The sequence below is a fragment of the Silene latifolia genome, chromosome Y (genome assembly GCF_048544455.1).
Source record: "Silene latifolia isolate original U9 population chromosome Y, ASM4854445v1, whole genome shotgun sequence".
In the NCBI taxonomy this organism is placed as follows: Eukaryota; Viridiplantae; Streptophyta; class Magnoliopsida; order Caryophyllales; family Caryophyllaceae; genus Silene; species Silene latifolia.
In genome coordinates, this window is record NC_133538.1 from 252,212,943 (window position 1) to 252,357,121 (window position 144,179).

At 39.8% G+C, this 144,179-nt stretch overlaps 2 protein-coding genes and 1 non-coding gene across 3 annotated transcripts; 2 read left to right on the forward strand and 1 right to left on the reverse strand.

Annotated features, from left to right (window-relative positions):
• Window positions 1-1,215: 1,215 nt before the first annotated feature.
• Window positions 1,216-63,284, reverse strand: LOC141630447 (uncharacterized). Its single transcript, XM_074443267.1, has 7 exons — window positions 63,033-63,284; window positions 2,892-2,992; window positions 2,563-2,686; window positions 2,336-2,465; window positions 2,082-2,242; window positions 1,862-1,978; window positions 1,216-1,724 (listed from the first exon to the last, which is right to left on the reverse strand). Exons 1-7 carry the CDS (start codon window positions 63,282-63,284, stop codon window positions 1,311-1,313), a joined length of 1,299 nt encoding a protein of 432 aa, XP_074299368.1. The 3' UTR covers window positions 1,216-1,310.
• On the forward strand, window positions 21,718-21,824 carry LOC141636450 (small nucleolar RNA R71). Its single transcript, XR_012541060.1, has one exon. It is a non-coding gene; the product is annotated as a small nucleolar RNA R71 (small nucleolar RNA).
• A 34,692-nt stretch (window positions 63,285-97,976) lies between the features above and the next one.
• Window positions 97,977-100,133, forward strand: LOC141630448 (uncharacterized). Its single transcript, XM_074443268.1, has 5 exons — window positions 97,977-98,166; window positions 98,450-98,961; window positions 99,270-99,662; window positions 99,801-99,896; window positions 100,005-100,133. The coding sequence occupies exons 1-5, from the start codon at window positions 97,977-97,979 to the stop codon at window positions 100,131-100,133; spliced, it is 1,320 nt and encodes a 439-aa protein (XP_074299369.1).
• Window positions 100,134-144,179: the final 44,046 nt, after the last annotated feature.

Here is a 144,179-nt window from a genome sequence, read left to right on the forward strand (position 1 = left end):
AACATAATCGGTTATATTTAATTAGCAAATTATAAATATCCGATATTTATAGTTAAAGTATATTTTATACGAGATTGTTATAATAAATATTGTCAGGCCGGAATTAATAAATCGACTACAAACGGTTATGTATGGACTTATTAAAACGGGACAACATATATGACAATTAATAAAATGTACACATTATATATATTTTGATAACTACCCAAAAATAAGAAGAGATTTTTCTCCCTATTTTTGGGAGTTTTGACCGAAAAAAAGAAAAAAAAGATCTCACCTCTTTTTCTCTCCTTTTCACGGTTTAAGAGGGGAGATAGGAGATCATTTTTGCTAATTCTTTTTGACCTAATTTTTCTTCTCATCAAAAATCACACAAAACCCTAAATTAATTAGTGAATTTGGGGATCGATTCTAGCAAGAACAAAAGGGCATTTCATGATTATGCCAATCTTGTTCTAATAGCAACTATAAACGAATTTGTTCATCTAAATGTTTTTTGTTATTAGGGCATTATGCCGCAAAAGAAAAAAAAAGTTTCTGTTTTTTTTGTTTTGGCTGTTTGCCGTGACCAAAGGAAAAAAAGGGTTTCTGGTATTTTTTTTGGTTTTGAGAATATGCCGAGTGCATTAAAAAAAAGGAAATCTGTTTTTTTTTTTCGATTTTGCACAATGCCCACTACAACAAATAAGGTAATTGGCGACCATATAAGGCGACTGAGAACAGTCGCCATTAAGAATAAAGCGACTAAGGCCCGTCGCCCGCACTTCGTAGCTAGGTTTAGTCGCTTTTGGCGACAGGACTTCGTCGCCAATTTTGGCGACTGAATTTTTTTAAAGCGGGCGACAGAAACTCGTCGCCAAAATTGGCGACTGTGTTGGGTCGCCAATTTAGCGACTGTCATCAGTCGCCTTTTTTCAAGCCACGTCACCTCCAAATCTTCAGAATTGGCGACGGTTTTTGGTCGCCATTTTGGCGACGCATTTTTTGTCGCCATTTTGGCGATCGATTTCGTCGCCAATTGCATGTTTCCGTCGCCAATGACCCTAAAATTAATTCATGATCGAAACTTAGTGACGGTTTCCCGTCGCCAATTGCCCAGTATCCGTCGCCAAATTTACATTTTTTTTAGCCTAAAAATCGTTTTTGACCTAGCCAAATACGTAAAAACCTGCAAATAAACCAACACTTCCAGCAGAGAACACATGAGAAGCCAACACAACCAAACTTGATAAAGAAAATCATGTTCCATACACACAACTACGAGTTTTGGTCATCTAACATTATCCGGGAATAACATGTTCTCTAAAAAACTACATAACAGGAAAACTTGCTCCCGCTCCACTACCACCTCCATAATTAGGATCTCTAGGATCCTTTGGTTGCGGGCGCCACCCAGTGTTGCAATTGGCGAAGAAGGAGTTCATCCGGTCCATTTCCTCCTTCATCCTCCGAATTTCTTCATCTCTCTCGGCATCCCGCCTCTCCCTCTCGGCATCCTGCCTCTCCCTGGCGGCTAATTGAGCTTGGAGCACACTTACGACACTTGGGGTATAAGGTTGTTGTTGGGAGGAAATTGACCCTCTTCTTCTTGTAGGAGGGTAGAAAATCTCTTTTGCCGACCCGGCTCCATACACATCTCCTCTTTGGAACCCCTCAACAAGATCAAACCATAGCTCATTGTCATCAATTTCCGGGTTGTTCTTCCTACGGACAAGGAATTGTTCCTAAAAAATTGATAAAACATTAATGGTTAGAGGTTACTTATCTAAAAATTGATAAAACATATACTTTAAAAATTGATAAAACATATACTCTAAAAAATTGATAAAACATTAATGGTTAGAAGTTATTTGACACTTACATATAACTGTTGATCTTTTTCCTTCGCGAAGATCAACTTGCCCTTGCTTGTCTTCTTTGCGTGAGTGTCAACAAAGAGATCAACAATCGCGGGTACCTTGCCCTTATTCTTCTTGGTCTTCCGGAAAAAAAAACAAGGAAATTGTTACTCAAACATGATAATTAATGAGACTAATTAAATTAGAAGACTATTAAATTAAAAGCTAAGACAAATAACTTACATCTAACACCACACGATCATGAAAAGATTGAGACCCTCCATAATGAGTAGGCTCACCTTCCGCGTCCTTATCTCCTCCTTTCCTGTTGATCTTGTTCCGGGCCGATGCTTCCTTGAACTCAGGACTGTTCCGGTACTTGGTATATTCCTCATATGACGAACCTATAATCAATAAAATAACAATTATTAATTAATATAGTTTCAAAATATGTAATGAATTTAAACTAATTACGGGTATTAAAAGAAACTAAATACCTTTCATGAAAGATGGCGCCTTCTTCCTCTTAGACACCTTATACATGTTGTCCCTTAGCCTCTTCTTGCCAATGTCATTATACCTTTGCCAAACTAGGCGCTCAAGGTCGGTTGGCCAATAGAACACACGCTACAAAAAGTAAACACATAGATGAGAAACAAATTAATAATAAGGTAATTAGAATAAATAAATTATATTTAATAATATATATTTTATAAATAGATACCCGAAAGTTGTTGAACCACATCTCCTTATCTTCATCACTAGCGTTACTCCAACAAGTAACGTCGTGTGTCATGTTCTCTTGGGTGCTATTAGTCACACCACGAACAACTGTTTGACTTCTAAACCTGAAATCAAACATGTTAAAAATATAATTATATAGGAAAAAAAAATAATGTATAATTAACATATGTCTAAAAAAAGTCATTTATTACTAAATAAAAAAATTACAAACTAGAATGAATAAAAAATTACCAAAGACCATTCGGATCAAGGATCATCCTGCCGTCGTATGTCGGGTATAGCAACCTCCTCCTCCTCCTCCTCACTCACCTCCGTAGTAGAACGGTCAACGTCCTCCTCCCGCTCCTGGGAGCTACTACCTCCCTCACTATAGCCTCCGCGCCGCCTACCTCCTCCATGAGCCATGTGTACTACAATTGAATAAAAAGTGTTAGCAAATATTACAGGATAATTATTATAAGATACAAAAAAATAAAACCTAATAAACAGGTATAAAAGAAAAAATAAAACGCTAATAATTGTTTCCAAATTTTGATATGTATACTTTCAATACCTTCTCTTACTCATCATCATCATCATCCTCATCTTCTTCTTCTTCTTCTTCTTCTTCTTCTTCTTCTTCTTCTTCTTCTTCTTCTTCTTCTTCTTCTTCTTCTTCTTCTTCTTCTTCTTCTTCTTCTTCTTCTTCTTCTTCTTCTTCTTCTTCTTCTTCTTCCTCCTCCTCCTCCTCCTCCTCTTCTTCTTCTTCCCCCTCTTCTATCCCATCCCTCTCCTTATCATTCTCTTCTTCTTCCTCTTCTAACTCCTCCTCCGCTTCTATCTCATTTGCATAAATAATTTCATCATGATCAATCGGGGACAAAACTGTTTCTGATACAACTTCTTCTTGGAAAAAAGATGTATCAACTTCTGATCGTGCCTTTGTTTTAAAAACGGCCCACCATTGCTTTTGTTGTCTATCATTACTTGTGCTCGAAAGAGATGCAAAATAAACTTGATGAGCTTGTTGTGCAAGTATAAATGGGTCATATTGAGAGTAGGTTCGAGTATGATTCACTTCCACGAGTTTGTAACGATCATGGACTCTCGTTCCAGCTACGGAATTATCCCTCCATTGAATCTTGAATAAGACGGTTTTATAACTCCGATCCCGGCCATTGTAGCACAACTCAAATATATCCTCTAATATGCCATAATATTCATTGCCATCAAGAGAAGAAATAGTAACGCCGTAGTTGCATTTAGCCTTAATTTTGCCATAGTCAAATGTTTGAAACTTAAACCCATTAACTGAATATCGATTCCACGTCACAACCTTTCGAGAAGGACCCAAAGCCAAGCGTCTTATCACATCATCTTGAATATTTAGCTTACATACATGCTTCCAAAACCAGGCTGAAATTGATCCTCATGCTTATGCCAAACATCCTCTCTGTTCACATTTGGGTGTTCTTTAATGAAATCTGTCACAAATTGAGCTTCATATGGCTCCAAAACCTCACAATTAGATAGCACATAAAGGTGGGCACGGTTATACTCCTTGTCATCCAGAAATCTTGTTCCCCGGTGATGAACACCCTATTTCATCCCGCATTTGGAAACACTTGGGTATACTTGTGTCTAGTTCATCCGCTTCATCAATATTCAAGTATTTTGCTTTGGTCTCAATATGTTTTTCAAAATAAAGAGAGCAAAAATTGGCAATCTCTTCCGTTAGGTAGGCATTGCATATAGAACCTTCCACACGAGCTTTATTACCAATTTTTTTCTTCACATGATTAAGAAACCTTTCGAAAGGATACATCCACCTATATTGGACGGGTCCACCAACTTTAGCTTCATATGGCAAATGGATAGGTAGATGCTCCATCGAATTGAAAAAAGAAGGCGGAAATATCATCTCAAGTTTACACAAAATTTCTGGTATTTGGTCTTCTAAACGACTCATGTCCTCAACTGATATCGTGGAGGAACATAAATCTCTAAAAAATTGACTTATTTCTCAGAATCGCATTCCAAATCGTAGTGGAGTAAATTTTTAAAAGCCACGGGTAATAAGCGCTCCATGAAAACATGACAATCATGACTTTTCAACCCTTTCAACTTCAGTTCCTTCAAATCAACACAACGGCTCAAATCGGATGCATATCCATCGGGAAACTTCAAGTTTCCTATCCAATCGCACAATACCTTTCTTTGAGCTTTGTCAAGAGTAAATATGGCTTTTGGTTTAGCCCCATCCTTACGAATATGAAGTTTAGGACGATCACAAAATTTCTTCAATTCTATTCTTGAATTAATATCATCACGTGTCTTTCCTTTTACATCCATAATCGTATGAATAAGTAACTCAAAGAAGTTCTTCTCTATGTGCATTACATCCAAATTGTGTCTGATCAACATTGTTTTCTTGTAGGGAAGCTCCCAAAAAAAACTTCTTTTAAACCAACCATTTTTTTTTCTTTTTCAACTCTTTAAACTCTTCTTCAGTCCCATCGACAGTTGATGGCAAATCACGTACAGCCTCCCATATCTCATCCCCTTGGAGTCGAACCGGAGCATTGTCACGCACCTCCTTACCTTTTAAGAAAGATTTCTTGTTCTCTCTATGAATATGTCCATCCGGTAAGAAACATCTATGACAATCAAACCAACTAATTTTTTTGGAATTAGGAAGATAAAATGCTTTACTCCTATCCATGCAATAAGGACATGCCTTTCGCCCGGATTTGCCCATCCCGATAGCATACCATATGCGGGAAAATCATTTATAGTCCATAACAATGAAGCTCTTAGTTGGAAATTTTGCTTCTTCGACACATCAAATGTTTCTACACCAACTTCCCACAAATACTTCAGTTCCTCCACCAACGGTTGTAAATAAAAATCCAGATGGTTTTTGGGTTATCGGGACGAGAAATAAGTAAAGAGAGGAAAATAAATTGTCTTTTCGGACAAAGCCAAGGAGGTAAGTTGTACGCGGCGTGGTCATTACGGGCCAACACGAGTAGTTTCTACCAAATCGACCAAAAGGGTCAAACCCATCCGTACACAAGCCAAGTCTCACATTGCGAGGTTCCTCGGCAAAATCGGGATATAACCTATCAAAACACTTCCACTCCTCCCCGTCACTCGGATGACACATCTTTCCTGGTGTACGAGGATTTTCTTTGTGCCATCTCATTTGGTTGGCAAGATTTTTCGTGGCATACATTCTTTGAAGTCTAGGAGCTAATGGAAAATAAATTAATGTGTTTTCTGATATTGGTTTCTTTCTCTTTCCACTCCTTTTATTACCCTTCTTCCCCTTCAAAACAATATTTCCTTCACTTGTCTCATATCTATCCCTTTGACATTTCTTACATTAGTCAAGCAAAGCATCATCTTTCCAAAAAAGCATACATCCTTTAGGACATGCATCAATCTTTTCATGTGGAAGTTGAAGACCTTTGACCACTTTCTTGGTATTATAGAAATTTCGGGTCATAACATTATTATCGGGTATAACATCCTCAACCAACGTAGCAATACTATCAACGGCTTTAAATGGCATATTATACTCACATTTTAAAGAAACTATCCTGGATGCAACTTGTAACAATGTCATTCTACTCCCCTCATATAAAGTTTTTTCGGAAGCACTTAGCATGTCAAAAAAGGCTTTTGCTCTTGGGTTTGGTTGTTCTTCATCAATCATTGGTACACGATCGTCATTAATGAAATCATTAGACTGAAAGGCATCAAGTACCATTTCTCTATATGGGTTGTCATTTTGTTGGATTTGAGGCTCTTCGGGATAATATTTTTCTCCATGGGAGATCCAATTGTAGTAGTTTGGAAAAAAACCATTTGTAACAAGATGCTCTTCTACTTCAATGTCAAATAAATATTTTAAGTTTTTACATTTAGTACAAGGACACCTAAGTTTATGTTGTTCCAAATCATATGAATCTTGACATCTAGCAAATTCAATAAATCCACGAACTCCCTTTACAAATCTAGCGATAGGACGTTTCTTCTTATCTACTCTTTCTTCGTACATCCAGCTACGTTCAGATCTCTTCATTTTAATCTATAAGCAATATATAGCAAACTAACCATTTTAAATAATAATATTTAATTTCAACAAAAAAAGCAATGGTTATCTCATCCTTCATTTTATGCTAATTTCAAGATTTCAATTGGGTCCTTATCACTCCAACCTAAACCCATCAATGTACGTTTCAAGTCACTAGCAAACACACATTTGTGAATTATTAATGAGAAAAAATTCGCAAAACAATTCCCCTTAGTTCTCCAAATACACAATGTGGAAAAAGATACGTATTCCACATATGTATTCAGAGAACATTGGAGAAAATTGCAACCAAATTCTTTTCTCATTAATAAAATCACAACTATGTGTTTACTACCTAAGTGACTTGAACGACAAAGAAAACGATCCCAAAATGGGGACTATTCAAGAATTGCTCCTAATGAGTAATTCTTGAACGGGTACTAGGTCATTATATATTAAACAAGTTGTCAAAATTATAAGGCAAATTTATACAATCCCCTAATCAAATGACATTACTAATTTAACAAATTTATACATCATGCTCATTCTAACTTAATTTCGTTAATTATAAGGCAAATTTATACAATCCTAACATTATACTACCTTCATAAAACTATACTACCTTCAACAATACTACTTCAATATTACTAAAACTAAGTTACTACCTTCAATAATACTAATATTATCAAGATAACCTTCAATTACATCCCCTAATCAAATCACATTACTAATTTAACAAAAACCCCAATTTCTAACCCTAACTCAAATTAATTAACAAAAATGCTAATTAAATTACAACTACATACATTAATAAGCATCACTAATGTATAAATTACAACTAGATACTAAATAAGCATCACAACTTAAACAAAATATGAAGGATTGAAGTAATTAAATCAATTTGAGTCGAAAACAAACCTTTATTAAAAAGAAAAACAAAGGGTCGGTAGTGATGTGGTGATGTGGTGTGCGGATGGCGGCGGCGAGTGGTGGCGTCCGGTGGTCGTTGTAGTTGGTGGTGGCGTCGGGTCGTCGGGTTTCTTGGCGATTTTTTTTTTTGGTTGATGATAGAATGAATGAGGGACGGGGTGAAGAAACTGGCAAAAAAAAAATTAACAGGCTATTAGCGACCGTTTTTGGTCGCCAAATTGGCGATGGGTATTGGTCGCCAAATTTGGCGACTGTTTTCGGTCGCCAAATTGGATAATATTCGGTCGCCCTGGGATTTCATATGGATTTTTGGATAAAAAGCTATAGTCGCCAAATTGGCGACGGGTATTGGTCGCCCGAATTTTTTTATCTGTCGCCAAATTGGTGACTGTAGCATGTCTGTCGCCTTTGTCTTGTTTTCTTGTAGTGGCCGTGAGCATTGAAAAGAAAAAAAAACCTGTTTTTTTTAAGTTTGCGGAGACATTATTAAAAAAAATTTTTTTTTTTTTGTTTTGTTTTTGGCCAATATTGATTATACATTAAATTAATAATGTATGATTAATTGTTGTGAAGAAGTTCACAATTTTTAGATACCTAATTATTTTAAAGAAGTTTAAAATAATGTTGGATTAATTCATATTACAAGATTAATGAGAATTAAGATTGAAATTATTGTGAGTAATTGAGGAATTGTCACATAATTTGATCATTTAAATAGGTGGTTTGGATAAATTAATCTACATAATTAAGGAATTATGTCTTGCATGTTTAATTTATTAGTTGATGCAATTTTTTTTAGTTGAATGAATCGTTGAATGGATTTATTTACGTATTATTGCAATCGGTTGTAATTTGTAATACCTAGTGTGGCCTTAGTTAAATTATGTTTTCGTAATGATGGAAACATAATTTTTAATGTAATTTTTAGATCTCGAATCTCCTTTTATTTTCTTTAAATATTATGTTTTGAAATTAGAATGTAAATAGGTTTATTTTGTAATTTTAATTGTAATTTTAAAGAAGACTAAAGATGGAGATTGAATTGCTCACTCCCGCTACATGGACCAAGATGGAACATCAAGACAAGCTTCTCGGATCCAAGGATGGATTCCAAAAGTGTATTTAATGTTCATTTTGGTAGATAGGCTACACTAGGACTTTATTTTGTTTACGTTTTTCCATTCCTATTGCTTTTCATTCACATGATAGTTAGTGCATCATATTCCGCCTAAACCAAACCACCTAATACTTCTAAAATGCATGAAAATTGACTCATATAGATTGTATGTTAGTTTTCATAGACATGCAGATGTCACACATTATAAGCCATCACCTTAGTTTATTCATTCTCGCATGCTAGATATTAGTTCACTTAAAATGAATTAAAATAAAGTTGATGGGATCTTCCTCTAAAACTGAAATTGAGACTAGTCTTTATAAGGGCAAACAATTATGAATCCCTTCTTCGTCGGTAGGCATATATGACCTTACTTTCCATATGACCCCTTCTACGTTGGGTAAGTAGTTTGTGTTGACTTAGTTTACCTCAACATTATAATCCGAAGAGTTTCTCGTGATTATGATGGACTAAAGATAGAATTTACAGAAATTTATCGACCAAGAATTCTAACAGTAGAATTAGCCAAGAGGTTGGCTTATTAATTTACAGAAAATTAAGTCTTGGGATCATTTATATAATTCTTGAGGGAGGTCAATTGTATAAATGCTTGAGTCTTCGCGTTATAACAGTATTGCATTAGACTTAAATCATAACGATGAGTATGCTTATTATATTTATTCTTCTTTTCGCAGTGTAGAATACGTTTATTTTGATAATACTGTTACAACAAATGGCTGGAAATAACGAAATCCCAATGCCAAGTGCCACACTTGGACGCGAGTCCTGGCTGAAAGCTTTCATGGACCACATGAATCAGTTCACACATCTGAAAAATGACGGGTCCAACTTTGCGGACTGGGAGGCATCATTGCGGAATGCTGCCATTGCTGACGGTAAGCTTAAGTACTTAACTGAGCCAATACCGCCAAACCCAGGCCCCAATGTAGGAGTCAATGAGTCACTTGCTTATAGTGACTTCATTATGGAAGCGGGTGCGATAAAGAACGTACTCATCTTTGCAATGGAAACCAATTTGCAGAGACGCTTCATTGCCCAAGGTGCAAACAAGATTTTCACCACGCTCACTAACAAGTTCTCAAAAGCACCGAGAATCGTTACTTATAAGCATACCTGTTGCTTCTTTGATGCGAAACTCCAGAAGGGCCAACCGGTTAGCCCACACATTTTTAACATAATTGAGAATGTCGAGAAATTGGAGGCACTTGATTGCAAAATCAGTGAGAGCATAGTCATTGACTGTATGCTTCATTCACTTCATGATGGTTTTGCCCTCTTTAGGGCAAATTACTATATGAATGACATGAAGAAAAGTCGTCATGAGCTACACTCACTTCTCGTACAGACCGAGAAGGATATGAAATTGAGTGGGAGCATGAAGCAAGATGTTCTCATGATTTCCAACAAGAATAAGGGTAAGGGCAAGGCTCACGGCGACCTAACTGTAGGAAAGACGAAGTTTAAAAAGTCAGGAAACGGTAAGAGTGGGCCTGGTGAGACTAGTGGCTCACTAGGCAAGGCAAAGAGCAAGAACGGTAACGTTGAATGCCACCATTGTCACAAGTCTGGACATTAGAGGAGGAACTGTCCCGTTTACCGTGAGGACATAAAAGCAGGCCGCATCACTCCTGTTGGTATGTCATCTTATATTCATATGATTGAGATTAACCATGCAAGTTTCGGAACTTGGGTACTTGATACTGGTTGTGGTTCTCATCTGTGTAATCATTTGCAGGGCCTAAAGAACATCACACCTCTCGCAAAGGGTGATGTGGACCTGCAAGTCGGGAATGGAGCACGAGTTGCTGCAGTCTCAAAAGGAACATACGTAATCCAGCTCCTTAGTGGGTTTGAGTTATATTTATATAACTGTTACTATGTACCTAGTTTATCTAAGAACATTATTTCTGTTTCCGTACTCGATAAAGACGGATTTGCATTTTCAATAAAGGATAATAGCTATATTTTCTCTTTCAATGAAATGATTTATGGCAAAGCAGTTTCCATGAATGGAATTTACATCTTAGATCAAACTACAGATATATTACACGTGAATAATAAGAAATTAAAGGTTGGTGAAAAAGATCAAACCTATCTATGGCATTGTCGAATGGGACACATAAATGAAAAACGTGTAAAGAAACTCGTCGAGAATGGGACTATTACCGCATTCAATTTTTCTACATTTGGCACGTGTGAATCATGTCTCATCGGCAATCCTTCAAAGGTGTTGGAATGCGTGCTAGTGACCTATTAGGACTCATACATACTGATGTATGTGGACCTATGTCAATTACCGCTAGAGATGGCTATAGATATTTTATCACTTTCACGGACGATTTGAGTAGATACGGATATGTCTACTTAATGAAGCATAAAAGTGAGTCCTTTGAAAAATTCAAGGAATACCAGAACAAGGTTGAGAACCAACTAGGAAGAAAGGTTAAAGCACTCCGTTCAGATCGGGGTGGCGAATATCTTTCAAATGAGTTTGATCAACACCTTAAAGACTGTGGAATCGTTTTACAGTTAACTCCACCTGGAACACCTCAATTAAATGGTGTGTCCGAACGGAGAAATCGAACACTACTTGATATGGTTCGATCCATGATGAGTCACACGGTAGTACCTGATTCATTATGGGGTTTTGCTCTTTTGTCAGCTGCTCTTATACTTAACCGAAGTACGACTAAAGCTGTCGACAAGACTCTATATGAAATGTGGAAGGGAACGGTACCTAACTTTTCCTTTATTCGGGTTTGGGACTGCCAGGCTTATGTCAAGTGGAGACACGAGGATAAGCTCGGCCCGCGATTGGTCAAGACATACTTTATTGGTTATCCAAAAGGAATGTTTGGTCATTACTTCTATTCTCCTACGGAACATCGAGTTTTTGTTGCGGCTAGTGCAAAGTTCTTAGAGAAAGAATTTCTTGAGAACAAGACAAGTAATAGAACCTTCGAGCTGTCGGAGGTTCAAGAACCAACAACCGAGGAACAGATGGAGGAAGTTGTTCCTCCTACTGATGATACGGTTAATATTCCTCAGGAACCTAGGAGGTCGGGTAGAGTGTCTAATCCTCCGGACAGATACATTGGTATGGTCGAGGAGAGTGACGTTTTGCTCTTAGAGAGTAATGAACCCGCTACCTATAAAGGTGCCATGACCTGTTCCGAATCAAAGCTATGGCTTGAAGCCATGCAATCCGAGATGGACTCCATGTATGAGAATGACGTATGGGATCTAGTTGATTTACCTAATAAGGTAAAACCTCTAAAATGCAAATGGCTTTACAAAATAAAGCGTTCTGTAGACGGGCAACCAGATACCTATAAAGGCACGACTAGTGGCAAAAGGTTTCACTCAAGTGCACGGATTGCATTATGATGAAATTTTTGCACCCGTAGTTATGATGCGTTCCATTCGGATAATCTTAGCGATTGCCGCTTTTCATGATTATGAAATTTGGCAAATGGATGTGAAAACTGCCTTCTTAAACGGTTATTTGGAGGAAGAGTTGTACATGGTACAACCCGAAAGTTTTTATAGATCCTGAAAATCCTAAGAAAGTGTGCAAGCTTAAGCGTTCCATTTATGGACTTAAGCAAGCTTCTCGGAGTTGGAATCATCGTTTCGACCAGGTGATAAAAGAGTATGGTTTTACTCAATCGGTCGAAGAACCATGCTTATATATCAATTCGAGTGGGAGCAAGATTGTTTTATTGATATTGTATGTTGATGACATACTCTTGATTGGGAATGACATTCCTCTCTTATCTTCAGTTAAAGGATGGTTGAAGAACCATTTCCAGATGAAAGATCTGGGTGAGGCACAACGCATATTGGGAATCCGTATCTATTGAGATAGATCACGACGGATGTTATCACTGAGTCAGGAGTCTTATTTAGATAGGATTCTTGAAAGGTTCAGCATGACCAATTCCAAGAAGGGGAACCTTCCAATGACATCTGGGATGCAGTTGAGCAAGTCTCAGTCACCCACAAAGCCTGAAGGGATTGAGCGCATGTTTCGTATTCCTTATGCATCAGCCATAGGATCAATCATGTATGCCATGATATGCACACGTCCAGACGTGGCATATGCATTGAGTATGATGAGTCGGTACCAAAAGAATCCAGGTGAAACACACTGGATAGCTGTTAAAACCATCCTTAAGTACCTACGGAGGACTAAGGATAGGGTATTGACTTATGGAGGAGATACTAAGCCATGCGCAATCGGTTACGCAGATGCTAGCTTCCAAACGGATCGAGATGAATCAAAATCTCAGTCCGGGTTCGTCTTCACTCTAAATGGCGCTGCGGTCAGCTGAAAGAGTTCCAAACAGGATGTTGTAGCAGATTCTAATACTGAATCCGAGTACTATACCGCTTCGGAAGCAGCAAAGGAAGCTATATGGATGCGTCAATTCTTACAAGGACTTATGATAGTTCCTAGTTCAAATGACCCGATCACCATCTATTGTGACAATAGAGGTGCCATCTTCCAGGCTAAGGAACCAAAGTCTAGCAACAAGTCTAGACATGCACATCGGAAAGCTCACCTGATCCGTGATTACGTGGAGCAAGAGGAGATAGTGATTGACAAGATAGCTTCGGATGATAACATCACGGATCCTCTCACTAAACCGTTGAATTATGATAAGCATGAAGGGCACGTTATTTCCATGGGAATTAAACGTGTTCCTGAGTATACATTATCTTTTTCATATACTATTTATAACTTCATCGTTTTATTTTATATTTTGTTTTTCATGTGGATTGTACTAACAACATTGAACGCCACAAAGTGAACTGAATTACATTATATTTGTTTTGGTCCGTAATCGCCCACATGAGCTGATAACTCTGGCTATTATATTGTGCAGTCGATTGATGGTGGGTTCAACTAGCTATAAGTCAAACAGTTGGCTGATCGATCACAGATGCGAGTTATAACGATACCTCGTAGGACAATAAATTGTGACAACGTAATGGAGTCCTAAATGTTTAATAACATTCGGTGCCAGGTCGTGGATTGGACGTCCATTGTGTTCCTAGAGTCGATTCTTTTGACTATCGACTGTCTCTTGAGATTAAGGCAGTTTTTGGGTGACTTTGGTTTCTTTCTCATGGTCTGCCGTAACAGGAGGCTAAGCAGATTTTTTCTGGGTCATTTCATACTGTGCTTATATCTGCAGGATTCGAGTTGAAGAAAATATCCAACCTTTATCAGCTTTAGTTATTTCTCAGGACCACTTGAGGAGTTGTAACTGAAATGCATGGCCATGCTCGAATGATGATTCGTTTATCAGTTAAGTTACTCTCTAGTCGGGGAAACCACTCTTGATATTGATCACTTGTAAAATACGACCTTTGTGAATACGGATTTTGCAAATTGTTTTACATTGAGTGGGAGAAATTTTAGGATATGAGAATCGGTTATCGCACATACACTTGTGAGGACAAGTGGGAGATTGTTGGAGCTTGTGTCCTCTACAATTAGTGTGATAACATTTATAAATCTCTTATAGGTTCACAAGGGTATACTTTGTATTTTATCAGTTGATTAACGATTACTTAATAACGGTTGGCTTGCTAGAAAGTTTGACGTTATTATCATACTGATGGCGGTGATCAACTGGTCCCTAAAAGTCACACCTAAAGGATGTGTTTGAGAGATGTGATTGTATGAAAATATAATCACATTGATGCCTGACTAAAAGGTTAGTCCATGTATTTGACTAAACAGTTAGTCAATATGATGATGAGACGATTATTTAATCTAATTAAATAATATTAGCTGAGACGAATTAACTGTCAATTCGTAAATTGAATATAATATGTTATACTTAATTAATGTGTATAATGTTAGCTTAAACGAATTAAGATGTTAATTCGTAATTAAACATAATCGGTTATATTTAATTAGCAAATTATAAATATGCGATATATATAGTTAAAGTATATTTTATACGAGATTGTTATAATAAATGTTGTCAGGCCGGAATTAATAAATCGACTACAAACGGTTATGTATGGACTTATTAAAACGGGACAACATATATGACAATTAATAAAATGTACACATTATATATATTTTGATAACTACCCAAAAATAAGAAGAGATTTTTCTCCCTATTTTTGGGAGTTTTGACCGAAAAAAAGAAAAAAAAGATCTCACCTCTTTTTCTCTCCTTTTCACGGTTTAAGAGGGGAGATAGGAGATCATTTTTGCTAATTCCTTTTGACCTAATTTTTCTTCTCATCAAAAATCACACAAAACCCTAAATTAATTAGTGAATTTGGGGATCGATTCTAGTAAGAACAAAAGGGCATTTCTCATATCATCTTGGGTGCAACGATTAGGCGAATATCAATTTTGATATTGTTCTTAGGCCATATTTGCAAGGACCAAAGGTTGATTCTTAATCCCTATTCTATTTTGTTTATGCATTTCATTTATGACTAGTTTTCATAGATTATAATTTCGTTATAATCCTTAATTTTAAGGGAAGTATACCGACATTTTCCCACAACAATATCATCAGCAAACATCATACACCAAGGGATATCGTCCTGAATATCCCTTGTCAACTCATCCATAACTATAGCAAAGAGAAAAGGACTGAGTGCAAAACCTTGATGCACCCCGATGGTAATGGGAAATTCTTCCGTTCTCCCAACATTAGTGCGAACACTTGCACTAGCCCCCTCATACATGTTCTTTATGAGGTCAATATATTTTTGAGACACACCCTTTCTCGCCAAAGCCCACCAAAGTACTTCTCTTGGTACCCTATCATATGCCTTTTCCAAGTCAATAAAAACCATATGCAAGTCCTTCTTCTTGTCCCGATGGTGTTCCATTGATGCCTGTCGTTGTGTGCACCAAAAATAATATTTATAGTCCAAACTACTATTATAGCTAGTGGCAGTCAAGGTCGAACCACAAGGAGGCGATGCAATTAATAGTTGTCTGATTTTAGTCTAAAAGTAACAGTGTGAGGGGGTTTGTTTTGAGCTGATCTATAACTAAAGGAAAATAAATGAAAAGTAAACTAAATAAACGGATGAAATCAAATATTAAAAGGGTGCTAAGATGGTCGGTTCACTATAGTTTCGGCGGCAATATACTAGATAGGTCTAAAACAAACACGTGAGACGGAAAAATAAGAAGTCCTCTCGGTCCATTCTCAACATGTAGCATCTTTCGATCTCGCTACAGGTCCCTAACATCACTAATGCTAACTTTCGTCCTGAAAAGTGATTTAAAAGGCTAAGTTAACTTATCTTTCGATCTCATTAATCTAGTCGTCTTAATTAGGTAGGCTATCTCCCTTCCCTATCTTTCGATCTTTATTGGGTCGGTCAATTCCTAAACATTCAACTAGTCGCGTGCACTCGATTCGTCAAACAAAGCAATTAAATTAATTAAAACGAAGCATATCTCACGTGGCCAGTCGATCGACCATGGTGTGCGGTCGATCGACCGTGGCGCGATTCCAGGTCTCCCTATTCTAATGCCGCCTATACTACAGATTCCCTACATCCTAGCACACGGGGTTTAGCTACTCATACTCATGATAAAAACAGCAATAAGATTATCAAATAAAGCAAACGAATTCATACTTAAATTAACTGAACAAATGATTAACATAAAACGATAATTTGGCTTCCGGGAAACTATTCTAGCAATTCTATACTATGAACGAAATAAAGCCAATAAAACTGATTAAAGGAACAGCGGAAATACCGTATGAAAACAGGAGAGAAGAATTGCAGAACAAAGATCCGGAAACCGAATGCAAAAGTAAATTGTATTGAAAACGAAACAATCTTGAGAACCCTAATTACCGATGATGAAAAACTGAATGAATGTATCTGAATGAGCAGGTTACGTTATATAGAAATATAAAGTAACTTTATTCTCAAAACCTAAAACACAATGGGCTTCCTAATCCTCGCTATATTAATTCACGTCAAAATAACGGCTTGGTCGATCGACCACTGTGACCGGTCGATCGACTTGACTGCGCTGAACAGACGCTTCTGTATGTCGTGCTCTGGTCGATCGACTATGGAGGTCAGTCGATCGACTGGAGTAGCTGGTACTCCGCTTCTAATTCTTCACAAAATTATCTTTCAGGCCTCGAAATGCACACCAAGTTCATTTCTTGTGTAAATACTTCATGTCAAATGCAATGCAAGGTACTCGGGGGACGGATTTAGCTTGATTTCCGCTGGATTCTTCACATTTCTGCAATAATGTACAAAAACACGAAAGTAGACGGAAATAGGGAGAATAGTAGCATAAACTACATAAATGAGCTCTGAAATGTGTATAAAATAGGGTGTAAAACATCATATAAATGACACGCATCAAACTTTCCCAAACCAAACCCTTGCTTGTCCCCAAGCAAGAACTAGACTCGATCCTAAAACCTAATAGAACGAGCTCAATCTCAGAGCGAAATGCAAACCGAATAGCCTAAACCAATTTAATGCAACAACTGACAATCAATTAGCAATAAGAATCATGCAAACGATTTATGAAGTCGTTAAAAACTGCTGAACCGTCAACCTTGTAAGACCTTTAAAATTGGACTCTCACGGGTCGCTCATATTACTCAATGAATACGGGTGAGAAATGTAAAGATAGAAAGAAGTAATATTGTAATGACTCTCACCTAACTACGACCTATAAGAACATGCTCATAGTCTAATATGAAAATAATCTCTACAACCGTACATATGCATTCCAACCAATCAAATGACCATGACACATGCCGAGGTAAATATGGATATGTGAGGTAATGGGTAAGAAGAGGCTAAGACAAATTTGGATAAAAACGGAGTTAAAAGCCAAGCTAGTAACTAAGGGAACCAAATTATAACAACAACCAACTTCTTGCTCAAAATTCAACAATAAACCCGGTGCTAATAGCAAGCACAAAACTCACAATCTCCGAAATAATTGTAATTCCTCAAATGATGATAATAAAGCATGGGAATAAAATCACCAACTGATCAAAACTCCAACCACGTGATTTTGATTTTTCTCTTTTTCTCGGGTTTCAGTCGATCGACCAAGATGGGCAGTCGATCGAACGCCCTCTACAAAGACAAAAAGATGCGTTTTTTTTTTTTTTTCTTTTTCGAATCATCTTTCTTTTTTTTTTTTTCAATTCTATTTTTTTCTTATTTCTTTCCTTCCTTTTTCATCTTCCCAACATTATCTCAAAATGAGCATTAGCTACCAAAAATAAAGTAACAATCCCAAGAACATAAACTACTAGCTTGACAAGGGCAGGCTATATGTAGGATGTGGTTAACGGGACAAAAAGGCTATTTTTGGCAGTGTGAAGCTTATGGGCAAAATGAATAAAGGGGTGACCTCTTCCACATGTGTCAACTAACCACAAACCGAATGCATATAGGTATTAAGCAGATTAAGTTCATATTTATGCACATTGATGTAACATGTCTCATAAGGAGTAACTACTCACAATCCTAGATAAACTGGTCATGAATGACACAAGTTATAGGCTCTAAATCTCAGAAAATGATGTCGTTTGCCAAAAATCTAAGTCAAGTGTCAAGTTCAGCAAGAGTTTAACGAAAACTCGTAGACTATGCATATGATTCTACTAATAACATGTCAATTAAGCACGGCTTAGGCATAAAACAGCTGAAAATGCAATGTCATCATTGAAATACTATCGTTCCGACTCGACCTATATGCTAAAATAAAAGTGAATTTGTTTTTGAATTTTTGAAAATTTTCAAATTTTTTTTGAATTTTTTGTATATATAAGAGAAAATAAACAACAATGCAAGACAAAAATGTAAACGTGAATGCAAGCAAATGAAATGCAACGTAAAACCCTTCCCCAAAACAAATCACACAATGTCCCCATTGTGCAAAATCATGTAATGAAATAAAAGGAAAACGGGAATTTGCGATAAATTAACTAAACAAGGACAGGAAGTAAGAACTCGGAAACTCACAAGACTTTAAGCGCAGCAAAAGGAAACCTCCCCAAACCAGCGTGAGCTGGGAGGTTTCAGTAGCCAGCAGTGCTACCATAAGTACATGAAAAGAAACAAAATACCGCGCGTAATCCGAGAAAACAATTTGTGAAACGCAAAATTATGTGTAAAATAAAGAAACGGAAGAAAACAGAAATGAGTCGGAGAATAAAGTGGAGAAAAGACTCCCTCAACTCCGCAAATCGACCAAACACAGCAGGGGAATGATCGAAAACAGGTACAACAGCGAACATGGTCGATCGACCACATCACCCAGTCGATCGACCAGAGTGAACAGGAACAGAAGCTCCTGGAAGTCACAGCTCAGTCGATCGACCATAGGAGGCAGTCGATCAACTGGAAAACCTGCTGTAAGTTCTAATTTTTTCGAATTAGCTCAATAAATTGAGCCAACATTGTCTATAAACCTGCAAATACACATAAAAACGCGCCCAAAATTGCGCTAAACCCAAAGTAACAGTCTAAAGTGTTTAAAATCCTAAGCAAACTTATTAAAATGCGAAGTCTCGCGCACACAAAAGCAATAAAAGAGAAAGTTTAACGAAAGCAATAAAACGTTTTATAATGCATTCGATCAACTAATAGTTGATCAAGAACGGCCACGGAATGGCCCACTTGCTCGGCTTCTGGCTACAAGAGGTAGCCTCTACCGTGCTCATCTCTTCAGCTGCACTCTTCTTAACTCCAACATCCGCAAAGCTCAACGGATCAACAGCTTCAACATCTTCCCAAGCAATGACCTCCTCTGGCTCATCAAAGTCCAAATCGGACTCCGTCACTTTGACTGGCTCCTCATCAGGCTCCTCATCAATGCCATAGCTAAGACATCCTAGGCCGCCTATTTGAACGATTGGCTCCTTCACAGCTGGAGAAACATGCGGCCCTTCCTTCCCCAAACCAGCTCCTTCAATATCCAAAACAGAAGTATCTTCCTCCAATTTGCTCCCAATTTGGGGCGGAGGTGTTATAGCAGAAACAGGTATAGAGGCAGGTATATCAGAAAGCACAAAATAAGATTTCTTTTCAGAAACCGAATTACAAGTGACGGGCCACATGGAGTCTATCTTCTTAGCTTTCTGGGCAAAGACAATGGAGTGTTTCCCTACCTTAAAAGTCAATGTCCCTGAACCAACATCTATAATCGCACCGGCGGTGTGCGTGCGTAAATGGTCTACCCAATATGATAGGAATGTGAGCATCCTCGGGTATATCTAGTACAATGAAGTCAACAGGGAAAAAGAATTTCCCTATTTGCACGGGAATGTCTTCTAAGACTCCTATAGGCTGGACCGCAGAACGATCAGCCATCTGTACTGTCATGTTGGTAACTGCAAACCTAGTCAATTTCAACTTCCTAGCAAGGCTCAAGGGCATTACACTAATACTGGCTCCTAGGTCACACAAGGCCTTCTCAATAGAAAAGGTGCCAATACTACAGGGGACTGAAAAACTACCTGGGTCTTCTAACTTATGAGGTGCAGTGTGGGTCAAATAAGAACATGACTCCTCAGTTAGTGCGACAGATTTCACAGTTTCAAGTGACTTCTTTTTAGATAAAAGTTGCTTCATAAATTTCATATAAGCAGGCACTTGATTAACTAATTCAAGAAAAAAAACTTGTACGTTTAAGCTGCAAATAACATTTTCAAATTTGTTAAACGATACCTGTTCCTTTGTCGGCACCAATCTTTCCGGATAGGGGGCTGAAAGAAGCAACTTAGCCCTCTCCTCTAAGTCTCTCATACCGGCATCAGTGTATTTAGGCTGAAAATCCACTACCTTCTCTTTGTTGTAGCTTGACCCTGCTTCAGACCATCTCAAAAATGAACCATTAATCGTCATCGGGTCATACTTTGAATGGGACCGACCCATCAAGATTCGGGTCTTGCCTCAATATTTTTGAGTAGTCGCACTCGAAACAAGTGGTCCCTCAAGTTATTTGGCATTGGAGGACGAAAAGACTCAATATCGTTGTCGGCCGATCGACCATGCATGTCGATCGATCGATCGACTTCTACAGAACGATGAGAGTGTGTCACCGCGGATCGGTCGATCGATCGGTATGTCGGATCGATCGACTGACATACCTGCTGATCGTCTTTTTCTTGCCATTATTTGTTACAAACTTCTTCTTGCTTGGTTTCTCCTCATCCTTTCCAGTAGCTTCCTCGACCATAGCGGGCCCCTCAAGGGTGGACCCACTACTCAAAGTAATAGCCTTAAGGGTCTCCTTCTGATCCGTCTGCGACGGTAAATGTCCCGGAGCTCGAGTTGCATTCTTGCTAGCCAATTGAGCGATTTGGCTCTCTAACATCTTTATCCCGGCCTCTCTAGCTTGAGACACTTTCAGCAACAAATTTTTCAAATCGGCAAATTCGGAACCTTGGGACTGCTGCTGCTGCTGTGGAACATATGGAGGCTTTTGATATGGCTGCTGCTGCTTATGAGGGGGCACATAATTTGCTCGCTTCTTTCTTTGTGGAGGGGGAGTCGGATTTAGGACATTTTGGCTACTCCACCTCAAGTTCGGATGGACATTCGGCTCAAAATAAGTATTTGTCTGCCTATAATGTTGAAAAGCAGCACAGGACTCATAGGAAATGCTGCAGTTGTCTGAAACATGTCCTTCTCCTCCACATCTCTTACAGACGAAAGGACCATCTGAAACAGCATTCACATGATAGATCCCTTCTTTTGAAGCTCCTCCCAACTCGTACTTATCAAATCTCGCCGTAAGAGCCTCTAATGCAGCTATAGAAGGGGATTCAGCACTTCTCCTTTGATTTCCCCTGGAATTTCCATACTCAGCTTTGTGGGTGGCCAAATCATCAATAATTTTCCACCCCTTAGTTTCTCCAACATTCTCCTGGAATCTGCCATTAGCTGCCGCATCTAGGATAGCCCTCTGATCGTCATAAAGCCCATTATAAAATTGATTGCATAGGCTCCACTTCTCAAACCCATGGTGTGGAATAGTTCGCACCAGCTTCTTGAAACGGACCCATGCCTCATGAAAATTCTCATCAGGACCCTGTTTAAAGCTCGTGATCTGAGCTCTAATGGCATTGGTCTTCGAGGCAGAGAAATATTTCTTGTAGAATGCTAAGGCCAGCGAATTCCAGTCCGTGATCCCATTAGCAGCTCGATCCAGGTCTCGGTACCACTCCCTTGCAGCATCATGAAGAGAGAATATGAACATAGTTTCTTTCACCCAGTACTGGGTCACACCGGTTAGTGGGGGTATGAAACAACAATAATCAATGAATGTCTCCATATGTTTGGCTGCATCTTCATTTGCAGCTCCCCCGAATTGGTTTCTCTCAACCAAGTTGATATAGGACGGTTTCGGCTCGAATTTTCTATCCGTCCCTGGTAATGCGAATCCCTTATAGAGATTCTCAGCTGTCGGCTCAGAGTGACTGGCTATACTCTCTTCTTCAGCCATATATGGAGATGTGACGGTCTCTGCCGAAGAAGTAGAAATAGGTGACGAAGGTGGATCCTCCTCAAACATCTCGTTCTCGTAGTAACTAGACAGAGTACTCAGCTCTTCCTCTGTCGGCAATACTCTAGATGATCGTCTCAACTCGCGCAAAGTCTTCTCAATCTCAGGATTGAACGGTAGTAATTCACCACCCTGTGACCTGCGCATAAGAAAAAACTACAAGTAGAATATGAGAATAGTTTAAGGAACAGATGTCCCTTAAATTAAGAGAAAGACTAAAAATAGAAACAACTAAAAATTTTAAACAATTGCCTCCCCGGCAACGGCGCCAAAATTTGATGCCTGTCGTTGTGTGCACCAAAAATAATATTTATAGTCTAAACTACTACTATAGCTAGTGGCATTCAGGGTCGACCACAAGGAGGCGATGCAATTAATAGTTGTCTGATTTTAGTCTAAAAGTAATAGTGTGTGGAGGTTTGTTTTGAGCTGATCTATAACTAAAGGCAAATAAATGAAAAGTAAACTAAATAAACGGATGAAATCAAATATTAAAAGGGTGCTAAGATGGTCGGTTCACTATAGTTTCGGCGGCAATATACTAGATAGGTCTAAAACAAACACGTGAGATGGGAAAATAAGATGTCCTCTCGGTCTATTCTCAACAGGTAGCATCTTTCGATCTCGCTACAGGTCCCTAATATCACTAATGCTAACTTTCGTCCTGAAAAGTGATTTAAAAGGCTAAATTAACTTATCTTTCGATCTCATTAATCTAGTCATCTTAATTAGGTAGGCTATCTCCCTTCCCTATCTTTCGATCTTTATTGGGTCGGTCAATTCCTAAACATTCAACTAGTCGCGTGCACTCGATTCGTCAAACAAAGCAATTAAATTAATTAAAATGAAGCATATCTCACGTGGCCAGTCGATCGACCATGGTGTGCGGTCGATCGACCGTGGCGCGATTCCAGGTCTCCCTATTCTAATGCCGCCTATACTACAGATTCCTTACATCCTAGCACACGGGGTTTAGCTACTCATACTCATGATAAAAACAGCAATAAGATTATCAAATAAAGCAAATGAATTCATACTTAAATTAACTGAACAAATGATTAACATAAAACGATAATTTGGCTTCCGGGAAACTATTCTAGCAATTCTATACTATGAATGAAATAAAGGCAATAAAACTGATTAAAGGAACAGCGGAAATACCGTATGAAAACAGGAGAGAAGAATTGCAGAACAAAGATCCGGAAACCGAATGCAAAAGTAAATTGTATTGAAAACGAAACAATCTTGAGAACCCTAATTACTGGTGATGAAAAACTGAATGAATGTATCTGAATGAGCAGGTTACGTTATATAGAAATATCACGTAACTTTATTCTCAAAACCTAAAACACAATGGGCTTCCTAATCCTCGCTCTATTAATTCACGTCAAAATAACGGCTTGGTCGATCGACCACTGTGACCGGTCGATCGACTGGACTGCGCTGAACAGAAGCTTCTGTATGTCGTGCTATGGTCGATCGACTATGGAGGTCAGTCGGTCGATTGGAGTAGCTGGTACTCCGCTTCTAATTCTTCATAAAATTATCTTTCAGGCCTCGAAATGCGCACCAAGTTCATTTCTTGTGTAAATACTTCATGTAAAATGCAATGCAAGGTACTCGGGGGACAGATTTAGCTTGATTTCCGCTGGATTCTTCACATTTCTGCAATAATGTACAAAAACACGAAAGTAGATGGAAATAGGGAGAATAGTAGCATAAACTACATAAATGAGCTCTGAAATGCGTGTAAACTAAGGTGTAAAACATCATATAAATGACACGCATCATCCATCAACTGTCTCATGATAAAAATCACATCCATAGTCGATCTCCTGGGCATAAATCCAAATTGGTTATCCGAAATGTCTACACGTCTCCTAAGCCTTTGCTCGATTATCCGCTCCCATAACTTCATCGTATGACTCATAAGTTTAATTTTCCGATAGTTGGAACACTCTTGAACATCACCTTTGTTCTTGTACAAAGGGACAAGAGTGCTTCTCCTCCAAGCTGATGGCATCTTGTTGCTCCTCCAAATCTTGTTGAATAGCATGGTTACCCATTCGATCCCTTTCTCCCCGAAGCACCTCCAAACTTCTATGGGTATACCATCCGGTCCCTCTGCTTTCTTTGACCCCATCTTCCTTAACGCCTTTCTAACTTCCCTCTTTTGTATTCTAAGCACAAATTCCCGATTAGCCATGCTTGGTGTTACTTCTACATCCCCAAAACCTTGTTCCTGATGTCCATTGAATAAAGTATCAAAGTAAGAACTCCATCTTGCCTTTATTTCGTTATCCTGAACCAGAACCTTGTCGTCCATATCTTTCACACACATAACTCTCCCAATATCTCTCGTCTTTCGGTCTCTTATGTGAGCCAGTTTATAGATATCCTTCGCTCCTTCTCTCGTGTCCAACCTGGCATACACTTCTTGGTTAAATTTTGCCCTCGCATCTCGTACTGCCTTTTGAACGGCTCGTCTAGCCTCCTTGTACTTTTCAAAGTTCTCATCACTCATACATTTCCCCAAAATCTTATAGCATTCACGTTTTGTCTTTATCGCATGTCTCACCTCATCGTTCCACCAAGATGTGTCCGTACTTGATGATCTATTCCCTTTAGATTCCCCTAAAACCTCCCTCGCCAAATCCTTTACAACATGCTCCAATTTATCCCACGTTGCATCAATATCTTTCTCCTTGCAATCCGACCAAATATCGCTACTTCCAACCTTATCCAAAAACGCTTGTTGGTTTTCCCCTTATAGCTTCCACCACTTGATTCGTGCCTCAACGATTATCTTTCTCTTCCTCAAGTCTCTCTTACCTCGAAAATCAAGCACCACTAGTCTATCTTGTGTTGCGACACTTTCCTCGGGTATGACCTTGCAATCGGTGTACTCTTTCCTCCACACATTCCTTACCAAAAGGAAGTCAATTTGACTAGCATTTCCTCCATTCCTATAAGTCACCAAATGAGAATGTCTTTTCTTGAACCAAGTGTTCATTACACCCAAGTCATATGCCAAAGCAAAATCTAATATGTCACTTCCTGCTTCATTTCTCTCCCCGAACCCAAAACCCCCATGAATGCTCTCGAAGCCAACTCGACTAGTACCCACATGCCCATTGAGGTCACCACCAATGATCAATTTCTCTCCAATAGGGACTCGTTCTACAACCTCTTCCAAATCTTCCCAGAAGGCTCGTCGAAAAGAAGCATCCAAACCTACTTGAGGTGCGTAAGCACTTATAACAGTCGCCACCTCATCCCCGACTACAAGCTTAATGCTCATGATCCTATCACTCTTTTTTGATACTTCTACCTTTCTTGATACTTCTACCACATCATCGATGTAATCTTTATCAATGACAATACCCACTCCATTACGACTTTTGTCTTTACCCATATACCAAAGCTTATAACCCCAACGCGCTATCACCCTTGCTTTATCTCCGACCCACTTTGTCTCTTGTAGACACATTATATACACTCTCCTCCTTTTCATAACCTCCCCTACCTCAGCTAATATCCCTGTCAAAGAGCCAACATTCCAAGCACCAAAACGTAACCTACTACCCTTCCTAAAGTCATGTCCTGATTTCTTTACCCGCTCTTGACCATGCTTCCTAAATCCAAATCTATTTGACACCACACCCATACTTCGAGGTGGCGCGCCACTTTTGGGCGACGACCTAACAACCCTTGAAAAACTTTCACTACACCCGGGTCTAGAAGATGTAGCGCACCCTTGCCTATTTGACACCACCCCCAGATGTAAAGATGGCGCGTCGCTTCCGGGCGACGACCTAGCAACCCTCACATACTTCTCACTACACTCGGGTCTATGAAGTGCAGCGCGTCGCTTCCGAGGAGACGCCCCAACGATGTTCAAATTCTGATTCATGTCCATAAAATGTGACTAAGTTTTTATGCTGGCTGCCACAGTTCTACCACAATCCTCCTCCTTTATCCGGGCTTGGGACCGGCAGTGAATGCCCGAAAACACTCACAGGCTGAGTTAAAGAATAAAACTGAACATATAATTTAAAACAAGAGAGAAGGAAGCACTTAGCGGATTCAATTAATGTGTATCATGTTGCTCCAGCTGTTTGTTAACATATTGTTAAGGTCAGCTATGTAGGATGCCAGTAGCAGTAGCACAGATTGAGAAGGGAAGCGTCCTTGTAATTATTCCAGCACCAAAATAGGATTAGTCGACTTCTGGCTCAGGCTCCCAGCCAGGCAGTGTTGGAGCTTGTGTCCTCCACAAATTAGTGTGATAACATTTGTAAATCTCTTACAGGTTCACAAAGGTCCACAAATTTGGTTTCTTTCTCACGGTCTGCCGTAACTGGAGGCTAAGTAGATTTTTTCTGGGTCATTTCATACTGTGCTTACATCTGCAGGATTCGAGTTGAGGAAAATATCCAACCCTTATCAGGTAAAGTTATTTCTCAGGGCCACTCGAGGAGTTGTAACTGAGATGCATGGCCATGCTCGAATGTTGATTCGTTTATCAGTTAAGTTACTCTCTAGTCGGGGAAACCACTCTTGATAATGATCGCTTGTAAAATACGACCTTTGTGAATACGGATTTGCAAATTGTTTTACATTGAGTGGGAGAAATTTTAGGATATGAGAATCGGTTATCGCACATACACTTGTGAGGACAAGTGGGAGTTTGTTGGAGCTTGTGTCCTCCACAAATTAGTGTTATAACATTTGTAAATCTCTTACAGGTTCACAAGGGTATACTTCGTATTTTAATCAGTTGATTAACGATTACCTAATAACGGTTGGCTTGCTAGAAAGTTTGACGTTATTATCATACAGATGGCGGTGATCAACTGGTCCCTAAAGGTCACACCCATAGGATGTGTTTGAGAGATGTGGTTATAGAAATATAATCACATTGATGCCTTATATGACTAAACAGTTAGTCAATGTGTTGATGAGACAATTATTTAATGAAGATTAAATAATATTAGTTGAGATTAATTAATGTCAATTCGTAAATTGAATATAATAAGTTATATTTAATTAAATATATGTAATGTTAGCTTGGACGAATTAATCTGTTAATTCGTAATTAAATGTAATCGGTTATATTTAATATCAACAAGATGAATATGTCATAGTGGTAATAGTGAGGGTACTCAAACCAAGAGGTCATGGGTTCGATCCTCATTAGATGACAATTTACACATTTTATACATTTTTGGAATAACTGAAAAAAATAGAAATTAACTCTCTTAATTTCGGTATATGGGCCGAAAACTTGGAAGGAAAATATCTACCCTATTACACCTTATACTCGGTTTTATAAGGGAATGGGAGATCATTATTTTCTAACCTAATTTTAACCTAGTTTTGCTCATCATTTCTCTCATCAGAAAATCACACAAAAACCCTAATATTTACAAAAAATTGGGGATCTCATTCTAGCAATTTGAGGGGCATTTCTCGGAGCATCTTGGGTGCAACTGATAGGAGAATATCATTGCGATATTGTTCATAGGCCATAAAAGTTAGGACCGAAGGTTATTTCTTAATCCTTTACGATTTTGTTTATGCAATTTATTTTATGACTAGTTATCATCACTTTATAATTCGTTATAATCCTTAAATATAAAGGGATGCATACAGATAAATCCCACAAGTGGTATCAGAGCCAAGGCCACGAATTTTAATTTTGATGATTCTCATAAAATTGTTTCTGTTACTGTTCACGAATGAACAGTAGTTTTTTTTTTTTTTTTAAAAAAAAGAATTCTGTTTTTTTTCTTTCTTTCGGTTTCTCCTGAAAAACCGATTAAAGTTTTTTTTTGCGGTTGTTTTTGTTTATGCCGATTTGAAAAGCATCCGAGAAAAGAATTTTTTTTTCCCATTACTGTTCACGTGGTTACTGTTCACAGAGGACAGATTTAAAAAAAAAAAAAATTTGTCTTGTTTCGGTTTTTATAGATAAAACCGTGTACAATATATGAAACGTGCTGTTTTTTTGCTTTGCTGTTTTGCCGAGAATTTTTTTTTTTTTTCCTGTTACTGTTACTGTTCATGTTTGGTGACACGTCTGTCGCGTACCTGTCAAAAATAACCAACTGGCTCTAACTAATATAGCTAGGGAAGTCGGGTCGAATCCACAGAGAGGTAGGAAATTGTCTGCTAAAACTAGGTTCGTCAAGGTAACCAAATTGGGGGTTTATAAAATGTGATTTCTAAACTAAGAGGACAGGGAGAAGAGAAATAAAAAGAAAGAGTTTAACAGATAAAGGAGAATAGCCAAGACAAACGGTTCACCATAATCATCTGGTCGAGTAATCTAGGTCCCAGGTCAATGCAGTACGGTCTAAGGGGTAGCGAACGTCACCTTTCGGTCCTTAATTCACCCTAAAGTGTAAACAGTTTAACTTTCGCCCTCGCTGCAATACTCTATTGTTCGCTACTAGTCTGCCTCTTCCAACCTTTCGGTCCAGGTCAAGGTCCACTAAGAATAAGGGTCTAATTGCGTCGACTCAATTAGGCAATTACAATTAATTGTAACATTTAAACAACAAAGACGATACTGGCATTAACCTAGTAAATCGATTACTCTCCCTTCAAATTATGGATCCCCTATAGTCTTAGTATAGGGAAATTAGCTACTCATAATCGTCGGATTAACAATTACAATAACTAAATAATTAAAACTAAGCATGATGAATAAGCTATTAAGAGATGATTGAACAATTATAAAGCAAAGAGAAAAAAGGATTTAAAAGCAGTAGATACGATTAAGAAGTAAACTAGATTGATAATACCGAATCCGAGTCACAAATGTAGAGAATAAAAATCCAAAGAACAGTGATAGAAGTAGCAGTCCAAATGTACGTAGTGAAGATATGGGAGTAACGTGATGTTCTCCTCAGTCTTATACTGAAAAATCGTCTTAAACCTAATCTATGGACTAATTACAAAAGCCCATAAAAGATTAGGCGGAAATAAACTAAAAGCACACGAAAACCCCTCGATCGAGTAGAAAGATTACTCGATCGAACGCAAATCACTCGATCGAGCTAGAACAACCTCTCGATCGAGCACTGCTTGCAGAACTTCCTCGATCGACTCCTTTAAACTGATCGATCGACCAATCTTGAGTGTGTAGAGCATTCGATCGAGCAGTAGACCACTCGATCGAGCTATATAGGCATGTTAGGACTTGAATTGCTTCCCGAACTCAGCTCACGCGTCTTCCGAATGTTAAATGTCCAAGCTCCAGCTCCTTATTTTCCATGAATGCATACAATTGGGACAATTAAGGCTCGATTTAGCTCCTCTTGATCAATTCCGCAATTTACAACAAACGGACCAAAGTAGAATATTCGGGGTATTTGTAGCCGATGCTACATAAAAAGCATAGAAATACGTCTTTGAAATAGGCTAAAAAGACTATACATTAGGCACGTATCAAATCTCCCAAACCAAACCTTTGCTTGTCCCCAAGCAAATATGAATGCAACTAAGGGTGAACAATGGAACGGACCAACGCATCGCCTACAAATCATCCACTAGAACCAGTTTAATGCAACAAGATGACAAAATGGCAACTGAAAAGTGCAAACGAGTTAAATTAATGTTTCAAGCTTACTGAACCATCGACCTTGCAAGACTCAAAGATGTCGGACTCTCACGGGTCGCTCGTCACTCAAAAACAGGCACAGGTGAGTATAAACGTGAAAGATAGGAAAGAATCAGACACTCACCTAACTCGACTTATAAGAACATGCATGCAGTTAAGATGAATAAAGTCTCTACAACCGTACATATGCATTCCAACCATACTAATGACCAAGACACGTGCCGAGGGCTTACATTTGGGTTAGTGAGGTAATGGGTAAGAAGGGGCTAAAATGAATTTGGATATGTGGGGTTAATAGCCAGGCTAGCAACAACGGATCCAAATATAGACTGCATCCCAACTTCGTACTTATAACAGCAAGATAAAACGGTGCAAAATTATGCACTAAACTCACAAAACACCAAAAATCGTCAACTCCCCATAAAATATAAATAAGGCATGGGAGTGTGAAACATTGTGCAATTCTCATTTATTTTTCCATTTTGAATTTTTCTGTCTTTTTTTTTTTTCTTTCTTTTCTTTTTTTTTTTTCGCTTTTCATCATTTATTTTTCAACAATTCGACAAAATTTGACATTTTCCTTCTTTCTTTATCTCCCTTCGATTCTTCCACCATCTTCGGAAATCAGATAATGTAGACATATTGCAATAAAACATTCCAAGAACTACTCGTTACTAGCTCAGCTAGGGTAGGAAGTATTATAGAAAGTAGTTGATAGGACAAAAAGGCAATTTGGCTATGTGAGGCTCATGGGTAGAATGAAATAAGGGGGACTGCCTCTCCTAACACGTGTCACCATCCACAGACCGAATGCATATAGGTATTAAGAAGACTAGACTCATGCTTATGCAAATTGATGTTACATGTCTTAAAGAGAGTACTACTCACATCCTAAATGGAACCGGTCATGAATGTCACCAGTTCAATAAGTTCTAACCTCAGAATGTAATGTAGCTTGCCGACATAGTGAATCAAGTCTATTCGTTCAGATAAGAGAGAAACAAAAACTCGTAGATTATGCACATAATCAAGCCAATTAAATGTCAAGAAAATGCAGGGCTCAAGTAAGGGTTCAAAGTAGCGTCAATGTTCAAACGTTCCGACTCAAATTAAACATGAAATTTTTGAAATTCTTTGAAATTTTTTTTGAAACAAACAACAATGCATGCGGAAATAATAAATATGGAAGCAGAAATGCAAGAAATGATGCAGACACGGATATGGATGCAAACCTCCCCAAACCAAACCGTACAATGTCCTCATTGTACTAAAAATAGGGAAAGAAATGCAAACTGAAAGGAAAAAGAGAGGCGGAGTCGGAAAAATTACAAAATGTCATAAGGAGGGACCTCCCCAAACCGACCATGAACATGGGAGGTCAAGAAAAGTCAAGCAGTAGCTCCATAGACGTAAAACAGCAGCTGGAAGTCGAGACTACTTGATCGAGCACCTGGGACAGCTCGATCGAGTGAACCGGTGTATTGGAAGAGCTCGATCGAGTGAATAACTACTCGATCGAGTTAACACGGGTTTGGATCTGGTCGATCGAGGACATTATCCCTCGATCGAGTAACAGCTGCATCAGAAAGTGCTCGATCGAACACAAAAACATTCGATCGAGTACTTTAACCTGCAAAGGACGCATTAAAAGCAAGGAAAATACAGAGGGGGTTCATAAACAGCGTCTAAAGTTCAACGTAAAGCTAAAGAAAAACAAATAGTTCAACAAAAGTTCAAAAAAAACTGTCCGGGCTGCCTCCCGGAGAGCGCTGGTTTAAGAGGTCCCGCACGACCTTTCTGGTATCAAGTAACTGGCGCGTCGAGCTCGTCGAAGCGCAAGACTTCAACGCGGTTGTCCGCTTCACTCGCCTCATGGTAATGCTTCACATATTGGCCATTCACCTTGAATCTATGACCCTCGGAATCTTCAAGCTCCACGGATCCAAATTTGGTAATTTTGTCACCGTGTATGGACCACTCCACCCGGACTTGACTTGCCAGGAAATAGTCTCAACCGGGCATTAAACAGCAACACCTTCTGCCCCACATGAAACTCCCGAGGTAGGATTCTCTTGTCATGCCATCTCTTCGTCTTTTCCTGGTAAATGCGCGAGCTGTCATAGGCATTAAGCCTAAACTCCTCTAATTCATCTAGTTGCAAAAGACGATTCTGACCACACAATTTAGGATCATAATTAAGCTCACGGATTGCCCACCAGGCCTTACATTCCAGCTCAACAGGTAAGTGACACGATTTCCCATAAACTAACCTATAAGGTGATGCACCAATTGGTGTCTTAAAGGCAGTTCTATAAGCCCATAATGTGTCATCTAGCTTAAGACTCCAGTCTTTCTGTGATTTAGAAACTACCTTAGACAAGATCTCCTTCAGCTCACGGTTAGAGACCTCTACCTGACCACTAGTTTGGGGATGATACCCCAAACCACGCCGTTGTTGGACACCAACTCTGACAAGATGGAAGTGAGTTTCTTTTCCTTAAAATGCATCCCCCATCACTAATGACGACCCTAGGGACACCAAAACGGGGGAATATGATCTTTTTGAACATCTTTATCACGGTCTTACCATCACAATGAGGTGAAGCAATTGCCTCAACCCATTTTGATACATAGTCTACTGACTACTAAGATGTACTGTTACCTTTTTCGGACGGAACGGTCCTTGAAATCAATGCCCCGGACATCGAAAACCTCAACCTCTAGGATGCCGTTTTGTGGCATCTCATGTCTCTTCGAAATGTTCCCCGATCGTTGGCAAGCATCACAAGCTGAAACAAAAGACTTGGCGCCAAAGAAACAAAGAGGGCCAGTAAAAACCAGCATCTGAAGTACCTTAGCCACGGTGCGCGATGGACCGTGGTGACCTCCATATGAAGAGGAGTGACAGCCTTCCAGGACTATTTTGGTCTCCCACTGCGGAATACACCGTCTGTAGAGACCGTCGCATATTCCTTAAACAAGTAAGGATCATCCTGAAATCTTGCTTAGCGTTATAAAGAAAACGCTTCTTTTGGCGATGAGAAAGATCAGCGGCAGCCGCCACCGACAACGAAGTTAGCTATATCTCGCATACCAAGGTTCTTGGTTAACAATAGATGATACAACAACAAATAAAGTATCGTCAGGAAAAGAATCATCAATGGGTAGAGAATCTTCCCCTTCTTGTCGCATCAACCGCGACAAGTGATCACTTCTAACGTTCTCGGCTCCTTTCTTATCCTTAATCGCAAATCAAACTCCCGAAGAAGGAGTATCCATCTCGATAGCCGTGGTTTAGCCTCCTTCTTAGCAAGGAGATGCCTCAAAGCTGCATGGTCAAGAAAAAAAGTGACTTCGACCCAACTAAATAAGTACGAAACTTCTCTAAGGCATAAACTACGCCTAATGCTCCTTCTCGATGTGAGTGTACTTTACTTGAGCCTCATCCGAGTTCGGCTCGCATAGTAAATAGCATTCAAGGCTTTGTCTTTCCGCTGGCCAAGCACCGCTCCTAGTGCATAGTCACTCGCGTCACACATGATCTCAAACGGCAAGTCCCAATTGGGAGGCTGTATGATCGGCGCGGAGACTAAGGCCTGCTTTAACCTGTTAAAAGCAGAAAGACAAGCGTCGATAAACACAAAAGGGGCATCTTTAAGCAACAGTTGTGTAAGTGGTTTAGCAATTTTGGAGAAATCCTTGATAAACCGGCGATAAAAACCGGCGTGACCAAGGAAGCTCCTCACCCCTTAACATTAACGGGAGGTGGCAATTCTTTGAATCACTTCCACCTTTGCTTTATCAACTTCTATTCCCCTATCGAAACTAAGTGCCCTAAGACAACTCCCTCGTTGACCATAAAGTGGCACTTCTCCCAATTCAGCACAAGGTTAACCTCAATACAACGCTGCAACACTTTCTCAAGGTTAGACAGACAGTTAGAAAAATCACTTCCGTATACACTGAAATCGTCGATAAAAACTTCCATGATAGACTCAATATACTCTGAAAATATCCCCATCATACACCTTTGGAAGGTGGTAGGGGCATTGCACAAACCAAAAGGCATTCTGCGATATGCAAAAACGCCCTTAGGACAGGTAAATGTAGTCTTCGCCTGATCGTCTGGGTGGATAGGGATCTGAAAGAACCCTGAGTACCCGTCTAAATAGCAGAAAAATTTGTGAGAAGCTAACCTTTCTACCATTTGATCAATAAAAGGAAGGGGAAAGTGATCTTTCTTGGTGGCGGCATTTAGTTTGTCTCGTAGTCTATGCACATCCGCCAACCGATTACTACTCGAGTAGGTATTAATTCATTCTTCTCATTCTTAACTACGTAGTCCCTCCTTTCTTCGGGACTACCCGTACCGGGCTTACCCATCTAGAATTACCTACGAATAAATAATACCGTCATCCAAAGTAGCCTTCATTACCTCGGCCCATCACAACATCCCGCATCTTCCGGTTTCAGGCGTTGACCCCCGTCTCGCAAGGTTTGTGATCCTCCTCCACTCTATCCCGTGCATACAAATATCGGGACTAATCCCCGTGATGTCATCCAGTGAATAGCCCATTGCTTTCTGTTTTCTTAAGTACTGACTAACAAAGAGGTTAGCCGATCATCACTAAGCTTGGCACTAACGATGACAGGATATTGCTCTGTATCGTCTAGAAAAGCATATTTAAGATGAGATGGGAGAGGCTTACGTTCCGGTACCTTTACCTCAATGGAGCAAAGAGTGCTGATCATTTGTTCCACCTGCTCCCCGTCATGCTCATCTAAATCATTAACAAGCAAATCCAACGCAGCGTCATCGTCCTCTGGGCTATCTGCAGACTCATCAAAAAGCATGAGAGCTTCCAGTGGGTCCTTCATAAAAGAACCCGACCAGAAGTCATAAATAGACTCATCAATGATATCGACCAAATAACAAGTGTCCTCTATCATTGGGTGGGCTAAAAATCTTGGGCAAACTAAATGTGATAGCGTCATCCCCATCGCAAGAGTCGACGCCCTTGTCTCGACATCAATAACGGCCCAAATTGTACAAAGGAATGGTCTTCCTAAGATAATTTGGGTCCGGGTGTCCTCAGCTATATCCAAAACAATGAAATCTACTGGGATGTAAAGCTTGCCTATTTTCACAGGCACATCCTCCAAGACACCTAAAGGTCTCCTAACAGATCTATCAGCCATCTGTAGGGTAATGTTAGTCACTTTGAAATGACTCATCTTCAATTTCTTGCAGACGGGAAGGGGCATGACACTAACACTGGCACCTAAATCGCAAAGGGCCTTATCAATAACCATATTTGTAATACTCCGTATTTATGAGTCTTGGGGTACTCTATCGAGTAGGCCTTACTCTGTCGAGTAAGGGAGTTTTGCGAAATAAGATAGTTTCTGACCTGTTGGGTACTCGATCGAGTAGCTGGGGTACTCGATCGAGTAAGGGGGTACTCGATCGAGTACCTTGGGTACTCGATCGAGTGTCCGGTTTTACGGGGAGTTTTCTCGGGTTTTGTTAATTATGCGATTAAGGTATTTAAACATATTCGTCATTGTTTTAATTCACTTTTACAAAACCTAAAACCCCGTTTAAGAGAGAAAGCGACCACTTTATCTTCCTAATCGCATTCTTAGTAATTCCGGAGTTCAGACGGTCGGTTCTTGTCGTTTTTCGTGTCGTTGGATTCCTTGCGTCGAGGGTAAGCTTTTAACATAATTTTCATAACGTTTTGTTGGGATTGATTAAACCCTAATTTAGAGATTGGGGGTTTTATGAGTAGTAAGTGATTGGTAGTCTTTATGTGTTATGTGTTAGGAGGAGGATTCGTAGAAGAGGCGTTTTGATACAGCTGTAGATACCGTCTGCTTGTTGCTTTCCGGTAGGATTTCCTACTCGCATTAGTCCCATAATGGGATATTGGTGATGTCTTTGTAGTTAGGTGTTTGATATGATGATTGTGATTGTGATTGTGATTGTGGTTGTGTTTGTTGATGGTTCTCGAGATGCGTTCTCGGCTGAGTGGGGTCACTTGCGGGAGTGATCTCACGCCCTAGTTTCGCCCTTCGTGGAACCCGCCAAGAAAGGGGATGTGCACATTAATGGACAGGGTTATCGCTCGTACGATGAGCGGGGCTTAGGTGGGAATGGTCGGTCCCCCATCGGCGGTCGGGTCCAGTGGACAGTCAGTATTGAGATGATGGGGATTGGTTGGTGGTGTGTGTGTGTGTGTGTGACAGTTCAGCTGTCTGTTTGTCTTATTATTGATATATATATATAAGTTGTGTGATTAATCGACCCCGTTTAAATGTTTTAAAACGTGGTGATCCATTCGGGGGTGGTGAGCGATTGTTCAAGCGGTATATCTTGGATACGCGTGGGATCTAGTGGGGATGGAGTCATCACATATCGAGTCTTTAGTCTTCATTTGTGTTTATTAGAACAGTTCCTTTCAGTTGGTTTATAGTTTGAGAACAGTTGTATTTTGCTTACGATTAGTTTTGTAATGTAATCACTTAAACTTATTTAATAAAGTATGTTTCTTCATTGTCATATGATTATCATGCCTCCTGGTAACCGAGATGGTAGCATCCTTATACCCGAGTGGTCCTGGTAAGGCACTTGGAGTATGGGGTGTTACAAATGGTATCAGAGCGACGATCCCGAAACCTGTAACCAATGAATCTAATGAATATAGGGAGTCAATTAAAATGAACCCGGGGTAAAGGTTGTAGGAGCTAATGCAAAGACTTGGGAGACGTCCTAAAGTCGCGAACTCGCCCTACAATTTTGAACCGGTCACCATGGGATATGTGTCGGGATCGTTATGTGCTTATTGTGTGTTGTGTGTATTTATGTAGTAGTATGTTGTATGAATTGATGGATGAAAGATGATAATAACGTGAATTGTATGTTGGTTGATTGTAAAGCATGAAAGTATAATTATTGATACATGTAATTTGACATGTTATAATTACGCAAGGAAAAGTGTTTTGTCTATATATATATATATATAAAGCGATGTGTAAGTATACATGTTGTTGTTGTCGTGTTGAGTAAAAGTACAGAAGGTTAGGAGTATGAATTGAACATGTGCTGGGTGAATATGTTGAACGTATATGGTGGATAAATATGTGGTATGATGGATGAATCAGTGGAAAAGATGAATCATCGTGGTAGTAACATTTGAATAGGGGACTTGATGTCATGTATTTGTGATTTTGTTTACGAAAAGTGATAGAATAAAAACATGTGGGTAAGTCATAATTGGCAAGTTAGATAAATTATGTGCATGATGAATGTTGTTGTTTGGCTTTTGAAAATAGTAACATATGATTATGAATACTGGTTTTATGAGTTTTGGGTTGTTTTCGTTTAACTTGGTTGTTGTTTGGAAGTAAAAATCAAATAATTATGTCGTCGATTACAGACAAAGTTGTCTTTAAACTGTTATAACTTGAGATGCGTAAATGATTTTAATGTGATTCCATTTGGAGGTGATAGCTTGTCCTTTTACGATTCTAACGATAGGTCACACGTCCAAAACGACCAAGAAATGAGTGAGTTATGACTGTTTTACGAAAATTGACAAGTCTTTGAGAATTGGGGTACTCGATCGAGTATCCTTGGTACTCGATCGAGTAAGGGGCACTCGATCGAGTACCTTAGCTACTCGATCGAGTAGCCCTGGTGATTTGTTTTACGTGCTTCGGATCTTCACCTACTCGATCGAGTAAGTCCCTTACTCGATCGAGTGGCCTGTACTCGATCTAGTGACCCCTATTTTGGGTCATATGCTTATCTTTTGACTTCGTTGCATATTATGTTTAATTCAAAGATGTTATTTTACTTCTTTATGCATTGTTTTACATGTATGTTGATCCTGATGCGTAAGTTACCCAATCTTATGATGTAAAGAGTGGCACCTATGATGAGTATGAGTTCGGTGGGGAGAACATGATTTATATGTGTTGTGATAGGTAGAGGAAAAAGAAAAGGAAGATTGGTAAGGCTTAATTGAGGCATATAGCATGTTGTGCGAGACGAGATGAGTGACATGGTTGTATGTTATGTAATGAAATGTAAGTGAATGTGGGCAAGGGATGATGTAAGTTTAAGGAACGTGAGAACGAAAAGATTGAAAGAAATGATGTGGATAGTAGCAACCTGAGATGTATAACAAATTATGGAGGGAGATGGTTAGAAATAGTGTTGAGTAAGGATATATGTAATGAAAGGTCGTTTTAGAGGAATTGAGAAGAGTGGTATATAGTGAACTTAATGGAGATATGTCGCGACGTGGATTTGCAGATAGTGACTGAGTTTGGAAACTTGTGTTATCGAGAGACGAAACTAATGTGTGACTTCCTTGGGCAATTAACGGTATAAAAAGAATTTTGATTTCTAGAGATGTAAAAAGGGAGATGTAATTGTTTGAACATTAAACGTTGATTTTTTTTTTATGGACGAATTAGTTACAAGTGTGAGTGAGTGGAGTGATGAGAGGGGACCCATGGTAAGAAAGAGTGAGATGATATAGATATGAAATAATGAGATGTGAGTTTTGGGAGCAATGAGAAAGTAACCGGAACACTAAAGAGTTGGGTATAAGTGAAAAAGAGTTGAATAGTTAGTTGTTTTTGTCGAGTGTAAAAGAAAAGAAAGAGGGGAGTAAAACTAGGAAAATGTTGACCGGAGTAATGATATAGAGGTAAGGAGTCGTCGAGATGTGTGATACCAATCATGAGGATGTTAGTTAATGGTTATATAGGAGTTTCGGGACAACATGATTAGTCTTGAGTTTTGAGGAATTAAGGAAAGTAAGAAGTTGGTAGAATATCTGCATGATATGAGATTTTGGTGGAGAATTAGATAATGACACAATTAAGGATAGTATTGGGAGGAATGTTGAGGTAGTGTTGTTGATGGATTTGATGTTCGTTATTTGGGATGCTAACCACAGATAGGAAGGAAATCGTGATGTTTAGAGATGAGTGTAAGAGGTTTTATGCCCGAACAGTGGTAGTGTTATGGTTCGTGACTAGTGGTTAAGGCTGACGGTACATTAGAAAAACAGCAATTCTAAAGAGGTTGATTTTGTAGAGACCAGATTGATATGTATGGTTGTGAGAGAGCATAAGATGTAGTTATATAAGGCGGTTGTTAGTAGTTGAGTATTAATGGTATGGTTACATTTGGGTGGGGTGATGGATATGCGAATGGGAGAATATGTTATGAGGAGTATACGAGTTAAGCTCGAGTGAGAGGTAACTTTTATCAGGTGGTAACTTACGTGGTCAGGATTGACTAGTTGGTTGTTATTACGGGTCTATGATATGTGTAAATGTTTGTGTGAGGTTCTGACCTCACAAGAAGTGGTATGGTGTGATAATTATAAAGTTGTTTTATGAATGTTCTGTAATATATATGTTGGACACGGTAGTTTAATTGAATGATATCCAAAAAGGTAATAATTTGATTAATTTGACATGGCTAGTTATAATTTTATGTGTATTAATAACACATGTGTATTCCGTGAAATGGTAGAGATGATGTTCATGAGATGCTTATCTGTTTATTCATATAATATGTTGCGTTGTGATTGAGTAAAGTGGATTTGAGTAAGTTTTCTTGTCCGAAAGGTTATTTCCGAGTCAGTATTTATGGAATTGTATGTAGTTGTGATGTCTATCGATGTGGTTGGGGTGCCTCGGGTGGTGATCCGGGCTCGATATTTAGTGTTGTGATGCGGGTATTTTCGCACTACGGTGTGGCTGTTGGTGGCGGTGTGGTGATGCCGTCACCGGTTGTGGTGGAGTAGGCGGGATGATTATGATACGAGTTTTCGAAAGTGCATACCAGTTATACATAGATTGTTGTTTTGTTCGCTGTTGTTCTTTGTGAGTTTTGGTTGAACATGTAGACAGTTGTCTTGCTTATTGATGTTTTCTTTACCAGGTTAAGTTAAGAATGAGGTAGAGTATGATATGAAATAGAGTTGAATATGTTTTCGTTGTTGTCATGGTATAGTGATGTTCTATTGATGGGATACGGTTGTGAGAGGTTGTTACAGTAATTTTGATCTTGTTCTAGATAAGGCTTTAGTAGACATGGTAATGGAAAATGATTCGTGGAACATGTGTTGTAATGACCTAAAAGCGGCAGGTAGTTCATAATCTTTTGTTGGGACAGTGAGTGTAGGGTGTTGGGGGAATTAGTGTCATATTAAGTTATGTATGAGTTTTGCGGTAATGAAGGAAAGAACTTGAGGATCTGGAATGAGTGCACGTAACAAGTGTGGATCGTGAGTATTGCTTTTGATGATGGGAGTTTCATATAGTTTATATAGAGAGGTATGTCATGTTGCGGTAATGTGGAAAAGTTGAAGTTTTGGGTTAAGATAAAGATTTTGAGGTATAGGTTAGGTGATGTGACGAGTGAATTGAAGTATGAGAACTGTTTAAGTAAGAAAACCTTGGAAATAGGAACGGTTATAGAAATGAGGTTATAGGCGGTTATCTTTGACATGTGGTGGTGATGAGGATGATGAGATGATTTAATTAAGGATTTAGTATTAGTGGGTTACGAGGACGTAACATTTATCTTAAGAGGAGTAGGATGCGATAAAAGAGATTTTGATGGTTGTTCATATGGTAGTATATTTGGAAGTAGAGTGTTGGTGTAGCATAAGATATGGATTGGTATATGTTGTGGTTGATAGTGTTAAAAGGTCACGGACGTGCTTGTAGTAGTTTGATGTTAGGAATGCGAGAATACTTCGATAGTGTTGACAGTTGGATGATGAGATTATGAGTGTAAGTAAACTTCGAGGACGAAGTTCCTTTTAAGGGTGGTAGAATGTAACATTCCGTTTGATGTTTATGTAGTTGGTTATGTATGGAGTTGGTGTCGTGAGAGATATATATGTGGTGGATACGATATCGTGAGTCATGTTAGGGAAGTAAACATAGTTGGTGGAGTGGGTGTTAAAAGTTCATGTTTTATGTTTGGTCGAGTTCTTGAGTTCTTAGTTATGTTGTTGTGTCTTGGTCGAGTTAGTATGGTTGTTTTTATGTATGGGTTGAACTTCGGGGACGAAGTTCTTTTTAAGGAGGGAAGACTGTAATACTCCGTATTTATGAGTCTTGGGGTACTCTATCGAGTAGGCCTTACTCTGTCGAGTAAGGGAGTTTTGCGAAATAAGATAGTTTCTGACCTGTTGGGTACTCGATCGAGTAGCTGGGGTACTCGATCGAGTAAGGGGGTACTCGATCGAGTACCTTGGGTACTCGATCGAGTGTCCGGTTTTACGGGGAGTTTTCTCGGGTTTTGTTAATTATGCGATTAAGGTATTTAAACATATTCGTCATTGTTTTAATTCACTTTTACAAAACCTAAAACCCTGTTTAAGAGAGAAAGCAGCCACTTTATCTTCCTAATCGCATTCTTAGCAATTCCCGGAGTTCAGACGGTCGGTTCTTGTCGTTTTTCGTGTCGTTGGATTCCTTGCGTCGAGGGTAAGCTTTTAACATAATTTTCATAACGTTTTGTTGGGATTGATTAAACCCTAATTTAGAGATTGGGGGTTTTATGAGTAGTAAGTGATTGGTAGTCTTTATGTGTTATGTGTTAGGAGGAGGATTCGTAGAAGAGGCGTTTTGATACAGCTGTAGATACCGTCTGCTTGTTGTGCTTTCCAGGTAGGATTTCCTACTCAGTATTAGTCCCATAATGGGATATTGGTGATGTGCTATAGTTAGGTGTTTGATATGATGATTGTGATTGTGATTGTGATTGTGGTTGTGTTTGTTGATGGTTCTCGAGATGCGTTCTCGGCTGAGTGGGGTCACTTGTGGGAGTGATCTCACGCCCTAGTTTCGCCCTTCGTGGAACCCGCCACGAAAGGGGATGTGCACATTAATGGACAGGGTTATCGCTCGTACGATGAGCGGGGCTTAGTTGGGAACGGCTGCGGTCCCCCATGGCGGGCTGGTCCAGTGGACAGTCAGTATTGAGATGATGGGGATTGGTTGGTGGTGTGTGTGTGTGTGTGACAGTTCAGCTGTCTGTTTGTCTTATTATTGATATATATATATAAGTTGTGTGATTAGTACTGACCCCGTTTAAATGTTTTAAAAACTGTGGTGATCCATTCGGGGTGGTGAGCGATTGCTTAGCGGTATATCTTGGATACGCGTGGGATCTAGTCTGGGGATGGAGTCATCACATATCGTAGTCTTTAGTCTTCCTTGTGTTTATTAGAAAGTTCCTTTCGGTTGGTTTATAGTTTGAGAACAATTTGTATTTTGCTTACGATTAGTTTTGTAATGTAATCACTTAAACTTATTTAATAAAGTATGTTTCTTCATTGTCATATGATTATCATGCCTCGGGTAACCGAGATGGTAGCATCCTTATACCTGAGTGGTCCTGGTAAGGCACTTGGTGTATGGGGGTGTTACAATATTGCCTATGACACAAGTAATAGAAAAGCTGCCCGGATCTTTCATTTTTGGAGGGGCTTTATTCAACAGTAAATTACTAGACTCTTCCATAAATGAAATTGTCTCAAATTCGCTCAAATTTCTCTTACGCGTCACAATATCTTTCATAAACTTAGCGTAAGTGGGTACCTGAGTAACAAGTTCGGAAAAAGGGAGATTACGAAGGTTCTTCACGATGTCCACAAACTTACCGTCATGCTTGCTCGATCCTTGCGTCCTTCAGACGACTTGGGAAGGGTACCCTGATAGCGATGAGCGGTCCCGCAACCTTTCCTTTACCCTTATCAATGCGTGACGTCTCCACAGCAGGGGAAGATGACACGGTGGCGGTATTAGATACTGAATTAGGATTTCCGCCACTTAACGCACTGGATCGAGTACTTTGATCGCTCGATTGACCATGTTCTTCACTCAATCGAGTGATTTCTGCAGCTGAGTTCCTCGATCGAGTAGTAGTGTCACTCGATCGACCGTCTTGGAATTCTGCACCTCTCGATCGAGCACCATTTTCACTCGATCGAGTCACTGGACGATTAGAACCGCTCGATCGAGTAGAAGAGTCACTCGATCGAGTGGTTACAAAGACACGCAGCAAGTATTTCTGCAAGAACTCGTCTAGATCATCATCTCGAGTCATCATCAGCTGTCAACACCTCGTTTTCTTCATGAATAAGGTCATTTTGCAAATTCATCGCACTGGCTGGATCGCAAATTGGAAGAAACTTGGCTTGATCCGTCGCGTGTGTCAACTGCGCGACTTGCTCTTTCAATTCCGATATAACCGTATCAGATTTCTGTGACATACTCATCATAATGGATTTCAACTCGGCAATTTCTTCTCTTGCAGAGGGAGAGACCGGTTGTGGTACTGGCGTAGAAGGGGTAGAAACGCTCTTTATCTCTTCATATAGCTGGGAGAAAGGAACTCCCTGCTTGTACTTCTTGTAAGCAAGGGCGCGCTCTATACTTGCTACACATTCATAAAGATCGTGCCCTTCCTCGCCACATCTACCACATGGCTCTGTATGCTCTGTAATCGTAGGCATCTTGCAAATAAACTTCCGAGGCAAAAGTTAACCTGCAGCTGATCAAACTTTGCAAACAAAATGAGATCGGTCTCAAGGAATAAATTCCCTGAGACGAGAGACAAACTTAATTAAAGCAACAAATGTGCGCCACCTCCCCGGCAACGGCGCCAAAATTTGACACGTCTGTCGCGTACCTGTCAAAAATAACCAACTGGCTCTAACTAATATAGCTAGGGAAGTCGGGTCGAATCCACAGAGAGGTAGGAAATTGTCTGCTAAAACTAGGTTCGTCAAGGTAACCAAATTGGGGGTTTATAAAATGTGATTTCTAAACTAAGAGGACAGGGAGAAGAGAAATAAAAAGAAAGAGTTTAACAGATAAAGGAGAATAGCCAAGACAAACGGTTCACCATAATCATCTGGTCGAGTAATCTAGGTCCCAGGTCAATGCAGTACGGTCTAAGGGGTAGCGAACGTCACCTTTCGGTCCTTAATTCACCCTAAAGTGTAAACAGTTTAACTTTCGCCCTCGCTGCAATACTCTATTGTTCGCTACTAGTCTGCCTCTTCCAACCTTTCGGTCCAGGTCAAGGTCCACTAAGAATAAGGGTCTAATTGCGTCGACTCAATTAGGCAATTACAATTAATTGTAGCATTTAAACAACAAAGACGATACTGGCATTAACCTAGTAAATCGATTACTCTCCCTTCAAATTATGGATCCCCTATAGTCTTAGCATAGGGAAATTAGCTACTCATAATCGTCGGATTAACAATTACAATAACTAAATAATTAAAACTAAGCATGATGAATAAGCTATTAAGAGATGATTGAACAATTATAAAGCAAAGAGAAAAAAGGATTTAAAAGCAGTAGATACGATTAAGAAGTAAACTAGATTGATAATACCGAATCCGAGTCACAAATGTAGAGAATAAAAATCCAAAGAACAGTGATAGAAGTAGCAGTCCAAATGTACGTAGTGAAGATATGGGAGTAACGTGATGTTCTCCTCAGTCTTATACTGAAAAATCGTCTTAAACCTAATCTATGGACTAATTACAAAAGCCCATAAAAGATTAGGCGGAAATAAACTAAAAGCACACGAAAACCCCTCGATCGAGTAGAAAGATTACTCGATCGAACGCAAATCACTCGATCGAGCTAGAACAACCTCTCGATCGAGCACTGCTTGCAGAACTTCCTCGATCGACTCCTTTAAACTGGTCGATCGACCAATCTTGAGCGTGTAGAGCATTCGATCGAGCAGTAGACCACTCGATCGAGCTATATAGGCATGTTAGGACTTGAATTGCTTCCCGAACTCAGCTCACGCGTCTTCCGAATGTTAAATGTCCAAGCTCCAGCTCCTTATTTTCCATGAATGCATACAATTGGGACAATTAAGGCTCGATTTAGCTCCTCTTCAGTCAATTCCTGCAATTTACAACAAACGGACCAAAGTAGAATATTCGGGGGTATTTGTAGCCAGATGCTACATAAAAAGCATAGAAATACGTGCTGAAATAGGCTAAAAAGACTATACATTAGGCACGTATCATTGGGCAGAAATTAAAAAAAAAAAATTGTTTTTGTATTTTTCCTCTCGTTTTTGCTGAAAAACCGAGAGAAAAGTTTTTTTAATGGGTTGTTTCGGTTTTTTACCGAGATAATTGTTGAAGTTTTTTTGTTTTTGGCCAATTAATTATTGTGAAGCGGTTCATAATTAATAGATACCTAATTATTTTAAAACAGTTTAAAATATTGATTGATTAAATTCATATTACAAGTTTAATATGAATTAAGATTAAAATTAATGTGATTAATTGAGGAATTATCACTTAATTTGTTAATTTAAATAGGTGGTTTGGATAAATTAATCAACATAATTAAGGAATTGTGTCATGTATGTTTAATTTATTTTTAGTTGATGCATTTTAATTTTGTTGAATGAATCGTTGAATGAATTTATTTACGTATTTTTTTTGCAATCGGTTGTAATTTGTATTACTTAGTGTGGCCTTAGTCAAATTATGTTTTCGTAATGAAGGAAACATAATTTTTATGTAATTATGAGATCTCGTATCTCCTTTTATTTTTTCTTTAGTTTTGGGTTTTGAAATTAGAATGTAATAAATAGGTTTATTATGTAATTTATTTATTGTAATTTCAAAGAAGACTAAAGATGGAGATTGGAGCTCACTCCCGCTACATGGATCAAGATGGAACATCGAGACAAGCTTCTCGGGTCCAAGGATGGATTCCAAACTTGTATTTAATGTTCATTTTGATAGGATAGGCCACACTAAGACTTTATTATTGTTTTTACGTTTTCATTCCTATTGCTTTTCATTCACATTATAGTTTATGCATCATATTCCGCCTAAACCAAACCACCTACTACTAAAATGCATGAAAATTGACTCATATAGAATGTATGTTAGTTTTCATGGACATACAGATGTCACAGACTTATTAAGCCATCACCTTAGTTTATTCATTCTCGCATGCTAGATATTAGTTCACTTAAAATGAATTAAAATTAAGTTGATGGGATCTTCCTCTAAAAACGGAAATTGAGATTAGTCTTTATAAGGGCAAACAACTATGAATCCCTTCTTCATCGGTAGGCATAATATGACCCCTTCTACGTTGGGTAAGTAGTTGTGTTGACTTAGTTTACCTCAACATCATAGTCCGAAGAGTTTCTCGTGATTATGATGGACTAAAGATAGAATTTACAGAAATTCATCGACCAAGAATTCTAACGGTAGAATTAGCTAAAAGGTTAGCTTATCAATTTATAGATAATTGAGTCTTGGGATAATTTATATAATTCTTGAGGAAGGTCAATTGTATAAATGTTTTGAGTCTTCGCGTTATGACAGTAGTTCATTAGACTTAAAAATATAAACGATGCACATGCTTATTATTTTTATTCTTCTTCTCGCAGTATATAACACGTTTATTTTGATAATACTGTTACAACTAAATGGCTGGAAATAACGCAATCCCAATGCCTAGTGCCACACTTGGACGCGAGTCCTGGCTGAAAGCTTTCATGGACCATATGAATCAGTCCACGCGACTGAAGAATGATGGGTCCAACTATGCGGACTGGGAGGCGGCACTACGGAATGCTGCCATTGCTGACGGTAAGCTCAAGTACTTAACTAAACCAATACTGGTCAACCCAGGCCCCAATGCAGGAGTCAACGAGTCAATTGCTTATAGTGACTTCGTTATGAAAGCGGGTGCGATAAAGAACGTACTCATCTTTGCAATGGAAACCAATTTGCAGAGACGCTTCATTGCTCAAGGTGTAAACAAGATTTTCACCACGCTCACTAACGAATTCTCAAAAGCACCGAGAATCGTTACTTGTGAGCATACCTATCGCTTCTTTGATGCGAAACTCCAGAAGGGCCAACCGGTTAGCCCACACATTCTTCACATGATTAAGAATGTCGAGAAGCTGGAGGCACTTGATTGTAAAATCAGTGAGAGCATTGTCATAGACCGAATGCTTCATTCTCTTCACGATGGTTTTGCCCTTTTCAGGGCGAACTACTACATGAATGACTTGAAAAAGACTCCTCATGAGCTACACTCCCTTCTCGTACAGGCCAAGAAGGATATGAAACTGAGTGGGAGTGTAAAGCAGGATGTTCTCACGATTTTCAACAAGGGTAAAGGTAAGGGCAAGACTCATGGCGACCTAGCTGTAGGTAAGCCAAAGTTTAAAAAGCCAGGAAAGGGTAAGAGTGCGCATGGTGAGACTAGTGGCTCACAGGGCAAGGCAAAGAGCAAGGGCGGTGACATTGAGTGCCACCATTGTCACAAGACTGGACATTGGAGGAGGAACTGTCCCGTGTACCGAGAGGACATCAAAGCAGGCCGCGTTGTTCCTGTTGGTATGTCATCTTATATTCATATGATTGAGTTTAACCATACAAGTTTCGGAACTTGGGTACTTGATACTGGTTGTGATTCTCATCTGTGTAATAATTTGCAGGACCTAAAGAACATCATACTTCTCGAAAAGGGTGATGTGGACCTGCGAGTCAGGAATGGAGCACGAGTTGCTGCAGTCTCGAAGGGAACATATGTAATCCAACTCCCTAGTGGTTTTGAGTTATTTTATATAACTGTTACTATGTACCCAGTTTATCTAAGAACATTATTTCTATTTTCGTACTCGATATAGACGGTTTTGCATTTTCAATAAAGGATAATACCTGTATTTTCTTTTTAATGAAATGATTTATGGCAAAGCAGTTTCCATGAATGGAATTTACATCTTAGATAAAACCACGGAAGTATTACACGTGAGTAATAAGAAATTAAAGGTTGGTGACAAAGATCAAACCTATCTATGGCATTGTCGAATGGGACACATAAATGAGAAACGCGTGAAGAAACTCGTCGATAATGGGACTATTCCCGCATTCGAATTTTCTACATATGGCACATGTGAATCATGTCTCATAGGCAAAATGACTCGAATTTCCTTCAAAGGTGTTGGAATGCGCGCTAGTGACCTATTAGGACTCATACATACTGATGTTTGTGGACCTATGTCAATTACCGCTAGAGATGGCTATAGATATTTTATCAGTTTCACGGACGATTTGAGTAGATACGGATATGTCTACTTAATGAAGCATAAAAGTGTGTCCTTTGAGAAATTCAAGTAATACCAGAACAGGGTTGAAAACCAACTGGGTAGAAAGGTTGAAGCACTCCGTTCAGATCGGGGTGGCGAATATCTTTCAAATGAGTTTGATCAACACCTTAAAAACGGTGGAATCGTTTTGCAGTTAACTCCACCTGGAACACCTCAATTAAATGGTGTGTCCGAACGGAGAAATCGAACCTTACTTGACATGGTTCGATCCATGATGAGTCACACGGTAGTGCCGGATTCATTATGGGGTTTTGCTCTTTTGTCAGCCGCTCTTATACTTAACCGAAATCCGACTAAAGCTGTCAACAAGACTCCATATGAAATGTGGAAGGGAACGGTCCCTAACTTGTCCTTTATTCGGGTTTGGGGCTGCGAGGCTTATGTCAAGTGGAGACACGAGGATAAGCTCGGCCCGCGATCGGTCAAGACATACTTTATAGGTTATCCAAAAGGAACATTTGGTCATTACTTCTATTCGCCTACCGAACATCGAGTTTTTGTTGCGGCTAGTGCGACGTTCTTAGAGAAAGAATTTCTCGAGAACAAGACGAGTAATAGAACCTTCGAGCTGTCGGAGATTCCAGAACCAACAACCGAGGAACGGATGAAGGAAGTTGTTCCTTCAACTGATGATACGGTTAATATTCTTGAGGAACCTAGGAGGTCGGGTAGAGTCTCTCATCCTCCGGACAGATACATTGGTATGGTCGAGGAGAATGACGTTTTACTCCTAGAGAGTAATGAACTCGCTACCTATAAGGGTGCTATGGCCTGTTCCGACTCAAAGCTATGGCTCGAAGCCATGCAATCCGAGATGGACTCCATGTGTGAGAATGACGTATGGGATCTATTTGATTTACCTAATAAAGTAAAACCTCTACAGTGCAAATGGCTTTACAAAATAAAGCGTTCTGTAGACGCGCAACCAGATACCTATAAGGCACGACTGGTGGCAAAATGTTTCACTCAAGTGCATGGATTGTATTATGATGAGATTTTTGCACCTGTAGTCATGCTACGTTCCATTCGGATAATCTTAGCAATTGCCGCTTTTCATGATTATGAAATTTGGCAATTGGATGTGAAAACCGCCTTCTTAAACGGTTATTTGGAGATAGAGTTGTACATGGTGAAACCCGAAGGTTTCATAGATCCTGTACATCCTAAGAAAGTATGCAAGCTTAAACGTTCCATTTATGGACTTAAGCAAGCTTCTCGGAGTTGGAATCATCGTTTCGACCAGGTGATAAAAGAGTATGGTTTCACTCGATCGATCGAAGAACCATGCTTATACATCAAGTCGAGTGGGAGCAAGATTGTATTCTCGATATTGTTTGTCGATGACATACTCCTGATTGGGAATGGCATTCCTCTCCTATCTTTGGTTAAAGAATGGTTGAAGAACCATTTCCAGATGAAAGATCTGGGTGAGGCACAACGCATTTTGGGAATCCGTATCTACCGAGATAGATCACGATGGACGTTATCACATAGTCAGGAGTCTTATTTGGATAAGATTCTTGAGAAGTTCAGCATGACCAACTCCAAGAAGGGGAACCTTCCAATAACATCTGGGATGCAGTTGAGCAAGTCTCAGTCACCCACGACGCCTGAAGGGATTGAGCGCATGAGTCGTGTTCCTTATGCATCAGCTATAGGATCAATCATGTATGCCATGATATGCACACGTCCAGACGTGGCATATGCATTGAGTATGACGAGTCGGTACCAAAAGAATCCATGTACCTACGGAGGACTAAGGATTGGGTATTGACTTATGGAGGAGATACCAAGCTATGCGCAACCGGTTACGCAGATGCTAGCTTCCAAACGAATCGAGATGATTAGAAATCTCAGTCTAGATTCTTTCTTACTCTTAATGGTGATGCGGTCAGCTGGAATAGTTCCAAACAGGAAGTTGTAGCAGATTCTACTACTGATCCATTGAAGTATGATAAGCATGGAGGGCACGTTATTTCCATGAGAATTAAACGTGTTCCTGAGTTGTAATATTCGATTATGAATTTGATACATTATCTTTTTCATATACGATCTATAACTTCATCGTATTAATATAATATTTTGTTTTTCATGTGGATTGTACTGACAACTTTGAACGCCACAAAGTGAACTGAATTACATTATATTTTATTTTGGTCCGTAATCGCCTACAAGAGCTGATAACTCTGGCTATTATATTGTGCAGTCGATTGATGGTGGGTTCAACGAGCCATAAGTCAAACTGTTGACTGATCGATCACAAATACGAGATTATAACGATACCTCGTAGGACAAATTTTTGTGACAACGTAATGGAGTCCTAAATGTTTAAAAACATTCGGTGCCAGGTCGTGGATAGGACATCCATTGTGTTCCTAGAGTCGATTCTTTTGACTATCGACTATCTCTTGAGATTAAGGCAGTTTTTGGGTGAATTTGGTTTCTTTCTTACGGTCTGCCGTAACTGGAGGCTAAGTAGATTTTTTCTGGGTCATTTCATACTGTGCTTACATCTGCAGGATTCGAGTTGAGGAAAATATCCAACCCTTATCAGGTAAAGTTATTTCTCAGGGCCACTCGAGGAGTCGTAACTGAGATGCATGGCCATGCTCGAATGTTGATTCGTTTATCAGTTAAGTTACTCTCTAGTCGGGGAAACCACTCTTGATAATGATCGCTTGTAAAATACGACCTTTGTGAATACGGATTTGCAAATTGTTTTACATTGAGTGGGAGAAATTTTAGGATATGAGAATCGGTTATCGCACATACACTTGTGAGGACAAGTGGGAGTTTGTTGGAGCTTGTGTCCTCCACAAATTAGTGTTATAACATTTGTAAATCTCTTACAGGTTCACAAGGGTATACTTCGTATTTTAATCAGTTGATTAACGATTACCTAATAACGGTTGGCTTGCTAGAAAGTTTGACGTTATTATCATACAGATGGCGGTGATCAACTGGTCCCTAAAGGTCACACCTATAGGATGTGTTTGAGAGATGTGATTATAGAAATATAATCACATTGATGCCTTATATGACTAAACAGTTAGTCAATGTGTTGATGAGACAATTATTTAATGAAGATTAAATAATATTATTTGAGACGAATTAACTGTCAATTCGTAAATTGAATATAATAAGTTATATTTAATTAAATGTATGTAATGTTAGCTTGGATGAATTATTCTGTTAATTCGTAATTAAATGTAATCGGTTATTGTTCCGGGTGTAATTCCAGAGCAGTATTGTTTACCACGCAAGCTTGGTGAATGGATGTCTTTCCTTGCTTTGACTCTTCCTCTCGGTCTCTCCTGAAACGATGAACAAATTGAGGGCTCAGCTTTGCACCGAGCATACTCACTCCGACGCTCAAGTCAGTGAACTTAAAGGGATTAAGTGGTGTGTTACTTGACAAAGTATATTGTAGAGAGATAAGGGAGTTTATACCAGATGAATAGTGAGTTTTTAGGTTAGATTGTGGATCCCCTTCTCAATGAGAGAAGTGGAGTATTTATAGACTTTCACCTTTTGTCACGTAGTGGCCAAGTGGTTAGCAGGTGGAAAGACTGTTCTACCCTCGGCCGATGGACCCATGGCAGGCCGGTGGGCCCTGTTGACTCCGTGCCGAGGGGTCTTGGATGTGAGTACGCGGATGTGTCTCCCGGCTGGCTGATCGACCAGCCGAGACCCAAGTGACAGGCCGACGGGCTGCGTCGGTTAGGCTGTCCAAGGTGTTGACTTGCTGTGGATATCTTTGACCTTGCTCAATATGTTGACTCGGTCAGCGGGTGCAGAATATGCCCCATCAATTTGCCCCCAGCGTAGTCTATGCCGTGGTATGGACCTTCGATGAATGTTGAGCGTATTCTTCGCAAAGGTAAATTTCTGCCCCGGCTTCTTCTACCTCGGCTTGGTTCTGCTTAGGCCGTACCGTATCCCCCCTCCACATGGATGTGTAAAGGGCATCAAATGTGGAAAAGAAAATGGCGCTGGCTGAGACCGAGGTTGTGAGTGCCGTGTGCTTTTGATTGCCTCCAGCCGGTGCTGCCAAGCTTGGTTGCGTCAGCGGGCCGTTTGGCAAGTAGATACCAAGGAGCGTTTTGAAGAAGGTACGTCGATTGGTATTCTGTCAAGGAGCGTGTTGAGGAAGTTTTGTAACTGTTTGTCGATTGACATTCCGTGGCTGCATGCTTAACACGTGTCTCGGTGTTGATTGGTTGACGCTTCATGGGCTTTGCCCTGATTGGTCGGATTGAGTGGGCTTTGCCCTATAAATAGGGCAGTTAGCCCCTGAATTTGGTCTTCCAAATTCATTCTCTCAAAAAAATTTTTTCTTCTTGCTTAGTTTTCTTTGACGAAACTTCTCTCTAGTCTTTGAAGCGTTACTCGGCGTAACACTCTTCCCAAGGTAAACAAACAAATATTCCAACTTTTTAATTGTTAAGTTTTTTTTTTGTTGTGAACATGTCTTCTGCTGATGCCGGACCTAGTAATCCTGCGCCGGGGGGTTCCCCGTCGCGTCTTGATGAAGAGGAGGCACTAGCCGCCATCCCGATAAGGTCCGGGGGCCCTAGGTCTTCTTCTCCTGAAGTTGATCCAAAAGTTCTGGAGGATTGGGAGGATGATGATGATGTTGATGATGTTGATGATGACGGTGATGATGAGGAAAGGGCTCATTCTGATGACGAGAGGCCGTACATCCTGGATCACGGCGACGCCTGTAAGATCGGCCCTGACCGTGCTTGGACCCACAAGTTTGCCAGTTGTTCTGGTCCTGACTTCTTCGAACATCATTTCTCCTTTGGAAGGGAGTATAGGATTGTTATTCCTAAAGAGAGGTCGGTGTCTGTTGCTTGCCCCTCCTCCGGGTTGTATCGGCGTGTACATGAGACACCTGGAGTATGGGCTCCGGTTTCCTCTCAATGTATACGTTGCTACCATTATTAAAGCAATGAACGTCGCTGTGGCACAGCTGCATCCGTTGGCCATTAGGATGATCATTGGTTTTGTGTGGCTATGCCAGTTCAAGGGGGAGATTCCAACGGTGAACCTATTCCGCCGGCTTCATCACCTTCGACTGAACGTCGCCGGTGGCATGGGGTGGTATAGCGTACAGACCGAGCCAGGTTATCTCACCGTCCCCAAGCTCACTTCCCGCAAGGATTTGGAAGAAACGGTGGGTATATGTTGAGGTTCCGGGGATTATCCATCGCCTCGGTCCTTCCAAAGACCAAGTCAATTTGCGGTGCGAGAGCAAAGGGGAGCGTGAGAAATATGTCTCCCGGGCAAGCTTAAGATGGACGCCTTGAAGGTCCCTCTTAATCCGGACGAACGGCGGGCGATGAAGTTGTTTGAGGCGAGAAGGATGGGTCGCCGAAGGGATGGATGCCCCGACACGAGATCATTCTTCAAGACGAGCCGCTCGCCACGTCGGCCTCATACCGGCCCTAGCACGGGGTGAGTGGGGTCGGTGTGAGGCCCATCTCGCTTTTAATGTTTGTTTTTTGAATTTTGATTTATTTCTTTTGTTTAACTCTTGTTTCGTTTCTTTCACTGCACCGTTTTGGCCGATCTGTCCTGGGAGAGGAAATCCTCTTGAAGATGGGACTTGACAAAGACAAGAACGTTGTTGAGATGCATCCGAAGGCCGATAAAAGTGATCGCAGACCGGCGCCAAACGACCTCATGGACCCAGATTGAAGGGCCTAGATACGACGGCGGCCCAGGCGAAGGTTGCTGGTAACATACCGCGCCGAACGCGAAAAACAAAGTTTTCGGTGGCGACGGCGTCAACATCAGTTCCACCTCCAATCCCTTCAGTTCAAAAGGAGACGAAGGAGATCGTCGATATTACCGAGGAGGAGGTCACCTTGGCAGTGGAATCTCTCTCTTCCGCAAGAGGAAAGAGACTATCGCTGCCGCCGATGTCACCGCCGCTTCGCTACTATCTCGCTCTATCGCGCGAGGCCAAGCAAAGAAATGGGTCCTCCGGCCAAGAAGGCCAAGCCTGGTATAGATCTATCCTGTGGCTCAGACTTAGCCGGTTCATTAGGCGTTCCGATGACAAAGCTCTCGGTATGTCCATGAATGTTGACATGGATGCTTTGATTGAATTTTTTGTAGATCAACCGCCGCCGCCACCGGACACACCGTTGAACGGCGCCCGAGAAGCGACTGCGCGCAGACGGGTGGTAAAGATGCCACCGTCGTCTCCTCCTTCCGAAGCCTACCCCCGCCTTGATTAGGTCGGAGGGCATAAGTTTGTCCAGGATGCCGGCGAAGTGGGGATGATGTGGCAGTGCTCATATTATGGAGCAAGAAAAGGTCATGGCTGAAGTTGCCCCACAGCTTGATCGGCTCAAGCTTGAGCTCGCCGCTGCGAAGAAGGAAGCTGAGAGGGCCAAGGCTGAGGCTGAAAAGGCGGTCCGTGCTGAGCGAAAACTTAGGGAGGACGCCGAAAAGGCGGTCCTTCCGAGAGAGCTAAGGTTGAGGCCGCGGAGGCCGATGCCGCTAAGCGGCCTGGAGGAGCGTGACCACCTCCAGTGTCGTCGACTTCACTTTTGCCAAGAAGAGGGACGAATGGAAGTCTATGTTTAACGCCCAGGGGAAGGTGGTTTGGAATACGAGGGCTATCATCGCCGCAGGGAGTTGGACATTGAGAAGCTCCAAAGCGTCATTCTTCCTAACATGTGCGCCCAACACGGGACTGGCCGAAGAAGCCGCCGGGGAAGTGATAGGGGAGCTCTTTCTTGATGGCTCCTTTCCGTGGCAAAAATTTGACGAGCTGCTTGATGACAAGCTTGATGCTAAGGAGAAGGACGCGGAGGCGAAGGCCGCTGAGGAGGCAAGGGTGAAGAAGGAGGAAGAGGAGGCCGCGGAGAAGGCGGCCCATGCTGAGAAGGCGAAGGCGGCCAAGGAGGAAGCTGAGAGAATGAGAGCAGCTGAGGCTGCTGAGGCTGAAGCTGCCAAGACAGTTTCTGGGTCGCCTACCAAAGATGATGTTTCTTGACGTCGCCGATGGCGAGCAAAGAACAGCATAGAGAGACGGGCGGTCGTCACGAGTTCACCCGACATCTCGGATAGCTTCATTGTTCGGGGCCAATTATTAAGCCTTTCCTCCCGCCATCTTTTGGCGCTTCAAATGATATGTCTCGTAACCTTTTGTTCTTCTTTTCCTTGTTTTTTGTAAAACTTTGGTAGGTTGTGTTTTGGCTTATCCCTATGGGGACGGCCGTCGTCTGTATTCTCCTTACTTGTAATCATTTTCAATAAAGCTTGTTTATTGGCCTCGGCTTGGGGCTTTGATCACAATCCTTCACTTGTCTTCTTACGTTATTAATTGAGCGCTTTTTTTGTTTTTACCTTCGGCCTGGCCGAGGCAGTTAGAATGCGTATCTCAACTGTGTTTAACGTTTTTTAAAAATGTTAGCATGTTGGTCGCTTCCTCTTTCACTCTCGGTCTGGCCGAGGCGTCCGATTTGCGCTTTCCAACCGCCGCTGTGAACATGTTAGCGTATCGACCGTTGTGTCCCCTGCCAGGCCTTCGGTTGGCCGAGGCGGCTAGAGGTTACGGCTCGACAGCGTTCGTATCTGTAGACATATTGATCGCTTCCTCTGCCAGGCCTTCGGTTGGCCGAGGCGGCTAGAATTGCATCTCAACTGTACTTATACGTTCCTAAGGCATGTTGGTCGCTTTCGCGAGTATCAATCGCTACTGGTAGTAGGATCGCCGTGGCGTCTACTTCTTGGGGTGATTGCCGGCTTGGGCGTGGCGTCTACCTCGATATGACTACGGAGGGGATAAACACTTTGATGGAAAACTTGGATGATTTTTCAATAGATATAAACACGCGTTGGGGTGCCAACAACAGTTTTTGGACACCTCCGCCGCTATACAAAGTATTTCCTGAGGTTGTCAGTGTTCCAATGGCTCATCAAAGGCACACCCTCCATATCTGTCGGTCCCGGTATGTACCCGGCCTCATTTCTTCAACCACTTTATAGGGACCCTCCCGATTGGCCGTCAATTTACCATGAATGCTTCCTTTGTTGGTGGCGGCCGACTTTCTTAGGACTAGATCCCCTACTTTTAAGTCTCTTTTGTGGACTCTTGATTTGTAGGCTCTTCTCATTCGGTTTTGGTATACCGCCAAGTTGAGGCGTGTCTTGTATCTCGGCCCTCTTCGACCAGGTCTAGGGAGGTTCTCAGACCTTCCTCATTTTCAACCGGGTTAAAGGTGGCCGTTCAGAATGTCGGCACCGCCGCTTCAATTCGCGGGATCGCTGCACCGTAGACTAAGTGGAATGGATGCACCCCGTTGCTTCTTTCTCCGTGGTTCGAAGGGACCACGGGACGCCTTGAGTAGTTCATCGGCCCATCTTCCCTTTAGGTCTTCAACTTTCTTCTTCAAACCGTTGAGGATTGTTTTATTGGCCGCCTCCGCCCGTCTGTTGCTCGTGGGTGGCAAAGTGAGGAGTATGCAAATTTGATATCAAGCTCTTCCAACCAGTTCATTATTGTGTCACTCCAAAACTCTCGGCCGTGGTCAAATACCATGACTTGGGGTAACCCAAAACGAGTTATGACATTTTCCCATTACCTTTCTTTACGCCGTCGTCTTCGCAGTACCGCTACTGACTTCAACCCATTTGGTGAAGTAGTCAACGGCGACAATCAAGTACTTTCTTCCTCCGGATGCCGTTGGAAATGGCCCTAGTAGATCCATCCCCCTCGTGCAAAAGGAAGGGGACTAAGTACCGGCCGCAGTCTCGCGAAGGTGCATGTATCACCGGAGCATGCATTTGACAGTTGTTGCACTTTTTGGTTTTGGCTCTGGAATCCTCAAGCATGGTGGGCCAGAAGTAGCCGGCTCGGAGAGCTTTGTGGGCTAGTGTTCTTGCCCCCATGTGATGACCGCAGATGCCTTCGTGAATTCTGTCAAGATAGCTCGCGTCGGGTACCGGGCCGACACATTTCAAGAGTGGCCTTATCACGGACCTCCGGTATAATTCTCCTTCAAACACCAAGTACCTTGCTGCGATCCTTTTTATCTTCTGTGAGAGACTGCGGTCCTCCGATAACTCATTCATCAGTTTGTACTTCATTATCGGAGTCATCCACGTTGTCTCGGCCTCTATGTCGCCCACCATGCCGACGGTCTCAGTAATGCTTTTGGCATTCCTGATGTCCACTAGCACGGTTCGACTGACATTCTTGATGGTTGAACTGGCAAGCTTTGAGAGAGCGTCGGCTCGGTTGTTCTCAGACCTGGGAATGCATTGTATCTGGAAAGATTTCAATTTTGAAGTGTCAGCTTTTAGCCTTTCCAAGTATCTTACCATTCCGTCGTCTCGAGTCTCGTACTCTCCTCTGATTTGATTAGCCACTAAAAGTGAATCTGTTTTCAAAATGATGTGTTCCGCCCCGGCAGCTCTAGTTAGCTCGACTCCAGTTATCACCGCCTCGTATTCGGATTCGTTGTTTGAGGCCGAGATGGTAAATTTCAAGGCGTACTCAAAATCGTCCCCGTTTGGGCTGATGATAAGGATGCCGGCTCCTGAGCTGTTCGCCGTGGAGGACCCGTCGGTGTATACTTCCCATACTCCGGGGTTTGACTCTTCTTGATATGTGCACTCGCCGGGGAAGTCGCAAGTGCCTGTCCCTTTATCGAGGGCCTCGGCTTGTATTGAATGCCGGCGGATAGTTCTCTGCCCATTTGATGAGCCTGCGGATTGCTCAAATTTTTCCAATGCTTTCTCCAATGGTTGGTCGGTTAAGACCGTCACGGGATGTGCGTCGAAGTAAGGTTTCAGTTTCCTTACGGCAACGACGACAAAGAAAGGCCGCTTTTTCAATCGGTGGGTAATTTCTTTCGGCGGGCAACAATGTATGGCTGACAAAGTAGATTGGGTGTTCTTTGTTTGTCTTATTCTTCGATGATCACGGTGACCGACCGTGGCCGAGGTGATTGTTATGTATAGATATAGCGTCTCCCCAAAGATCGGCTGGACGGGGTTGGGAGAGTTTGAAGATGAGCTTTGGATGCCCGAAAGCCGTGCTCTGTTCCTCCCCCCCAGTGAAGTCTTTATTTCCCTTCAACACTTTGAAGAATGGGGTGCTCTTGTCGGCCGACCGAGAGATGAAACGGGCGAGAGCCGCCATCCTCCCGGCCAACATCATAACCTCTTTTCGATTCCTCGGCTCCGTGCAGTCCAGTGATTGCTTGGACTTTTTCTCGGATTGGCATCAATTCCCTTGGCGCCGACAAGCACGCCGAGGAACTTACCCGACAGGACACCGAAGTTGCATTTCATTGGGTTAAGTTTCATCTTGTATTTCCTTAGTGAACAGAATGTCTCGTGTAAATCGGCTAAGTGCTCGCTGTCAGACTTGCTTTTTACAATAGCATCGTCGACGTAAGCCTCGATGTTTCGCCCTTTTTGATCTTGAAACACTTTGTCCACTAGCCTAGTGTAAGTTGCGCCAGCGTTTTTCAAACCGAACGGCATCATTTTATACATGTATGTGCCGTTACCGGTGATGAATGCGCATTTAGGCATGTCTTCTTCGGCCATGAATACCTGATGATACCCCGAGAAGGCGTCCCAGCTCAAGATAGTGTAGCCTGCCGTGGCGTCGATTAAACTATCTATTCGAGGCAAGGGATAGCAATCTTTGGGGCACGCTTTATTAAGATTGGTAAAATCTACACACATCCTCCACGCCCTCGATGATTTCTTCACCATTACAACATTAGCTAACCACTCGGGATAAGTACAAGGCATGATAAAGCCCGCCGCTAGTAATTTATCTACCTCGGCTTTGATGGCCTCATCCTTCTCGGCCGAGGAGTTCCTCATCTTACGCTTGACGGGGGCGAGCGGTGGAGAGTACGTTCACCTTGTGAACAATTACCTCCCGGCTCACGCCCGGCATCTCGATTCTTGCCGAGTAAGCGAAGACGTCTTTGTTCTTCCTCGGCCAGGTCTAGGAGAGCGGCCCGAATTTTGGCTCCAGGTTGATACCGAAGCGATTACGGTGCGCCCGGGTCAATTTCCACTTCTTCGGTCTCGGCTCCTTCGACCATGCCGACAGTGGCATCCATGAGGTCGCCCGCTTTGTTGTAAGGATGGGCTTTTCCCCTTCTCGACTTCTTCGCCACTTTGAGGGATTGCATGTTGCACCCTCCGGCGATACCGGACGTTGACTACTTCGTCTTTTCGTCCTTTGAGACGAGCTTATGCGCTTCCCCGGTCCGAGACATACATCGTTGTCGGGCGCGGATGGACATTATCGCATCGGCCTCGCTCGAGTGACTCGGCCTATGAGAACGTTGTTGGCGGACGAGCCGTCAATGACCACGAACTCAGATAGGACATTCTTAGCCGCATTCCCTCGTCGAACATCACCGGCACTGATTGACCCTGTGGGTACAGTGCGGCCCGAAAAACCCGTACAACGGATTGGTGCGGGGGCTCAAGTCCTCAATCTTCGACCGAGATTGAGAAAGCACTCCCTGAACATGATGTTCGTGTAGGCGCCTGTGTCAATCAAGCACCTCTTGACCAGGTGGTTGGCTATGTCCAAGTGGACTACAAGTGGGTCGCTGTGCGGGGCGATGACTCCCTCGTAGTCCTTCTTCCCAATAGTCATATCGGGGATGTTAAAAGCGGGGATCGTTGTTTTGGGCACAAAGTTGATGGCCTGATATACCTCGTTCAGGTGCCGTTTGTGCCCATGAGCGGACCCACCGTTCTCGTTGCCCCCGATGACAACATGGATTACTCCTATCCGTTCAAAGACGGATTTTTTATTTGAGCCGCCGGTATTAGTCTTTTGGCCTCCGGCAAAATATTTGCTGAGGCTCCCCTTCCGGATCAGCTCTTCAATGGCATTCTTCAGATGCCGGCAGTTGTCAGTTAAGTGACCAGTGTGGCCGTGGTACTCACAAAGATCGGCTCGTGTCACCATCCCCCTCGCCTTGGGAGGCCTTTCCCACTTCCGACCCTCGTTCTTGCTCGGGAGAAGACCTCGGCAGCAGATACGACCAGGGGGGTGTGACCATTGTACCGCTTTTGGTAGTACGGTCCCGAACTCCCCCCGGCGCCCGCCAAGTTCTGTTTCCTGGCGGACTTGTCAGACCGTGACCTATTATTATCACGGCGTCCTTCATCCGGGTTGTCCTCTCGGCGGCTCTTACTCTCTGAGTGCCTGGCCTCGCTGTGGCCTACCCAGGTTTTGTGATAGTCCTCCACCTTTATGGCTTGGTCGGCCATCTTCCTGGCGGAGTCTAGGTTCAGGCCTCCGCACTTGATGAGCTCGTTTTTTAAGTCCCCTCTTGGGAGGCCTTTCATCATCGCGAAGGCCGCAGTTCATTGCTCACTCACGAATCTGCTGAACCTTGGCGTCGAACCTCTTCACATAACTTCGGAGAGACTCGCCTCCCTCCTGTTTGATAGTCAGGAGATCCGATGTCTCGACGGCCCTTCTCTTATTGCAAGAATACTGGGCCAAAAATATGTCCCTTAGGTCGCCATAACAGTATATCGACCCATTGGGTAGCCCCTTGTACCAACTTTGTGCCATTCCATGCAGGGTCGTTGGGAAAACTCGGCACCAAACCTCATCAGGCTGCTCCCAGACCGACATGTAAGACTCGAAGGCCTCGGCATGGTCGGTTGGGTCGCTTTCTCCTTTGTATGATATGGGCGGCAACTTTAGTTTAGTCGGCACCGGGACCTCTAGGACATAGGCGCTGAGGGGCTGTCTGACCACGTGTCGAATGACACGCGGCGATCGGCTCCTCGCATCCCTAGTCCGGCTCCCCTCCCCGTGGCGGGAAGGGCTTCTTCTCCGACTCTGGTGAGTCGGACTTCTTCTCCGACTCTGGTGAGTCGGACTTCTTCTCCGACTCTGATGAGTCGGACTTCTTTCACTCCTCTGGGGCAGGCCTCGTTGGTGCTGCGGCGACGCTGTCCTCCCGCGAGTGCGGGAAGGACTCAGGTCTACCACTGGCACTCTGGGCTCCCCCGGCGTCTTGACATGGTCAGCTTCCTCCAATACTCCGTTCAAGTTTCTCGGAATCACCTTTTGGGCCCTGGTCTCCTGTGAGGGTGCCGCCGCTCTTGTCGTCGTGACAGTGTGAGTCGGCGTGCTACCCATTAGGTCCAGGAGTAGCTTTAGTTTAGCTGCATCAACCACATGTCCCATGATAGTGACTTGGTCGGTGGGCAGCGGTGTTTCTGGTATTATTGGCATCCCGTACGCCGGCTGAATAACTCGGCCGGTGGGGGACTGCCCAATCCCAGAATTGTGGACTGTATCATCCTGGCAGAATTCGGTTTCGTCAGTCACAACTATTTCTTGTTGCTTTGACATTTTCTTAGCTTGTTGGGTGGGTTTTGTGTTTTTTCTTTTTTTTTTTAAGGGATTTGACTAGCTTCTAGTATCTATCCCCACAGACGGCGCCAATTGTTCCGGGTGTAATTCCAGAGCAGTATTGTTTACCACGCAAGCTTGGTGAATGGATGTCTTTCCTTGCTTTGACTCTTCCTCTCGGTCTCTCCTGAAACAATGAACAAACTGAGGGCTCGGCTTTGCACCGAGCGTACTCACTCCGACGCTCAAGTCAGTGAACTTAAAGGGATTAAGTGGTGTGTTACTTGACAAAGTATATTGTAGAGAGATAAGGGAGTTTATACCAGATGAATAGTGAGTTTTTAGGTTAGATTGTGGATCCCCTTCTCAATGAGAGAAGTGGAGTATTTATAGACTTTCACCTTTTGTCACGTAGTGGCCAAGTGGCCAAGTGGTTAGCAGGTGGAAAGACTGTTCTACCCTCGGCCGATGGACCCATGGCAGGCCGGTGGGCCCTGTTGACTCCGTGCCGAGGGGTCTTGGATGTGAGTACGCGGATGTGTCTCCCGGCTGGCTGATCGACCAGCCGAGACCCAAGTGACAGGCCGACAGGCTGCGTCGGTTAGGCTGTCCAAGGTGTTGACTTGCTGTGGATATCTTTGACCTTGCTCAATATGTTGACTCGGTCAGCGGGTGCAGAATATGCCCCATCAGTTATATTTAATATCAACAAGATGAATGTGTCATAGTGGTAATAGTGAGGGTACTCAAACCAAGAGGTCATGGGTTCGATCCTCACTAGATGACAATTTACACATTTTTTACATTTTTGGAATAACTGAAAAAAGAGAAATTAACTCTCTTAATTTCGGTATATGGGCCGAAAATTTGGAAGGAAAATATCTACCCTATTACACCTTATACTCGGTTTTATAAGGGAATGGGAGATCATTATTTTCTAACCTAATTTTAACCTAGTTTTGCTCATCATTTCTCTCATCAGAAAATCACACAAAAACCCTAATATTTACATAAAATTGGGGATCTCATTCTAGCAATTTGAGGGGCATTTCTCGGAGCATCTTGGGTGCAACTGATAGGAGAATATCATTGCGATATTGTTCATAGGCCATAAAAGTTAGGACCGAAGATTATTTCTTAATCCTTTACGATTTTGTTTATGCAATTTATTTTATGACTAGTTATCATCACTTTATAATTCGTTATAATCCTTAAATATAAAGGGATGCATACAGATAAATCCCACAGACAGCAGTGCCCTTTTATATCGCGTCATCAGTCTAGTAGCAACCCCAGTCATGTACGTCCAGATTCCTACAAAATTAAACTCTCAACCAAGACAAGTGACATTAAAAGGATTCAAATTACCCAGAAATCAGCAGCAATAAGCCGACTCGACTAAGTAACTAACAAATAATTAACAATTAACAAACATAAAAACAATAAAATTTTAAGCTTGGGTTGCCTCCCAAGAAGCGCCTTATTTTATGTCGTGGCTCGACATAATGTCAACGCTCAATTCTCATAAACTGGATCTTCTAAATCTTTGATATCAATCCATTTAGCTTCAAATCCCTCATAATATGGTTTAAGCTTGTGACCATTCACTTTGAATTCTTTCCCAGAATTACAACACTTAATATCGACTGCACCATGCTCATACACCTTAATAACCTCAAAAGGTCCATTCCATCTTGATTTTAACTTACCAGGAAAAAGCTTCAACCTCGAGTTATGAAGTAATCCTTTATCTCCAACAGAAAAAAATTTCCTAGATAGCATCTTATCATGATAGTTCTTTGTTTTGTCTTTCTAAATCAGAGTTCTCATAGGCATTATTTCTTATTTCCTCTAACTCCTGAATTTCCAATTTTCTAAAGGCAACGACTTTTTGTAATCCATGTGACACTTCCTAATTGCCCAAAAAGCTTTATGTTCTAACTGTACTGGAAGGTGACATGATTTCCCAAATAACAATCGATATAGGGACATTCCTATTGGAGTTTTATAAGCAGTCCTATAAGCCCATAGCCATAATGCATCACCTAAACGTTTACTCCAATCTTTTCTGTTGGGATTCACCACTTTCTCCAAAATAGACTTTATTTCTCTGTTTGAAATCTCAGCTTGTCCATTAGTCTACGAGTGATAAGTAGTTGAAACCTTGTGAGTAACATAGTACTTTCTAAACAAAGCCTCAAGAATGCGATTACAAAAATGAGTACCCTTGTCACTAATTATAGCTCTAGGTACAGTACACCAAACCTATTAAAAATTTGATCCTTAACAAAGTCAACCACCACTTTAGAATCATTAGTTCTAGTAGCTTTTGCTTCCACCAATTTAGAAACATAATCGACGGCTAACAGAATATAAGTATTGCCAAAAGAAGATGGAAATGGCCCCATAAAATTAATACCCCATACATCAAATAAATATATTATACACATAAATAGAACTGAGCGGCATTTGATCTCTCCTAGATATATTACCACTTCCTTGACATTTATCACATGACTTTACAAAAAAAAGTAATCATATTTATGTAGAGTAGGCCAATAAAATCCACATTCCAAAACTTTGTGAGCAGCTCTTTTAGGACCAAAATGACCACCAGACTCAAATGAATGACAAAATTCAAGAATCGACTTAATTTCGTGTTCATGTACACACTTTCTCACAATATCATCAGAACATATCTTGAATAAGTAAGGCTCATCCCATATATATTGTCTTGCATCATACTTGATTTTATCTTTTCTAGCCGTAGTCAGTTCTTTAGGGAATTCTTTTGATACTAAATAATTAACTATGTCCAAGGTGATGTATTATGCAATGCATACAATTGTTCATCAGGAAATAAGTCAGATGAAGGATTTAACACTTCTTTATCATGAACAATTCTACTAAGATGGTCAACGACAAAATTTTCAGCTCCCTTCTTATCTTTAATTTCTAAATCAAATTCTTAAAGTACAAGCATCCCAACAATCTTGGCTTAGACTCTTTATTTTTCAAAAGATATTTATCATGAACAATTCTACTAAGATGAGTTTCTCTTTTAAAGTATCAAAAGCATTCTTGCACTTATCATCAAACACAAAGACAACATCTTTAGCAAGTAAAGCATAAAGTGGAGATGCAATGGTAGAGAAATTTTTAATGAATTGCCCATAAAAACCTGCATGCCCTAAAAATGAACGCATTTCCCGCACACAAGTGGTATACGGTAAAGAACTTATAACATCAACTTTGGCTTTGTCAACTTCCAGACCCCTAGAACTAACAATATGTCCTAGAACGGTACCTTGCTCGACCATGAAAATATGAAATGACATTTCTCAAAATTCAAAACAAGGCCTGTTTCAAGTTTCAACACATCTTTTAAGAACAAGAGATAAATTATGGAGGCACATATCAAAGTTATCACGAAAAACAGTAAAATCATCCATAAAAACCTCCATAGAATTATCAAGAAGATCTGAAAAAATACTCATCATACAACGCTGAAATGTACCTGGCGCATTACAAAGACCGAACGACATTCTCCTAAATGCAAACGTTCCAAAAGGACACGTGAAGGTAGTTTTTTCTTGGTCTTCGGGGCTATGGGGATTTGAATGTAACCAGAATATCCATCAAGAAAACAAAAATAAGACCGTCCCGCAAGCTTTTCTAACATTTGGTCAATAAATGGTAAAGGAAAGTGATATTTTCTAGTCGCTTGGTTCAATTTCCTATAATCGATACACACCCTCCATCCATTAGATACCCTAGTAGGGACAAGTTCCCCTTTACTGCTTTCGACAACAGTAACCCCGTTTTCTTAGGCACAACATGAATAGGACTGACCCACTTTGAATCTGAAATAGGAAATATTACTCTGCGTCACGCCATTTTAGAATTTCTTTCTTTACAACTTCCATCATGGAAGGATTTAATCTACGTTGACACTCTCTAACAGGTTTAGCATCATTTTCAAGATATATCCTATGCATGCACAAAGTTGGACTAATCCCTTTAATGTCAGCTATGGTCCATCCAATGGCCTCTTTATATTCACACAGAACATTTAACAATTTCTCCTCTTGTGACTCTGTTAATAAACTAGAAATAATAACTGGCAAAGTTCCATTTTCACACAAATATGCATACTTTAAACCAGTGGGCAGGGGTTTTAATTGTAGTTTAGGAGCACATTTTACAGACGGAATCAGTTTAGGAGCATTAGTGGGCAGTTCAAGACTTGAAAAACATTCCAGAACGCCATCTTTTTCACAAAAATCAGATCTGGAAACTGCAGGTATGGTATTGACAAATGCATTAGTGTGAGCATGTTCACCATCAGAGTTATCACTTATCAGATCAGCATTTTCAGGTGAAATTGTTCACATCATACTCATACTCTTTATCAAAGAACTTTTGTGCAATTTGATCAATAAAATCAATGGCATCAATAGAGCTCACATTGTTCACTAAAAAGATATTGAAGGGTTTTGGTAAATATTGTTAGTCAAAGATTATTATTCTTTTAGCTGTAGATTAGGAATAGATAATATTGTGTATATCTTCTAAGAAATTAGTTACCTAAAGTTTAGGTGATAGAGTTGTATATATGTATGGCTTTGATAATGAATGAATCATCAATTTACGCAGTCATTTTCTTGCCCTAGTTTCATAATTTAGCATGGTATCATGAGCAGGTACTTTTCTTAGATCTAAACAAAAAAAAAAAATATAATCCAAATCAAAACACACAATGACAAAGGGAGACGGTGCAGGCAAGAAACATGAAGAATATGAAAAACGAGTTATACCCATGTCATCACCGCTTTATCTCCACCCTTCCGATAGTCCTAATATGTCGCTCACAACAACCAAATTCAATGGCGATAATTACGATTTGTGGGCAGCTGCTGTCAAGAATGGCTTGGATGCCAAAAACAAGTTAGGATTCATCGAAGGGAAGGTCAAAAAACCGTCAGGAGATGAAGGAGAGGACAATATCGAGTTGGTGGCATGGAGGCAATGTAATGCCATGTTAAGAGGATGGTTGAGATCCTCCATTGAGGACAAGCTGCACGCAAGCATTACGTTCTCAGGTAGCGTGAAAGAAATCTGGGACGAGTTGCGTGAGCGATATGCGGCAGGAAACGCGCCACGAGTTCATCAGTTGAAAGGAGAACTGAGTGAGTGCAAGCAAGGAAGGGAGTCAGTGGTAGAATATTACACTCGTCTCAAGATAATATGGGACGAACTTGCCAATTACTCTCGAGTTCCACCATGCACATGTGGAGCAGCCGCGGAATTAACAAAGGAGCGAGAGGAAGAGAAAGTCCATCAATTCTTGATGGGACTAGATTCGAAATTGTATGGAAATCTCCGTTCGAATCTCCTGATGGAAGACACCATCACCTCTCTCACGAGGGCATACTCACTCGTGTTAAGGGAAGAAAGGCACATGAGCATGATGAAAGAAAAAGAAGAAAGGAATGAAGCAGCAATGACCGTAAAGACACACGGAGCAGGAAGAGGGAGAGTTGCCATGGGATACCAGAATGGAACAAATGAAGAAGAAGCACCACCGCCACCGCAGTGCACGCATTGTGGTAAGTTTTACCATACAGAAGAAACATGCTACGACAAGCATGGCTATGAAACTGTGAAAGCGCGTGGAAGGGGCAGGGGACGCAGAGGAATGAGCAGCAACAGAGGAGGTTTTGGCCGTGGAGGAGGAAGGAATGGAGGACGTGGACAGCACGGGACATTCCAAGCCAATGCAACCAGTACCTCAAACGCTGCGAAGGAGACGAACTCGCAGTCCAACTTACCCTTCAATGATGAAGAAATAGAACGCATAAGAATCATGCTGGCAGCAAGCCCAAATGGTAGCGATAAACTCACAGGTATGAGCGATAATAATAATATCGAATGGCTTATTGACAGTGGGTGTTCTCACCATATGACGGGAAGACGAGGATGCTTGAAAAATATTCGAAGAATGGGAAAATCGCTTGTAGGGCTGCCAGATGGAAGAAAAGTCGAGGCAACAGACCATGGAGAAGTGGTTTTCAATGACAATTTTGTGTTAAAAGACGTTCTTTATGTGCCCACATTGCAATGCGATTTAATTTCAGTAGAACAATTAATTAGAGAAAACGATTGTGTAATAACGTTTCATCCTGACTTCTGTGTTATGCAGGATCGGTCTATGAAGACGGAGATTGGACGGGGTGATGCGCGTGACGGGGTTTATTACTTCAAGAAGGAGCCAAAAGTTGTAGCAGGCAAGGTAGTGTGTTCGAAGGATGCCAAGTTATGGCACGCGAGACTTGGGCACCCCTCGAGTAATATTTTATCTCAGTTTTCAAGTATGGTTGGTAATAAATTATTTTGGGACTCTAGTGAGGTTTGTGATGCGTGTTGTAGGGCTAAACAAACCCGAATTCCTTTTTCTCTCAATAATAAACGTTGTGCTATTTTGTTCGGTTTGATACACTGCGATATTTGGGGTGGCTATAGCGTGGCTAGCTTATCACGTTCCCATTATTTTTTTACAATCGTAGATGATCACAGTAGACATGTTTGGGTATACCTGATGAAACATAAAGGAGAAGCCGGGGAGATACTGCGGGTTTTTTGTCAAATGGTTAAAAATCAATACAATACCTGTGTTAAAATTGTGCAAAGTGACAATGGAACGGAATTTTTATCCGGACAAATGAAGTTTTATTATGAGGAAAATGGAATTATTTTCAGGTCTAGTAACACTGACACTCCACAACAAAATGGACGGGTTGAAAGAAAACACCGACATATCCTTGAAAAGGCTCGAGCGTTGCGTTTTCAGGCCAATTTACCCATTACTTTTTGGGGGGAGTGTGTGTTAACGGCAGCATATATACTTGATTAACAGAACACCTACACCAATTTTAGATGGCAAAACACCATATGAGTTGTTGTATGGAGAAAGACCACGGTTCAATAATATTAAAGTGTTTGGTTGTCTCTGTTATGTGCATAATAAAGATAGAACCCGGGATAAGTTTGGGGAACGAGGAAAACGATGTTTGTTTTTAGGATACCCACACAATAAAAAGGGATGGAAGGTGTATGATTTGAATGAGAAAAGGTTGTTTGTTTCAAGGGATGTCCAATTTTTCGAACAAAAATTGCCCTACACTCTTGAGGAGTACAATTTAAATGACCATAATACAGTACCCCATGACAATGAACAACCAGTAGAAGAATGGCATAATGAGGCAGGAAATGATGAACCCCTCGATATAAGCCACGAAGACAGGGGGAGTGAAGACATGGTCAATGAACCACGACCTGCCAATGACGAACATAGCAGTGGTGACAGTCATGAGGAGATAGAGGAGACCGAAACAGAGGCACTCGGCAGAGGGGCAAGACAAAAATTCGAACCGTACTGGCGTAAGGATTACAGCTGCAAGTCTACTCGAATAATAAACCCCGCATCACGTAGCAGCCATTGCGTCCAATCAACGTCGAAAAGACCAGGTACACGCTATCCTCTAGTCAATTACGTTGTTACTAATTGTTTCTCTAAGAGTCATCAGGAATTCTTGGCCGCAATTGATGAGACCCGAGAACCACAACATTATTTCGAAGCTGCACAAAACTCAAAGTGGAGAGAAGCAATGCGCAGAGAAATTGAAGCACTTGAAAATAATGGAACTTGGAAAATCGTGTCATTGCCGCATGGGAAGAAAGCAATCGGGTGCAAATGGGTTTATAAAATCAAGTACAAAGCAGACGGGTCAGTCGAAAGATACAAGGCGCGACTCGTAGCTCAAGGCTTTACTCAGGTGGAAGGGATAGACTATCACGAGACATATGCACCGGTGGCAAAGATGACGAGTGTTCGATGTTTACTAGCTGTAGCAGCAGCTAAGAGATGGGTGATTGAGCAATTAGACGTAAATAACGCCTTTTTGCACGGGGATCTAGAGGAAGAAGTCTACATGCGGATTCCACAAGGGTTCGAAAGGAAAGACCGAAGCAAAGTGTGTAAGTTGCAAAAATCCTTGTATGGTCTAAAACAAGCTTCGCGCAATTGGTTTTCGAAGTTAACCGAATTCCTACAAGATTACGGCTTTGTTCAATCTTGGGCGGATTACTCTCTGTTTACACGTAACAGGGACGGGATTTTTATTGGAGTCCTTGTGTATGTTGACGATATGGTGGTGGTAAGCAATGATAGTGAGGCGTGTGCAAGGTTCAAACGCAGCCTTGATAAACAGTTTGGCATAAAGGACTTGGGGCGTCTTAAATACTTCTTGGGAATTGAGGTTGCGCAAAGTTCGAAGGGATTGTTCCTTAATCAAAGGAAATACGCCTTAGGAATCATTGAAGAGGCAGGGATGTCGCATGCTAAGCCGGTTCACACCCCGATACAGCAACACCACAATCTGGCTTTGGCTAAGGGGGAGCTCTTGAAGGATGCGATAAAGTATCGAAGGGTCGTGGGCAGACTTGTTTACTTGACGATTACGCGTCCGGACATTGTCTATGCAGTACATATACTCTCACAATTTGTTCATGAGCCGAGGAAGGAACATTGGGATGGAGCGATGAGAGTTGTTCGTTTCTTGAAAATGAATCCGAGCAAAGGGATCATCATCAATGGCGACACAAATTTGCAGCTAAAGGCTTTTTGTGATTCCGACTATGCAAGTTGCCCGTTGACAAGAAGGTCTTTGAGTGGATACTTCGTTTCCTTGGGAGGATCACCAGTATCGTGGCGAGCTAAAAAGCAAGTAACTGTGGCAAAATCTACGGCGGAAGCTGAATACCGTGCCATGGCAGCGGTAACAAGTGAATTAATTTGGATAAAATCTTTCTTGGGGTCGTTGGGTGTATTTCATACCCAGCCCATTGATTTATTTTGTGACAATCAAGCTGCTCTTCACATTGCCAAGAACCCGGTTTTTCACGACCGAACTAAACACATTGAGATCGATTGTCATTTTGTCCGACAGTACTTGGTGAATAAGACGATCAACACGCTTCATATTCGAAGTCGAGAACAAGTTGCGGACCTATTCACAAAAGCATTAGGAGGCGAAGCTTTTAGCCATCTTCAACGCAAGTTGGGACTTGGACTACCAAGTGCTCCAACTTGAGGGGGAGTGAAAAGATATTGAAGGGTTTTGGTAAATATTGTTAGTCAAAGATTATTATTCTTTTAGCTGTAGATTAGGAATAGATAATATTGTGTATATCTTCTAAGAAATTAGTTACCTAAAGTTTAGGTGATAGAGTTGTATATATGTATGGCTTTGATAATGAATGAATCATCAATTTACGCAGTCATTTTCTTGCCCTAGTTTCATAATTTAGCATTCACATTAGAAGGATATTTCATCGCATCGTAGATCGAAAATTTAATTACCTCACCATCAAATTCAAAAGATAAAGTACCTTCTGAAACATCAATTTTAGCTCTAGCAGTTTTGAGAAATGGTCTACCTAGGCCCTAGCAACAATGGCACGTTAGCAGAATCGCATGAGTTACCCATATCAAGAATATAGAAGTCTGCCGGAAAAATCAGATCATTCACTTGCACAAGAACATATTCTAATACTCCTATAAGGGCTCGCTTGGAATGTTAGTAATTATTAAGGGAGTAATAGAGCTAAAATGAACTAAAAAATGGAGGGAAAGGATGAGAATGAGAGATAGAAATGGATAGTAATGGGGAAATATAGTGTAATAGTTCCTCCATTAGGGGAGTAATAATTACTTGAGAGGGAGGTGGATAACAATTACTCCCCTAATGGAGGAACTATTATACTATATTTTCCCATTTCTATCTCTCATCCTCATCCTTCCCTCCATTTTTTAGTTCATTTTAGCTCTATTACTCCCTTAATAATTACTCTTATTTCAAGCGAACCGAAAAGGGGTATGCATAAGAATGATGAGCAAGCTGAATAACAACATCAGTTTTAGTCAAGGTACGATGATTTAAAGACTCAAAGATAGATTTTGGCATCACATTTATGGAAGCAACAAAATCAAGCATACATCTTTCAAAATAAGAGAGTCCGATTTTACAGGATATGGTAAACATGCTAGGATCTTTATATTTAGGAGGTATTTTCTTTTGAATAATTGCAGATATGTTTTCTCCTATTAGCACTTTCTCACCACTCTTTATTTTTCTTTTATTGGTGCACAACTCTTTCAAGAATTTAGCATATTTAGGCATTTGCTTAATAGTAAGGGTAAAGAGGGAAAAAATAGGTGGGGTATGTAATTGTGGGTTGATAGGTGGGGTATGTAATGACATTTTGTGTAAATATCACATGGATATAAGGATAATTTGGTAATGTTGTGGGCCAAATAAGGAATGTTACCTTTAACATCTAAGAGTGGTATATTAATATCTACCTTTCTAAATACCTCGAAGATTTCATTATCATTATCATTATCATTATCATTATCATTTTTCTTGGAGTGAGCAAATCAGGAAGGAAAAGGAACGTTTAGATTAGTGACATCAGGGGTGGAGTTACCTATCACTTTTTCTTTCATGTGATCAATTTTCTATGAGTCAGTTTCTTTACTACCCAATCCACCCTGACCATTGCTAACCTCACTCTTATTTCCTACCTCCATTTCTTTTTCCATCTCATTTTTATTCCTTAGTTCCTTACCACTTCTCAAAGTCATAGCCTTGGTTTCGTCTATCACGGGAGGTAAATTTTTCTCAATATTTTGACCCAATAAATTACTTTGGATAGACGTAAGAGTGACACATATTGATTTTATCTGATCATCTAGGTGGTGAAGGTGAATGTTAGTTTGTTCTTGACGACTCAAATCTTGTGAATGAACATGTCCGATTTGTGTTACTAATTGTTTTACCATGTTCTTTAGAGATAAATGTTGACTATTCATAACTTGAGGTTGATTTTCCAAAAAATTATATCGATTATTCATAATCTCAAGTTGATTATTCACAACCTCTTTCAATTCTTCTATTTGCTGAGCTTGTTCTTTTATTTGTTTTTGCAGTTTCATATCACCATTATTCTTTAGGTTGTAACGGAGGCGTCCTGTTACCCAATAGTTAGTTGATTAGGGTGATAAGAACAAAATATAGCGAATAACAAATAGAGTGACACACAGATATACGTGGTTCACCAGTAAAATAACTGGCTACGTCCACCCTGAAGGAGAGCAAAATTCACTATTGTGGAGATAATAGTACAAAAGTAGACCGGTACACATACACGCGCTCAATATGAGCCAAAAGTATACCCAATTCTACCAACAAAATAGTAATCTCAAAGAGAAAAAAGAGACTATGATACCCGTCGTTGTGAGTACCAAAGATAAAATTTATAATCCAACTACAACTATAGACAGTGGTAGCAGGGTCGAACCACAGGGAGGCGAATGTAATTAATAATTGTCTAATTTTAGTCTTAAGGTAACAAAGTGTGTAGGGGTTTGCTGTGATTTGGTCTATAACTAAAGGCAATGAAATATAAATTAAGCTAAAGAAATGTATTAAATTAAATATAAAGAAGGGTACTAGGATGGTCGGTTCACTATAGTTTCGGCGTCAGCATACTAAGCAGGTCTAAATCAAACACGTGAGACGGGAAAACAAGAGGTCCTCTCGGTCCACTCTTAACAAGTAGCATCTTTCGATCTCGCTACAGGTCCCTAATATCACTAATACTGACTTTCGTCCTGAAAAGTGACTCAAAAGGCTAAACTAGCATATCTTTCGATCTCGCTAATCTAGTCATTTTAATTGATGGTCTAGCAACTTTCCCTATCTTTCGATCTAGTGGGTCGGTCAAAACCTAAACATTCAACTAGTCGCGTGCACTCGATTCGTCAAATATAGAATTAAATCAATTAAAACGAAGGTAACACCTCATGTGGCCAGTCGATCGACCAACACGCGATTTCAGGCCATGTTAATTCTAATGCCGCCTAACTATAGGTTCCCTACATCCTAGCACGAATAATTTAGCTACTCGTGATATTGATGAAAACAACAACTAAATTAACGAAATAAACTACTGAATTCATGCTTGAATTAAATAAACAAACAAATAACATAAACGATAAATCGGTTTCGGGAGATCTAATCCTAGCAATTCTATACTACGAATGAAAGCAAACAAACTGAATATTGAAACAGATAAATACCGTGTAGAGGAATTGCAGAAGAGAGATCAAAAACCGATTGCAAAACGAACTTTATTAATGAAAGAGCAATAATCTACGAACCCTAATTATTTCCCTAAAGTTTCTGGTAAAAGACTTGATTAAAGCTTGATGAATAATTTCTAAAGTCAGTTACGTTATATAGAAATATACGTAACACTTATTTCTAAAACCTAAATATGATGGGCTTCTTTAATCTCGATCTTTTAATTCTCGTCAGAATAGCGGTGCGGTCGATCGACTAGGATAGGCAGTCGATCGACTGGTAAGCTCTAAATAGTAGCTTCTGGTTGTCGTGCATTGGTCGATCGACTAAGGGCAGCGGTCGTTCGACTGATGTAGCTGACAGTCCGCTTTTAACTTCTCGTGGATTTGTCTTTTGGGCCTCGAAATGCGCACCAAGCTCGTTCCTTGAGTGAAAACTTTACGTCAAATGCAGTGCAAGGTACTCGGGGACGGATTTGGCTTAATATCTACTCATTTCCGCATAAATCTGCAATATTACATAAAAATACGAAAGTAGACGAAATGGGGCAAATAATAGCATAAAACTACACAATTGAGCTCTGAAATGCGTGTAAAATGGGGTGTAAAACATCATATTTAGGACACGCATCAAACTTCCCCGAACCAAACCCTTACTTGTCCCCAAGCAAGAACTAGACTCGATCCTAAAAACCTAATGGAACGAGTTCAATCTCAGAGCGAAATACAACTGAACAATCTAAACCAATTTAATGCACAACCAACAATCAATTAGAGATGTGAATCATGCAAACGAGTTATGTAGTCGTTAAAAACTGCTAAACCTTCCACTGTAGAGACTTATCAAATTGGAATCTCACGGGTCGCTCAAATCACTCAAATAAGCACAAGGTGAATTTGTGTGAAAGATAGAAAGACTTCATTTTGTTAGTAACACTCACCTAACTACGACCTATAAGAACATGCCTGCAATATAATATGAAAGTAATCTCTACAACCGTTCATATGCATTCCAATCGAACAAATGACCATGACTCATGCCGAGGTATATATGGGATATGTGAGGTAATGGGCAGGAAAGGCAAAACATTTATGGGCATGTGGGGGTACAGGTGATCAAGCTAATACCGTAACAAAACCATATGACAATATCCACTTCTTGCTCAAATTTCATTCTACACGGTGCTATAGCAAGCACAAAACTCACAATTTTCGAAATTATTATAATCAATCAACTCCCCATAAGATACAAATGAATCATGGGAGCAAAAATCGCCATTTGAATAAAGACTTGAATCATGCGAATTGATTTCTTTCTTTTCTTCCTCGGGCTGCAGTCGATCGACCAAGTAGAGCGGTCGATCGACTGAACAGTACATCACTCTTTTTTTTTTCTTTTCCGAATCATTTTTTTCTCTCTCTTTTTTTTTCTTTTGTTTCTTTGTTTCCCTTTTCCAACTTCCCAACTTCATCTCAAAATGAGCATATGCCACCAAAAACGTGGTAACAATCCCAAAAACTAAACTACTAGCTTGACAAGGGCAGGCTAAATGTAGGATGTAGTAAACGGGACAAAAAGGCTATTTTTGGCAGTGTGGAGCTTATGGGTAAGACGAGAAAAAGGGGACCTCTACCACATGTGTCAACTAACCACAGACCGAATGCACACAGGTATTAAGCAGATTAAGTTCATATTTATGCACATTTATGAAACATGTCTCATAAGGAGTACTACTCACAATCCTAAATAAACTGGTCATAGATGTCACCAGTTATAAGCTCTAATAACTCAGAAAATATAAGTAGTTTGCCAAAAATCTAAGTCAAGTCTCAAGTCTCAAGAAATTAACGAAAACCCGTAGATATGCATTTAAGATTCTACTAATAACATGTCAATCAGCAAGGCTTAGGCAAAAACAGATGCAAATGCAATGTCATCATTGAAATACTACCGTTCCGACTCGACCTATATGCTAAAATAAACGTGCATTTTTTGAAATTTTTCAATTTTTTTTTTTTTTGAAATTTTGTATATATAAGGGAAAATAAACACAATGCAAGACAAAATGTAAACGTGAATGCAAGCAATTGAAATGCAACGCAAAACCCTTCCCCAAACCAAATCGCACAATGTCCCCATTGTGCAAAATCATGTAATGAGAAAAAGGAAAACGGGAATTTGCGGGAAAATTAAGTAAACAAAACATGAAGTAAGGACAGGAACTCACAAGACTTTAAGCGCAGCAAAAGGAAACCTCCCCAAACCAGCGTGAGTTAGGAGGTTTCAGTAACTTGCAGTGCTACCAATAAGTACCTGAAAAGACAACATATACCACGCATAAAACCAAGAAAGCAACGTGGAAGCGGTAATAATGTGCATAAGATAAAGAAATTGGAAGAAAACAGAATTATGTCGGAAAATAAAGAGGATGAAAGACTCCTTCAATTCCGTAAAACGACCAAACACAACAGGGGAAAGGTCGTGAACAAGTACAGCAGCAACAACGGTCGATCGACCATAGCAGGCAGTCGATCGACTGGAATGAACAGGAACAGAAGCTCCTGGAAGTCCCACCTCGGTCGATCGACTAGGGTAAGCGGTCGATCGACTGGAAACACGGCTGTAATTTTCTGATTTCTTCGAATTAGCTCGAGAACTTGAGCTAATATGGTCTACAAACCTGCAAATGCACATAATACCGCGCCCAAAATTGCGCAAAACCCAAAGCAATAGTCTAAAGTGTTTAAAAATCTCAAACAAACTTAAAAGAGCGAAGTCTCGCGCACACAAAACAATAAAATAAAAGGTTCAATGAAAGCAATAAAATGTAAAATGTTTTAAAAAAGTCTCAATCAACTAATAGTTGATTAAGAACGGCCACGGAATGGCCCACTTGGCCGGCTTCTGGCTACAAGAGGTAGCCTCAACAATGTTCATCTTCTCAGCGGCACTCTTCTCAATTCCAACATCCGTCAAGCTCAACGGGTCAACATGTCGGATATCTTCCCACTCAATGACCTCATATGACTCGTCGGAATCCAAATCGAATTCCGTCGCTTTGACTGGCTCTTCCTCAGGCTCCTCATCAGTGCCATAGCTAAGGCATCCTAGACCACCTCTTTGAACGATCGGCTCCTTCACAGCTGGAGCAACATGTGGCTCTTCCTTTCCCAAACCAGCTCCTGCAATATCTAAAACAGAAGAGTCTTCCTCCACTTTGCTCCCAATCTGGGGCGGAGGTGTCACAACAGGAGTAGGAATAGAGACATGCATATCAGGAAGTATAAAATAAGATTTCTTTTCAGAAACCGTATTGCAAGTGACGGGCCACATGGGATCTTTCTTCCTAGCTGTATAGGCAAAGACAATGGAATGCTTCCCTATCTTAAAGGTCAAAGTACCCGAACCAACATCAATAACTGCACCAGCAGTGTGCAGGAATGGTCTACCTAGTATGATAGGTATGTGGGCATCTTCGGGCATATCTAGTACCACGAAGTCAACAGGGAAGAAGAACTTCCCTATTTGCACGGGGATGTCCTCTAAGACTCCTATTGGCTGGACCGCAGAGCGATCAGCCATCTGTACTGTCATGTTGGTCACTGCAAACCTAGTCAATTTGAACTTCCTAGCAAGACTCAAGGGCATTACACTAATACTGGCTCCTAAGTCACATAAGGCTTTCTCAATAGGAAAGGTGCCAATATTACATGGGACTGAAAAACTACCCGGGTCTTCTAGCTTAAGGGGTGCAGTATGGGTCAAATAAGAGCATGACTCCTCAGTGAGTGCGACAGCGTGCACAGTTTCAAGTGACTTCTTTTTAGATAAAAGTTGTTTCATGAATTTCGTATAAGCAGGCACTTGATTGACTAACTCAAGAAAAGGAACTTGTACATTTAAGCTACGGATAACATTTTCAAATTTATTAAATGATACATGTTTCTTCGTCGGCACTAATCTCTCCGGATAGGGGGCTGAAAGTAGCAACTTAGCCCTCTCCTCTAAATCTCTCATGCCGGCATCGGTGGATTTAGGCTGATAATCCACCACTTTCTCTTTGTTGTAGCTTGACCCTTCTTCAGACCGTCTCAAATGTGAACCATTAATCGACAAAGGGTCGTACTTCAGAACCGGAACGGACCACTCAGCAGTCGGGTCTGTCCTCAATATTTTCGGGGCTGTAGTACCCCGAAACAAGTGGTCCCTCAAATTATTAGACATCGGAGGACGAAAAGAATCACTATCAGCAACACTGTCAGTCGATCGACCAGGTTGGTCAGTCGATCGACTGACCTCTACAGGAACAGTAGCTTCTGGTTGTCACGGACCATTCGATCGGCTGGGTATGTCAGTCGATCGACTGACATACCTGCTGATCGTCTTTTTCTTGTTTTTGTTCGTCATAGCCTTCTCCTTGCTTGGTTCCGCCTCATCCTTTTCAGTGACATACTCAACCATAATAGGCCCATCAAGGGTAGACCCACTCCTCAAGGTAATGGCATTAAAGGTCTCCTTTTGATCAGTTTGAGTCGGTAAATTTCCCGGAGCTCGAGTTGTATTCTTGCTAGCCAATTGGGCAATTTGGCTCTCCAACATCTTCATCCCGGCCTCTCTAGCCTGGGATTCCTTCAGCAACAAATTCTTCAACTCATTGAAATCAGAACCTTGGGCTTGTTGCTGCTGATGTGGGACATACAGAGGCTTTTGGAACTGTTGTTGCTTATGAGGGAGCACATAGTTCTGCTGCTGCTGCTGCTGTGGAGGTTGAGTCGGATTCAAGACATTTTGGCTACTCCACCTCAAGTTTGGGTGGACCTTCGGCTCATAGTATGTGTTTGTCTGCCTATAATGTTGAAAGACAACACAAGACTCAAAGGGACTAGGACAATTGTCTGAAACATGTCCCTCAGCTCCACATCTTTTACAGACGAAAGGACCGTCTGAAACAGCATTTACATGGTAAATCCCTCCTTTTGAAGCTCCTCCCAACTCGTACTTGTCAAATCTCGCCGTGAGAGCTTCTAATGCAGCTACAGAAGGAGATTCAGCAGCTCTCCTTTGATTTCCCCTGGAATTTCCATACTCAGCTTTGTGGGTGGCCAAGTCATCTATGATCTTCCACCCCTTAGTCTCCCCCGTGTTTTCCTGGAATCGCCATTTTTGTCGCGCCCAGGATAACCCTTTGATCGTCATAGAGCCCATTGTAGAACTGATTGCATAGGCTCCATTTCTCAAACCCATGATGCGGAATGGTTCGCACTTTTGACTTCTTGAAACGGACCCATGCCTCATGAAAGTTCTCATCGGGACCCTGTTTAAAGCTCGTGATCTGAGCTCTAATGGCATTCGTCTTCGAGGCGAGAAGTACTTCTTGTAGAATGGCAAGGCCAAAGAATTCTAGTCGGTGATCCCATTAGCAAGACGGTCCGGATCTCTGTACCACTCCCTTGCAAAGATCGCGGAGTGAGAATATAAACATAGTCTCCTTTATCCGGTCCGGGTCACACCGGTCGGCGGGGTATAGAGCAAAGCAATAATCGATAAATATCTCCATATGCTTGGCTGCATCTTCATTTGCAGACACCCGAATTGGTTTCTCTCAACCAAGTTGATATAAGAAGGCTTTGGTTCGAATTTCCTATCGCTCCGTGAATTCGAACCCTTGTATATATTTGCATTTTGTCGGCTCAGAGTGACTTGCTATACTCGCTTCTTCCGCCATGACTGAAAATTCTGGAGATGTGACTGTCTCAGCTGAAGAAGTGGAAATGGGTGATGAAGGTGGATCCTCCTCGTATAGCTCGTTCTCGTAGTAACTAGACAGAGTACTCAGCTCTTCCTCTGTCGGCAATATCCTAGATGATCGTCTCAACTCACGCAAGGTCTTCTCAATCTCAGGATTAAAAGGTACTAATTCACCACCCTGTGACCTGCGCATAAGAAGAAACTACAAAAAGAATATGAGAATAGTTTAAGGAACGAATGTCCCTTAAACTAAGAAACAGACTAAAATAAAACAACTAAAAATTAGAACAATTGACTCCCCGACAATGGCGCCAAAATTTGATACCCGTCGTTGTGAGTACCAAAGATAAAATTTATAATCCAACTACAACTATAGACAGTGGTAGCAGGGTCGAACCACAGGGAGGCGAATGTAATTAATAATTGTCTAATTTTAGTCTTAAGGTAACAAAGTGTGTAGGGGTTTGCTGTGATTTGGTCTATAACTAAAGGCAATGAAATATAAATTAAGCTAAAGAAATGTATTAAATTAAATATAAAGAAGGGTATTAGGATGGTCGGTTCACTATAGTTTCGGCGGCAGCATACTAAGCAGGTCTAAATCAAACATGTGAGGCGGGAAAATAAGAGGTCCTCTCGGTCCACTCTTAACAGGTAGCATCTTTCGATCTCGCTACAGGTCTCTAATATCACTAATACTGACTTTCGTCCTGAAAAGTGACTCAAAAGGCTAAACTAGCATATCTTTCGATCTTTCTAATCTAGTCATTTTAATTGGTGGTCTAGCAACTTCCCCTATCTTTCGATCTATTGGGTCGGTCAGAACCTAAACATTCAACTAATCGCGTGCACTTGATTCGTCAAATATAGAATTAAATCAATTAAAACGAAGGTAACACCTCACGTAGCCAGTCGATCGATCAGGTATGGCGGTCGATCGACCAACACGCGATTTCAGGCCATGTTAATTCTAATGCCGCCTAACTATAGGTTCCCTACATCCTAGCACGAATAATTTAGCTACTCGTGATATTGATGAAAACAACAACTAAATTAACGAAATAAACTACTGAATTCATGCTTGAATTAAATAAACAAACAAATAACATAAACGATAAATCGGTTTCGGGAGATCTAATCCTAGCAATTCTATACTACGAATGAAAGCAAACAAACTGAATATTGAAACAGATGAATACCGTGTAGAGGAATTGCAAAAGAGAGATCAAAAATCGATTGCAAAACGAACTTTATTAATGAAAGAGCAATAACCTACGAACCCTAATTATTTCCCTAAAGTTTCTGGTAAAAGACTTGATTAAATCTTGATGAATAATTCCTAAAGTCAGTTACGTTATATAGAAATATACGTAACACTTATTTCTAAAACCTAAATATGATGGGCTTCCTTAATCTCGATCTTTTAATTCTCGTCAGAATAGCGGTACGGTCGATCGACTAGGATAAGCAGTCGATCGACTGGTAAGCTCTAAACAGTAGCTTCTGGTTGTCGTGCATTGGTCGATCGACTAAGGGCAGCGGTCGATCGACTGATGTAGCTGACAGTCCGCTTTTAACTTCTCGTGGATTTGTCTTTTGGGTCTCGAAATGCGCACCAAGCTCGTTCCTTGAGTGAAAACTTTACGTCAAATGCAGTGCAAGGTACTCGGGGACGGATTTGGCTCAATATCTACTCATTTCCGCATAAATCTGCAATATTACATAAAAATACGAAAGTAGACGAAATGGGGCAAATAGTAGCATAAAACTACACAATTGAGCTCTGAAATGAGTGTAAAATGGGGTGTAAAACATCATATTTAGGACACGCATCAGACTACCCAAACGAGATGAAGGACAAACGATCTTGTGGTCGCCAAGATCCGAACACACTCTTTCAATCTCCAAATTCAGACGAACGTCAATCCACTTGAGCCCAGAACAAACTGAAGCTTCCTCTCGGAGGGAACATCACAAATCGACTCTCATAAGATTGTGCTCACAAATACTATCTCCACCTCCTTAATTTAACCTAGACTAATACACTACTACAGATACAGGCTATAACAACGGTTAAAAACCGTTGTTATATAAAATAGCAGACGTTGTTAAAGCGTCCGTTGTAAAAGGTTTTAACAACGGTTGGTTTTCTTAAGCAACCCGTTGTTAAAACTATTAACAACGGTTTTAAGTATAAAAACCCGTTGTGAAAAGTGTGACTCAATTTTGGTGGGAAAGTTATAACAACGGTTACTTTACAAAGAACCATTGTTATAACTAAAGACAACGGGTTGTTTCTACATAACCGTTGTTGTTTGTTTTTACAAAATAAAAAAAAATTAAATTAAATATTACTAGATGCATGCATAATTACGGGGTCCGTTATAATTCCGATGCATGCATTATTACTGCCATCCCTGCATATGAATGGACAATATATGGAATGAGAAGGGTTTACATAAGATTTGACGCAGGGAGATATGATGATTATGGCACAACTTCCTAAACATGCATATATTATATTAATTAAAAAACAACTCAAAGGACACATTACTTAGTATAAATACATACATTATCTCAACCACCATTCCATTATCTCACTATCTTCAAACCCTAACTGCTAAAACAATCTCCAAACCCTAATTAATCTTTCAAACAATTCCAAAGCTCATCAATAAAATGAACGATTACATCCTTAAAACTCTTACTATGACCGAGAACAACAACAGCTTCATCCGCCGGTTGCTCCACATCGAGGACAGTTTTAGGAGCTATCTTGTGGATGCTCAAGCAGCACTCAAGGACGCCAAAAGAAATGGCTTGACAGAAAGGCGAGTTGTTGCGGCTATATGACGATATAGCAAGCTGTGAACGAAACCTCCAAATAGCTAAGGAGGAGAGGAGGGATATCATAGAAGAGAATAAGACTCTCTATGAAAATATAAGAATTGTATTTTTAGAAATGTAATTCTTTTTTTAATATATATATATATATATATATATATATATATATATATTAATGAATTATTAATTAAGTTTATCATGCATTCCTCTCTATCATCTTGCTTCTTCTTTGTTTTATTTTATTTAATTTGTTTTACGAGCTAATTAAGCGAATAACAACAAAATAATGATCGATAAAAACCCATCATACATGGAAATGAAATAATTAAAAAAATAAAATAATGACGATGAAAGACGATGAAACCAACAAAGGATGTGGCGAGATTTACGATAATTAGAGAAAGTAAGAGACGATGAAACCAACAAAGTGACGGCGAGATGATAAAGCGACGATGAGAAAGAGAGAAAGAGACGATGAGAAAGTGTGTTTGCTGTGTTTGTGTTTGTGTTTGTGTTTGTCTGTGTTTGTGTTTGTGTTAGGTTATGTATGTGTTTTGTGGCTGTAGCTGATCTGATCTGTGTTTGTGTGGTTTATAGTATGGAAAGTATTGACAACGGTTGTTAAACAACAACCGTTGTTAAATAAGTTTTAACAACGGGTTTAAAAATACCCGTTGTGATTACTTTTCACTAACTTTGCGCCAATTTTGCGCCAAATTATTAACAACGGTTGTGCAAATTTGACCTGTTGTTAAAACTTATAACAACGGTTATATAACCATACCCGTTGTAATTAAGTTTAGTAAAAATCGCGCCATACATTCTACAACGTCTATTGTGATTTTCGTGCATAAACGTTGTTAAAGGGGCGTTGTAGTTGCCTGAATTTGTAGTAGTGATATAAGGGTCTTTATATAAATTTATTCCACCCTAAAATAAGAGATCTAGTCTAATTAGGAAACAAAGATTATTAGGAAATTAATAAATAATTTCCTAAACAAAACAAGTGCAAACAAGAGAAAAGGCACGGACTAATAGTTAGCTTAGGAAACCCACTAAAACTAAAGTCCTTATTAAGGTCAACGCCTAAAGTGTAAGCCATGTTGCAATTAACACCACGTAATGCAATATGCCAAAACCAGTCATGCGTGTGACCCGCGTAGAAATCATGCGGACTCGCGTGAAGCTTTGCCAGCCACCTTTCTTTTGTCTTTGCTTCAACTCGTCTCTTCTTGTCTTATCGTCTTCGACACAAATTCAAGGCACAAATTCCTAACAATATCCCGTGAATATCCTCAAGACTTGTTGTGCGGAAGCGTGAATATCCCGTGCTGGGCCTCTGCTGCATCTGTGTCCACAACCCATAATAGTACGATATTGTCCGCTTTGGGCCAAGCCCTCACGGATTTACTCTTTGGGCTCCTTCCCAAAAGGCCTCGTACTATTATATTTTGTAGACACTTATAAAGATGAGCTTTCATCTTTATTCTACCGATGTTGGACAAGGGTTTGCACCCTAACAATCCTCCCCTCAAACCAAGGACCATTATCTTGACTCGGACCTTGACCTCCATGGAGAACTCCCCCACTTTGCAGCCCCAACTTCTAGACACCCGAAACATCACAAGTCTTGATAACCTCCCCTTAGCCGACACACCGTGCTACCACGAGCCATGTCTTGCACCACATGTCACCGTCTAGTCAAGTGAGTGCCCCCATATGCTCCTGAGCCTGCATATGTCCATGTGCCCTTCTTGGGGATTTGCTACACATGCACATATCGAACAATCCTCTGCATCCAATATACCCTGGACCGGGTCCATCACTTCAGAAGTCCTAGAACACAAACGGTCTCTGGCATCCAACCTGGAAAGGACCCACCAAACCTGTGGCACCCAACCTGATAAGGGTCCACCTAATCAAAGTTCTAGTACACAAATGGTCTCTCTGTTCCACAAGACCTATATATGACGCCTTTCATCCATTTAGCCCTGGACCGGGCCTGCTCAAGGACTCACCCCGAGCTAAGAGTTCCATGCCTTACACTGTATGCCTTCAAGTCTTAGGCCTGCTGATGAATCCTTATGTCTAGCCCAAGTCGAACCTTGGGCTCTGATACCACTTGTTGTGCGGAAGCGTGAATATCTCGTGCTGGGCCTCTGCTGCATCTATGTCCACAACCTATAATAGTACGATATTGTCCGCTTTGGGCCAAGCCCTCACGGATTTACTCTTTGGGCTCCTTCCCAAAAGGCCTCGTACTATTATATTTTGTAGACACTTATAAAGATAAGCGTTTATCTTTATTCTACCGATGTGGGACAAGGATTTGCACCCTAACAATCCTCCCCTCAAACCAAGGACCATTATCTTGACTCGGACCTTGACCTCCATGGAGAACTCACCCACTTTGCAGCCCCAACTTCTAGACACCCGAAACATCACAAGTCTTGATAACCTCCCCTTAGCCGACACACCGTGCTACCACGAGCCATGTCTTGCACCACATGTCACCGCCTGGTCAAGTGAGTTCCCCCATATGCTCTTGAGCCTGCATATGTCCATGTGCCCTTCTTGGGGATTTGCTACACATGCACATCTCGAACAATCCTCTGCATCCAATATACCCTGAACCGGGTCCGTCACTTCAGAAGTCCTAGAACACAAACGGTCTCTGGCATCCAACCTGGAAAGGACCCACCAAACCTGTGGCACCCAACCTGATAAGGGTCAACCTAATCAAAGTTCTAGTACACAAATGGTCTCTCTGTTCCACAAGACCTATATATGACGCCTTTCATCCATTTAGCCGTGGACTGGGCCTGCTCAAGGACTCACCCCGAGTTAAGAGTTCCATGCCTTACAGTGTACGCCTTCAAGTCTTAGGCCTGCTGATGAATCCTTATGTCTAGCCCAAGTCGAACCTTGGGCTCTGATACCACTTGTTGTGCGGAAGCGTGAATATCTCGTGCTGGGCCTCTGCTGCATCTGTGTCCACAACCCATAATAGTACGATATTGTCCGCTTTGGGCCAAGCCCTCACGAATTTACTCTTTGGGCTCCTTCCCAAAAGGCCTTGTACTATTATATTTTGTAGACACTTATAAAGATAAGCTTTTATCTTTATTCTACCGATGTGGGACAAAGGTTTGCACCCTAACACTTTACTCCATATTGTTGACTACTAATGGCCAAGTTTGAAATTAATTTCTTAGCTTCCGTAGGAGTTTTGTCCATTAAACAACCACCACTAGTAGTATCCACCAATTTCTTTTGATCATCCAACAAGCCATCATAAAAACACTCAATCAAAACCTCTTCACCAAGTTGGTGTTGGGGGCAAGAAATACAAAGTTTATTAAATCTATCCCAATACTCATGCAGAGGTTCATTTTCATCTTGCTGAATAGTCATAATTTGTCTTCTTATTGACCTACTTATACTAACGGGTTGATATTTTTCAAGAAAATATTTTCGCATGCATTCCCAAGAAGATAAAACCACCAATATTTAGCTAGGTCATGTAGAGTAAAAGGGAAAGCTCGAAATTTAACATGATCATCATCAATACCATCACCTAGAGATAACGTTGAGCAAGCAAGATAAAATTCATGTATATGTCTTTGAGCATCTTCATTAGCATGACCATAAAATTTCGGGAGTAATTGGATAAAACCTTAGCTTAGCTTAAATGGTTTCTCCAGCGAGGGAAAAATAATACTTGATGGCGTCTCCCCACAAGAAAATAAGTGCTCCCTCATGCTCTTTTCAGAAGCTCTAGCCATGTTGAGTATTCAAAGAAATACCGGATAACAAAAATTAACAAGTATATAAAACAATAAAATAACTAAACTAACTAATACAGAATACTAGGTAGTATCACGCGCTTCGCGCGACCTGTTTTAAAATTTAATTATTTTAATTGAAGAAAAATAATATAATTCAAATATGATCTTTAATATTTTTACTTAGAAATAAAAATAATTTAATTTTTCTCAAATTTAATTTTTTTTAGGTTTAACTTCAATATTTTAAAATAAAATACATACAATTTTAATTATTAGAACTAATAAGTGATAATTAATTATGCATGATAAACGTTTTATAAATAAATTTGTTACTTATCTAATATCATATTAATTAAAATAAAATTTATTCGAATAACGCAACGATGAACATTGAGTTCTAACATTATATTATTTAACGATACATTATGTCACGAATCAGTTAATATTTGTTTAAAATGATGTGAATATAATTTTATGTAATTTAATTTTTTTTTAATGTATAACGTGTGTTATTCATGTATCAAACATATAGCGTCCAAACTCAACTTATTCAATTCTTTTGGTTGTGTGCTGCAAGTGCTATGTGTCAAACATATCTATAAGAAATTTAACCTTTTGTTTTTTAAACAACTATCAATTATATTATTTTTCTACAATGATGTTTAATAAATTACCTGTAAATAAAATAGGTTGAACTTCCTCAATTTTTTTTTTTGAGGTTTAACTTCAAAGTATTTAAAAGATAACATATAAAATATTTAACTAAAAGTAATAATTAGTTAGTCATAATCAATATTCTATACTTGACGCATACATATTTAATTGAATATATCAGAAAAATATAACGTGTTTTCTACTTTTTCATGGCGTTTATAATACTATATTACTTAATAGGGTTTTTTGATAACTACTACCATTGTATTACAGTGTTTTAAGAACTACTACCAAAATAATTTTCATTTAAAAACTACTACCATTAAGTTTGAATTTTTTAAAAACACTACCAAGTCTAATCCAAACCTCAATAAAACACAATCTCGGCGATTTATTTTTGAATTTTCATCTTAATTTGTACATTTTATCCTTTTAACACTACCAATACTACCGCTTGTCAATTATTTTGGGGCAAAATCACTTTAACCTAGCTTCATCTAATTCACAAATCTAAGGTAAAAAAGTTGGTTAAACTTCATCAAAGTAAGTGGTTGAAGCGATAAAACTCACTACTTAGAATGAAAATTCAAAAATAAATGGCTGAAATTATGTGTTATTGGTTTTAGATGAGATTTGGTAGTGTTTTTAAAAAAAATCAAACTTATTGGTAATAGTTTTTAAACGAAAATTATTTTGGTAGTAGTTCTTAAAACAGTGTAGTACAAAAGTAGTAGTTATCAAAAAACCCTACTTAATAATCATTACTTTTGTTTTGATTATTTAAATTTACTCGCGATCAATGTGTTACTGTGTACATACATACTCCTTATCACACTATTTAAACCGATCAAAATCTCACATGTATTCAATTTCTCGCAATATAATTTTTTTTCATTCTCACATTATAAAAATTTATCTCTTAGTAGTTTTCTTTAAGTTCTATTTTTAATAAATACAATGATTCTCCCAAATATATTTTTCTTACCAGATTTAATGGTCTAAGTTTATAACTTTTTCAAAATATTTTGTTACGTAAATGTAAAATATCAAAATATTTTAATAAATATAATCAAAATTATACTCAATTGAAAGCATTTTTCGCAATGAATGTAATTATTTATATTTTAGAATTTTTATCAAAATAATTTTTTACTAAATTTAGAATCATATTACCGTAATTTTTTTATGTAATTTTATAATAAATTTATTAAATTATAAATAATATTTTCTTTGAGATTTATACAAAGCATTTATTATGCTCATATTAAATGATTAGTTTGTAATTAATGCTTGTCATTAAAAATTTGTATAGGACACGTTGCGCATCCACTGACATTTCAAGTTGATTATATATATATATATATATATATATATATATATATATATATATATATATATATATATATATATATAAGATATAATCTAAGATAAGAAACAAATCAGTCCCCGGCAACGATGCCAAAACTTGATGCGTGTCGTTTATGCAGTCAAAATTAAATTTATAGTCACTCACTAACTCTACCAAATAGATAGGGTAAGCAAGGGTCGAACCCACAGACGTTACTATCTCAAATTAATTATTTAATATAGTACATAGCCATTATAACAGATAATGTGGGGTTTGTTTAAGGAGGTTGTTTTTGTGCTGAGACTAAACTAAAGCAAACGAATAATTAAACGACTAATATGTGACAGACTATGAATGGTGAATTAATAGGAAACATGTAATATTCTATAGATATCGGGGTAAAATCATCGACTCACTTAATTAGTATTGGATAGATTGGTTAACTAGTTAGTCCTTGAAAACAATTAACTTACCGGTTTTATCTTTCTTACTTGTTAAACCCCGTGAAAACACGCAAATTTAATCCTAATCAAATTATATCAATTCAACCATGAAAACATGTATAAACTAACAAACTCGATCGCATTAAGAGTACCAATCAATTGAACTCTATACAATTCAATTATTAGCCAAGATTCAAGTAATGAAAATCGGACTACAAAACTGCAACCCCATTAATACTACTATCAATTCAATAATAGACTCATGAAAATAATATAGGTGATCAAACTAAATAAATTAACATGAATCATAGAGTCAAATTCCAAAACTTGAATAAATACCCAATTAACTACAGTATTAATTATTCAAACAATAATCCAATCTCATACTAATAATAAAAACAATAAAAATACGAGAAAGATTAAGAAAGCACATAGAAAACGGAGGAAAATTGCAACAGACTTAATTGGGAAGTTGTCCACGTCAGCAGTAGAAGTCAAAGGCGGTTTAATAAAGTCAAAATTTGTTACAATTTGTTAGAAATGAAATAGTATAAATATGAGTTTGTTACACTTAGAAAATTACTTCTGATTTTTACACAAACTACATTACATTTTCTTCATTTGTAATTCTTAGAAATTCGGTTACATTGTAACCATCAACATTGTAACTGTTTCTTGAGAATTCAATAAACTTCATCTTCTTCATCCGAGTCTCTGTTTTGAGCTCCTGTGATCATTGTTGTTTGTAATTCATTTTCCGGAATTATTCCCTGAAGTGTATTACAAGTGGTATCAGAGACGGTTAATCCTGTCTTATGATTATCATTCCGCCATTGTTGTCCGCCATTGTTGACCTTGAAGAAACTTGAGATTTCGCCATTAAAGCTTGAGGTTTGGGTCGAGGAAGTTCAAGAAGCTGGCTAAACTTACAGTTAATCAATTGCAGTCACAAATGGAGGAGCGTATCAAGGTAATTGAAGATTCCATGGGTTTGATGAGGGAACAGAACACTAGGATTGAGCAATTATTACAGAATCTTCAAGCTAACACTACTATTAATCGTATGACAGAATAACCTGGAAATCGGGAATGTATACCTCAAAACCCTAGAAATTTCAATTTTAATCCTAAAATTGAATTTCCCCAATTTGATGGTAATAATGCTAGGTTGTGGGTTAAGAAATGCAATAGATACTTTGAATTGTGCAAAATACCTAATAATAAGAAGGCAGATTTAGCTTCATTATATGTTGTTGGCAAAGCTGAATCATGGGTGCAAAGTTATATGACAGTTAGAGCAAATGTTGAATGGGATGATTTTTCTATGGATCTGTTGTAAGACTCCGTATTTATGAGTCTCTGGGTACTCTATCGAGTAGGCCTTACTCTGTCGAGTAAGGGTGAGTTGCATTTTAAAATAGTTTCTGACCTGTTGGGTACTCGATCGAGTAACTAGGATAATCGATCGAGTAAGGGGGCACTCGATCGAGTACCTTAACTACTCGATCGAGTAGCCGGTTTACGGGGAGTTATTTCTCGGGTTTTGTTAATTATGCGATTAAAGTATTTAAGCTTTTCCGTCATTGTTCTTACACACTTTTCAAAACCTAAATTACTGTCAAGAGAGAAAGCAAATTACGTTCTTCACTTTAATCGCATTGTTAGCAAATCCCGGAGTTTGGAAGGTCGGATTTCACTGTTCGTTATACCGTTGAGATCCTTGCGTCGAGGGTAAGACCTATGTACCCTTTGTATAGTATTTCCTTTAAGTTGTTTAAACCCTAATATGGGGATTTGGGGGTTTTGTGTAGATTGTGATTTGGTAGTGTTATATGTTTGTATGATAGGAAGAGGTTTTGTAGAAGAGGCTTTTTGATACAATTTTGTAGAGACCGTCGATTGTTGTGCTTTCCGGGTAGGATTTCCTACTCGTATTAGTCCCATAATGAGATGATTGTTGATGTGTTGAGATTTATTGTTTGATTAATATCGTAATTGTATTGTGACGGTTGTGATTGTGATTGTTTGTCTATGGTTCTCGAGAGGCGTTCTCGGCTGAGTGGAGTCACTTGCGGGAGTGGCTTCATGCCCTAGTTTCGCCCTTCGTGGAACCCGCCACGGAAGGGGATGTGCACATTAATGGACAGGGTTATCGCTCAATATGAGGAGCGGGGATTAGGTGAGTACGGTGCGGTCCCCATCGCGCGGTTTGGTCCAAGTGGACGATCGGTGATTGAGATTGATGGGACCTGGTGTGATTGTGTGTGTGTGTGTGACGGTGTAAGCTGTCTGTTTGTCTTATTGTTGATATATATAAGTTGTGTGATTAATCGACCCCGTTTGTTGTTTTGTAAAACTGCGGTGATCCATTCGGGATGGTGAGCGAGAATTGAGCGAGTTTGAGTTGAGTCTTTGGGATAGCGGGATGTGCCACCGTCCGACGATAGAAGTCTTCGCTCGTAGCTTCGTAGTTTTATAAACTTTACTTTTAGTTGATTATACAGTTGGTTTGAGGACTTGTACCCGTATTTTGGGATTTGGCTTCAGTTGTACTTTTCACTAAAGTTATATCATTTAAAGTTGTTTCGTTATTGTCTTATGAATATCATGCCTCGGGTAACCGAGATGGTGGCATTCTTATACATGAGTGGTCCTGGTAAGGCACTTGGAGTATGGGGGTGTTACAAATGGTATCAGAGCGACGATCCTGAAACCTGTAACCAATGAATTTAATGAATATAGGGAGTCAATTAAAATGAACCCGGGGTAAAGGTTGTAGGAGCTAATGCAAAGGCTTGGGAGACGTCCTAAAGTCGCGAACTCGCCCTACAATTTTGAACCGGTCACCATAGGATATGAGTCGGGATCGCTATGTGTTTATCTTGTGAATTGTGTACTTATATGGTGATGTGTGGCATGAATCAGTGGATGTATGTATGTGGAGAATGGGGAATGTGTAGAAAATATGGTGATGATGTGATTTCGTAAGCTATTGATTGAAAGCATGATAGTTGGTTTACAATGTTGTTTTGAATCGTAGGAAAAGTATATGAGAATGATGAATGATGTGGTAGAAAAAGGAAGTAGTTCATATGTGATGAAATGTGATGAGTAATGATGTTGCAGGATGGATGATTCATAATGTGACATAATAATAACATGTGAATAGAATGTTGTGTTGTATACGTATATTTTGTTTGCATATAGTTGTATGATAAGTTTATGTACTTGTCCACGATTGTTCATGTGTATATGTTGTAAGAAGTGTGTAGCTGTAATGGATGAATTGGTTGGAAGAGATTAAGTAAGTAATTGCATAAGAATATGAAATTCATGTGTGTGGAGCATGTTTATGTGGGTAATGGATTGTATAATGTTGCAATGTTAGTAACATGTGAATAAGGGATTTTATGTCGTATATTATGTTATTGTGTACGTAAAGTTATAAAATAAAAGCATGTGGGTAAATCGTGATTGACAAGTTAAATAATCTATGTGCATGATGAATGTTGTTGCTTGACTTTTGAAAATAGTAACATATGATTATGAATACTGGTTTTATGAGTTTTGGACTGGTTTTGTTTGCTTGGTTGTTGTTTAAGCTGTTTGGAAGTAAAAATCAAATAGTTATGTCGTCGATTCTGAGCAAAGTTGTCTTTAAACTGTTATAACTTGAGATGCATAAATGATTTTGATGTGATTCCAATTGGAGGTGATAGCTTGTTCTTTTACGATTCTAACGATAGGTCACACGCCAAAAACGACCAAGAAATGAGTGAGTTATGACTGTTTTACGAAAACTGGACAGTGCTGAGAAATGCATAGGTACTCGATCGAGTAGCCTTGTTACTCGATCGAGTAGGGGGGAACTCGACCGAGTACGTCAGTTACTCGATCGAGTGGCCCTGGTAATTTGTTTTTCGTGCTTCTGATCTTCACCTACTCGATCGAGTAAGTCACTTACTCGATCGAGTGGCCTGTACTCGATCTAGTGACCCCTGTTTTAGGTCATATGCTTATATTTTGACATCGTTGCATATTATGTTTAATTCAAAGATGTTATTTTACTTCTTTATGCATTGTTTTACATGTATGTTGATCCTGATGCGTTAGTTACCCAATCTTATAGTGTAGTGAGTGGCACCTGTGGTGAGTAGGAGTTCGGTGGGAGGACATGAGTTCTATGTGTTGTGATAGATAGTGGAAAAAGAAAAGGGAGATTGGTATGGCTTAATTGAGGCATAGAGCATGTTTTGTGAGACGGGATGAGTGATATGATTGTGTGTTGAGTAATGTAAGAGTAAGTGAATGTGGGTAAAGAGTGATGTAAGTTTAAGGAACGTGAGAATGAAAAGATTGAAAGAAAGGATGTGGATAGTAGCAACCTGAGATGTATAACGAATTATGGGAGGAGATGATTAGAAATAGTGTTGAGTAAGAATATATGTAATGAAAGGTCGTTTTAGAGGTATTGAGAAGAGTGGTATATAGTGAACTTAATGGAGACATGTCGCGACGTGGATTTGCAGATAGTGACTGAGTTTGGAAATTTGTGTTATCGAGAGACGAAACTAATGTGTGATTTCCTTGGGCAATTAACGGTAAAAAAAAAAATTTGATTTCTAGAGATGTAATTGTTTGAACTTTAAATGTTGATTTTTATGGACAAATTAACGACAAGTGTGAGTGAGTGGAGTGATGAGAGGGGACCCATGGTAAGGAAGAGTGAGATAATATCGATAAGAAATAATGGGATTGGAATTTTGGAGTAATGAGAAGGTGATCGGAGCACTAAAAAGTTAGGAAGAAGTAATAAGGAGTTGAATGGTCAATTGCTTTAGTCGAGTGTAAAAAGAAAAGCATGAGGGGAGTAAAACTAAGAAAATGTTCACCGGAGTTATGTGATATAAAAGTAAGGAATCGTCAAGATGCATGATAATATCATAAGGAATTGAATTAATGATTATACAGGAGCTTCGGAACAACAAGATTAGTCTTGAGTTTTGAGGAATTAAGGAAAGTAAGAAGTTGGTAGAATATCTGCAGGATATGAGATTTTGGTGGAGAGTTAGATGATGATACAATTAAGGATAGTATTGGAAATAATGTTGAGGTAATTTTGTTGATGGATTTGATGCTCGTTATTGGGGATGATAACCAAAGATAGGGAAGAAACGATGATGTTTAGAGATGAGTGTAAGAAGTTTGATGTACGAACGGTAGTTGTGTGGAGGTGTTGTCGCTAGTGGTTAAGGTTAATGATAAATAGGAAAGATGGCAATTCTACAGAGGCTGATTTTGTAGAGATTGAATTGATAGGTATGGTTGTGAGGAAGTATAAGACATAGTCTTAGGAGGAGGTTTCTCATAGTGAGTGTTAGTTTGTATAGTTATGTGTGGCGGAAGGTCTTTGGTTATGCGAATGGAAGAATGTGATGAGGGGCATGCGAGTTAAGCTCGGGCGACAGGTAACCTTTGTTGAGTGGTAACTTACGTGATCGGGATTGATTTGGTTGGATGTGATTACTGTCCGTGATATATAAATGTTTGTGTGAGGTTTTGACCTCACAAGACGTGGTATGGTGTGATTATCATAAAGTTGTTATTTGAATGTTCTGTAATGCATGTTGAGTACGCTGATCTAATTGAATGATATTCAAAAAGGTAATAATTTGAGTGATCTGGCATGACTGGCTATACTTGTATGTATTCATGATACATGTCAATATGTGATATGGTAAGGGGATGATATTCACGAGATTATTATCTGTTTAATTCATAAAATATGTTGTGTTATGATTTAGTAAAGTGGATTTGAGTAAGTTTTTCTTGTCTGGGAAGTTATTCTGAGTCAGTATTTATGGGAGTTGTATGAAGTTGTGATGACTATCGATGTGGTTGTGGTGCCTCGGGTGGTGATCCGGGCACGATATTTAGTGTTGTGATGCGGGTATTTTCGCACTGCGGTGTGGCTGTTGGTGGCGGTGTTGTGATGCGATTACCGGTTGTGGTGGAGTAGGCGGGATGGTTATGATTCGAGTTTCAAAAGTACATACCAGTCATACATAGATTGTTGTTTTGTTTGATGTTGCTTCCTGTGAGTTTCAGTTTGTACAGATAGATAGTTGTTTTGTTACCGATGTTTCTTACCAGTTAAGTTTTGGAATGAGGGTAGAGTATGATATGAAAGAGAGTTGTATATGTTTTCGTTGTTGTCATGTTATAGTGACATTCTGTTGATGGGACACAGTTGTCAGAAGTTGTTACGGTACTTTTGGACCTTGTTTTAAGATGAGGCGTTAGACATAGTCATGGTAAGTGATTAGTGGAACATATGTTATACTAATCTAGAAGCTGCACGTGGTTCATAATCAGTTTTTGGGACAGTGAGTGTAGGGTGTTGGATATTAGTGTCATGTTAAGTTGTGTATGAGTTTTGCGGTAATGAAGGAAAGAACTTGAGGATCGAGTGTGAGTGTACGTAACGACTGTGGATCGTGAGTTATGCTTTTGGGAGATAGGTGCTTTACATAGAGAGGTATGTTGTTTTGCAGTAATAATGGGGAATTAGTATGGTGTTTTTGCTACGAGTTTTATGGTATAGGTTAGGTGGTGTCGAACGAGCGAGGTGAGGTATGAGGAATGTTTAAGTAAGAGAGCCTTGGATATATGCATGGCGAGTGTTTAGATTATAGGTGGTTATCTTTGACATACGGTGGTGATGAGGATAATGAGACGATATAGCTAGGATTTAGTATTAGTGAGTTACGAGGACGTAACATTTATCTTAAGAGGAGTAGGATGCAATAAAAGAAAGTTTCATGGTGGTGCATGTTGTAATATAATTGGAAGTAGAGTGTTAGCGTAGCGTAAAGGAGGGATTTGTTTTGTGGATGATACTTATATAAAAGGCCATGGCCGTGCTTGTAGTAGTGTGATGCTTCGGAGTGTGAGAATATTTTATATAGTGTTGACAGTTGGAGGATGATGTTATGAGTCTGAGTAAACTTCGAGGACGAAGTTCCTTTTAAGGGTGGTAGAATGTAACATTCCGTTTGATGTTATGGGTATTTTGATATTGGATTGGCTCTGGATGATATATTATGGAGCTAGTTGGTAGTGTATGGAGTTAGTGTTGAGAGAGATATAATGGAGTTGATACGATATCGTGAGCCATGTTGCGGAGGTAGGAATAGTTAGCGGAGTTGGTGTTACGAGTTCATGTTTGGGTTGGAGTTTTGTTTAGAGTTCTTAGTCACGTTGTTGTGTCTTGATCGAGTTAGTATGTTTTTTTTTGAGTATGGGTTGAACTTCGGGGACGAAGTTCTTTTTAAGGAGGGAAGACTGTAATACTCCGTATTTATGAGTCTCTGGGTACTCTATCGAGTAGGCCTTACTCTGTCGAGTAAGGGTGATTTGCGTTTTAAAATAGTTTATGACATGTTGAGTACTCGATCGAGTAATTAGGATACTCGATCGAGTAAGGGGGCACTCGATCGAGTACCTTAGCAACTCGATCGATTAGCCGGTTTACGGGGAGTTATTTCTCGGGTTTTGTTAATTATGCGATTAAAGTATTTAAGCTTTTCCGTTATTGTTCTTAAACACTTTTCAAAACCTAAATTACTGTCAAGAGATAAAGCAAATTACGTTCTTCACTTTAATCACATTGTTAGCAAATCCCGGAGTTTGGAAGGTCGGATTTCACCGTTCGTTATACCGTTGAGATCCTTGCATCGAGGGTAAGACCTATGTACCATTTGTATAGTATTTCCTTTAAGTTGTTTAAACCCTAATATGGGGATTTGGGGGTTTTGTGTAGATTGTGATTTGGTAGTGTTATATGTTTGTATGATAGGAGGAGGTTTTGTAGAAGAGGCTTTTTGATACAAAATTGGAGAGACCGTCTGATTGTTGTGCTTTCCAGGTAGGATTTCCTACTCAGTATTAGTCCCATAATGAGATGATTGTTGATGTGTTGAGATTTATTGTTTGATTAATATCGTAATTGTATTGTGATGGTTGTGATTGTGATTGTTTGTCTATGGTTCTCGAGATGCGTTCTCGGCTGAGTGGAGTCACTTGCGGGAGTGGCTTCACGCCCTAGTTTCGCCCTTCGTGGAACCCGCCATGGAAGGGGATGTGCACATTAATGGATAGGGTTATCGCTCAATATGAGGAGCGGGGATTAGGTGGGTACGGCTGCGGTCCCTCACTGGCAGGGCTGGTCCAGTGGACAGTCGGTGATTGAGATTGATGGGACTGGTGTGATTGTGTGTGTGTGTGTGTGACGGTGTAAGCTGTCTGTTTGTCTTATTGTTGATATATATATAAGTTGTGTGATTAGTACTAACCCCGGTTGTTGTTTTGTAAAACCTGCGGTGATCCATTCGGGGATGGTGAGCAGTAATTTAGCAGGTTTGAGTTGAGTACTGGGATAGCTGGGATGTGCCACCGTCTGACGATAGAAGTCTTCCGCTGTAGCTTCGTAGTTTTATAAACTTTACTTTTAGTTGATTATACAGTTGGTTTTAGGACTTGTACCCGTATTTTGGGATTTGGCTTCAGTTGTACTTTTCACTAAAGTTATATCATTTAAAGTTGTTTCGTTATTGTCTTATGAATATCATGCCTCGGGTAACCGAGATGGTGGCATCCTTATACCTGAGTGATCCGGGTAAGGCACTTGAAGTATGGGGGTGTTACATCTGTGTATTAGGTTCAAAGAAGCTATTGACCGTAATGTTGTTGAAGAGTTTAATAAACTAACTCAAGTAGGATCTTTAAAAAATTATCTTGACAGTTTTGAAAATTTTAAATGGTTGATGTTGCAAAGAAATAGGTTGTTGCCTGATCAATATTTTTTGGATAGTTTGGTTGGAGGTTTGAAGGCTACTGTGAAGCCCTTTGTTAAGGCTTTTAAACTCGTGTCTCTTGCTGAAGCAGTAGAGTATGCTAGACTGCAAGAAGAGTTCATTTCTGCTAATAAAAGTGTGTCTAAAATGATAATGGATAAACCTGCTGAGAAATCTGTGATGACTAAACCTGGTTACAGCTCATACCAGACACCATTTAGACCTACAAATTATGACCACCAGAGAAATGACAATAGAATTAATTACAGAACCCCACAGAACTCTCAGTTTCCTCAGAAAAACAATAGTAAGTTTGTACCATTTAGGGGAAATAACAAAAATAGAGGCCCTGTACCTGTGGATGTAGAGGAAAGGAGGAAGAAGAATTTATGTTTTTACTGTGATGAGCAGTATTCTGTTGGACATGTGTGTAAAGGGAAACTATAGAGAATTCAGGTGATTCCCATAGAAGAAGGGGAAGAATTTGTTGGTGAAAATGAAATAGAGGAGGAGGAGGTATTGGAAGAGGTCCAGGCAGGTAGTAAATAGTAGTCTGTGGAGGAACAACCATTAATTTCTTTAAATGCAATGGCTGGACACAGTTCTTTTCAAACCATGAGGGTGACAGGGAAAGTGAGGAATCAGGAAGTTCATGTTTTAATTGACTCTGGTAGTACCCATAATTTTGTTGATGAAGAGGTGGCTGGGTTGCAGAATGTCTACCACTTACCCCTTAGAAGTTTCAGTAGCCAATGGGGAGAAGATTCTCACTACCAAGGTGTGTAAGGGTTTTAAGTGGCAGTTACATGGAGTTGAGTTTAATGCTGATATTATGGTGGTACCCTTGGGTGGGTGTGAGATGGTGTTAAGAGTACAATGGCTAGCTTCCCTAGGGCCAGTGAGTTGGGAGTTAAGGGAGTTGAGGATGGATTTGTGTTATAAAGGAAAGAAGGTAGTATTGAGGGGATTAAAAGGGGGAAATTGTTTTTGAATGAGAGGAGAAAGAATGAGGAAAGGGTACAAGGGTGGCCAAATTTTTGCCTTACAAGTTCTCTCTGCAGATAAAGGAAACTCTGATATGTGTCAGTTGAACAATTCAGGAATATTAGAGGAAGTTTTGAATGAATTCAGTGATCTGTTTGAGGAACCAAAAACCCTCCCACCCCATAGAGCTCATGACCACAATATTCATTTGAAACCTGGTACTTCTCCCATTAATGTAAGACCATACATGTATCCTGTAATTCAGAAAGATGCAATAGAGCAAATTACTAAAGAAATGCTGGAGAATGGAGTAGTGCAGCACAATCAGAGCCCTTTTTCTTCACCTGTGGTGTTGGTAAAGAAGAAGGATGGGTCATGGAGATTATGTGTAGATTATAGGGAGTTAAATAAACATACTATCAAGGACAAATTTCCCATACCCATAATTGATGAGCTTTTAGATGAATTACAAGGGTCAGTAATTTTCTCTAAAATTGATCTTAGGGCAAGTTACTGGAAAATTAGAATGAATGAAGCAGATGTGAATAAAACTGCCTTTAGGACTCATGAAGGGCATTATGAGTTTTTGGTAATGCCATTTGGATTAACCAATGCCCCCTCCACTTTTCAAAGCTTGATAGGGGCATTGGAGTAGTACTGTCACAGAAAGGGCATCCCATTGCTTTTCTGAGCAAATCTTTGTCTGAAAAACATATTGCACTATCTACCTATAAGAAGGAGTTACTTGCTGTTATCTTGGCAGTGGAGAAATGGAGGCCTTACTTGTTGGGCAGGCACTTTGTGATCAAAACAGACCATTTTAGCCTCAAGTACTTTTTAGAGCAAAAAATTACTACACCATTTCAAAGTAAATGTTTGCCTAAACTACTTGGGTAGGATTATGAAGTCACTTATAGAAAGGGGAAGGAGAATACAGTGGCAGACTCTCTGTCTAGAATTTCTGGCGGAGGATTGATGGCCATTACCATCACACAGATAAGAGCAGATTTATTACAGAAGGTGTATAACAGTTGGCAGGAACCTACTTGCCAACAGTTGATTCAGGAATTGAGAAGTAATCAAGACTCTAGTTCTAAATTCAATTGGCAGAATGTGCAATTGACCAGAAAGGGAAAATTGGCGGTGAGACCTGATGTGGCATTGAGGCAGGAAATTTTGTCTCTAATGCATGAGACTTCTATGGGAGGACATTCAGGAGTATATGTAACTCAGAAGAGGATATCTGCATTATTTTATTGGAAGAATTTAAAGAAGGATGTGAGGAATTTGGTTAGACAATGTGGAGTATGTCAGAGGAACAAACCACTTCTGAGGGCCCCAGCAGGATTGCTGCAACCTCTACCCATTCCACAGGCTATCTGGATGGACATTTCTATGGATTTCATATAAGGATTGCAAAAATCTCAGGGGAAGGATACCATTCTAGTAGTAGTGGACAGATTAAGCAAGTATGCTCATTTATTATTGTTGAGCCATCCTTTTGATGCCAAGACTGTAGCCAAGGTATAATTTGAAAATGTGTTCAAGATACATGGGACTCCTAAAATTATAGTGAGTGATAGAGATAAGATCTTCTTAAGTAACTTTTGGAAGGAACTGTTCAAATGTCAGCAAGTTGGGTTGTTGATGTCCACTGCATATCATCCTCAGACTGATGGACAGTCTGAAGTGGTCAACAAATGTCTGAAAACTTATCTCAGATGTATGACAGGGGAGAATCCAAAGAACTGGGCCCAGTGAATCCCATTAGCACAGTGGTGGTACAACAACAACTTTCACACTTCCATTGGGACTACTCCTTTTGAAGTGGTGTTTGGACAACCCCCACATCTGCATATTCCTTACATTACTGGGGATAACAATTGTTGGAAATGATATTTTACATAAGATGATATTTTAGTTTAAAGTTTTAGTCATAAAAACTTAAGGATCTTATGCATGCAAACTTAATAAAAGGAGATGAGGAAAAACAATTTCTCACCATCTAATTTTCGGCCATTTTGGGCACAAGTGAAGTCTCCTACCTCACTTGTTCTTGAGCTATCTATATGTTAGGATGATCCTCCAAAGACTTCAAGTATAGAAGCCACTCCTCTTGATTGCAACCAAGATTATCCCATATCTCTACTAAATAATATGTGTTAGATATTTGTTTAGTAGTTTACCTTAAAATTGATTACTAATACTCATTTATTACACTAATAATATTAGTAATCTTTTATGAACAATTTGAATCAAAAATCTCATGTTTTGATGAAGAAAAAGATGAATATATGAGAGAGGGAAACTTTTGCATGTCATTTTAATGGACAAGCATAAAAGAATAAGTAAAGGAAAAATAATCCTCTTGAATGGAGGAGGGTACACGGTTGGAGCCTCACCAAATGCCAAGGATGGCATCTTTCTTTATGCTTTTTCTCTTCACAAGGTAATAGGTTGTGTAAGAGATGTAAGAGTAGGTGTGTAAGCTACGTGGTGTAGGCATGAATATAATATTCTATCACATAAAATAATTCACCCATAATCCACCATAACTCCCTCTATTTCGGTCCATGTATGTAAAATGGACTACCATTTTATTTTGTCAATTTGTCATTTGTCACACAATATGTCACATGTAGTATGTTACATGTTATTAATTAATTAAATGTATATTTATCACATAAATATCATTTTTATAAATTAATTAAATTATTTTCAACAAATCGACTAGTGATACTTGATCACATAAATAAAATGGGTTCATTTAATTATAATTCACAACATCTTATAATTATAATCAACCATTCATTCTTATCTCTATTGTTTCTCAAACAATAAACAATTTTAGTAATAAAGTATTTCAATTACTAAAATAAATCTTATTTAATCCCATTACAATAAGATATCAATATTCTCTCTCTCACAAATTGAATTGTTCAATTTTAAGGAATTGATTAACTTGTATCGTCATACAATTAATCAATTTTACAGATTAGGGCATCATCCTTTAGGTGTGACCTTAAGGGATCAACTGACCACCACCGTCCCACGACAGTAACGTCAAACTCTAGCAAGGCAATCGTTACTGATTAATGTTGATCAGTTGACTATAAAATCAATCATCCCTTACGTATTCTTAAAAATGAGATTTAAACATGTGATCATCATGATCGACAATTGTGATCGCATTATTGTCGGGGACACTCCAACAATCTCCCACTTGTCCTCGACAAGTGTGCGTCACCAATTCTCTTGTCCTATTACTATCTCCCACTCAATATAAGGTGTCTTGTAGGTCGTACTTGTAAGTGATCATATCGAGAGTGGTTTCCTTGATTTGAAGAATAACTGATTGACCGGAATTTTCTACCATAGAAACCTTCCGAGCGTGGCCACGCATTTCCAGTTCATTACTCCTCGAGTGCCCTGAGATATTGTTTTAACTCCGACAAAGGCGTAGACAATTCCTATCACACTATTCTCTTCGACTAGCCACAACCATCATAACCCAAAATATGCCCATTTGACCCCATTTACGAAGGTCGTAGTAACATAAATCAAAGTTAATCTGAAACTGTGCCATCTTAGGCGAACAGTCTTTAGTCAAAAGAATTGACTAATTAGAATACTATAGTAGCTCTCGCCACGATCATGCTATATAAATTTGCCAGAACTCTATAAGCGGTCACTGCCCGACAAAGTGTTCCTAACAGTCTGCCTATGTGATCGACTAGTCATCTCACATGACTGTATGGCACTGAACTTGCCATCAATCGCATCACACTCTAGTCACTTCGAGACGTCACCTCATACAAGTGACTATGGGCGAATACTATATTAATCCGGGTTCACTTTAACGGGGTTCAATATCGTCATACAACCCGTTTGGAGGTAACAAAGTATAATTAAAGAGTTTTAAAGTAAAACTCGAACGACAAATGCGATTATCACATATGAATAGTCAATGCCTGATTATTATTTCATATTCTATAATCTAATTTGATCTTGTATGTAGTTTTTCATCTCAATCCAATTGAAATGACATGACTCATCATGTTTAGCCTATGATTAGGCCTTGCTAAGTAGGTTTTAGCAACTCCTTGCTCAACCTTGCTACATACTTGTTTTCCTTTCGTAATGCATAGCTTGCATTACAAAACTTTCTGAGTACGTGTCTAGATCTAATCTAGACATAAGCTCTCTAGCCTTAGAATAGCTCCCACTGTTTTCACAGTGTGCGGGATCCATTCTCTTGCACATCTCATGATTGCAAGTGTACTCAATTTTCGTTGTAAATATTTCTCATTGTTCTTTATTGCCTAGAACGATTCTAGAAAATCTATTTCTTAAATAACATAGCCACAATGGTATCTTAACCATCCTAATGTGTTTTGATTATGGTTTTGTCGGAAACCATGTGCAATCTCAATTGTCAATTGTCATTTGTGTAACACCCTTACACAAAATTGCATCAAAAACACTTTGCTTTACATCCTTAATGCTTCTGCAAGCACTTAAGGGTAATCTTTATGGCTTACTTGGTAACTATTACTTAAATTCGATTTGAAACAATTCATCATACTCAAAGTATATGAAGTGTTATACATCATTTCCTATTTAATTGATTCGGCAAAATGAAGCAAATGGAATCAATCAAATATGTTTAACTCGATTGAACTAGTCATGAATCTTATCAACATAAGACTCCTTATTTGACATTAATATCATGTAGATTTATCTCCATAAATCCGGATATTAAAGATGTACTATATTTCTCCAAAGTCTTAAATCATTCGCAATGATCAATATGTCATCCACATATAAGACTACTAAAATTTCCGTAACTCCCACTAAACTTCATGTATAAACACAACTTCTCGACTTATCGGGAAATTTTTTTTTATACCATGATCAAATCATTGATTCCAACTCCTTGATGTCCTACTTAAGACCATCTCTTAAGTTGCACATTATCTTAGGATTGCAAAAACTCATAATATGTATCGAATACATTTCTTCTTTGAAGAAGTGGGTTTTTGGATTCACTTGCTATATATCTCATCATAATGAAATACAATCCTTAGACTTAAGCTTCTCAACTAGTGCAAAACCCTTTGCTACCAATCAAGCTTTGAAATCTCTCTTTATTAGTGTAAAACCCTTTGTCACTAATCAAGCCTTTTATTTCGGATTTTCATGGCTCTAAGCCTTGTATTGAGTTGTGACTTAAACATTCTCATGTAAGTCATACGTTCATTACTTTCTAGAACTAAAATTAGTCAATTATTTGCTTTGTAAGTTGTAAGCTTTTTACTTTCTAAAAGTAACACTAATTCATCATCTTCAACAAGTGATGAGTTTAACCTCCTAGGATTTGAAGAAACAACGTCTTACACAAAATGTCTTATGTAGCCAAGAAAGACCAGTTTCTTGCGACATACAATTCTTTTGTGGCTCTTGAATATTTTCTCCCACTCTGTCTTCTAGAAATAAACTTGTTTTCTAGTAAGACAGTTTCACGAGCCATAAACCTGTTGTACTCGTGATTATTGTAAAGAAAAAGAGCGCTTGTTTCTTGTGAAAAACTTACGAGCATGGTACACTACCATTCCATATCTCATATGAATAGTTTAGATTTAGTGGAAGAACACCTTAGACAAAATGATAATATCCCCAAAATAAGATCAAGTAACTCAAAGTAACTTGATCAATGTCCAAACCATATCAAATAGAGTTTGTCAAACCTTATCCTATAATGCGTGTTAAGAGAGATTAGTTTGTGATACTATATCACACTTCCTTTGGCTTATATCAAAATTACCACTTAGATATTCCCATTACAATCAAATCGTGCGTCTTTGAACTCTTTGTACTTCTTCATAGACTTCTCTTTGCACCTTATCAAGTGAACACTATCAACTTAATCGTCGGTAAAAGAAAATGATCAATATTTCTGGATTAATGATTTGCATCCTCAATCTCCTTTTCTACCAAAAGGCACGAGAAATCTTGCTTTGAATACAAGATACGCATATACCATAAGATTAACAATCTAATGGTTCCAAGAGTACTCGGTAACTCTTTGCGTTTATCATTCCAGAATTTAGATTAAATCTGGGTTACCAATATGAGTCTTGTATCATCTACATGATATATCATTCTAGCTTGGTTTAGAATATAATCACCTTGATTTTTGGGCTAGCCATAAATCAAATCGCGGTGTATTGGGTCACAAAAAGTGAAACCTCTTTTGTATCTTAACAAAATTATATTCTTTATTAGGGTCCATGTACTTAATATTCCTAATTAAGGTACAACTTTAAACCCAAAACTAGATTGAGTACACAGTGACTCTATCTCTCGACATTATTTGATGCTAGTCGTCATATTCTAATCATCCTATGTATCGCATACAATGATGAAAACCACCATCGGTTTCTAATATTGACAAAATGGTACTAGCAAAACTTATGTCAATCAAATAAATAAAGAACTATGTCTTATTAGATGTCCCACAACTAACTTGCTTATTCTTTAACAACTTGGGGTAGTTTCCTTTCTAGTGTCCAACACTTCCAAAATGGGAACTTTTATCGGTCGAAATTGATAGGTTTAATAAAGTTATTCCCAATAACTTTACTTTTGTCTTTATCTTGTCAATTCCTTTCCAATCTTTACTTCCTGAACCTCGTCCTTTCTTAACGATTAAGAGAATGCTCCCACTCATTTCAATGAATCTTTGCTTAGAGAAGCAAAAATTTAATTTCATGAAGACTACTCTTCAATTTATTCGTTTAGTCTTAAAACTTTCATTGAAGTGGCTGCGTTATTTTGGTCAATTACGATTTCTTACAAATCTAATTACCAAAATAATTTAACGTTTCAAAGTACTTAATTCAATTAAGTATATGAACAACTATCCATTGTAATTAGACATGTTAGTCAATAATGAAAAGCCTTTTTGATAATGAATAACTTCTATCTACACTTTTCACAAAAAGATCTTTAGCAATGGTTCATATGAGGTTTTAGAAGCAAATTCATATTTGTCTTTAGTTACGATGTTTTAATGGAGATTTGAATCAAAAATCGAAATGATATCGTATATGAATTGTGGTAAAGAAATAGAACAATATGATAACGGAATAGTGGAAAACTTAACATTTATCGTTTTATTAATACTTGTAAATAACAAGTAAAGCATTTACATAGTGACCTCTACCCAACTATGATAAATGATTCTAAGATCCAAATTCATATTAACTTGGGCATCGGTAAAGCCGAATACAACCCTCATCAATATAACTCGGTAGATTAACTCTTTAATCGATTCTACTTTTAGACCTCTTGGTCGATAAAATTACATTAATATTTATCTTTAGCCCGAAACACATCCGGCAACCGTCGAGAATACTTTCGTTGAGTTCAACCCAAATTTCGAATAAATGTGTCCATGATCCAAATTTACATCAACTTGGGCATCGGTAAAGCCGAATACAACCCTTATCTTTATAAATTCGGTGGGTAGACATTTATCACCCACTTCCCCTACGTAACAAGGTTTGTACCCCGGTAGGGCCGAGTGCACTCCCTCATGAAATAGGTTTTCATGGTTTCTACTTTTTGGTAAGGCTAAGTCTCAATTGTTTATTTTAGCGAGAGGTCATGTCAATTTATTATCTATCACGTTTTAAGTGAACTAAAGCGGTGAACTACGATAATTGTAATTGACACGGTCGATAAACTCGATTTAAAATGCATGTTTAGTTATGGCGATTTAGCGATGCATGCAACATATAAATAAAATGCAAAGTATAAAAATAAAATCCTAGTATGGCCTTCCTAAAATAGTAAATCTAATAAACTATTACAAATTCGGAAACCAACTCCTTTGGTCCCTTGAGCTTCGGTCTTGGCACGCATTTCAAGGCAACGCTTTTTTTAATGGATCGCCTTCTCGAGTGGCACCGTCTTCAAGGAACTCCGGAATAATTAAATTACATAATGAATTACATAATTTCCTATTATACATTTGTAATTAAAATAAAAATAAATCTATTAAATTACAAAATGGTGATACGAGATCACAATAATTACAACCGAATCGATATTCCCATAAATTTCGGGTAATATCAATTAAAACTAAGGCCATACTAAGTAAAATTACATAATTCAAAAATTACATAAAATTAAAATATGACAATCATAAATAAAATGCAGCCTTATAATATGTATGAATATGTCAAATTTTATGCTAAATCGCCTTTAAGAGCCAATATTGTATATTAATCGGTCTTTACGGATTTGCGTGATTTAACTTATTAAAATCACAATAATTACATAAATTCATATTTATGGACAAGTTAATTACCCTAACCATCTTAGGACTCAAAAATTAGTCTCCACTAATATTTTGACAATAATTAAACTTGATTTCTTAATATTGTTCATAAATGGACCCAAAAATACAAAATTTATGCTATAAACCTCAAATTAAAATATAAAATAATTTCAAAATTTGAAATTTAAACTCATGAACATTCTGGAAAAATACCATGACACTCATAATATTCAAAACTTAGGTTAAAAATTTCGAAAATTTATCGAGAAAAACAATGTTGCGGTTTATCGGTTTTAACAATTATGACCATAAAATATGAGAAAATTTTTTTTCATCAACTTTTCACTTTTATATCTGAAATATATGATAAAATGCAACATGTGACATTTTTCCTTTAGTCATGAAGTATGTTTTAGCATTATTACTAATTATAGTCACTATTTATGTGATTTTTCATCAAAAATTCATAAATCATGCATAAAGACTTCATTATAGCCAAATATTTTACACATTTATTTTAAAATTACATGGGACAACATACTAAATTTCCATGACCAGATTCGAAATATATCTCATATTAACCTATTTATCCATTTAAATATGATTTTAACTTGAAAAATCCATATTTCGAGCAAAACAACTCATTTTATCATGAAAGTTTACAGGCCATTAGTAGATAATATATCTGAAAACATATCCAAAAACCACTGAAAAATTCGAAGCTTAGCTATTTTTCGTCCAAAAATGACATTTTTATCATAAAAATCACATTTTAATGCCAATAATATATAAAATGAACAATAAAATCCATAAATAAACCAAAATGTCCTAAAAATCACTTTGGACCAGAAACTTTTAACATGCAAGGTTATTTTTTAGGTTTATCTTCATAAAACCAAATTAATTAGTTTTGTATGGTAATCATATAACTCGGAAAAAACTATAAACCGATATGCATGCAAACAACCTAAGGCTCTGATACCACTTGTTGGAAATCATATTTTACATAAGATGATATTTTAGATTAAAGTTTTAGTCATAAAAACTTAAGGATCTTATGCATGCAAACTTAATAAAAGGAGATGAGGAAAAACGATTTCTCACCATCTAATTTTTGGCCATTTTGGGCACAAGTGAAGTCTCCTACCTCACTTGTTCTTGAGCTATCCATATGTTAGGATGATCCTCCAAAGACTTCAAGTATAGAAGCCACTCCTCTCGATTGCACCCAAGATTATACCATATCTCTACTAAATAATATGTGCTAGATATTTGTTTAGTAGTTTACCTTAAAATTGATTACTAATACTCATATATTACACTAATAATATTAGTAATTTTTTATGAACAATTTGAATCAAAAATCTCATGTTTTGATGAAGAAAAAGATGAATATATGAGAGAGGAAAACTTTTGCATGTCTTTTTAATGGACAAGCATAAAAGAATAAGTAGAGGAAAAATAATCCTCTTGAATGGAGGAGGGTACACGGTTGGAGCCTCACCAAATGCCAAGGATGGCATCTTTCTTTATGATTTTTCTCTTCACAAGGTAATAGGTTGTGTAAGAGATGTAAGAGTAGGTGTGTAAGCTACATGGTGTAGGCATGAATATAATATTCTATCACATAAAATAATTCACCCATAATCCACCATAACTCCCTCTATTTCGGTCCATGTATGTAAAATGGACTACCATTTTATTTTGTCAATTTGTCATTTGTCACACAATATGTCACATGTAGTATGTTACATGTTATTAATTAATTAAATGGATATTTATCACATAAATATCATTTTTATAAATTAATTAAATTATTTTCAACAAATTGACTAGTGATACTTGATCACATAAATAAAATGGGTCATTTAATTATAATTCACAACATCTTGTAATTATAATCAACCATTCATTCTTATCTCTATTGTTTCTCAAACAATAAACAATTTTAGTAATAAAGTATTTCAGTTACTAAAATAAATCTTATTTAATCCCATTACAATAAGATATCAATATTCTCTCTCTCACAAATTGAATTGTTCAATTTTAAGGAATTGATTAACTTGTATCGTCATACAATTAATCAATTTTACAGATTAGGGCATCATCCTTTAGGTGTGACCTTAAGGGATCAACTGACCACCACCGTCCCACGATAGTAACGTCAAACTCTAGCAAGCCAATCGTTACCGATTAATGTTGATCAGTTGACTATAAAATGAATCACCCCTTTCGTATTCTTAAAAATAAGATTTAAACATGTGATCATCATGATCGACAATTGTGATCGCATTATTGTCGGGGACACTCCAACCACAATGTGGCAGTTGTAGACAGAAGTTTGATGGCCAGGAAGGAATGCATCAGTATGCTGAAATTTCACTTGCATAGGGCTCAGGACAGAATGAAAGCTCAGAGTGACATGAGAAGAACTAAAACTGTGCTTACAGTAGGAGATTGGGTATATGTGAAGTTGCAACCCTACAGACAACAATCAGTGGTGTACAGGTCTTGTCACAAACTTGCACTAAGGTACTTTGGACCCTTTGAGGTAACTGCTAGGATTGGGGAAGTAGCCTATAAACTTGATCTCCCTGTGCAGGCCAAAGTTCATCATGTGTTTCACATTTCTCAATTAAGAAAACACTTTGGTCCTAACCCTACTACAACTACCCTGCCCATACTAGATGATAACTTACAGTTATAGGCTGAACCTATAGCTGTGTTGGAGAGGAAGATGGCTAAGAAGGGAATGGGTTATGAAGTCTACCTGCTCATACACTGGTCAAATGGCAGCAAGGAAGATGCTACCTGGGAATTGTATGATGATTTTGTGAAGAAATTTCCTGATTTCAATCTGAATGAAACTTGAGGACAAGTTTCTGAATAAGGGGAGTGAATTGCAACGGACTTAATTGGGAAGTTGTCCACATCAGCATTAGAAGTCAAAGGCGGTTTAATAAAGTCAAAGTTTGTTACAATTTGTTAGAAATGAAATAGTATAAATATGAGTTTGTTACACTTAGAAAATTACTTCTGATTTTTGCACAAATTACATTACATTTTCTTCATTTGTAATTCTTAGAAATTCTGTTACATTGTAACCATCAACATTGTAACTGTTTCTTGAGAATTCAATAAACTTTATCTTCTTCATCCGAGTCTCTGTTTTGAGCTCCTGTGATCATTGCTGTTTGTAATTCATTTTCCGGAATTATTCCCTGAAGTGTATTACAAAAATCCGTTTGGAATCGGCGTCGTACTCCTTCGTTCGTCCTCCGGTCTTCGCCTCTTTTTTTTTTCTTGAGAGAACAATTGGGGTTTATATAGGAATTGAAGAGCAATCTGTAGAACATCTCTTAATTGTCGAAATTATTGCTCATTATTTCTGCTAATGGATTCCGTCATCAATGCCATGCGTTACTGGATGATCACTATTCATCTTCTTACAAAACGCGTCTGGTCTATTCACCTTGTTCGTGTTTTTTTTTGGTCTGTTTTGTGTAGTGAATAGGAAGGGATGGGCTTCATAATTTTTATTGTAATAATAATTTGAGTCTTTCCCCACTTCTTCACTCTTTATTTCTTTAACTCATTTGACCAAATTTGCCAAAAAAAACTTTGGAATTCATTTGTTGGGCCAATGTGTTAGAAATGGGCTGGATTCCTCTTGACTTTAACCAACCTGCTATACAGCGTCGACATATTACTAATTATCGTCGACATTTGTTAATGAGTTTCCTAAATTTCCCCTACCTTAAACTCTTCCATATAAACTTCATATTTTTCAAAATATGTAGTTCTCACTATAAATCTCTAAAAAAACCGGTCTCACATTAAAACAAAAAAACCGCCTCACATTTACGAGATTTCCGTCACATTTCCGTCATCTTGTTCAAACAAAGGTATGTATTAATTAGTTTAATTAGGATGAATTAGGATAGAAGCGGTAATTGTAGAACGGTTTTAAGACGGAAATTAGTGAATTATGCGTTAGTTATCCTTCGCCCAAACCAAATTGAAGACGTAAATTAGTTTTTTTTTTCAGAAAACAAAAAAAAAAAGAAAAATACGCAAAAAAACCCATACGAAGAACTTTCTTGTCCGGACCTAGGTCCAGACGAAAATTTTTTTCGTCCAGACCTAGGTTTGGACGAAATTTTTTTTCGTCCAGACCATATTTTGTATTTTTTTATTAAAAAAAAAAATATTTCCGTATTACAAAAGTCGCTAAATATATTAATTTAATATTACTAATTATCTTTAGTTACGATAACTAATACTTGTAGTTAAATATACGTAATTTTTATTAATAAAATCTTGTTTTTAAGTAATTAACATCATTAAATATCGCTAACAAAATAATAAAAAACAATTTCTAATTACATTACGGTATCGTATTTCTAAGTTAAATATCATTACATATCGTTTTTAAGTATCTAACGTTGTTAAATATCGATAACTCGTTAACAAAGTAATAAAAAACTATATTTAATAACGTTAGTGTATCGTGTTTCAAAGTTACATATCGTTTACAAATTTATATATTTCTTTTGAAATTAACGTAATTAAATATCGTTATTAATTTCATTAAATTTTGTATCTGTTTAACTAATTAATGTTTATTTTATTTTGTTATTAGATGGCCGGTAGAGGAAAGGTGCCTGTTAGTCGAGTTCATAACCGTAATGTCACATCATCAAAGACGAGCTCGGGGGGCGATTCGGACAAATGTAGCACTGGTGGTTGGAGAAGGGGGTACTCACTCATGGTCGGAGAAGAAAGTGGAGCGTATGTTTGGAGAGGGGAGCCCCCGAGTTGTTGAGGAGGGGACTTCTCACCGGGCTAGTGAAGAGGCGGCCGAGGAGGAGGGAGACGGGGAGCAAGTTAGTAGGGGTCCCCGCGTCAATGTTCGGTGGACGGAGAAGGGACGTTGGCAGCGGGTGTCGGACGAGGGTTCTAGTAGCGTTGTGGCTCCGAAGAACAAGTCGAGCAAGGATGTGTCTTGGATGATTACTGAGTGTGTTCCTGGCGGGCCAATGGTTCCTTACGTGAGTCCTAGCTTTGGGGGTTACATTGCCCACACGTTTTGGTCGACTCCTAATGAGGTTGGTCGACAAGTGTTGAATGGTTACCTCCGATTTGGTAAGACGAGGGTGTTGAGTAAATGGCGGCTACCCCCGGGCGCCCAGTGTAGTCTTGACAGAAGTGGTCTTTCTCATCTTCCCGAGAGCATGCTTGAGCACTTTAACATGCCTCTTATTTCTGCTTTCGTTGAGAGGTGGAAACCCGACACCAACAGCTTTCACATGCCATTTGGAGTGATGACTGTACTTCTTCACGATCTTGCACATATCTTAGGTATCCGGGTCGACGGTGACATTTGTAAGGTGGAGAACGATGACGGGACTTTGGCCGATACCCTTATGTATGTTTGTGGTTTCTTTGCAAAGTCAGCGGAGCAGTTGAGGTTGCCTTTAGATAATACGAAGAACGTCCCTATCTACAAGAGTGGAGGTATTTTGGTAGAGTCGGTGTGTCAGGTGGCGAGGGTCGGTGATGATGATGAGCATATTCAGGGGTTTATCGCCGTGGTTTTGGGGTCCACACTTTCCGTCGACAAATCAGGCGATAGGTTACGTCCTCAGTTGTTTCCCTTGGTGGCAGATACCGACAGTATAGCATCTTATGCTTGGGGTGCTGGTACACTAGCCTACATGTACCGACAGTAGGGTATTTCTCCACGTGCTAGTGTGAAGACTATTTGTGGTTGCTTGTCGTTGTTGCAAGCGTGGATCTATGAGTACTTTCCTCTTTTTAGACCCGGTCCACCCTTAGATATCTTGCCTACTCAGCCTCGTGTGTGTTCTTGGAGATCTGGTGCTTCTTTTTCACAAGCTGCGGAGAAGTAGCTGGACTATCGGAGGATATTAGACGGTCTTACTACTGCGTCTGTTAGGTGGGAGCCGTACGGTCCGAGTCAGGAGAAGGTGTACCCTCGTACCCTTTTCTTCGGTTGTATACGGTTCATGGACATAGTCGAGCCATATTTACCTGATCGATGTTTACGTCAGTTTGGGTACAAACAGATGATTCCAAATCCTACTATGAAGGGGACAATGCATCGGCCTGCTTCGGGATTAGGGTACGACATAGAGATTGGTCCGGTGGCGCATCATTTATGGGACTATTGGGAGGATCACCGAGTACAGCTTTCTACTAGATCGACTCCCGTTACTTTTCCGGGAGAGTCAGCACCAGACTACGAGGAGTGGTATCGAGGTATCTCTTACCCGCTCATCATCGATCCTGATCACAGTAGAGCCCCCATACCACGTGAAGATGTTGATGTCACTGTTGAGGTAATAATATGAATATTGATAAATTTTGCTTAAACTAATACTTTTTGACTATGTCTAATGCGTTTAAATTTTTTTATTTTTTTTTATTTTTTACGGACCGCACACGCTTTGCTCGACCAGTTCGCCAAAGCTGATAGGATTGTGGATGAAAGAGCACAGCTCAAGTTTTTCCGCAGCATGATGAACACGGTACGAGCACTGATTGACGCTCGAAAGAACAGAAAACGTCCAGGTCCTTGTCGAACACCCGGCGATCGAGTTCAGCGTAGAATGGATGACGAATATAGTGAGGATAAGGAGTAGTAGAGTCGTTTAGGGACTATTATATTTGTAGACTTTGAATTTTGTGTGTTTTTAAACGCTTTTTATTAAACCGTTCTGACCATTTTAAAATAAAACCGTTGTTCAGTTGAAAAATATAGCCGTTATTCAGTTAAAAAATATAGCCGTTATTTAGTTAAAAAAACATAGCCGTTATTCAGTTTAAAAATATAGCCGTTGATACGTGCATTTTACATAGTCCTTTTTGGCCTCTTATGCACGCATTTCTATGTAATTCTTATAGTTTTGTAATGCAAAATGCCCCGAATAGCCTACTTTGGTTTGGTCTGCCTTATTTGCAGGAACGGACCCGAAAGTAGCGGAATCTTACCTTTTCAGTCCCCTTTAGCATGCATTTATGGAGATGGAAGTTTTGAAGCGGAATCACTATGCCTCGGGAAGCGTGAAGTGGTCTCGGGAGCTAACCAATGAAGAAAACTAGCTGTTTTGGTGGCTGTGGACTTGACCGAAGGCCTTTTCTGTTCGATCGAGTGAGTATGGTGGTCCATGATGCTCGATCGAGTCCCTGCTGTACTCGATCGAGAGGTGCTGATTTGAATATTCTCGATCGAAGACCCTAACTGTTCGATCGAGAGGTCTGGCTGAAGATTTGCTCGATCCAGGAGATTGAAGTTCCTCGATCAAGTGGATTTCTATCTGAACACGGGATTTTATTTCGTGTTAGACTTATTTAATATCTTAGTTATGTTAATAAATATCTTCCCTATATAAGGTGAAGACGGGATTAGGTTAAAGACATCTCTTCTTTAGTTTTACTAATCTTTAATCTCAGAATTACTCTTAAGCAGACTTTTTTCCTTTGCAACGTGACTTTGCTTTCTTATTGCCGGATCCAATACTTTGTAATCTTTGTTATTCCCTTAACTCAATTTAGTTCATCTTCGCATCCTTAATCTTTGTTCTTAATTACTGTTTTAATTATTGCTATTGTTAAGTTTATGTTCTTTCATCTTCATCTTCTTTATATTATGCCTTTGATTAATACATCAATTCTTATTAGTTTCATCATAAATATGAGTAGCTAATTCCCTTTACGTTAGGATTAGGGGAGACATGGTAGTGAATAAATGATGTTGTAAATAGAATAGATGGTTTGATTGTGAGAACTGTTTTATAACATTATAATTATAATCGTTTAGTTGAGTGCACGCTTCTAAACCAGTTAATTCGGTTGAATTCAGACCTAGATCGAGAGATTGGTATGAACAGACCTGTTATGAACAGTAGACTACATTAATGAGGGCGAGAGCTAAGTTAGTTGTTTCTTTAGGGCAGAAAGTGGACCGAGAGGACCTTTTCTTTACCCTTCTCACATTAGACTGTTTAATCTATTTATGACAGAATTGACTATTTACCAGCTATTCCTGAACCGAAGCAGACTTTTCGACATAGACGAAGTTTATTGAGAAAGAGTCGTCAAGAGGCAGTCCTGGGCACTCTTGAACATGAACTTGAACACTTTACATTTGCAGAAGACCAGTCTCTAAAGGAAGACATTTCTATTTTTGCAACAGTTAATGAATCGGTAAAGATGCATAACATTGCGAGCCATTCTGAGCCTACAGCTGAGTCTATTCCAAAAGGTTTTAACCTTGCAACAGAAGATGGGAGTACATTCGATATTTGACCATCTTACATCAATCTAGTTGAGAGAAATATGTATCATGGAGTAGTTGGTGAGGATCCGCGAAATCACATGGAGGTCTTTACTGACTACTGTTCTACCATTCCCGCTACTAAGGGAGTGACGCAAGATAAGATTAAGGAAGTCCTTTTTCCTTTTTCTCTGACTGATGGAGCCCGAGAGTGGCTTACTGATCTTGATAGAACTGCAGCTAGAATTACAAATTGGGAGACCTTGGCTCTCGCCTTCTACAAAAGGTACTTCCCTCCGCAGAGAACTAACCAATTCAGAGGAAAAATTACAAGTTTCAAGCAAACTCCAGACGAGAACTTGTATGAGGCGTGGGGATAGTTCAAAAAGCTAGTTCGGTCCGTCCCACATCACGGTTTCAATCAGTGGTTTTTGTGCAACTAGTTCTATAATGGGTTGTATGACGATCACCATGCCATATTAGATGCTGCAGTCAACGGTCGGTTCCAGAAAAACATTGATGATGACAAAGGTTGGGGAATTATTGAAGAAATGGCGACCCATTATGCTGAATATGGGAATCCTTGAGGTGGTAATAGTGCACTTGTGGCTCAGTTGGAAGCCATGAATGCCAGATTTGATAAGTTTGAGATACAGGCTGCAGGGAATCAACAGACAGTTCACTTGTTGTCTAGATTAAAAACCGTCTCATGTGAGAGATGTGGTAGTAATGATGGTCACACTGCTGTAGACTGTCTAGCTGAGAAGGAGGAGGCTTTTGCCTTTTAACAATACAGGCAAGGAGGCTCCTATTACAATAATCAAGGTGGAGTCCATCCTAACTTAAGATGGACAAGTCAAAATGTATTGAATCCTACACCTCCACCGCAGCAGCAACAACCTTATTTGCCGCCCCATAAAGCTCAACAAGGCTTTCAAAAGCCTCCATCTTTCCCACCGCCGCAACAAGGTACCTCTTCTAGTGGCATAAGTGATGTAGCTGAGTTGAAGTCGATGATACAGTCATTGACCATCCAATTAAAGAAAAGTGACCAACAGAAAGATGCTTCCATTAAGTCACTTGAATCACAAATAGCTCAACTGGCTACCAATCAAGCTTCGAGGCAACCGGGTCATTTACCATCATAACCTGACAAGAAACATCATGAGACGGTAAATTTAATTAATCTGAGGAGTGGTCTTTCTTATGAGGGACCTAAAATGCCGACTGAAAATGATAAACCAGACCCGGACGTTGAAGTTACTGTGCAGGAACAGTCGTCATCTGACGAAATATTGCTGAATCCAAGAAAAGTGCTCGATCAACTGATATCTGGTGGTCGATCGAGGGATATTACTGAAAAGTTAGTCGATCGAGGAGATGAATGTGTTCGATCGAGCACTATTGAAAAGGAAGCTCTCGAACAAGTGAATGAAAGTACTCGATCGAGCGAAGTTGCTGAGAAAGTTACTCGATGGAGAGAAACAGATGCTCGATCGAGTAAAACTGATGATGAGCGTGATAATTCTTTGGCAAAGAGGAATGAAGGACTAGCTATTCCGATCACGGCCCCATTTTCAAGGCGATTGCATAACAAAAAGGCTGAGAAACAGTTCGGTAAGTTCGCTGAAATTTTAAAATGTCTTCATGTTAATGTACCCTTCGTCAAGTTACTAACCCAGGTACCCTCTTACATGAAGTTTATGAAAGAAATTTAAACACGTAGGAGGCATATTAATGACCATGAGACGGTGGCTTTAACTGAAGTAGGCACTGCCCTAATTCAAAATAAGACCCCACCTAAATTGTCTGACCCGGGTAGTTTCTCGATACCTTGCCATATTAGGACCCATCTTATTGATAATTCATTATGCGATCTTAGAGCTAGTGTGAGTGTTTTACCGTTGTCTCTCGCTAAGAGGCTTGGTCTGACCAAATTTCATTGTACTAATATGAGTGTGCAAATGGTCGACCGCACTTTATCATGGCCCTTAGCTGTCTCAGAGGACATACCTATTAAGCTCGGGAAATTCTTTATTCCCGTTGACTTTGTAGTTTTGGACATCCTCGAAGACTCTTACACTCCTATCTTTTTAGGACGACCATTTCTATTTACCGCTCGCGCAGTAATAAATGTCGGGGGGAAGACTCTAACTTTTCAGGTAGGTGATGAGAAGCTGATTTTCTATCAGTCCAATATTCATAGGGCTCCTATGCAAGTTCAGCCCTGCAATGCATTATCCTCTACAGACCCGGACACTGAATCTCCTACTGATAAAGTTGAATCATGTGCTGCGATTTTAACACCTCCGCCCCAGATTAGGAGCAATATAGAGGACCATTCTGTCATTTCTGTTGTAACAGGTACAGACGGATTGGACATTGGAGATCCCGGTGATAAAGGTACAGTGAAACTTGTACTCACTAATGGAGAAGATGCCAAAGATAAAGAACATGAAAGGAAAAAGGATAAAGGAAAGAAGAAGGTGAAAGCGTATGTGGACGCGGATTATTCTCCTTCAATTAATTCAAGTTCATGGAGATAAAAAAGGATGGTCCGCGATGCTGAAGGGACCTCCTCCAGTCAAAAGCCCTCTTTTGGGCTATTGAAGTGTTTTGGAAGGTGAAACCGGACACCATCCCGTTTGTAAAAACATTTGTAATTTGGATTTTGTTAGACACTTTAATTGCTTTTAGACATTAGCGTAGATTAGTTTTAAATAGCGTAAACCGAATATAGACTGCTGCTGTGAATTTGGTATTTTTAGGAAGTATTTTCTGTGTTTTTATGCAGGTTTGGGGAAGATATTTGACCATTGGGATGTGTGCCAAAGGAAAGGCCTCGATCGAACACTTTTTGTGTTCGATCGAGCAAATTGCCCAGGTAAAGCTCTCGATCGAGTGGTTCACTGTACTCGATCGAATAGGCATTTTTTAGGGGTTCTCGATCGAGTTGTCTTGTACCCGATCGAGCAAAATTGAAGAGGAAAGCCCTCGATCGAAAGAATTCAAAGCATTCGATCGAGCAGAATGGAGAGCAAGGGGAGAATTCTTGATCGAGTATTTGTAAAGTCTTCGATCGAGCGAAATGACAAGGAAAGCTTTTGATCGAGTTGATTCAAATCACTCGATCGAGTAACTTTCGATGATAATAGCACGAGGGAGTATTTTTTCCTCATTTCTATTTCATTTCTTCATCTTCTATTCCCCTTATTTCTTGCGATAAACCCCATTCCCAAACCCAAATCGCTCTTTTTCTTCCCCTAATTACCAAATTATTTACCCAAAATCATTCCTTGTAATCAATTACATCAATCCCCCTTATTTGTCCCTTGAAATTTCGAGTTGTTTGAAATTAATTGCGGGTTTAGGGTTCGAAAAATCGAATTTAATTCGATTATTTTGTGCTTTTTGGTGATTTTAATTGATATCTTTGTCGGGTAATCGTCACAAGTAAGTTCTCTCCCCTTTTCTTTGTTATTTAATTGCGTTTTTATGCTTGTTTTTCGAATTAGGGTTTCGAAATTGGGAATTTGGGGACAAATTTCGAGTTTGATCGACTGTTTTTTGATTAGAACTTATTTTGTGATTGTTAGGATGGATAGTAGTATTGTTTCTGCTTCTTTTTACGCTACTGTGTCATCCGTTTATGAGACGGTGGTCCTTGCTGCCACCACCGTCACCACCACCAATGTTACCACCCCTCGTACTGTTAGCGTACCTACACTTACTGCCATTACTACTGTCCCTACCCCGGTGTCGACCCCTGCTGTGCCGACACCCGCTGTCACCGTCACGTCCTCTGTCCTTGTACCGAGACCAGTTTCTGTTACTGCTCCTGGCCTCGCGTCTGCTGCTCTTGCTGATGCAGCTGCTTCAGGTTCACGGGGGGGTGGTTCGAGCTGCCAACGTTCGTACCGCCACAGGTACGCTTTATTAACCCACTTCATCGCACTCGTTTTATGCATTTGATGGACTGTGCCGTCACTTTTACTCGGTTTTTGTGTCGACCTTCATTAGAAAAGTTGGGGATTTTTGAGCTCGTGGCTGAGCTACTTAAAGGGATTGGGATGACGGGTTTGACCACTAGGAGAGAGCTCACGTATGAACAAGTGAACTTAGAATTTTTTAGCTCTTTCACATTTTCACCCGCTGCCTATTCGACTGACCCAGAGAGCATGTGCATTTCCTTTCGACTGTTCAACTTGAGCTTCACCTGGACCTTAGCTGAGTTTGGGAGGCGGTTGGGTTTGACTAGTGACGGTCCCCGGGAGCCTCCTAGGAAGCTCCTGGCTCTACTTTTACCCACTCTTGCACAGACTCCCTACGGTCAGCGGAAGGTTGCTCACATCCACCTTCCCCCAGCCCGTAACTTCCTCCGTCTCTTAGGAGAGACGATTTTTGGACACCATGAGCCCAACAATGTTAACAATGTCGAGCTGTCTATTTTAGCGGGTTACCTGAACATTGACTGCGGTGACCCTTTTATTCTTAACATTTCTTATCTGACGGCTCAACATTTTAACACTGTCGGGCAGAAGGTGAAGGGCCCGATTTCTTGTGGCGGGTTAGCGACCCACATTGCTCGTAGCCTTTTCCCGGACTTTCCCCGCGGCCTTAGACATGTAGATAGGAATGATGCCATTGATATTCAGGCCATGTTGGCCATGTTTTGGTTAGCAAAAGACCAACGGACGTGGAAGATTTGTGGTTCCACGTCCGTGACCTTACCTTCAACTGACCTACCCCGTCTTTTACCCTTGACTACTGTGTCGGGTAGGTTACCTTCACCTCCACCTTCTTACTTCCTTACCCTTGCTCCTCCCTCTTCTAAAAAGCGGAAGAGACCTGGCACTGCTATCCGGGAGACCCGTGAGGGGTCCCCACAGACACAGGCTAGGCAGACACCCACGTCCACGTCCACGCCTACGCCTATCCCGACCCCTACACCTTCACCCTCTGTCCCTCAGTCGGCTTTGCCGGCTTATTTTATTGCTCCTACTCTTTTTGAGGCGCCCGAGGTCATGGACCAAGGGCGTCGTGACGCTCTTCTTTTAGAGATGTGCAGTAGAGTGGCTTGTATAGAGCGAGATCAGCCACTTGCCTTATTCCCTCTATATGAGCACCACATGATGAGAGGGCGTCCTGTTCCTGACGGCTGGCCACACCCTTCTTTCTACCGGTACCCAGCGGAGGGGTACCCACAGCCGGAGAGTGAGGAGGACACAACTGAGAGGGAGGAGAGGGTCAGAGCTGACCTTGCTGCTGGAGGTCGCCAGAGGAGGAGAGGAGAGGAGGATTCTGACCCCACCTTTACGGTGGTTGACGAGGAGGAGAAGGCTGACGAGTAACTGCTGGTCTACTCACTTCCCCAGTTTTCTAGCTGGTTTGGGGAAGTTCGTATATCTTGTGAGTATTCTTGCTTTTATTTCTTTTTCATCTCCATTTTATTTTATTTATTTTATTTGTTCATTTATTGGTTGTAATTTTCCCGTTCCCCTTTTATTCTGCTAGTGTATGCTGGAGGACAACGAGGGCGTTATCCGTTTTGGTTTGGGGAGGGTATTGCATCCTTTGAGTCTGCATTTGCATTTGTTTTGCATTCACGTTTATTGCATTTTATTTTAATTTCAAAATTAATGAAAAATTCAAAAAAATTTAAAAAATTAAAAATTCAAAAATTCAAAATTCGTTTCACGTTTATTTTTGCAATTAGGTCGAGTCGGAACGGTAGATTTCAGTGATGATATTGCACTATAATTTGTCATTTCACTTAAGCCTTGCAACAAATTGTCATTTTATTAGCCTTGTCATTTGCATAATCTACGAGTTAATGTTAAAAATACAGCTGAACAAATAGACTTGACCTGATAAATTTGGCAAACCACTTAAAATTTCCAAGTTTTAGAGCCATATAAGTGGTGTCATTTATGACCAGTTCATGTAGGAATTGTGAGTAGTATACTCCTTGCATAGCATGTTTCATTTATTTGCACGTATATGAAATTCAATTACTTTTTGCCTACATATTCGGGTTTGTGGTCGGTGTCACATGTAGGGAGGTGCTAGCAATTTCCCCCTTCTTTCATTTTTACCCATTTAACTCCACATTAGCCAAATTAGCCTTTTTGACCCTTAACTACATCCAAATTTAGCCTGCCTGTCAAGCAAGTTTAGTGTGTTTATGAGGTATATATTTTATTGATCCGAGTTTGGCTTGTTTTGTTTTGTTTTGAAGTTGGTAGAAAAGAGAAATAGGAGGATGTGTTGAAAAAAAAAAGAGTTGAAAATGAAAAAAAAGAGAAAAAAAACGTGATGAAAAAAAGAAAAGAAAAAACAAAGAAAAAGAATGAAAAAAAATGTTTGATTGTTGAGACGGTTACGCTCCTATGCTTTATCTATATTTTATGAGAAGTTGTTGTTCGGTTTGGTTAGTGAGTTTTTTTGCCAAGATAAGAGGCACTTATGCTTAAATTTTGAGATGGTTAAGAATCGGATGTTAGTTAGTATGGTTTCGTTAGGTAGCTAGCTTGACTATTGCCTCACATTCCCATAAATGTTTTGCCTTTTCTTTTCCCATCGCCTCACTTTCCCATATCTTTTGTAAGCCCTCGGCTGTGACGGACCTTGTTTGGTTGGAATGTATGTATGGTAGTTAGAATTGTCTGTCATATCGGCTGCATGCATGTCTATGTGGGTCGTAGTTTAGGTGAGCGACTATTTTTCTTCTCTTCTTACACTGATATGCTTACCCTTTGCTTCATGAGAGAAGAGTGACCCGTGTGAGTCCATTTTTAAAGGTCTTGCAAGGTCAACAGTTCAACTTATTTATAAACATCATACAACTCGTTTGCACTTGACTATTTTGGCTATAAGTGTTGATTTTGTTTGCACTAAATTGGTTTAAATGGACAACTTGTAGTTAGCTCTGAGTTTTTGTTTCTGTAACACCCCCTCATACCAAGGTACCTTACCAAGGACTACCCTAGCATGAAAGGCTGTTACCATCTCGGTTTCCCGAGGTTAGTATATCAAAGTTACAATTTCCAAACAACATTTATCAAAGTATATAAGTTAAAGATTACATTATCTCAGACCAACTCAAAATAAACGTACAAGGTCTCGATATAAATGAAATCCAAGACATCTAAACTCATAACAACGGAAGCTAGACTTGACGTGGTGACTCCCCATGACTGTCCCATAGCTAAACATCCGCATTACTGTCACAATCCGCTCACCATCCCGAATGGATCACCGCAGGTTTTACAAAACAACAACACGGGGTCAGTACTACTCAATCAATACAAGACAACAACAATACAACCAGCTGATCATCGATCTCACACAGTAACCGACTACACACCGAAGTGTGTAGCCCTGCCAGATTACCCATCGCAACAGGTAATCCTCGCGCCGATGGGTGACCGCAGCCCATCCCCACCTAGTCCGGCTCATCAACGAGCGACTAACAATCCCCGTCCCTTAATGTGCACATCCCCTCCCGTGGCGGGTTCCACGGAGGGCGAACTAGGGTGTGAAGCCACTCCCGCAAGTGACTCCACCACAATCACAATCACATGACATCACACCATCTCTAATCCGCTCATACCAACATCGTCACAACAATCCCCATACTCCGATGATCAGCAAATAACAACAATTACAACAAGCACAATCTCAAATCAATTGACAAGAAACCGAGTAGGAAACCCTACCTTAGCAATCAACAAGTGGGAAAGGACTTGAACACTCGAAAGGCTCCTCTACGAAGTCTTCTCCTATAACATAATCATACCACACAATTACACATTGCACAATCCCCATATTTCCCCAATTCCGTAAACACACAAGAACCCCAACGAATACAAACAACATAGAATAACACTTACCAACAGTAGGATGAGGAAATGTACGTAAGGACTCCGAAGGTTTCGCAATCAACAAAGCAAAGGGGTGATTAAGGAGTAATTAGGGAGAGATTAGGGTTACGTAAGAATGATGAAGTAGAAATGATATTTTGAAAATCGACGCGGATATAAAATAAATCTTAAACGCTCCCTAATCAAACCGTCGAAATAACACTTCGCCAAACCGGACACTCGGTCGAGTAAGTGTATACTCGGCCGAGTGTCCCATACTCGGTCGAGTGTTCACTTTACTCGGCCGAGTGTTCCTCGGCAGAACCAAAACAATACACAACCTCAGCACTACTCGGCCGAGTAGGTTCTACTCGGTCGAGTAGTCACCAAGGAAAATCCGTAGTGTTACAATCTTCCCCCTTAAAAGGACTTCGTCCCGAAGTTCACACTCTACTATAAAATAAAGCACAACACTACGCCACAAGGCTACACCAACCACATATAACAACACCAAGGAACTATACAAGTCACCACAAAAATCATTATCCCGAGTCAAAGCAAAACAACAAACAAAACGAAACACGACCGCAAAGTTCCAACCCAACCTATAAAACATGGACACTTAACACCAACTCCACAAACTACTCTTCCTTCCACAACATGGCTCACGATATCGTCTCAACTATAGCATAGGCTCTCAATCCTGACTCCATAACATTACTTCCATAACACTCAATAGCACTCAATCCACAAAAGAAGATCAATCATCAAAACGGAATGTTACATTCTATCATCCTTAAAACGAACTTCGTCCTCGAAGTTTACTCAAACACATAAGCATCATCTTCCAACTGTCAAAACTATTAGACTCATAATCATTATCATTCAACTGTCAACACTGTTGAAATATTCTCTCGTTGCTAAACATCGAACTACAACAAGCACGGTCATGACCTTTAATAAAATCAACACAAATATCCGTCCTTTATACTACACCAACACTCTACTTCCAATTATACTACCATATGCACAACCATCAAAATCTCTTTTATCGCATCCTACTCCTCTTAAGATAAATGTTACGTCCCCGTAACTCACTAATACTAGATCCTTCGTTATACCTCTCATTATCTTCATCACCACCACATGTCAAAGATAACCACTTATAATCTGAACAGTCGCCATGCATATATCTTAGGCTCTCTTACTTAAACAACTCTCATCCTTCAATTCACTCGTCACACCCCCTAACCTATACCTCAAAATCCTTAACTTAACCCAAAACTTCAACTCTTCCACATTACCGCAACATGACATATATCTTTATATAAACTATATAAAACTCATATCACCAAAAGCATAATTCACACTCCACACTTGTTACGTACACTCACACTAGATCCTCAAGTTCTTTTCTTTCATTACCGCAAAACTCATACATAACTGAACATGACACTAATTCCCAATATCCTGCACTCACTATCTCAACAAAAGATTATGAACCACTTGTCGCTTTCAGATCATTACAACACATATTCCACGAATCACTTGCCATGACTATGACTACCGATGCCTCATCTTAAAACAAGATAAAAATTACTGTAACAACTTCTCACAACTGTGTCCCATCAACAGAATATCACTATACCATGACAACAACGAAAACATATACAACTCTCTTTCACATCATACTCTACCCTCATTCCCAAACTGAAACTGGTAAGAAACATCACAAAACAAAACAACGAGTCTTTATGTTCAACCAAAACTCACAAGGAACAAAGAGACAAACAAAACAACAATCTATGTTTAACTGGTATGCACTTACGAAAACTCGTATTATAGTCATCTCACCTACTCCACCACAACCGGTGACAACATCGCAACATTGCCACCAACAGCACCGCACCACAAAGTGCGAAAATACCCGCATCACAACAAGTAAGTACCGTGCCATACACAATCCCATAAACACGACTCAATATAACATCTTGGACAACAAACTTACTCAAAATCGCTTTACCGAGATCACAACACCATACATAATACGGAATAAATAGACAAGAATCTCATGCATACCATCCATACTTTTCATGGATTAAACCTATATCATGAATACACATGCAAGTATAACCAGTCTTGTCAGACCACCCAAACTATCACTTTTTTTTTTTGATCATCATTCCATTAAGTTACCGTATCCAACATATATTACAAACATTCATATAACAACTTTATGACTATCACACCATACCGCATCTCGTGAGGTCACAACCTCACACAAACATTTACATACTCCTAAGACCCATAATCACATCCAAATAGCCAATCCTGATTACGTAAGTTACCACTTGACAATGAATACCTCTTATCCGGACTTAACTCAGGTGCCCTTCATAACATATCTTCTTTTACACACAATTATCACCACCCGTGACGTAGCCAGCCATCATCATCGTACCCAACTACTAACGAATACCTCATATATCCATACCTTAAAATCCCTCACAACCAAACATTAATCACCTTCACAAAATCAACCTCATTAGAACAACTAACTTCCCCAAAATAACATCATCCTCAACCACTAGTGACAATACTATGACACCAACATTTTTCATGTGACTACTCTCTTACTATCACTTCTTAATATAACAATCCTTTTCCTCCCTTTGGTTCTCATCCCAAACGACAAACATCAAATATATCAACAAAAATCACCTCAACACTATTTCCAATTTCATCCGTAATCGTATCGTCACCCGACTCACCACCAAAATCTCATATCGTGCAAATTCTTTACCCAACTTTTGCTTTCTTTAATTCCTCGAAACTCATGATTATCATGTTGTCCTGGAACTTCTATATAACTGTAACTCAAATCCTCATGATAGTATCATACATCTCTACGATTCCTTACTTTTATATCACATATCCTCAGTGAACATGTTCCTAGTTTTACTCCCCTATTCTTTTCTTTTACCCTCGACAAACTCCCTTAATGATTCAACTCTTCATTATTTCTGTCTAACTCTTAAGTGCTCCGGTTACCTTCACATTGCTCCAAACTCAATCCCCATTATTTTATGTCGATATCATCTCACTCTTTCTTACCATGGGTCTTCTCTCATTATACTATAACTCCCAATTGTCACTAATCTATCCATAAAATCAACGTTTAAGGTTCAAACAATTGCATCTCCCTTTTTACATCACTAGGAAACCAAAATTCATCTCATAACGTTAGCTGCCCAAAGAATTACTCACTAGGCTCACATCGTGAAAATTCCAAATTCCCAAACTTGGTCACCATCTACAAATCCACGTCGCGACATAACTCTATCTAAGTTCACTATATAACCCTCTTCTCCATCCCTCTAAAGCAACCTTTCATTACATATATCCTTAAGCAACACAATGCTAACCGTCTCCCTCTATAGGTCCTTACACATCCCGAAATGTCACTATTCGTATCTCTCATCTCAATCTTTCATTCTCATGCTTCTTTGCACTTACATCACCCTTGCCCATATACACTTACTTTTATACTACTCAATACACGACTATTTCACTCATCATATCTCACAAAACATGCTCTTTACCTCGATTAGCTCATCATTTTTTTTTTTTTTTTTTTTTTTTTTTTTTCACTATCTCTCACAACCACATTAACACATGTCTTCCTTATCCAACACTTATCTCTCATAACCCTAAAAGCATTCTCCTGTCATACCTTAGGTAACTTACGTATCAAGACCGTCTCTCATATAAAAGAATGCGTTAAGACTCAAAACATACATGTGTATATACCCTATGACTCAAAACAATGAAAAACATAGCCACCGGCTCAAAACAAAAGTAAAAACATAGCCACCGACTCAAAACAAAAGTAAGAACATAGCCACCGACTCAAAGTGGCCGCCCAACGAGGTACTCGGTCGAGTACATAACATACTAGGTCAAGTACAAGGTACTCGGTCGAGTAACTATATTACTCGGTCGAGTTTTCGACTCCAGAAGCAACTCAATTGCCGTTAGAAGGATTACTCGGTCGAGTATTGGGAATACTCGGCCGAGTAGACCTTACTCGGTCGAGTATAAGACTACTCGGCCGAGTTCACGACTCCAGACGCTAAACAGTATTATCACAGAAAGATTACTCGGCCGAATATGGAATACTCGGTCGAGTATAAAAGACACTCGGCCGAGTAGGGACTACTCGGTCGAGTATAGGCGCAGATTCTCAGACCGTCCAGTTTTCGTAAAACAATCATATCTCACTCGTTACTTGGTCAATCTGGGCGTGTGACCTATTGTTAGAATCGTAAGAGGACAAGCTATCACCTCAACTTGGAATCACAGCAATATCTTTTCTAGAACTCGACTTATGACAGTTTTAAGACAACCCTTCCAAAATCGATTTGTATACAAATCAAAAATTTCTTTTCAAAACAACTTTAACATGCATAAAACAAGCAATAACGACCCAATGCTTCTAAAAACCAGTACATAGTTGAACATTTATCATATTCACATTAAAATTAAACACCACATTTACATATACAGACGCATGACCTTAATCACATGCTTCTACCAACAATCAAGCATTAAAATCATCATATTCATATGCACATGTACCACTACCATACTTTATGCTCAACATTGTATTAAACAGGTAACATGATCACATTCTTCATGCTCAATATCAACCAGATACAATTTCACAATTCACTTTTCATCTTTTACCATGTTCCAACACTTAACATGCCAACATATTCCATGCTCAAAGTTTCAACATCAACAAATCGTCGATACATCTTTCAACTACTACCATATTCCACTTCTTTCCTCATTTAATCCAACCATGCACAAGATTCAAACTACAGATATCAAACACACATAACTCAAACATACAACAGTTTCCCCCCCATGTGACCGGCTTGAGATCGTAAGGGCCTTAGTGCGACTTTCGGACGTCTCCCAAGTCTTTGCGGTAGCTCCAAACAACTCTCCCGGGTTCATTTTATTTAGACTCCCTAAGTTCATTGAGTTCATTAGTTTTAGGTGCCGGAATCGTCGGCTCTGATACCACTTTGTAACACCCCCTCATACCAAGGTACCTTACCAAGGACTACCCTAGCATGAAAGGCTGTTACCATCTCGGTTTCCCGAGGTTAGTATATCAAAGTTACAATTTCCAAACAACATTTATCAAAGTATATAAGTTAAAGATTACATTATCTCAGACCAACTCAAAATAAACATACAAGGTCTCGATATAAATGAAATCCAAGACATCTAAACTCATAACAACGGAAGCTAGACTTGACGTGGTGACTCCCCATGACTGTCCCATAGCTAAACATCGCATTACAATCACACAATCGCTCACCATCCCCGAATGGATCACCGCAGGTTTTACAAAACAACAACACGGGGTCAGTACTACTCAATCAATACAAGACAACAACAATACAACCAGCTGATCATCGATCTCACACAGTAATCGACTACACACCGAAGTGTGTAGCCCTGCCAGATTACCCATCGCAACAGGTAATCCTCGCCGCCAGTGGGTGACCGCAGCCCATCCCCACCTAGTCCAGCTCATCAACGAGCGACTAACAATCCCTGTCCCTTAATGTGCACATCCCCTCCCGTGACGGGTTCCACGGAGGGCGAACTAGGGTGTGAAGCCACTCCCGCAAGTGACTCCACCACAATCACAATCACATGACATCACAGCCATCTCAATCCGCTCATACCAACATCGTCACAACAATCCCCATACTCCGATGATCAGCAAATAACAACAATTACAACAAGCACAATCTCAAATCAATTGATGGCGAGTAGGAAACCCTACCTTAGCAATCAACAGTGGGAAAGGACTTGAACACTCAGAAAGGCTCCTCTACGAAGTCTTCTCCTATAACATAATCATATCACACAATTACACATTGCACAATCCCCATATTTCCCCAATTCCGTAAAACACAAAGAACCCCAACGAATACAAACAACATAGAATAACACTTACCAACAGTAGGATGAGGAAATGTACGTAAGGACTCCGAAGGTTTCGCAATCAACAAAGCAAAGGGGTGATTAAGGAGTAATTAGGGAGAGATTAGGGTTACGTAAGAATGATGAAGTAGAAATGATATTTTGAAAACTGACGCGGATATAAAATAAATCTTAAACGCTCCCTAATCAAACCGTCGAAATAACACTTCGCCAAACCGGACACTCGGTCGAGTAAGTGTATACTCGGCCGAGTGTCCCATACTCGGTCGAGTGTTCACTTTACTCGGCCGAGTGTTCCTCGGCAGAACCAAAACAATACACAACCTCAGCACTACTCGGCCGAGTAGGTTCTACTCGGTCGAGTAGTCACCAAGGAAAATCCGTAGTGTTACAGTTTCCGTTCCATTAGTTTGCATTTAGTTTACTCGAGGACGAGTAAAGGTTCGGTTTGGGGAGATTTGATACGTGCATTTTACGTAGTCCTTTGGCCTCTTATGCACGTATTTCTAAGTAATTCTCGTATTTTTGTAATGGAAAATGCCCTGAATAGCCTACTTTGGTTTGGTTTGCCTTATTTGCAGGAACGGACTCGAAAGTAGCGGAATCGTACCTTTTTAGTCCCCTTTAGCATGCATTTATGGAGATGGAAGTTTTGAAGCGGAATCACTATGCCTCGGGAAGCGTGAAGTGGTCTCGGGAGCTAACCAATGAACAAAACGAGCTGTTTCAGTGGTTGTGCACTCGATCAAAGTCCTTTTCTGTTCGATCGAGTGAGTATGGTGGTCCATGATGCTCGATCGAGTCCCTGCTGTACTCGATCGAGAGGTGCTGATTTGAAGGTTCTCGATCGAAGACCCTAACTGTTCGATCGAGAGGTCTGGCTGAAGATTTGCTCGATCAAGGAGATTGAAGTTCCTCGATTGAGTGGATTTCTATCAGAACACGGGATTTTATTTTGTGTTAGACTTATTTAATATTTTAGTTATGTTAAAAAATATCTTCCCTATATAAGGTGAAGACGGGATTAGGTTAAAGACATCTCTTAATCACTTTTACTACTCTTTAATCTCAGAATTACTTTTAAGCGGACTTTTTTCCTTTGCAACGTGACTTTGCTTTCTTATTGCCGGATCCAATACTTTGTAATCTTTCTTTTTCCCTTAACTCAATTTAGTTCATCTTCGCATCCTTAATCTTTGTTCTTAATTACTGTTTTAATTATTGCTATTGTTAAGTTTATGTTCTTTCATCTTCATCTTCTTTATATTATGCCTTTGATTAATACATCAATTCTTATTAGTTTCATCATAAATATGAGTAGCTAATTCCCTTTATGTTAGGATTAGGGGAGTCATGGTAGTGAATAAATGATGTTGTAAATAGAATAGATGGTTTGATTGTGAGAACTATTTTATAAAATTATAATTGTAATCGTTTAGTTGAGTGCACGCTTCTAAACCAGTTAATTCGGTTGAATTCAGACCTAGATCGAGAGATTGGTATGAACAGACCTGTTATGAACAGTAGACTACACTAATGAGGGCGAGAGCTAAGTTAGTTGTTTCTTTAGGGCAGAATGTGAACCGAGAGGACCTTTCCTTTACACTTCTCACATTAGTCTGTTTAATCTATTTATGACAGAATTGACTATTTACCATGGTGAACCGACTTCCTAGCATTTCTCTCCTTATTTGATCACATCTTTTAATTCTCTTTATTGGTTTTATTGCCTTTATTCTCTCTGCCTTAATCTCCTTTAGTAGTATAGAAACAAATTCAAACACCCCATTTTTACCGTGACGGACTAAAATAGTGAGTAGATATAATTGCCTCCCTGTGGAGTACGATACACGATTTACCTCTACTTATTCATTAGTTGAGCAGGTTGGTTTATTTTTGATAGGGTTGCGACAGCCGTGTCAGCCATCATCCCAAATTTCACTATAAATACCACTTGCTCAATTCATTTCAATCACAATTCACAACAATTCTTGTCATTTATATTCTGAAAATTCTCTTTTTCTCTAAGAAAACCATCAAAACCAACAAAAATCATACCAAAATGGTTATAAATGCTCAAAAAATCATAGTTTACCAACAAAAAATTGATTCCATCGTTTCGGATTTACCAAAGTTAGTGGATCGTTTTGAATTTGTCGTCCCATTTGACATTATTAGGAATCTGCTTGAAAATGATCTAATTGTCACAATCTCTTACATCTTGGGCGGAAACCCGCAAGATGTGCTAACTCCCTCAGTTATTGATGATGTTGTGTCTCTAAAAACATTAGTAGAGAAGATGTTGGAATATCGCAGTTTGCGAAGTGATGTCATTACATATTTTGAGCGTGTACTGACAGTGGTCAATTACATAACACTTTCTGCTTTATGTGGTGGTAATGAGAAACTCAACATCATTGATATATATGATCAATATGTTGCTGCTCTAGAAGAAATTGACGCTGGAGACGATCTAGAAGATATGGACCGTCATCTTCATCGGAAGAAGATAATTAAGTTGTAATTTTTTATTTCTATGTTTTAATTAAGTTGTAATTTTTTGATTCTATGTTTTAATTAAGTTGTAATTTTTCATTTCTATGTTTTAATTAAGTTGTAATTTTTTATTTCTATGTTCTAATTAAGTTGTCATTTCTATGTTTTAATTAGGGTTTTTTGTCAAAAACTACCTTATATTTAGGTGTATTTGTAAAAATACTACCTTATATTATTTTTTTTGTTTTCAACTACCTTTGTTTTCTTTATTTTTGGTCAATAACTACCTACACTAAGAATCTAGACATATTTGGTCTATTTTCCGGCTTTAACATATCTTACATGACTCTTTTATGTTTTAATCTTACTAAGGCCCGATTTTGGGAAGTCATAAAGTACTTACGCTAAACTTTAGTAGATGTTTGTAGTTATTATTGAAATGTGAAATTTATTAATTTTGCTTATCTAAAGTTAAATTTTGGTTTGGACGCCGTTGATCATTGTTGTTTGATGTTAAGAAAGTCATGTGAGATAGGTTAATGTCACTAAATCGACCAAATCTCGCCATATTTTCAGCGTAGGTAGTTTTTGACAAAAAAATGAGAAAACAAAGGTAGTCTAAAACAAGAAAAATGATATAAGGTAGTTTTTTTACAAATACCCCTAAATATAAGGTAGTTTTTGAAAAAAAACTCTTTTAATTATTAATTTAAAATAAAAAATAATCCATTACATGTTGATAAATGATCCGATACAAGTTACCATAATACCTAATAAAATAAAAGATAACAACAAAACATAATCCATAAATAACCGGATACAAGCTAACGCCGTGGCTCGAAATTTCTCCACATAGCGAATTGGTGTCGGTAAATGCCACTATAATGAGCAACGCTACCATCATGTGGCCAACAAGTACATATAGGTGGCATCGGTGAAAGGGGACGCACGCGGATCCTCATAAAATGGTTACCCACGTGCAAAATCCATAAAACACCATATGGGCCACGCACACCAACTGGGCTCGTAACGGCAAGTAAGTGGCACTTGCACCCCACTGACGTACACCGTGGTCGTCGAGAATGGAAGAAACAACACATATCACTCAATTATACATTGTGGCAAAACCAAGTAGATCAAACATGTCCATCCAGAATTTCTGCCCACACGGTACTTGCCGCATAAAGTTAATTCTAGCAACGTCGTTATCATATCTGTTTCTACCATAAACATGGTCACGATTCGTGGCGGAACTCTGGATTTCTCTAAGTAAGTCCATTCTAGCCATCATGAAGTGATTTTTATCACCCCGTAAAGCATGTGAGATAACTCGGTAACCGTAATGACCGTCTAGACGGGGATCAAACCACGCTTTAAGATACTCCCTAAACCACAGTGGCAAAAAAGAAAGACAACTAAAGCACCTCCAATGATCAACAACATAGTTTACCTCTAAAGGTGCACATAAAGATGTTTCGAAATTACCTATAGTGGATGTTGTAGTGGATGTGCCGGGAACCGTCGTAGTGGTACCGATGGTAGTAGACGGAGTATGCGGAGAAGCTCCGGGGGAAGACGGGTCTCGTGAAGATGCTGATCTAACTCTACCTCTACCTCTACTATTCCGCATTCGTGCATGCTCAATGGCGGATGGGTCTCCATGAGTTGCCCTCTTTGGTCGACCTCTCGGATTCTTGATCTCCGCTAGCTCATCTACATCCTCCTGCTCGGGGTCTAACTAGGAGTAGAGAGCGTCGCACATGGCAAATATCATACTCGGATCACAATTCCGAATCTCATCAAATAATTCCTTAAGCCGATCTTCATCAGTAGCCGGCATTGCCTCATTACCATCGTACTCCTACTTTCTCCAAAATTCATGTAAAACATCAAGTGGGACTCGAGAACCAGCTCTAGATAGACGATGAAGGGAGCAACTACATAAGAGACCGTGTGATGTAGTCAAGACACAACCGCAATCATCTGTCAAACGGTCTTCCGTCATCTTCGCGCCTCTTTGGAATTCTTCTCGTAATGATATGATAGCATTCTTAGAAAGCTTACAAGCTAATCTAGAGAATAATCAATCAAGCCCTGTCAACCGTTTCGACCGAGATAACTCAAATAAGTGCCGGATCTCCATGTGTTGCGTTTCCATCAACGAATGAAAACGGACCCAAATGCTATAAAGTCCCAGTTTTGCGCTATTCAACCATTTTTTCAATATTGCATGTGCCGACTCAACCCGGGATGTAGATGTGTTTCCAAAATGGGTTAATTTGTTTTTTCGATACTTGGTCCATTTTTCAATGTGCAGGAAGCATGTAGATTGAATATAAGCTCCTACTGCTAGCCATTTCTTTGCCAATTTCTCCCATGTGACATCAAACTCGGCTCGGGTCCCCGCCTCTAAAACCGCTCCAAACAACCTTGAAGAAATGTATATAGCCCAATTACTATCCCTACTCACGAAATCAAGTGCTCTCGTCTCTACGGCAGCATATATATGCCAAAGACATAGCAAATGGAAGCAATTCATAAAAACACTCGGAATTTCCTTCGTAAGCCCTTTTTTGTAATCGGTGACAATGACATTTGGCTAAACGTCGTCATTGAGAAGGGCCTTTAGATGCCGTAAGACCCAAGCATAACCGTCCTGGGACTCGTACCTCACAAAAGCATATGCGATCACAAAAGTCTTGCCAACGGGTGTGACCCCAACCAATTCAACAAGCGGAAGACCATGTTTGTTGGTCTTGTACGTGGAATACATGATGACCACATAGTAGTATGATCGAAACATCTTCACTGCTTCCGGATGAGCCATGAACACGTGGGTTAGTTGATTACTATCCCGATCGGTAACCCAAAAGTGCACGTATTTATATTGAACCTCAAGTGCTAACATTTGTTATGTATGGTTTCTTCCTTCTCTATCCTCGGCCCTCACTTTTTGAGCCCGGTTTTAGATTTGTCGTCTTGCGGGTCGTGGTTTTTCTGGTTTCCGCTTATGTAATCCCGCACTTATCAGAGCCGGTGCTACATGAGCTCTAACTTGGGCATCGATAAAAGCCAACTCATCATCATCAAGCCTAGCATAATATCTATCACCGTCGCCATACTTCATCAAAGCATGATTATGAACTCCGAATCGCATGTAATGTAACCATTGTTGAGGGACGGCTAATACTTGAACAATTTTCATTTTAAATTTGCAATCACACCATTGAAAAGTCGTGTTATCCCTCATTAACGAGTCCCCATCATCATTGTTAGGATGTCTCCCACCTCTACGACATACAAAGTAATCGACACGAAGATCGTGTTCCGACCCCATCTCTTGTTGCTTGCTCTTTTAATGCCAAAATGAGTTCAAGTGCGATCTGATATGCCCAATTGAACCCTTCTTTGCTTGAAGTGAATACACTGTTGGTAATGAAATGTTCCGTGTAATCAACACCGTTGCTACCGAAATCATCGTAGTAATCCTACACGAATTTCAAAAATTAACATATTAAACAAAACAAATTTAAAATATAAATAAAATTAATAAACGATATTTAACACGTAAATGACATAAAATTAAAAAACGATATTTAACAACAATTGTAAAGCAGAATTTATTGTAAATATTTAATTAATATATTTATCGTTTCTTGTAAGACGAAAATTAGTTTATCGTAATTATTTAATTAATATATTTAACGGTAAGACGGAAATTAGTTTTTTTTTTAGAAAAAAAAAATATACGAAAATAGGCCTGGACGATTCCGTTCTAATCTAATCCGAAAAACAAATTATAAATTAGAAGCGTAATTAAGGTACATTAAAAAGAATACTTACCCCGGCGAATTCGTTGCTAGCTTGATTATTGATAACATTATTATCCGACATGATTAAACCGTTTTAATCGAACATTACGTAAAAAAAACCCTTTTTCTTGTTTTAGAAAGATTTTAGAGACTTAATTAAGGTATATTAAAATGGGGGCAAAGTTGGCAACTTGTCTAAATAGTCGACAATAATTAGTAAAAGTGTCGACGATATTTAACAGGATTGAGACTTTAAACAATACAATACTCGACAGTCCTAAAAACATCAGTCCTGTTGCAGCAGAGATACGACTTGCTTAAATTCGGAATTTGCTTCAGCCCAAAGCACGAAACTCGTAGCACTCGATCTTAGTTTTCCATAGCAATTTGAATTGACTCATTCGGACTCCAGATGAGAGAGAAATGGCCCAAATATTAACAGCTGTCCAACTTCATTTTTATAACAACGAGATTGTATGATTTGGATTTCCGAGCTCAAAACAAATGGGCAATCACCTAGTAAATTAAAATAGATGTAAGTTAATACATTTAGCTCAAAAATAATAATCAAGTGATTAAAACCCAAATTTACTTAAAATATGTAATATAGCTGAAATAATACGAAAGACGGCTCCAAGTGTATAAAAATGAATAGTAAAAATATATGTAATTATGCGCTTATGACCCGCACTTACACGGTGCAGGAGTCGACCGCATCATCATATGACGATCACACTCCCCCCAGGAGCATCTCTAAGAGAAGCAGGTAGGATGAGAAAACTAAGTCAGTATTCTCCCGCCTGACCGAGAAATCAAGAGGAAGGTGGCTACACGGCGACCCCTGGAGCGGTTACCGAAAGCGAGCCATCCTCCCACGCCTAATCCGCTAGATGTAAAGATCAGAAAGACGAAAGTCCCCAAAATCAAGATGCCAATAGTCCAGTTCGATGGAACGACAGACCCAGACGACCACCTAGCCGCGTACGAGAGTTATATGGAAATGTGGGACACAGACGACACTCCTTGGTGCAAAGTCTTCCCGGTTACCCTGGTCAGGCTCGCGCAATCCTGGTTCAGAGGAGGTGCGAGAGGACAACATTCGAACTGCTCACGCTCAAACAATTGAGCGAAGAGCGAATCAAGAACTACATTCATCGTTTCGACTTGGAAAGCCAATAAATCAATGGCCTCGCCAACGAAATGGCGGTCTTCGCCTTGTTGAGGCTCGGAAGATGGCCGATGGGTACATCAGAGATGAGGACTATCAAAAGATTTTTGCACCGGTCGACACTTCCCCAGTGCATGGAAGGAGCTTGACCAAGGCATTGCCTTCCCGACGCTCAAAAGAAAGTTCACCCCCACCTCGTCAGAAGAGTGGATGGAGTGCCAAAGAAAGATTGGGACAGAGGAAGAAAGCCAAGAATCCTTTCCCGCGTTTCCAACATCACACTCCCCTTAATAGAATGATATCAGAAGCATACGCTCTAGAAAAGGACAACAGGAAGTGGAGAAAGCCCCCTAAGATGAAAAAGGAGGGCGATGGAAACAAGTAATGCGACTACTACAAGGGTAACGGCCACGATACGGACGAGTGCCGAAACTTGAAGGAAGCAATAGAGGACCTCATGTGCCGTGGTTGCTTGGGAAAATACAAAGCCCCATACAAACAAGAGTAGGAATGCGAGGATAAGAGAGGGGATAGTACCCCCATCATCCACGTGGTCACAAGGGAAGACGACGGAGGCTCCACGCATAACAAGCTCAAGTAAGACCTCTGGAACCTAATCGCCCAGGTCGGCAACATGCCGAAGGACATGTCAGGCAACAGAATACCTGACCTGACAATCAACGTGTCCGACCATAAGCACATAGTGAGTCCTCACCATGACCCACTTATACTCGACCTAAAGATCAGCGCCCATACAGTCAAAAGATATCTCATCGACAGTGGAGCTTACACCAACCTGCTGTACCGACTTGCTTTCGAGCAGCTCGATGTAACACCCCCTTCTTACCCGGCTAAGGTAATTGGGAGATGTAACCATCTCGGTTTCAAGAGGCGGTAAATGGGAGAAACAATCAAGAAACATCTTTAAATAAATAACAAGTTTCGTGATTACATAAATGTAAACAAATGATAAATGAAATACAACTCGTCTATGCCTGTATCATCCACCTAGTGGCTATGTACTCGACTCCAAAGTCCGTAGCGTGGCCCGATTCCCGATCACGTCAACAAGCAAAACCTGTACTCAACCTACTCCCTATATGATCGGAAATGTCATATAGATCGCTACAGGCCACCCCGAAAATAGGTGACAATTACACAGACACACAAACGTCAGTTTCAATAAATAAAGTGTGAAACAACTCAAAGTGCGTGAGTATGCAACATGACTATAATATGAATGAGACGCTATCAAACAACCACCACTCTGGTATCGGGACACACCCAGACGTACCCACAACCACCATGGTACCGGGACATGCCCAGACATATCGACAACCACATTGGTACCGGGACGCGCCCAGACATACCAATAATCACAAATCGGTACCGTGATACGCCCAGACGTACCAGGTCCAGAAGCCAAACGGATCCCTTGCTAGACGTCGTGTCTCAACTACACCAGTCCCTCCGTAACTCAAGCCATTAATGTGCACATCCCTCTTAGAGTGGGAAGCTCAAGGAGGCGACTCAAGCGTAAAACGGTCTCCTAACTGCCTTACGTCTCCATTACAACAAGTAATCCATTAAGTCCTCCGATATACAAGACGGTATACTAAATGCAAGATATCGTATAACATGCCAGTTACCGACTCATTCAATGCAAATGAAGAACAAATGACTCATTTAACAATTAGACATAATATCGAAACTAAGTAGGATAAACCTACCTTTTAGCATACTCCGTAAGCAATCCGGCTAATAATAATCTTCCACAAACACCATCACCAAAATATAATAATTAAATATATTTAATTACTAACTAATCTAATTAAATTAAATATGAATTAATTAATTAAATAACTCATCTAAAGCTATTTAAAATCTCGACTCGTACTCACACCCGAACTCCCTCCTATTCCCGACAACCACCACCTCCGCCTCCACCGTGGACCACCACCATCAGCCATGGTGGTCAACGACCAGCAGCCCAAGTAGTGGCGGCAACAACCACCACGTCAGCCCCACCACAAAACAGCCCGTCACACTCACACACCCATACATAAATACGAAACCAACCCAAAGCCATCAGCCCTCGCCGGCGCCGACCACTACCATGGTCCCCCTGACCACGGTGGACCCAGCAGCCACCCACACACTGGCGGTAACCACCAGCAACACCAATGATGACCACAACAACAATCGACAACACAACAACAAACCTACTCGCACTCCCTTTTTAACACCTAAAACCGCCACCTACAGCCACCCTACCCACCACCGCAAACCACCATGCAACTCTCCTCTCCACCCATAACAACCACCGCCCCTTAGCCGCCTAGGCCAGCCACGAAAATAGGGTTAAAACCCTGCCCAAAGATCGGTACAAAAATAGCAATAAAACACCATAAAAATCTCTGTCAAACAGTCATATACACGGTCAACGGCGGTCAATGGGTGGTCAAAGATGGGTCAAAGATGAGTCGGGCTTAAGGCGGGTCAACGATATTAATTAAATAATAAATAAACCAGTTTAAGACAGTTTTACCTTACGATCTCAATGCGGAGGGACAAACTCTTCTCCTCTTCTAAACTCTTTTTTCTCTCTTATTTGTGTGGTGGAAATGTGATGAGTGAAATGAGATAGGATAGAGTAGTGATGCGTGTATTTTATATAGGGTTTTTACCTCATTTTTACACGCATTTCTGTGTTATTTAGGTGGCGTATAGCTACAAATGCCCCCGAATAGTCTACTTTGGTCTGTCTTGTGTAAATTGCAGGTACGGACCGGAAAGGAGCAAAATCGAGCCTAAACTTGTCTCATTTGCATGAATTTCGGGAGAATAAGGAATCGGAGCTTGAAATCTATCACTTAGAGACGCGTGAGATGACCTCGGAAGGTGCCAAGGAGTCCGTATGTGCTAATATAGCTCGATCGACCAGTTTTGCTACATTATTTGGTCGATCGAATGCTTTATCCATCAAGAATCACTCGATCGAGTTGTTTAGCTACTCGATCGAAATGGCTGATTTAAGAAGTCCCCGATCGAACTCCAAGTTTTACTCGATCGAGAGCAATTTCAAGATTTGTCCTCAATCGAGTGGTTTCATTTCACTCGATCGAGAGACTTTACTCTATGCGTGTTTTTGCCTATTTTCGAGATGGGCTTTGTAATTTAGTTATAAGCTAGGTTAGTAGTATGAGGAACGATTACTTCTTCTCTCATACTTCGACTCCTCTCTCTCCCTACTCTCTCTAAATCTCTTCCTTTGAAACCCTACTCAGATCTACTACTTTTGTAATCGGTATTATTATTGTTATCTCAATCTTAATCCTTTGTTGCTCTTTATCGTTTCTTCTTCTTTAATTTATAATTGTATTCATTAATCTTTCTCTGCTCTTGTTATCATGTTTAATCATGATTGCATGTGTGTGATTGTTGTTGTTTCAATAATAATGCATAGCTAGTTCCCCTTGCTAAGACATAGGGGAACCATGATTTTAAAGAAAGTGTAAAGTGAGTTATTAGATTTAATGCAAACTTAGTTTATGTTGTTAATCGCTACATATAATTTTTCTTGTCTAATTGAGTCGACGCAATTGGTTAATAAATCACGGTAAACCTTAACCTAGATCGGAATATTAGAAAGGGTGAGACCTGTAGCGAACATTAGGGCACTTTAGTGAGGGTGGAAGCTAAGCTATTTGTGTTTTAGGGCGAATTGAGACCGGAAGGAGATATTCATTGCTCCATAGACTACACTTGCATTAACCTGAGACCTTAGATTGCATTACTAGAGAATCATGGTGAACCGATTGTCTTAACTATTTCCTTCTTGCTTGCTTTATTCCAACTCTCTTGCTTTATCTCTTTCCTCTAATCTCATTAGATTAGAACAGACAATTAAAACCCCCAAAAACTGGTTACCTTGACGAACTTAGTTAAAGCTGACATTTTCCCATCTCCCTGTGGAGATCGACCCTACTTACTGCTAGCTTCTGTTAGTGTATTTAGGAATTTATTTTTGGTACCTGACGACGGTATCAAATTTTGGCGCCGTTGCCGGGGAGGTGGTGTAATTTTGTTGCGTTTATTAAGTTTGTCTCTCGTCTCAAGGAATTTATTCCTTGAGATTGATCTCATCTTTTTGCAAGTTCTTAATTAGTTTTGCAGGAAATCTGTTCTAGAAGAGAACATTGTCATACCTGCCTTGCTGTAGACTCTATCTGCTAGGATGCCGAATATAGGCAGTCATTCAGAGGCTACGGTGCATTTAGTTCCTAAAGGTGTCTTGTTTCCTCCTACTAATTCGGGGATCTTTGGAATCCACCCATCATATATACAGCTGGTTGAGAGAAATCTCTTCAGGGGGGTACCTGGAGAGGATCCTTGCAAGCACATAGAGCTCTTCACCGAATATTGCTCCATCATTCCCTTAGCTGCTGGGGTGACGCAAGATAGAGTTAAGGTAGTCCTTTTCCTTTTCTCCTTGACCGATGATGCCCGGGAGTGGTTGAGAGACTTGGATAGGGAAGCTACCGGTGTAACTGACTGAAATTCCCTTGCCTTAGCCATTTACAGACGATATTTCCCACCACAGCGCACTAATGCATTTAGAGCTCAAATTACTGCATTTGAGCAATTACATACTGAAGACTTGAACAGGGATTAGACTAGGTTCAAGAGGCTCGTCCGATCTGTACCCCATCATGGCTTTAAGCGATGGTTCTTGTGTACCAAATTCTACAATGAGTTATACCCGGACCAGAGAGCTATTCTTGATAATGCGGCTAAGGGGAGGTTCCAGAAAAATGTAGAGGATGATCAAGGGTGGCATCTTATTGAAGAAATGGCCATCCACATTGCCGAATATGGAAATCCCCGAGGGAGTAGGTATGTAAATGAGTTGATAGTAGCTGAGATGGAAAGTCCCAGTGGAAGGTTGGGCAGTCCGGAGATTATACAAACTATGGGTGTGCAGGAACAAGTTTGTGCTATTACTGAGCATAAGGTAGTTTGTGGTAGATACGGTATGGAGGGGCATGACCCTATTGCATGTATGGCGGATGTAGAGCGCATCTGTGCTTATCAAAAATTCAAGCAAGGAGTGCCATTCTCTAAGCTGTATGAAGATTTGACCTCAACGAGTAATTCTAGCCCTTCTACACTAATGCCGCAACCAGTCAATTCGGCCTCTACAAATGGGGAGTTGGCAGAACTAAAATCCTTGGTATTGAACTTGACACACCAGCTCGGAAAGAAGTCCGATAAGGATGACACCGCCATAGTAGAGCTAAGAGAGCAAGTTGCACGTCTAACACTCGCGCAAAATCAAGTGAATCAACCACCTCCATGTGACCCAATCAATGCCATTAATCTTCGAAGCGGTCTTACTTATGATGGACCAAAAATGCCGAAATACGGGGTTGTGACAGCTGATAGTACTCCGGATAACGAGTTGGAGGAGCTGATAGACGATATCCCTGCTGAATATCATCCTGCAGCTCAATCAAGTGAAATTTTAGCTCGATCAAGTGATTTAGCCTCCCCCAGTACTCGATCGAGTACTATATTTGCTCGATCGAGAAATGCCCCATTTGAAGATTTCGATCGAGAAGTCAATTCCTCTCGATCGAGTAACTTGGCAGAGAATGTTGTTCGATCGAGTGATTCTGGGACTCGATCGAAAGAAGCTGAAATTGAAGAACTCGATCGAGAGGTGCATATCCCTCGATCGAGTGATTTTTCTGATGAAATTGTTCGATCGAGTAAGAAAACTACTCGAGCGACCACCAGTACCAGCGGAACTTCAAATTCAACATCTAATTCCGCTCCCGTGTCATCTTCCCCTGCCGCGGAGGTGTCACGTGCTGATAAAGGTAAAGAGAAAGTCGCGGGCCCACTCATTGCTACCAGGGTTCCCTATCCGGGACGTCTGAAGGATGCTAATGTCGAGCGAAAGTACGGTAAGTTTGTGGACGTGGTCAAGAATCTCCAGGTAACCATCCCTTTTACCGAACTTATTACCCAGGTACCTGCTTACTCTAAATTTATGAAAGATTATGTGACGCGTAAGAGAGAGCTTAGTGAATTTGAGACTATTGCTTTTATGGAAGAGTCTAGTAATTTACTTTTAAATAAAGCTCCACAAAAAATGAAAAACCCGTGTAGCTTCTCTATTACCTGTACTATAAGCAATGAAGTGATAGACAAGGCTCTTTGTGATTTAGGAGCCAGTATCAGTGTCATGCCTCTGTCTGTTTGCAATAAACTTAATATGGGTCACCTTAAAATGACTAACATTACATTGTAGATGGCTGATAGATCTATAACACGACCCTTGGGTATCTTAGAGGACGTGCCTATCAAAGTAGGCAAGTTCTTTATACCAGTGGACTTTATTGTTTTAGATATAGCTGAGGATACTCGGACCCCAATTATATTAGGAAGTACGTTCCTATGTACAGCTGGGGCCATCATTGATGTCAAACAAGGGCGTTTGACTCTTGCAGTGGGGGATGACACGATTACTTTCAGTCTGTCTAGTACTCTTGCTCGGCCAATGATAGAGGATACTTGTTATTCTGTTGATATTATTGACGAGTCTGTCTATGACTTGTGGACGGGTTCTTTTATAAAGGACCCGCTGGAAGCTTTGATGCTTTTGGATGAGTGTGCAGATAACCCAGATAACAATGATGTTGTGTTGGATTTGCTTGAAGCTGCTTTAGATGAGTGTGAACTCACCGACGCTGAAGGAGAGAGAGTGGAACAAATGATTAGTACTCTCCGCGCCGTGGCGGTAAAGGTACCTAAGCGTAAGCCTCTCCCTTCTCATCTTAAATATGCTTTTTTAGATGATACAGAGCAATATCCAGTCATTGTTAGTGCTAAACTTAATGATAATCAGCTGACTTCTTTGTTAGCTGTGCTTAAGAAAAACAGAAAAGCTATGGGTTATTCATTAGATGATATTAAGGGCATTAGTCCCGACATTTGTATGCACAGAATTGAGCTTGAGGAAGATGACAAGCCTTGCAGACAGGGTCAGCGCCGACTGAACCAGAAGATACAGGATGCTGTGATGGGTGAGGTAATGAAGCTGCTTGATGCATGTATTATCTATTCTGTTGGTCATTCTAAGTGGGTGAGTCCAGTTCAGGTAGTTCCTAATAAAGGAGGGACTATTGTGGTCAAGAATGACAAAAACGAGTTAATACCTACTAGAGTAATAACTGGTTGGCGGATGTGTATAGACTACAAACAACTGAATGCCGCCATAAAGAAAGATCACTTTACCCTTCCTTTCATTGATCAAATGGTAGAAAGGTTAGTTTCTCATAAGTTTTTCTGTTATCTAGATGGGTACTCAGGTTTCTTTCAGATCCCTATTTATCCAGTTGATCAGGAAAAGACTACTGTTACTTGTCCTCAGGGTGTTTTTGCTTATCGCAGGATGCCTTTTGGTTTGTGTAATGCCCCTGCCACCTTTCAAAGGTACATGATGGGGATATTTTCTGAGTATATTGAGTCTATTATGGAAGTCTTTATGGACGATTTCAGCGTCTATGGAAGTGACTTTGCTAACTGTCTGTCTAACCTTGATAAAGTGTTGCAGCGCTGCATTGAGGTTAATCTTGTGCTTAATTGGGAGAAGTGACATTTTATGGTCAACGAGGGAGTTGTCTTAGGGCACTTAGTTTCTATTAGGGGTATTGAGGTTGACAAAGCAAAGGTGCAAGTGATTCAGCAATTACCTCCTCCTGTTAATGTCAAAGGAGTGAGGAGTTTCCTTG

What these genes read in the sequence shown, in the direction of transcription:
- LOC141630447 (XM_074443267.1), bottom strand. Translation starts at nt 63,284, where the DNA reads ATGCTATCTAGGAAATTTTTTTCTGTTGGAGATAAAGGATTACTTCAT. An exon ending in TCAAAGATTTAGAAGATCCA is followed by an intron (nt 2,993 to 63,032) that starts GTTTATGAGAAT and finishes ATTCAATTGTAG; the next exon opens with TACACATGGCTCATGGAGGA. An exon ending in TTGACCGTTCTACTACGGAG is followed by an intron (nt 2,687 to 2,891) that starts GTGAGTGAGGAG and finishes GTTTGATTTCAG; the next exon opens with GTTTAGAAGTCAAACAGTTG.
- LOC141630448 (XM_074443268.1), top strand. Translation starts at nt 97,977, where the DNA reads ATGGCTGGACACAGTTCTTTTCAAACCATGAGGGTGACAGGGAAAGTG. An exon ending in AGAAGGATGTGAGGAATTTG is followed by an intron (nt 99,663 to 99,800) that starts GTTAGACAATGT and finishes CAAAAATCTCAG; the next exon opens with GGGAAGGATACCATTCTAGT. An exon ending in ATGCCAAGACTGTAGCCAAG is followed by an intron (nt 99,897 to 100,004) that starts GTATAATTTGAA and finishes TTCAAATGTCAG; the next exon opens with CAAGTTGGGTTGTTGATGTC.